We start from the raw sequence: 144,179 nt of genomic DNA, 5'->3' as shown, positions 1-144,179 counted from the left end.
CGAGACCAGGCAGCACTAAAAAAGGCGGAAGGTTGACTAAGAAATATTATACTGGAAGCGTGAAGAAGTGAGTCGCACAATTTTAAAAATGTTTGAACTGTTAAAAGGTGAAACCTAGCTGATAACGAAGGCATTCGCGCCTCAAGGTGCAGAACAGCTTTGGCGACATATTTTGGAAGCCCCAGACAAAGGCGCAACGCCTCACGCTCCAAAAGCACAAGAGGGCGAAGTTTATAGGCAGGAGCTCCTGAGAATAAAACACACCCGAACTCCAAAATTGGGCGGACGTACATTTTATAAATCATTAGAAGCGCATGCCTTCTCATGCCTGACCTAGCACTACAAAGCCTGCGCAGGATGCCAATGGCCCGAACTCCTTTTGCAGAAACTTGCTCAATGTGTGGCTGCCAGGAGAGAGTAGAGTCGTATATTACACCGAGATACTTCACCGTCTGAACTTGAGGTATTATGTTATTTCTATAGACCAGGCAGATATTTACTGGAACAGAAACTGGAAATACTAACAATGCGCATTTCTTCACATTAAGGGACAGATGAATTCTTCCTAGCCAGTTGTCAAGAACATTGAGGTAATTTTGCAGGGTTTGATAAAGAGTGTGAGTGTCACCTGCTGATGCAAAAAATGCAATATCGTCGGCGTACACATAAGTTTTCACATTTTGAATGCATGGAATTGAGCTTAGAAAAATGTTAAAAAGAACAGGTGAGAGAACTGATCCTTGCGGAACACCTCTTGTCTGTGGAAATCTCCTTGAGGAAACACCATTTTGGCAGCAGTAAAATTCTCTATTTTCCAAAAAAACAGAAATCCAGGCTACAAAATAGCTTGGGAAGTTGAGTTCCTGTAATCTTAGTAATAGAGTCGAGTGCTCCACGCTGTCGTATGCTTTACTGACATCCAAGGTGTCAAGCGCAGCAAACTTTTTCTATTGCGAGCTAATTTAATACGACTCTCAAGGTCAGTATAAGCACACTAAATTGAACAACCCGGCCTGAAACTAATTTGGCATGGATTCAATACAGCATTTTCTGAAATGAATGACATGACACGGCTGAGAAGGACTCTTTCCACCAATTTCACAAGGTTCGATGTTAACGAAATAGGGCGTATATTGTCTAAAGTTAAGCCCTCCCCTTGCTTTTTAAGCAGTGGAACTATTTCAGCAAGACACCACTCATGCGGTATCCAAGGACCTTTAATAGAATGGTTAATTAGAGCCAACAGGTCTGCACGAGATTCATTGACCAATATTTTGATCATAGATGAAGTGACCTTATCGGGGCCAGGAGCCGCTGGGGATAAGCGCAGAACAATTTGCGACAGCTCAGGCATAGAGACCTCAGTGAAATCACTTGAGGTGCATGTGAATATAGTAGGAGAAGGTAAAGCAGATGTGAAGCGAAGCTCTAGGCCACACGCAATATCCTCTAAGGCCTTTGCGATGTCAGCAGGGGACTGAACAAGGGATTCAATGTTGGCAGCCGGAGGAATCACCTTGTTGCGCCTCATGAAATTAAACAAAGCTCGTTTATTTCCTGATTGGGAAAGGAAATCATAATGATTTGTATTATAACTCCTCCTTTGTACGGGAGACAGTGCGCTTAAATGTTGCTGCAACATACTTTTAATCCAGCCAATTTTTTGGGCATTGATTGATGAGAAGTTTCTTCCAAGATGCTTTCCGTCGTCTATATGCACGCGTGCACTCAGCATTCCACCAATTGCTCGCGATTGCACCCTTTGCTCTCTTAAGCAAAAATTCAGACTTTTGCCTTGCATGGTCCAGTACTGAACATAGATGTGCAGCCTTGCTTTCGGCACTTCTCTGAGCGCGAGTGTCTGAAGTGATTTGGAGGGCTGATTTTAGCGTGTCTTTAAAGCAATTGTAATTTATGAACGTGCGCTGATGTCGCTCAGGAAGATTTAATTTACACGCAAACTTGGAACTAATCGGTAGATGATCACTGTTTGTTGCACAGTCAACAGGCGCCCAAGACATAACAGAGACTCCTGGGGAGGAAAAAGTTAAATCCAAGGCAGAGCGGCATTGACTGCGAACAAACGTAGGCAATCCGGAATTGTTGCAGATCAAGTTGTTGCCAGAAGCCCAATCAAATAGTCTGGAACCAAAGCTGTCTGTTTTAAACCCCCAAGTCACATGGTGCGAATTGAAGTCGCCAAGTAATAGAACCTGAGATCGGCTACTAGACATGACTGAGTCAAGGGGCCGAGTGTCACGCACACCAGACGGGAAATATGCATTAGCTACCGTAAAGGGCTGTTGACCTGGGACACTGAGGTCAACCGCAAGGATTTCACATTTATTGTCCGCATATTGAAAAGAAATGCATGCCCTGTGGCAAAACTTTGTAGATATTAGCACTGACAACCCTCCCCCTCGTGATGACCGGTCAAGCCGGAACGGATTGTAATCCTTGAGATGATAATTGAAATTTGAAATTAGCCATGTTTCCTGTAAAGCAACTAAATCTGGAAGAAGCTGATTGCATAGGCAATTTCAATCTGTTGAAGCGGAGAATATCGATCGACAATTCCACTGGAGTACACTTAAGAACCATATCTTGGCGGAAGTGCCACAGCCGCGACTGCCTTTTTTAGAATCCTGGTCTTAGCGTTTTGACTTGCGTTACTTTTCTTTGCCTTTGACTGGGGGCAAGATGGACCTGCAATATTCAGAGGAGACCCACTTCGTTTCTGGGCGCGGAGATCAGACTCCATATCCATACAATTCATAGAGGATGCGTCCATAACGCTATGCGAAGGAGAGGCCTGAGAGGTCTTTTGTTGCTCACTTTGTTTTTGGCCCTGTGGAGCGGAATCGATTACCACAGAAGGAGGGGTAGCTTCCGAAGCCAAAGAAGACAAGAGCGGAGCGGTGGACGCCTGCAGAAGATTGGTCATCTGAGCTGCTATGACCTGCGAAATGCACGTGGACACGGTTTCCATAATGCGATCCATTGCATTTGCCCCAGCTTTCTCAACTGCCGCTGTAATAGCCTGGGACCAACTAGAATCCATTATGGGTGGACATTTGGCGGCCACACTAGAGTAGGCTGAGGCTCTCTCCTTGACTGCGGCAAAAGCCTCTCTCCGCGTGCATCTGCGCTTGTCTATAAGCTCGAGCACCTGAACTTCTTGTGCTCGTGCAGGACAGTCAGGCGAATCAGCAGGGTGAGCACCGCTACACAAACATTTCTCTTGCTGTTCAGGACATTCCTCTCTGCAATGATGTTCCCCACAGGCACAGCAGCGTAAGGCCAATTTGCAGGCTTTGCCGCTGTGGCCAAATCGCCAGCAGTTTTGACACTGAAGGGGCGAAGAGTTAAAGGCATCTACTCGAAAAACCAATGGCCACACCTTAATCTCCGACGGGCAAAATATTCCTGCAAATGTGGCAATGACGGACTCCGTAGGAATTTTTTCTCCGTCAACCATCCTGCTGCATCGATGGACAGCAATCACTCCCGCAGGCGAGAGGTTCTCAAGCGTTTCCGCAGGGCTCAATCGAGAGTCGACCCCTCCGACCAAGCCCTTGGAACATGCTAGATGAGGCGGAATGAATGCGCTCACCGGGTGATTGGCGAATGACTTACACTTCAGCAGGTCTTCAATACAGGCTTTATCCGGCGACCTGCATAAAATACCACCCCTGCCGAACTGCCGGACGTCGGTAATGTGCATGAAATGCTGCGATGTGGACCTAAGAGCCGCCTGCACGGCCTCCGGGTTGTTCAGTCGGATAGCGCCTCCATCGGAAGGCACTAATGCGACTGGAATGCTTGAAACACCGCTGCGGAAAAAGAGGTCAGTTGGGAGCTGGTCTTTAGGAAGAGTTGCCGACCAAGGGGAAAACCCCTGGCCAGGAGAAGAAGTAGACATTAAGCTCTCGTCCCGCACCCAATAACCCCAGAACAGGAGCAAACAGGCACAGACAAAAAGGAGAAATTTAGCAAGCTAGAGCAACACAGCCAGGTACTTAGCCACTGCCCCGCGACCTGGGAGAGCAACGAGAACAACGGTCGGTGGCAAAGGGCTTCTTCTTCTCCTCTTCAACAGTACCTCTGACAGTGCAAACATCGTCGTCAATTTTCGGTACTCTACTCACACTTCTTTCAATGGCACTAACCCTCTCTTTTAAGTCTTCAATGCCCTTCTTTACTTCATCAAGTGTTGTTTTGGTGCTGCTAAAGTACTCTTCATTTTCATTTTGGAATTTGTTCAGCAATGTTTGAACATCATCCAACTTCAGTCCAGGGTTTGCCTCGACATCACCAGCACCGAGCAAAAGAGCAGCAATGCACACCAATGCAAACATTGTTGCGGGTTTGGGAGAAACACCGCTTATGAAGTCACATCCTGCACTGAAACGCTGAGATTGTTTGTTCACACTTTGTCGAAACTGTAGAAAGGAGGCGATACGAGCCCTGTATGTGCTTACATCAATACCCATAGCGTTACTCAAGTACAGCATGGTGAACCACAATGGGGATCACGACCCCGTAAAATCTACTACAGTATTAAGGAAATTGATTAAGACGTCATACCTATAACAGTGAACAGAAGAGGCGCTCAGTAGTTGCCACGCGTGGTCGCAAATCCCAGGGAAGCAGAGGCGATGCAGTCTTTATATAGCTGGTGATGGCGCTATTCACGACAATAAAAATGACGGCATTTTCCAGCGCAGTTATCACAGAGCAGCCAGCTTGTAACAATCAGAACTGTCAATCGCGTGGTCGTTGTCTTGATGGCTGTAACAGTGAATAGAAGAGACGCTCAGTAGTTGCCACGCGTGGCCGCAAATTGTCTGTGGAGTAATATTGTTACGGTACGCAGTCGCGAAGCGAAGACGACGTTGTTGTGTCGCTGGTAAGGCGACGAAGAAGAAGACGCTGCCACTATAGTGCTTGAGTGACCCGTCTTCTGGTGTCTCTTCTGTGTACAACCTATCGTTCCTGCTGCTGAACTAACCACGTAATATTTGGTGGAAGTGCTGGTGGCTACACCGCGCCCAAGACCTCCACAGCAGTCGTCTTGTTGAATCCATCGCTATGCCGTCCAAACCACCCCCGGCCACAGCGTCAACCCCAGCGCCGACCGTTATCGTGGCACAGACTCGCGACCCGGGCCCCTTTTGTTGCACCGATCATGTCGATGTTAAAGACTGGCTAGCCATGTATGGGTGTGTGAGTAAGCACAACCGATGGGACGCGACCCTCACACTTGCTAACGTCATCTTCTACTTGGCGGGCACGGCGCGCGTTTGGTTTGAGACGCATGAGGAAGCACTTACCTCTTGGGACACCTGAAAGCAGAAGCTCCGCGACTTATTTGGCAAGCCAATTGGACGCAAGCTAGGCGCTAAAGAAGACCTCGCTTCTCGAGCTCAGTCGTCGACCGAGTCTTACATCCCTTACATCCAGGACGTCCTCGCTCTTTGCCGTAAAGTAGACAGCGCCATGTCAGAGAGCGACAAGGTGGGCCACAACCTCAAGGGGATCGCTGACGACGCTTTTAACTTGTTTCTCTGCAAAGACTGGGCAGCGGTCGACTCTGTCTTCCAGGTATGCCGGCAGTTTGAGCAAACCAAACACCGCCACATTGCTCTCCGTTCCGACCGCCTTACGAACACGGCGGCGACATCCTCCTGCAAAGACCGGCCAACACTGCAACAGCCGTCCCATCCTACTAATTTAAACAAAATTGTACGGAGGGAAATAGAGGCTATGACTCCCATCGCCTTCGCCCCTCAGCCACCTTACGCTACGATTGCTCTAATCTAGGCCGTATGTCAGCAGGAAGCTAAGCGGTTACGCGGTTAGGTGTAGTGTCACGGACTAGAAAACGACCAAGTGGGCAGTGGCGCGGCACAGAGCGCTCGCGCTAGGCCCACCACCATTAAATCATTCTATCGCCATCTGTCATGTCCTGCTTTCACCTGCTTGCCGTCACGAAACATTTGATGGAGGTGCGGAGTTCATCCCCATCCTAGTCCTGGAGCTTCGGCGTCCTGCATGTGCCGAGGTCATCGCTCGTGTTTTCCTGCCCGCACCGCCCGGCAGTGCCCCAGCCCACCAGACCAGAAGCGACCACGCCGTTCACCCCAGCCCCGTCTCCCGCCCTGACCAGAAGACACGACAACATGAAGACGATGCCGCAACTGGAACCTATGACCCACCGACACTTGAAGCCGCCAACATATTTGAACACAGCCCCTGCCCATGCCGTTCGGTGTGTTCATGGGCCTCGGCCTTCGGCTCAAGGTGACCTACGCACGGCCCGGACGCTTCCTGGACAAGCGCTCATCTGATCATGATCTGCTAATCTCTTTCATTGTGCCGGCATGCCCTGCATCTTCTCTTCTGTATTCATCCCTCCTGTCACACCCATCATCACATCTTACGTTTTGTCTTCACGGCCGTTCTTCTAGTTCGCGCGATTGGGAAGATCGCTCGGCAGCCCCGGGTAGTGTCACGGACTAGAAAACGACAAAGTGGGCAGTGTCGCGGCACTGAGCGCTCGCGCTAGACCCACCGCGAATAAATCATTCCATCGCCATCTGTCATGTAGTCCTGCTTTCACCTGCCTGCCGTCACGTAACAATATGTAATGGCTTCTAACTTTGTGGCACATGGTGAAGTCATTTTTTGAAACATCAGACACAAAATGACATTTCATCATCAATTCTAACTTCACGAAGAAAACGTCGCTGAACGCTCGACAAATTTGAGGTAATTCTGAAAAATGTCTGTTCCGAACGCTGCGCTTTCTTCCACGCTTTAGAGAGTTGCGTGTGTGAGTGGTTAGGGAAGGCGACGTAGGTGAAGGCAAGCATGTGAATGCGTGTTCGTGCACGTGTTTCGTGCTTTGTGGCTATAGAGTTTTATTTTTTTTTTTAGTTGGGTGCCTTGTCAAGGGCAGGTGCTTTCTGGCATGCATGCGAACCGCAACAAAGGTCGTCGAGAGCACCTTTACATTGTGTTTATTTACAACATAACATTAGGTGCTCTGCACTTTTTTTTCTAAAAAAGGGGGCGAGGTGGGTCAAATTTTAACAAAAGGTAACTGGGAACGTGACACATCACGTTACCGAAAAATATTGACGGAAGTACGTTACCCGTCACAGATCCGAAATGGTAACGAGTACTTTACTAGGTTAGCGAAAAATTAACGCGTTAGCGCCAACACTGGTATTTACACGCATACACTGGACACAAGACTAGGCTCGTAAAGGTGACCTGAGGTAAGCAGACGTCCCTACACACGAAGACCCTAAAAAGAATGCCTTCTCCACTAACGCTCCTTTTGATCGTCGCTCTGCTCTTTCTATCTCGTCGTCCTCTACACGTGCCCGTACAGAAACCCGCTTCCTCATAACTTATCAATATTGGAGGATATGTACCTCAGAATATTAGGGCTAGAGTCAGTGACGTGCCGAAAGGGCGCTCAAAAAGTCGCAGTACTGGGCACATGCCTTCAGTGCGGCACGCTGGCCGCAGAGTTAAGATTTTGCACCTTTTCCGCGACAGCATTAAGTAGCCTGCGTCGCCGTCGCTGACCGTCTGCGTAAAAGCCCCAGAGAAGCAACCTAGACGGCAGGTGGACTACCTACGTCACGTCACCTTGTGGCGTCATCACAATTCGCCCATCGGATTGTGAGCAAAGTGATCATTGCCGCAGATAACAGTTAACAAAAATTAATTACTATTCGCGAGAGGCTGCTTGGGAATCGCAACCTGGGTCGCGCATGCGCAGGATGTAAGAATATATTTAGGTGCTTCCACTGATCCACCGACACGGCGGAGAGCACGAGCAGATTATGTTCGCGCTTAAGTGTAAGCGCCGACCGCATCGGCACGGGGGCACTGCGGCATTGGGGCCAACCGGTAGCCGAACTGCGGACACACCTAAGCAATGTGCCCGGATTTCGGAGGGGTTTCGAGGTCTATTTTTCTATGTTTTGCGCTGCCAGAGTGCATCTCAATGTGTTAATGCTAGCTTTCTGCTTGAACCTTGCGGTGGCCACCATGGACGAAGAATTTTCGCAAAAATTATAATTTTGTTTGGTTCGATCGATAACTACCGCGGTGATCGTTGCGTAAGCTCCAGTAGTCAAGAGTTCCGAGCTCGTGTATGGTCGTCGCGACCAATGCGCCTGCTGGCTGTGAATAGTAGGTTGTTTTTTCGACATACATGTCATGCCCACAAAGGTCCAAAAGCCGACTGGATGAGATTATGGGTAATGCATGCCTTCTACCTAACTGCAGTCCGGGCTAGCAGACATCCGTAGATCGAATGCCGCTTTTTAATCTCCTTCGGTGCATGCTCAAATGAACTCGTTTGGTTTGGTTTTAAAGCATTTGAAGTCTCAAAGCGACTCAGGCTACGAGGATGCCGTAGGGAGGTCTGCGATAATATCGACCATCTGGGGTTCTTTATGTGCACTGACATCGCACAGTACACGGGCCTCTAGCATTTCGCCGCCATCTAAATGCGGCTGCCGTCGCTGGGATTGAACCCACGGCTAAACGCCCAGAGCAGATATGGTACTGGAAACTAGAGACTATTTCTGCTATATATTTCTGCTATATTTCTGCTATATATTCAGCACAGAGTTGATGCACGTCCCTGAGAAGTCTATGCAGTCATCGTTCAAGGTGACAGATGCAATTATTGCGATAACTGCTGCCCCCCCCCCCTCTTGGCTTCTTGAAAGCTGCCAATCAAACTGGGACTAAATCTGTTTTGTGCCCAATCTTATGAATACAAGAAATCACATTTCCAAGCAAGGCTGTTTCTTTAATAAATTTGTTTGTTGCACAGAGTCGCCATGGAGGCGGCAGTGAATTATTAATGAAAATTGCGCAGTTTACCGTCTCGAAGCGACACATGGGCTATACAAGGGCACTGCGGTGGAGATCTCCGGATTAATGCAGACCGTTTGGGGTTCTTTACTCTGCGGTGACATCGCGCTGCACACAGGAGCTTTTCGCGTCCGACATTGAAGCAGTGTCCTGTGGCACAGAGCCGAAAGTTCTGCCGTATGACATGTCCCGGGTTCAGAATTATGGACATCACAATACCAGAAAGTAAAGCAATTGGTGCTACTAACGGCGGTCTGGATCCTCCATAGTCAATGTGTCACTCCACTTTCGGAAGAACCACCGACGTAGGCACATTAAATGCGAGTTGGCAGTAAATAGTTTCGGACGGCGATCTCGCGCACTCTGGTGACACAACGCTGTGAAAGGCACAACATATGCCGGGAACGTTTATGAGAAATATGCTGGTGCATAATCTGCAGTACTTTCGAATGATCGGAGGAGCATTTCGTGCACAACATCATTAAGGGCGACTTAGTAATTTTAGCAGGCGGACAGCAGTTCTTCGGGACTGACGTCCACCAAGTCCAGTTTACAGCCTCAAGAATTTTATCATATCGCGTGCATACCGGTGCAGCATTCCTTCAGATCGTCAGCAGCTCAGCATCGCCGGTGACGGCGTCGCAAACGCCACCACAAAGGCGTCGTAGTAATGGTTTCCTTTTGCTCCCTGCGCTCTCGCGTACGGCGGCGGAGTTGCGCTACGGAGCACGAGAGCGCGGGGCCGATTCCCGGCTTCTGAGGCCGTCAAGCCCAGCTTTCAGGGACATGGCCGTTTAGTTCGGCAAACTGCCACCACGGGCTGCTTCACACTGAACTCCTTCTTTCTCTTTTCTTTTCTCCTTTCCTGCCTCGCATAGCCGCACGCAGGCAGACGGGAGGGCGCAAAGCTGCGGGGTTGGGTTGGGCGGTTAACCATTGTTCGGATTACACACTGTAGGAGGAGGAAGGAGCAAGTAGGGCTTCGTGGGCGAAAAAAAACTATCAATGCGGCGTGAAGCCTTCGCTGCGCCTGAGGAACGCATGTTCAGTAGCAGGATATTGAGAAAGGCGCCCAGTTAGAAGAGAAAGAGGGGACGGGAAGGCAAGATGGCTGAAGGGCTTGTTGAGGCCGTTCGATAGGGGCGCTGTGTGGAGTGAAAACGCGTGGTTCTTTTTGACGAGTTGTAAGGTAGAGAAGAGATACATCCCAGCAGAAGCAGGACGCAGTGATACAGTAGTGTCATGTCTCACCGGCGCCGTATCTTTTCGCTGCATTACAACTAGCCCAAAGTGCCACCTTAGTGAACTCCTGGATTTAGGATCGTGATTAGAAGCCAAATTAATATGTATAAAAATAAAAAAAATCAAGGGCGCCGAATTCAGGGATGTCAGATGCTTGTAGAAGAATTTTTTGGGCGAACGCAATGGAAGCGTCCAAAGGCCAATCTCAACAATCATTTGGGGAGTTAGTTGCAAGATGCCGTCTTGGTTGTGTAATTGCTGTCGCCTATCTTTGTGGCGGATCAGTGAACCAGCTCTTTTATCGGCGTAATGCTATTTACAGTTTTCAGAAACACGTCGTACTCCTCATCAGCACGACTATAGTTTAGCGCTATATTTTGCGAAAAGTAACGGTTATAAATTTTCTTTCTTTTTTTTCCGAGGACGGTTACTGAGTGCAATGCTCTCCCTGAGAGAGTGATATCCGCTGTTGACTTTCTGAAGGCCTTTGATGATGTATTTTAGTTGCTCTATATAGATATTCTTCAGTTTTATTTGTCGTGCATGCTTTTATTACTGACTTGTTGCCCTTGTATGTTATATCTTTATGCCCTTCCTGCTTGCACCCAAGCAAGAGGTCTGCAGTATTGGGTAAATAAGTAAATAAATAAATAAATACAGGACTTCGTGTCCAGAACTTAGCGTATCTAACATCAACTGGTGAAACCACGAATAGCGGCGCACTCGTTTTTGTGACCCTAGTGAGACACTCCTGTGCAATCTGAGGAGAGTGAACGTTCTCTTGGACATCGTCTTTCTCATCGTGTACCCTCAGCGTTCATGAACTGAGCTGCCAACAATGGCTTTGCGGGACAGTGGTAGAAACACATTGTTTAAATTAAGGGGCTCAGATGGAGCAATTGCCGACAGACCACAGTAAGGGTAATCCCGCATGTACATTGAAACCACCACCACTGCTCTCCCAACAAGCTGCACAGAGCATGAGTAGGATTGTTTCTTGGTTCTGTTACGTATTTATCAAACAAATCCATGTACCATTGTTTGCGCTTGTTTGTTAAATTATCCTAGCCCGAAGAGTCGCCGCGGTGGCTAAGTGGTTATGGCGCTCGGCTGCTGGCCTGAAAGACGCGGGTTCGATCCCGGCCGCGGCGGTCGAATTTCGATGGAGGCGAAATCCTAGAGGCCCGTGTACTGTGCGATGTCAGTGCACGTTCAAGAACCCCAGGTGGTCGAAATTTCCGGAGTCCTTCACTACGGCATCCCTCATAGCCTGAGTCGCTTTGGGATGTTAAAACCCAATAAACCAAACCAGACTAGCCCGAAGCAAAAAAAAAAAAAAACTAACCGTCCTCACCATGTTTTGTGTACTACCGCTCTTGTACATCGTAATCGGGCCGGAGAGTTATTCAGAACACTGACTTCAGTGTTGAGACAATATTAGAAGCGTTGCAACGCCATGCGTCGGGTTCCGTCTTTATATCCCTCTATGGTTGCCTGTCTCGGTCTCCCAATGCATGCAGTTTGTACATTTGCAGCATAGTTTCAGAAGGGAATCTGTGGATAACATTGGGACATGTAGCAACGTAACCTTCCGAAAATGGACACAACGTTGCTATACAGAATACGCGGAGTGTAATACGCTTCTTACATGCGCACATGTAAAATTTGCATCGCAGTCTCAGGCTGCAAACAATTATTACGTTAGAACCAGAAAAAAAAAAGTTCAGGGGGCGCTTTGTTGAACTAAAGTGCGGTGAGGCGAAAGCCTTTAGCGCGGTGTTGCTGCTTGAGTCACTGATGTGGGGTTAAGATGTTAATTAAGTACACAATTGCTTGTGAATCTTAAAGGCTGGAGAAACTGCAGGGCATTTGGGAGACATCCATCTGATTCGACGCCCTTCTGCAAACACTCTCCAGCGTCCTAGACAAGCAGAACTACATATGCGTTGGCAGGAAGTAGCGTAGTCGTTAGCCCGCTTGGTTGCGGAACGGAAGGATGGTAGAACTACTCTCTGAGTATTTGCATGCTTGCATTCATACTATTATGCTCCTGCAAAAGTGATGAAACCGTTTGCTGTATTAGTTGCCGGCGGCGACACCATAATAATGAAGTAAAGACTTCGAACGGAGATTCCTTCTCAATGCACTGCTATCAGTGAGTGTTTGCGACCCGATTTTAGGATAGTGTCTCGCTTGTGAGAAGAATTCGTAACGTACTCACTCTTGAAATCTTTTAACAAAAAAAACAACTAAACAGATAGCCTCACTAGAGAGAATACATGGGTAAGCATTTACCCTTCATCTCGTTATGAGAAGCTGATTTCGCGTTTTCGCTTGTATCATACTTTTTCAAAATTTTTTGCGTTTATATTGAATTTTTTCTTTGTTTTGTGCCTTGTTATGAACGCTGCCAAGCTGCAGACGTGACGGACGTTCATTAATATCGTGTTGGCTGCAGCAAATAGCGCGTGCTTTCTTTTCTAATGTATACAGATTTTTCTTTTAAAAGCGGTAAAAGATGCATCGTCGTGGTCCGTGCAGGTGGATTGTGCGCCAAGGCGGACATTATGTCCGTGATAAAGTTCATTTAGGAGACTATTAATGAACTATAAATTGAAGGCTGTAAACATCGAAAGTTCGCCAAGTCTTCAAAATTCTTTAATAGATACAAAGTCTTTAAAAGGATCCAATTCCCAAAGTCACTCGCGAAATGCGCCGGTAGTAGCACATCTCCTCTTTATGCCATGGGGATTAGTTTATCGCCGCAATAACTAAACAGCAATACTTAGTCGTCGGGCCGACCAGCTGCCTTCTTCTGTGAGCCGCGAGAGATTTGGGGAGGCAAAGCCGCTTGGATAGTGAGAATTACTCGCCCACAATCGACAGTACTAGTATAGGACTGACGCGCCTGACAGAGTTCCTGACAGAGACGCACCAAAATAAAATAAGAGGAAAACAGGGAGCACGGCAATAAAGTAGAAAAAAAATGGCTAATAATAAATGGCGTCGGCAACCACCTGAAGAAACATGGGCTGAGAATGAGGGGGACACATAGGTATTTGGCTTTTCCCGTAGCCGCCTTTGTCGCTTCGACTCAGGCGGCTGGAATGCGCGTTTTGACATGGATGGGTAGCAGATGCTCGTCACGTGCAAAGCCAGTTTAGAAGAAAAACGACGATTCTGGTCATCGGGCCTTTCCCCTTTGACGTCACGCTGTTTACCCCAGGGATAGGTCTCTCTCCGCTGTAATGAAAGTGACAATGCTTTGGTTTACACAACCGGTTTCGTCGGAAGGTAAAGCAAAATTCAAAAAAAAAGGAATTCTTTCGCGATGTTTAGTTTCCGGGAGGCGTTTTGGGACAAAAGGGAAAGCACGTGAGCCTTGCACGTGATCCCGAATCCTTGACGCTGTTTTTATGCTAGGTTGTTCGCTGGCGTACTATAAATACAGTACCATAGAGATGCTGAACACCATTCGTCCACACCCAGCAACTGCAGCCTCACCTTTCTGCCAGAAGCAACTGATGCACTACTCCGTCGAGAGAGTCATAACGAAAACGGTAAATTTTTAACTTTTTGTTTGAATATTGTAACATTAAAACCTTTTTTTATATTTTTAACGCACTGCTGGGTACATTTAGTCATTACCTGTCGTTTGATTTTGGTATGTGCAGCCATATACTTCAGAAAAATAAAGTGCATTTATTCCATATGCAGCACTAAGTTTGAAACCTAAGTAATGGTCTTTCAGAGATTGTTAAAAAGGTACCCTGAAAAACTCGCTCCATTTAAAATAACGGCAACGAAAGAACAAAAAATAATTACGCATTGTATTAGATTATCTGCTTTAAGTGTGGATGATTCATCTGTCACCGAACACACACTTCTTAAGGACAGTATGCATATGGTAGGGAATAAAACAACATTGAGGGTCGCTTATATTTCCTCCGCTCACGCATAATTTAGTCTAATAGTTGTGACTGTTTTCATCCGGTTTAGGAACGAGGTGTAAACTGCATTCCCATATTCAAATGCACTTGCTCCACTTTGCACCGTACTATTCCCGAGCAAGACAACATCGTATCATTCACAAAAATCTACAAGTTCATGTACATATCATTTTCTGTAATGTTGTTATAAAAATGTTTGTTGCGCCTCTGTTATGGGTCACAACATTTTCGCGTAGTATTAAGTGCCGGAAAATAGTTGTTCAATTTAGTATTTGATATTAGTAAATCGCACCGACCTCAGTATACCGAATTTAGTATGATACGCCTGCTACACGGGCGCTTCGAATGCCTTCCAACCTAATGTCATTCGACTCGACTGCCGAACTTACGCTGCTACATGAAGTCTCTCAACGGCAGTCGGTTCGGATGACATTCTAGTCGACGGAGCTCGGCGGAGACATTCCAGATATTGGAATGCCGTCGAAACGCGAACGCAGCCCGAACCGCCCAATAGGCGTTGCCGCCGCCATCGCTTCGCCCCGCCCACAGCCACGCGAATGCTTTCGGCTCGGTGGCTGCTCATTTTGATACCTGCTGCTCGCTTTTTGCTGCGCTTTGCTTAGCAAATAGCTCGTGTTCTGTCTACGTAAGCGCTTGAAGATAACAGTGCACCAAAGAAGATTTACCGCGTGAGCATGAAATTTCTCCAGCAGTGTGCCGATGAGGACGCCTGCGTGCATATTCTATTGTTTACATCGCTCGTTTGCATGACTTAAAACACATTCTGCGCTTTAGTTCTATTAAATAATCTCACCTTTTTTGTACTGGTTGTACCCGTGGCTTGTTAAAGCAGTGCGCCGATGCGATCGCTCGCCTGAGAAACACTTGACAGCTGGGCTACTGACATCGTGTACGATCGGCGCTTGTCGCTAATTGTCCCGACTTCGTCCGACGCGATCAGTAGTTTATTTTAAGCTGCTTTATTCAGAAGTATGATTGACGACCGTTCGCGGTAATTGAAAAGGCATAACTTGTTATTCACAAAATAGCAACGGCGACGACTGCTGCTGGTCGTAAAGCAGTGCTCGGCGGTTTGGGTCACACTGGCGCTTCCCGTTCATCGTATGCGCGCCCTGCGATGTGAGCAATAGTTGATTTGAGGTCACTGTTGTCAAAACTACACTCGTCGATTATTTGCCTTCGCTCAAACTTGTGAATTCGCTCTTCACAACCGCCGAATTCGAAGACGTAACCCTGCGGACTCGCTAGGCCTAGTCGTCGCGGAAGAGAAGGGAGTCGCCATCGATTAAAATTAATTTGGCAAGCGCTTATAGCTGGTGAGTGTTCGAGTGTGCACATGTGAAATATACCCGTTCCTTTCGCTTATTAACAATATGGATAAGGTAGAAGAGCGAATATATTCACACCGTCGCCTCATCAGCGTGTTTTCGCTCAGCCGCCGGCCTGCCGTGGACATGAAGGCTGACAGTCCGCCGGTCGGATTCGTCGGTGTCGTTGGCCTCAAAAACTTGTCCCACTACAGTCATATATGCTGCTGTTGACCGTGATAGTGTCGTTGTCGCACTAGTGTGACCACCGCCGCCGTCGTCATCGTACACTGAAAACGAGCTGAGGAAATTTGAAATGCGTTTGGAAAGTGCCGTGCAGCGCCGCGGAAGTCCGTCGAGTCCGAATGCCATTCCAAGTTGCGAATGTCATTCGACTCAGGTGTCATTCGAACGTGCCCGTGTAGCACAGGTATTAGCCTTTCTGGCCATTGCCAAGGACGATTTCTCTTAGCGTTTGTCGTGATGACGCTCTGCCGCCTTCATATTAGCAGCAGCATTTTTTTTTTCATAGAGATAACATGCCAATTTTCCTCGTAGTAAGGTGCACGTGCCCTTGCGGATCTTATAAACCTAATAAGTACCACAACAAATAAAATCCTGAGACTCAGTTTCAGTTTCCATACTTTTGGCTTCACCCCCCCCCCCCCCCTCCCGCTATCTTCAGATAAATGAAATCGTTTCCTAAAGTATTGACAAAATGTCTCCATTTGTCTTTTATTTAGCGCAAAGGATACCTGATCCATTGGAAAGGGTACTCCAAATGGCATTGTACCCTGGAGCCTAAGAGGAATCTCAACGAGGCCTGTCTGCGCGAGTTCACATCCCCAAGGAAACCATCGAATCGACGCCTCCAGTCTGCCTCTGAAGAGATCGTGTACGAAATTCAAAAAAAGCTGTCCAACTGCCGTCGATCAAGCGGTCTCCTGAAGGTGAAACTTGACCAGGATATTTATCGATGGGCTTTGCACGGGAAAGGCCAACCATTAGAAAAAAAAATGACTACTCTGTGAGGAACAAGACGTCTCCAGGCTCCAACTTCCGTCTGCATGGTCGATACGGGAAACGAAACTTGGGAACACGGTGGCGATTGAGTTTCAAATCAGAATTAAGGGTGGGGTAACACTTCAGAAGTCCTGCAAGAGGTTTCCTTGCGGATTTCCTCGTGAGACCTTGCAGATTTTTATCGTGACAAAGATCATTGCTGGCGCATCGTAATACAGTGATAAGTGTTTATTCCCATGGAGTTCTACTTTTGTTTTATTTGTTTTGTTTTCGCGTTATTTTGGCTTGTTATATACAACGTGTCACCTGTTTAGCTCACTGAGTGTTACTGTCTCTATTCCACTGCTATGACTTCTTGTTCGTCAAATTTTCTAGTTTTTATTTAGTTTGTTGTTTTTAGCTCCACGAAACGGCCACGCCAGGTAACCATATAATCTTGTCTGCTACCTTTGACGGTTGCAGTGTCACATTCACGGTGACAAATGAGACAGCTCTAAAGACAAGACACGAGAAGGACCTTCTTCGAAAGACATACTTTGAAACTGTGCAGTCATTTTTGCCCCCGAATATAAGGCTTCCCATTATGGATAAATATTTTGAAGACTGGTTTACGTCACTGTGCAATATTGCGGATAGGCGCTACAGGAATTTGACAGGCCGTGCGATAGCGTCCTTCTTAAAAAATAAAAGGTTCATAAAGATTCACTTAGTCTCAATCTAGCCCACCTGAAACGAATACCGGAGAATCCATAGAGAACATCATAATTTCTGCTCTGCAAAAAGAACTCGAAAGAGTAGGAACAGTTTAAGAAAAGGCCATAAATGAGCTCAGAGACACCGTCTGTGCCTATAAGGCTAAGCTTCTTAACCTAGAGCAGGAGAATGAAAAGCTGAAATCCGAAAAAACTACAATGCTACTGAACAAAGGAATAATGGTCGGCGAGGGGTGCAAAAAAAACCGACCGAAGGAAGCTTAATGCCGCTGGATATTCCATCGCGCAAGCACTTGACGCTGTACTGGAGAGCTACGGCTTAGATGTATGCCAGCTTCTCGTAACTGACTTAAAAGGCCTGCTGCATAAAGTAACATTCAAGGAAAATAGAGAAATTATTTGTAATTGCGGTGTAAAAAGAGGTTTCTGCAGCAATGGTAAAGTTAACTATAATGCCCCTTTTTCTCCAAACAAACAAAGCTTGTGAGAAGTTGCAGCCCTCTTGGACGTACATTTTGTCAGTAACGTTTTCTGGGAGCACCTCTCCGCGAGCATCCCTAATCTGCCTACCATAAGGCTAATAAATTCTTACAGAGAGCACCTAGATAGCAGGATAACTGTCTTCAAGACACCAGGTACCTCACCTGGCGCTCAGGTTTTATTTGAGGAAGACTTGGCGTTAGCTGCGCAAGAGCTAGCTAAAGATGTAGACATAAGTGTGACAGAGATCTCCACCGAGGCACTCCTTGTAAAAATAAAGGGTGATGGCTGCGTTGTGAGTAGACGCACGACCTGGACAACATTATCATTCGTCATTATTTGCAAAACGCGGCAGCTACAAAGCCATAACCTTCATCGCCTTCTCGGTGTGGCGGAGATCTCGGAGGGTTATTTTGAAATAAAAGAGGCTTTTCGGGATTTGATAAAAGAAATCAATGTTGTCGCACGAAGGGGTAGCATATCTGTAGGGGACCACAAGATTCCGATTCGCATCTGTCTAGGGTCAGATTTGAAATTTTTGCTTGTTGTTCAGGGTTTGCAGTCTGCTGCATCACACTATCCTTGTCCATTTTGTCGAGCAAACCAACAGACAAGGCGCTGAGTTCTGACAAGTAACAGGAGCTTTAATGAGCCTCCTTTGATCCGCACTCTTGAGAACATCAAAGCTGATTGCTGCGCAGAGGCGAACGGGATGAAAAAACGTGCCATTGTTTAACTTCGACTCTGATTTAATAATTCCTGATGTATTGCACATGAAGTTAAGGATAGTTAACCGCCTTGTAGATGGATTGCTTTCAGAATCAGGAAGACGGAGATTACCGTGAAAAAGTCCGCAACCCGCGTTGTATGACCATACACGTTCAGGACATCGTTGACGCCATAAATAACCGTGGGATTAAATTTCACGTCTGGGAAGCCAATGAAGAAAACAAGAGAAAAACATTCACGTCGGTACCGGGGGGCGATTGTGAGCTCCTGCTGAAGGCTTTGCCTGAAAAACTGGCCGGGAAATTGCACCCTCAAACAGAGGAAAAACTTTTGCTCCTTTGGAAGCTTATGCGGAAAATTTTGTACCACCTGGAAAATGATGTTGAAGGTCGCAGCATAGAAAGAGAAACCTCAGAATTCTTTCACACGTTCTTAGAATTAGGAGCCCAAGGTTGCAAAGGCTTTGGTGGCGATAGAGTTACGCCGTAGATTCATATTCTCGCGCACCACGCTTCCGTAAAGCACGAAAGGTTCAAGTGCCTTGGTTGGTTTTCAAGCCAAGGGCTAGAGAAAAAAAACGACGTGCTAAAGCATCTACACCATGGGAAGTCTAACAAGTGTAATGCAGCCGCTGACGCTCTCAAGCTGGCGAAAAGGCTTGAAGTGAGTGCGAATATCAGACTAAGCCGTGCATATAAAAAGCGGGACCAAGAGTATTGGTTTGAGGGACTTATTCAATAGACACGGGCGAAGAGGCTACGCTGTGCAGAAGAAAAAGTGAGCGAAGGAAACTGTCTACAAAATGTGGACAACATGGATGCAGGAGAATTGCGCACGGAGCTTCGGGCTATGGGAATGTCGACGAAAGTCAAATCAATAAAAAAACTTCGCAACCATGTAAGGAAAGAAAGAGAAAAGCAATGATTGTAGCCATAGGAGGAGATAACAGTTATGTGGGGAGATGTGCCTTTTAGTTTTGCGTGTTTCCTCCTATTTTTATAGTGCTGTGTTGTACCTCTAGTTTAGAAAGTGCATCACTGCTTGAAGATGAAGAGTACTGTTTCTGATTCCTTATGTAACCTGCCCCTAAAGGAGTGTTCGGTGTGTACTAAAAATAGTGTATTTGTATTATGTGACTGTTTACCTGCCATATATGCCCTGAGCAATTTTTTGGTGTAATATAAATGTGATATGTGTGTTTTGTAAGTATTGCCGTTGTCACTTTTAAAATTATCTTGTGGCTTGTCTTTTGCGTAAGAAAATTCTTTTATGTAAACAAACCATGGATAACCGATTTATAACGCAATCAGTACAGCTAGAAAAAGTACTTGGGGGGGGGGGGGGTGGTTTGAAAATGAACATGCACACACGCCTTTAAGTTCTGCGGGGCAGCAGGCAAAAATTTTGCAGCGAATTTAAGAAATCTGATTGGACGTATCGGGCGTAGATCGTATGATACTGGCATCAAGTGTACAATGCGCACAAACAGGCTCGAGAAAAGTGACGACAGCAGTACTACGCACATTCAGTGCCACCATTTATGTTCATTTGTATGTCCTTCTTTGCTGACTCATTTTGTTTGGCAACCGCTTATAAGTTTGCCTTGTTCTTTATTCTTTTCGCAAAGTATTGCTTCTTTTGTATGCCATGTTGCTGTGAAGTGTGTTTAGTTATATTCATGTTCGTTACGTTTGGAGGGCATTGTTCTGGTTGTACATGTAACATGAACACAAGGTAATGACGCTAGGTGATTCTGACTGTACACATTTTGTTTCGAAATGTTGTATAAAAAGTGTATAATAAAATATTTTATATCAGCACTATAGCCCTTCTCCTTGCCTTTTTGCGGGGAAGTTATAACCCCTTCCGCACAAGCTATCAGATAGTGTGACAAGTGCAAGTTTATTGACAGCGACGCCATGAAAATAGACCTATTACATTTGCTCGATTTTCTCCCCAAAGGTGCAAGGGAGAAAAGAAATATAACCTCCAGTGCTTCGAATATTACTGTAAACGTAACAGATCACTTCCCATGAGTGTTATCGTTGCGAAGGCTTCCCCTTCATTCATGGTAATTTGCTGACATTGTGCTTTCCGCTACGTGCTATAATGACATCCCCGCCTATTTGATATTCTCATTAACTTTGTAACATAGAATGCAATTCGTCACTTATTTTATTGGTATACATTCCTTTTTAGCGTCTGGTTATTTTTGTTGCGCTCTACCTGTCTAATACAATTGTATTTGGTTTGATTTACCAAACGCTGCTGCTTCCAAAGTAAGCGATAGTATTGTTCAGTGCAGTATAATTAGTTTTTAATGTGACCACAAAAATCAAAGCTGCTGCAAGCAGAGTAACCTGGGAACTGGGAAAATCTACAATGAAATAATACAAATTCGTTCCATTACGGGCTATGAGGGACAGCGCACTGGAGCGCTTCGAACTAATTCGACCCCCCCGGGGGTAAACAGCCGGAGCGTTGTTGCATTTCGCGTACGCTGAAATGTGGGCATAGCGGCTGGGTCCTGAGCCGGCCTTACATCACCCGGCACCCTGTGCAAGACTTTGCCACCCCCCCCCCACCCGCCTCTCCCTCTCTCTGAATGTATTTGTGGGGGTGTTTCTCTTGATTTTTATTGGCCGTCCTAACGGGGGGCACTTCTAGTTTTCATTCTTTTAACAGTCTCAATGTAGTATTTGTACTGGCGTGGGCAGGACACTTAGTTGTTTTTTATTTTTCTTCCCTCTCTAATTTATACCTCTTGACATCCTTTGATCTTGCTATTGGCGGTCAATTTTTTACACGTTTTCATAGCATTTTGAAGAAGATGAATCTTAAAAACAAGCTGCTTGCGATAACGCAACTCATCTATTATACTGGTGAAATAGAAAAATTTATTGCTTAAAATGATTACAGCCCAACCTCAGAGGACAGATGGAAACGTTCTTCACAAGAGGCTTTCAAAACAGTCGCTTAAGACGATTCATATGACATCGCGACTAACCCTGTTAATCAGTGGTTAACCCTCTTGCACCTGGCGGCCCCTTGCGATGTCACTCTGGGAGGTGCGGGAGAATTAACTGCGATATCATGACAATCGGCCGACGAAGGAGCGTAGCAGCGACTGGAAGCGTAGCGGCTGGCAGCGTCGCAAATTGCGACAGACACCATATTTACCATTTATATATACCGTTATGAACTGCTTCCTTGATGACGTCCATGTAAAAGCGCTTTTTCGTAGCACAGAAGTAGACACAATTAAATTAACCAATTTGTTTGCAAAAATGTAAAAAAGTTGGCGGTATCTTGCGGTATCTTAAAAAAGCGAAGTTTCGTACCTCAAAAGCGAAGCCTCATTTTTTCAGTTGTGTTACACAGGATGGATCCCGGCAATACATCATGCATGCATATTACCGAAGTCAGAATGAAAGAACAGCAAAAAAAAGTCGCCAATAGCTGCAGCAATAAAAGTATGAATAGTGATCATGCGTGAAATTTTTCATTCATGCATTCATACTAATATATTTTCTATAGAAACGAGCACATTTATTAAAATTAGTTGACCAAAACAAAAGGTTCTGAACCCAAGTTAGAACTGTAAGTGCAAACTCGAGTCACCATATTCGGACAACGCTAGAGTCACTAATTTGAAAGCATTAACGGTGAACGTGACAGTAACAACCTGAACGTCTATCTAGACGCTATTTGCTTCTAGACTCCAAATTCTGTGTTCTGCCCGACAACCGCTGAACAGCTTCAGAATGTTTCTGAGTAAAGCTATATCAAATTTTCTTAAATAAGTAATAAAAGAATAAACTTAAACATTTATATCCGCGAATACTTTTTGATGTCGGCCGTTTGAATGCCGCTACGCTCTTTAAAAGTAACAAGAATAGCTAAAGTTCAGGCGCGCTAGATCTCATACCCTAATATATCATGATCACACGCCCCAATAAACTTTTTTAGATAATAGAAAAGGGCTGACAATTTGCAAAGTTGCTCCACGACAAGCATATATGAACAGCCGCGAATACTTTATGTAGCTGCGTTAATGCATGGTCATCGTAACAACCTTCTTTATTTAAAGCTCCCGTCGAGACACTGGGTTCGAGCTCTGACATGTGTTCTTGTCTGCAAGGCAAAAGTCACCCGATAAAAAGGTAAGCGTCGAAATGGACGCAACTTCTGCAGTCAGAACCATTTCTGCAGCGTAGCTCGCTACCGGGCGCCATCTTTCATATTTTAGGCAATATCAGGTTTCAATTAAAAGGCCTCAGGAAGCTTCTTGATCAAAGCTATGCCAGATCGTTGCACACCATTTTAATCACCGTATATTAGGGTACCTAAAACTGGGAAGCATTTTCGATATCTATCCGTGTTACGGTGCTATACAGTTTCAAAATCTTGAAAAATGCCAAAACTTTGGCCCTCTCCCGTAGGCAGCATCGTATAATATTCAAACGCACTGGGAAGCTCGTGTATTAATAGCACAGGACTGAAACTTCGGCACATTCCTCAGCTAAGCGTATATTACACAAATCCCCGAAGCATTTTTTGTAGGTGCTTTTGTTCACGTTTTACGATTTTTTATTGTACCCCTTCCCATTCAGTTACGCTCCCTGTCGCCGCCACTGCCGGTAGATGGCGCAAGTAGTAAATGTCCCAGAAAGCTGGGCATGATTTATGACAGGCGAAATGCGTAAACGCCCTTGAGATTTCTATGCACATCAAGGAATCCAGCTCGCCGAAGTTAACCATATTTCCTTAATCGCGGACGTCACATGACCACAACGTCGGCTGATTACACTGCTCAAGAAATATGTTCGAATGTTAGCGTATAGGATCCTTCGCCCAAATTTAGGCGTCATAGTTGACCATGCTCTCGGCCGCTTTGGCGACGTACGAATTTATATCGAAAAGAGCTGAGAAGGATCCCAGGTTCGTTGTCATCGCTGGTTAGAGATTATTTTGGCAAGTTTTCTGCTTAAAAGTAAAGATTAGGTGTCTGATATAATAGACTAAAAGACGGTCCCTTGGTATTTGGCCTTTGAAAACTTCGATATGCTTGCATTAGACCACATATAGAAAAACATTCCCGAATCTTCAGTTCCTACTCGCTTGCACCTGCAACAGTGACTTTGTGAGCGGAGATTTCAAAGCATGATATCTTAATACTATTTCCCACTGCCCTCGCCAAGTTTCTTTCCGTTCATCCTCGATACCCACTCCTCGTCTAGAATAGAATGCCGATGATGATTTTTTTTTTAACAGTATCTCAGAATTACTCCCTCAACCCCACCAGACTTCTGCTACGTTGTATCCTTCAAAGCTGACAATAGACTGCTTACGATACGTAATAATTATGAACACCCCAGATTTTTTGAAAACTCAATTGTGCTTAAATGCTTGAACTCACGTGAAGGCACTCGAGAGACGCTGCCAACAACCGGGCCGGCTCCGACGATCCAGACTGCGTTGACGGAGCGGGAGGGCTCCTTAGCTCGTCGCCCACGTCCTTGCTCTGATCTAGAGCTGCCCTCGAGCACTCCTTTATATCCCCTCTGCTGCCACCAGTCACCAACGGGACCCAGAGGACCAAGACAACGTAGTTGAGCTGGAACGTCATCCTCCTTTCGCTTCAAATGCGCGATAGTGGAGACGCCGCATAACCGCCCACCGGCCGCGCAGCGAACAACATTCGGGCTGGCTACCAAAGCCTACTTTATCTGCTTGAAATATATTCGCCGCCCCGCGGAAGGTGACCACTCCTTATTTATGCAACCACGCGCGATCCCTTTTCGCGAGAATCGACTCCTGCCAGGCAGCGCTGCGTCTCAGTAGGGATTATATGCCCGCCAGATGCGTCCAGCAAAAGGGGAGGAATAACGCCCCTCCTTCTAGCTTTGGGGATTTAAGAGCTTCGCTGGGGCCAAGTTTCAGTTGCGAGCGACTAAGCGTGCTTCGGCGTGGCGTTCTTTCGTCCGTCTCGGTTTACTTTTGACTTTCTATTAGTTTTGAAAGAACTTCCATCTTCTTGCCTGGTTTTCTGTTTTTCCTGTCCTACTCAGTACTACGCTGATCAGCTTGTGTTATCCGCTTGCAGGTCACACAACAGTGGCGCATTCTGGCCTCACGCGTTTCAGCAAAGAACTCACAAGGGAGGATTTGCCGATGGAAGACCGCCGTTGGTGCTATTTCTATCCTGTTACGCATTGAACAAGCTTACAAGGAGACGGCAAGCGTTGTCGCTGACGAAACTACCCCAAATTTTACTGCTTGCCCAAACAACGCATTTATATAAAGGCTTCCGGTGATTGTGGACTTGACGTTTTCTGGGCATGCTTGTTCCTATCATGCCCTTTTCTGCTGTTTTGCACCTTTGCTTTCTGTGGCCCGGCAGACTCGAGTTTCTGGCTATATTTGAGTGACTCCAGCTTCGAAGGTTAAAATATTTACAAGGTTCAACTTGTTGTCGCAAGGCTTTCACTCTTAGGCGTCCTGCTATTCGCGACCGGGCACGGCTCTTGCAAAGCGCAGAACTAGAAAAATCTCCGCAATGCGTTCACGGTCTCACGCTGCATTCTCGATGCAACACGGATCCTGTTCAGTCTCATTGCGAGTACAGTAATGGTAATACTCGCATTATCGTATCATGTATCTGTGTGTGGAAATGTATTTATATTTTTATGGTGTGGGCTGCCGCGGTGGTTGAGTGGTTATGGCGCTCGGCTGCTGGCCCGAAAGACGCGGGCTCGATCCCGGCCGCGGCGGTCAAATTTCGATGGAGGCGAAATTCTAGAGGCCCATGTACTATGCGATGTCAGTGCAATTTAAAGTACCCCAGGTGGTCGAAATTTCCAGAGCCCTTCACTACGGCGTCTCTCATAGCCTGAGTCGCTTTTGCACGTTAAACCCTTATAAACCAAACCAAACCAAGCCTATTTCTTATGGCGTTTCACTGTGATACTTTGTGGTCACTCCTCCTTGGAGTCAATGCGACTCTGCAGTGTTAAGTAAATAAATAAAGATATAAAATATCACAGGATTGTTGCCTCATGATCGCGCAAAATAGATGGAACAAATCTTGCTTAAACTAATTCTCTCAAAACTACTGATTAAGTAAGAAGTCGAAGAATTTCTCGCTTTTCGATAAAGCAGTATTTCAGACTATGTGCTACTTCTTGTTAGAATTTGTTATAGGCATGAATGTATTCACATTATGTGAGATTCTACGAGAGGTCTCCTTCACAAGTCTTGGTTGAACAAAACTGGCCGACCTTCGAGCTCCTCCACAGTAAAGGCTTTATCATGCGTATCTATGCACCAGCTAACTCGAAACTCAATAAAGGGGAAGAAAACAATAATAATTGCTAATAATTGGTTTTTTGGGGGAAAGGAAATGGCGCAGTATCTGTCTCATATATCGTTCGACACCTGAACCGCGCCGTAAGGGAAGGGATAAGGGAGAGAGTGAAAGAAGAAACGAAGAAGAAGGTGCCGTAGTGGAGGGCTCCGGATTAATTTCGACCACCTGGGGATCTTTAACGTGCACTGACATCGCACCGCACACGGGCGCCTTAACGTTTTTCCTCCATAAAAACGCAGCCGCCGCGGTCGGGTTCGAACCCGGGAATTCCGGATCAGTAGTCGAGCGCCCTAACCACTGAGCCACCGCGGCCGGTCAGAAAACAATTTGGTAAACTGCAAATCAACAAATATTCACCATAGTTTTTGAATAAAATCAATCGGGACCATTGTCACGCAGAATGCCAGTTTTGTGGCGCAAAGCAAATTTATATAACATGATTTGGCGACGCCAACTCAATCTAGGCATTAAAAGAATAATCAGTCGGGGACTCGGCTCTGGGAGGACGCAATGCCGAGCTCCGACCTAGTACACCATTAACGGCTGGTGGAGCGGGCCCGAATTGTATTGACTTCCAGCAGTATCGTGCAATAAGAGACACTCTTGCACTATCGCACACTATGCAATAAGAGAGTGCGTGTTCATATAAGTCGTCATCTTTTCGTCAATCGTCGGAAGAGCACCTCGGCAAATGCTGTTGAGATACGACTACTCGGTGTGATTCCCGCTTCGCATGGCTCACAAGGGGCCGGGGTATAGCCGTTCCACGCAATTTTTTCAAACGTTCAAGGCTTGCAGACAAAGCCTATCAGAGACATTCGCGTATTATCCAAACAGCGACTCCGGTGTTATCAAAAAATAATTTGGCAGTGGATTAGCTCAACTAATACAGGGTATAAAAAGCGAAAGCTGTTGGCGTTCATTGTGGTCATTGGCGTTGACGTTGACAATTTCTAGACTCCGATGGTTTTCAAGAAAGGAAGGGCACATAACTGGCTCCCTGGGTCAGTGGACGCCTCAATCGCGCCTTGAGGTACGTGGTGGTGGTGAGAGGGATGTGCGCTGCATTCAAAAGCGCTGAGCACATTGTGGCAGACACGCGGCACTGCAGCAATAGGCTGCAGCATTCACTAGGTGACCAACCTCTTGCGATCAGCCATTACATTAACTACCACCTGCCAGGGTGTGAGGGCGGCCGCGCTGTCTATCCAGTGTGCGGAACGCACTCAACGTTACAGATGCCAAGCCACGTCTACTTGCCCAATGCACCACAACTTTCGTTCTGTAATCAGATTCAGCTGTAGGTAAACCACAGATAATTTTTTTATCCAGCTGAGGCTCTGCTAGATCATGTGGTAAGGAGCTCCGGTGCAACGACGGCGAAGGTTCAGCGCAGCGGCGCGACGAAGTCACGTGATGCGTTGCTATGGCAGCGACGCAAGGACGGTCGAGGTCAAACGTTCGGCGACGGCGAAATCACTCCGACGGAAGTAGTAAACCTTTCGCTTTTAAAAGGCCAGAAAGAGACCATCATGACGGTACCATCTGCTGATAAATGTTAAATCAAACACACGCCGTATGCGTTGAAAATGTGGTTTTGTATTTGTTGGTTGCCTCTAATTCGGTGAGAGAGGCTCGCTGTTTTCCCAACACCGGGCACGACACATGCGGTACGTGGCGGCGGTAGTGCTACCGGAGGTACAATTTGGGCAGAAACTTGAGAACACTTTTCGTGATATTCGAAGCAAAGCGGCCACCCTTTCGTCTAGAAACAGCCCTGGCGGTGTTCTCAAAGGCGAGCTTGGGTTTTTTATTTTGACTGACATTCGCTGAAGTGCCCCTTTACGCTACTGACCTGGACGTAAGTACATCGGTCAAAGTATATTATTCCTTAGTATCAAAGTTAGCACACGTAGAAGGAGGCGCAGGTATATTTATTCATTGTTTATTTATTGCACCCTCACAGCTGTAATCCTTACAGAGAAGAGTGGGTTACAAAGGATATAAAAATAATAAATACAATATAGTGAGTGTTTTTAGAACCGGATTTCAACTCTCTCCTGAATACAATGTTATCTAGTGGATCGCGAAAACTTAGGTTATATTCAATGGCTGCTATATCGGGGCAAAATGGTTCCTCTCATTGTTAGTTCGAGGGAGGTGAGATTTTAAAAAACTGAGCCGACGATGATGCAGCGATCGAATATCGAGCTTTAACTCACCTAACATAGGTCGCCAGTTCAAATCCCCGCCGCGAGCTAGGCTCTAACTTAACTATTAAGTTTATGCCGCACCAAGCGCTGATTCATATAAGGCACCATCCGGAACACTGTTCGGTAAACGAATGGCCCACAAATTTTACACTCATGTCGAGACATAGTGGCCCAACCTTGACGTCTGCCAGGCAGGGATATATAGACCAAGCAAGGCAGCAAGGTGGGCTACTTGCTTGTACATTTGATGGAAATAATGCGCTACACACGAAAAAAACGACAACTGAAACGACGAAAACAGGGCACTAGAATAAATCTCAGTTGTTAGTACACGCTTGTCCTGTGTTCGTCGTTTCTGTTGTCGTTCTTTCTCCTCTGTAGCGCGTTATTCCCATCACATGCTTACCGCCTGTTATTAATTATGCCATTATGTAATCACCTCAGTTACTATGACACCCACTGGGATACAATGTCGTTGGTATGGAGGCCACCATCTTGAATTCTATCCATGGAATCAGCAAAACTCGGAGGCTCGAAACGCTAATATTAGAGGCTTTGCTCTACAAATGCTTTTGTAAGCCACTTCGCATTAGCGACCTTGTGACGATGATCGACGCGGCGGGAAATGTATTCGGTTCGGGGCATGAAATCTTCATACAGTGTGACATCGTGAAATACCTTAGGAAATAAAGCTAAGCGACTAATTTTCCGACGAGATTGCAAGGATGGGTGCGAAAGGTGAGCTTTCGTGGCTGTGATACTTGAGGCATGCTGTCATTAGAAAGGATGAAGCGAACGGAATTACTTTGGATAGTTTAGAGAAGTATTTAACGCATAGGGTCCCATATGGGAGCTGCGACGTTAATAGCACAACATGCGATTAGCGTTATTAGTCACGTATTCGATTGGGTGCGTCATATTCCATTGGGTGCGCTGTGACAGAATCAAGACGAATGCCAGTGAGAAAACAGAATTGAAGAATTTTAGGAATGCGGGAATAATAATAATAAAAATTGGTTTTGGGGGAAAGGAAATGGCGCAGTATCTGTCTCATATATCGTTGGACACCTGAACGGCGCCGTAAGGGAAGGGATAAAGGAGGGAATGAAAGAAGAAAGCAAAGAAGAGGTGCCGTAGTGGAGGGCTCCGGAATAATTTCGACCAACTGGGGATCTTTAACGTGCACTGACATCGCACAGCACACGGGCGCCTTAGCGTTTTCCCTCCATAAAAACGCAGCCGCCGCGGTCGGGTTCGAACCCAAGATCTCCGGATCAGTAGCCGGGCGGCCTAACCACTGCGCCACCGCGGCGGGTGCGGGAAATACACACGAATTTACTTTTGTTAAGGTTTAGAGGCATATTTCATGTTCTCCACCAGTAAGAGAGAAGATTAAGATTGTTCTGGAGAGTGTCTGTGTCGTTCTAGTTACTGATTTTCCGGAAAATAACGCAGTCACTTGCAAAAATGGACGGCAGGAGATAGGGTAGGAGGCCGGTCACTAATATAATTTAAAAATAAAACGTCTCCAAGGATGGATTCCTGTGGTACAGCAGAAAGCAATTTCGTAAGAGAAGAGGTAGTGACAATAGCAAATAAATGATGGCAGCGCATCAGAAGGAACGATTCAGTTCATCTAGAGAAGTTAGGATTGAGATTGAGATGAAAATTTACGAAGTAACAAAGGATGGCACACTATATTAAAGGATTTCGAGGTGCCCAGAAAAGTGCTGTCTGCGAAAGATGACGTGTCAAATATGCGATGCAGCTTACCAGTAAATGAAAATTACTGTGTTTCACATCAATATCAGGAAAACCATGATACGCAGATGCAAAAAAACTTCATGAATAAAGGCAACTACATTCTTAAACAGTGCAGATTATAGTAACTTGTGCATGTGCTTGTGAGTGAAATGGAACAGAAATTTTGAGATGAGTACTTAATACCGGGCTTGTGAAGTCGAACCACCTTTCCGATATTACATCGTTAGGAAGGTCTGATGAGTCGAGCGGTGCTGAACGAGTTTTGTTGGTATAATTAAATTATAAGCGCAAGAACTCTGTAAGAAGTTCGGGCTCATGGCTTCATATCCAGGAGAAGATCATATAGCAAAACCAGGTTAGATGTAAGTGGCATAATGGGGAGTCCGTGAAGGGGAGATGAAAAGTCGAACTGAGAGAAGTTTTCTATTAATAGATGATTTTGTGCAGTTGGACAAAAATGATTGGCTACAAGGTTATCAGAGGTGTCGTGTAATGTAATAAAAGGGGCACAGCGCGCCAAAACTTTTATATTTTCTGTCCGTGTCATTTGTGCGTGTTGAGAGCAATTCGAGCATTTGCAACCGATTATCCCTGTGATGTCGTGCGAAACGCGTGTGACGTCATATTGATAGCGCGTCTCTCAGCGCTATATAAGCGCTGCGTTCCGCGGGCATAGTGCATTCCCGGCACGGCACGGGCGTGCCAATAAAGCGTCTACGTTGCTGGTTACCCTGGCTCTGCCTCATCGCTCTCGGCTACAACATAGTGGCGACGAGGGCGGGATCACAATCCCGTCGGGTTGCAAGAAACCACTAGCAGCGGTCCCGGGGCGTGCTGTGAGGAGACTGGTAGGATGGCGATGAGTGGAAAGTTCGATCAGTTCATCGAGGAAGGCGACGAAGATTTCGAGTCCTACGTGGAGAGGTTCGACCACTCCTTGAAGTCTTCTATGGTGAGCGATGACTTGAAGGTCCCAGTGTTCATAACGGCAATAGGGAAGAAAGCCGACAAGACACTAAAAACTTTGCTGGAACCGGAGAAGCCGAAAGCAATCCCATCATCGAGGGGAACCCGCAGTTGCTTCTAGACCGAGGAATCAGCATCGCAAGAGGCATCGCACATTTCCACAATGGCCAGGCCGAAGTACTGCTGACTAACTTCAGCGAAGAATACCGACACATTAACAGAGGAACGCCGATTGCTTTCCTCGACGAAATATCTGACGTACGAGACTCATTCGCCCTCTCCGACCCCTCCGCAGAAGATTCGCCTGACCAAGAGAACTCGCCCACTTTCAACATCAACCCAGCCCTGCACCGGAATAGACAAGACCACATCCGCAATCTGCTTCAAAGCTACAGACAGTGTTTTTCGACATCGCCGAAGGTGCGACAGACGCCAATTGCCAAGCATCGCATTATAACGGATCAACACGTCCGACCTCTCCGTCAAAGCCCCTACCGTGTGTCACCGCGAGAACGACAAGCCATTCGGGACCAAGTCGAAGAAATGCTTCGCGACAACGACATCCAGCCTTCAAACAGCCCATGGGCGGCACCGGTTGTTCTAGTGAGAAAGAAAGACGGCGCACTTCGATTCTGCGTGGATTACCGCCGCTTGAACAACATAACAAAGAAGGACGTCTACCCCCTCCCCCGCATTGACGACACACTGGACCGCCTCTGCAACGCCAAATATTTCTCATCGATGGACCTCAAGAGCGGCTACTGGCAAATTGAGGTCGACAAAAGAGATCGCGAGAAGCCAGCATTCCTCACTCCGGATGGGCTGTTTGAGTTCAAGGTGATGCCATTTGGTCCCTGTTCCGTACCAGCGACGTTTCAGCGAGTAATTGATACAGTGCTGGCAGGCCTGAAGTGGCAAATTTGTCTGGCATATTTAGATGACGTCGTTGTCTTCGCCTCGAACATAGAAGAGCACCTCAAAAAACTTTGAACAGTACTAGACGCAATCAAGTCGTCTGGCCTAACCTTGAAAGCAGAGAAGTGCCACTTTGCTTACGAAGAGCTGCTGCTTCTAGGCCACATCGTTAGCAAGGAAGGAGTACGCCCAGACCCGCAGAAAACAGCTGCTATTGAACTGTTTCCACCGCCGGCCGATAAGAAAGCAGTGCGCAGATTTCTCGGACTGTGCGCACATTACCGACGATTTGTGAAAAACTTTTCGCGCATCGCCGAGCTCCTGACCCAACTGACGAAGGCAGACGTGCCGTTGAAATGGGAAGCGCCGCAAGCAGAAGCCTTCAAGGAACTTCAGCGTCGTTTACAGTCCCCGCCGATCCTTGCGCATTTTGATGAAAACGCCGATACTGAAGTTCATACCGACGCAAGCAGCGTGGCACTAGGCGCCGTCCTCGTTCCAAAAAAGGACAGGCTGGAGAAATTCATCGCATACGCTAGCCGTTCCCTTTCCAAGGCCGAGGCTAACTATTCGACAACTCAGAAGGAGTGTCTTGCCATCATCTGGGCTACGTCGAAATTCCGCCCCTACATCTGCGGACGGCCGTTCAAGGTGGTCAGCGACCACCACGTGCTCTGCTGGCTTGCCAATTTGAAGGACCCCTCTGGCCCACTCACTCGATGGAGTCTGCGTCTCCAGGAGTTTGACGTCACCGTCGTTTACAAGTCCGGACGCAAGCACTCTGACGCCGATTGCCTCTCACGAGCCCCTGTACATGCACCGCCGCCGGACGACGATGAGGACGCCTTCCTGGGACCCATCAGCCCCAGCTCATTTGCTCAGTAGCAACGCTCGGACCCCGGCGTAAAAGGCCTCATCGAGTGCTTGGAAGGCAAGGTTTCTTCACCCCCCGCTTCATTCAAGTGAGGACTGTCTTCGTTCTATGTGCTAAATGAGGTCCTTCTGAAGAACTTTACAGCGAACAAAATAGCCTACCTCCTTGTTGCACCTGCTTGTCTCCTGCGAAGAACTTCTACAGGCTTCACACGACGAGCCGACAGCTGAGCATCTCGGGTTTATTCGCACCCTCCGCCGCATTCAAGACAAGTATTGCTGGCCCCGACTGTCTGCCGATGTCGCACACTATGGGAAAACCTGCCGAGATTGTCAGCGACGAAAGACTCCTCCCACACGACCAGCAGGATTTCTGAGCCCCATTGAACCTCCCTCAAGGCCCTTTCAGCAGATTGGCATGGACTTGCTTGACCCTTTTCCAACGTCAACATCTGGAAATAAGTGGATCATCATAGCGACCGATTACCTGACCCGCTGCGCCGAGGCGAAAGCCCTGCCGAACGGAACAGCAGCAGAAGTCGCCAAATTTTTCGTGGAGTGCATTCTTCTTCGACACGGCGCCCCCGATGTGCTCATCACGGACAGAAGAACAGCATTCATGGCGGAACTAACGCAAGCCATCATAGGAAAGCAAAAATACATGAATCGCCGACCAAAGGCCTGTGTCAATAAACGACGTTTCGGCTTCCTTACGGAAGCCTCGTTCACTGAAGGCTTTACTAAAAAAGAAAAAACCCGGCTCTTAAATACGTTTCAATAATCGTCCGAGGCATCTTGCATACACTGGCGGGAGATTGCCGTCATTGCGATTATGTGTTTTTTTAGTCGTTTGTATCACCAGCGACTCAAGATATTGGCGTGTAAGCCCGTTTCTTTCTTTGCCGATAATAGAGGCCTCATTCCAGCAGATACGATGTTCTGCTGATACGGCATGCTCCGCAAGAGCGTTGGCAACTACTTTTCGGTTTTCTACGTCCTTCTTGTGCTCTTTCAGGCGCCTTCGAAAATTCCCGCTTTCGCCTATGTATACATAATCGCACTCAGCACAAGAGATCCGGTACACAATGCCCGGAAATTTTTCCTTTTCCAGCTTTTCCTTCACATTCACAGGTTCGTGCCGTACCTTGTGGGTGGGAACGTGGGCAACGTGCACGTCGTACGAGCGCAGCACACGTCCCAGTGCTTCGCTTACACCAGGCACATAGGGGATGGCGGCACGTGATTGGCAATGGTTGCGGGCCGTGTTCTCTAGGAGCACTGAGCGGCGTTCCACGGAGGCTAGAAATTTCCTGGCGTAGCCGCAAGTCGTCAACTCACGGCGCACTTGCACCTGGTCCGAGGCATGGTCTTGATGTCGTGAGCAAATTTTTCTCGACCTTTCGATGAGTGAAGCCGCAACAGCACGTTTGTGGCAGGCCGGGTTCACTGAGTTAAAATGTAGGTACCTGCCCGTGTGGGTCGACTTCCTGAACACTCGAAAGGAGAGGTTATGATCCACTCGCTCCACTAACACGTCCAAGAATGGTAGTTGGTTGCCAACCTCCTCCTCGACAGTGAACTGTATGGCCTTTTCCATGTTGTTAATGTGCCTGGTGAACGCGGCAAGTGCGTCCTTCTTGACTATACAAAAACAGTCGTCGATGTACCGCAGGAACACATTAGGTCGTGGATGGAAGGAGGCCAGAGCCCGGTTTTCGATGGCTTCCATTCTGCGCTACAGCCAAACCAGCCACCGGAGGACAACTGCATACCATCCGCAGACCAACGGACTGACCGAGTGCCTGAACAAAACCATCGCCGATATGCTCACTATGTATGTCGATGCCAAACACAAAACCTGGGATGTCATCCTGCCTTACGTCGTCTTCGCCTTCAACACCGCAGTGTCAGAGACCACCCAGATGACGCCTTTTAGGCTCATCCATGGCAGGGAGGCCACGACCACGCTAGACGCCATGCTGCCTAACGTTACAGAAGAAGAGAACGTCAGCGTTGCCGCCTACCTTCAACGCGCAGAAGAAGCTCGAAGGCTTGCACGATTACGGATCAAAGATCAGCAGCGGTCCGACGCCAGACGCTACAACCTACGAAGATGCAACGCGGAATACAAGCCAGGAGACCAAGTCTGGGTGTGGACGCCCATTCGCCGCCGTGGATTGTGTGAAAAGCTTTTGCGCCGCTATTTCGGCCCGTACAAGGTTCTTCGTCGGCTGCGTGAACTGGATTATGAAGTCATCCCTGACGCAATGACTGCATCCCAGCGACGCCGCGTACGACCAGAAGTTGTCCATGTAGTCCGTCTGAAGCCCTATTATGCGCGCTAACGGCCGCTGCATTTCCATGCTCTATTTTCGCAAGATCAGTTTTTTTTCCTTACCAGTCGCATTGTTTGTTTTAATGCATCGGGTCGATGCTTCTTTGAGAGGGGAGTAATGCCGCGAATATTTGGAGTCTTTGTTCGTTTTTCAAATCTTCCGCCACACCACTTTATCGCTTTGTTTGCGACGCAAGACTCGACTAGATTTATCTCGATTGATCGCAGCCAGGCAGAGCTGATTCTACGTTGTTCCGGAATGTTCTAGTAACTTTGCGCTCTCTATCTCGAAGTTCGCTATCAGCTTTAAATTGAGCACGGCCGACAGCGGCGGGCATTCTGTTCGACGACCGCCGAGCACGCTTGTCGCTTCGCCGCCGCCGAGTGATTCAGTCCGTTTTGGGTGCAAGTCAGCCCAATAAAGTTTTCTTTTAGAAGACCCTTTCGTCCGTCTTCATCGCTGCTTCAACTGCCGTCACCACTACGTGACAATATGAACCTAAAATAGACAATGACCAATTGTGCACACATGGGCATCTACGAAAAAGCCTAGGCTACTTACAGGGTACTTGCGCGGAAGGGATGTAAGTGCTATCGCATTGTACATTTAAGGGTAGGTTAAGCGTTATGTGATGGTGAAAGCAAAAACAGTATCCGTGTCTGCGAAGGAATAAGCTAAGAAGACCCCAGGCCGCTGACGGGAACCATTAAATCTATCGCGTCATACATGTCAGGTGGAGCTTAAGGGTCCCGTCAAGCTTTACGAGCTGTAGTGTACTCTCAATGCCTGCATCGAGCCTTCCTTGCAGCTTGACCTCGATTTCCTAGTAAACGGTTTTACTGGGGTGCATAAGGGCGCATAAGTACCTAGGATTGAGCATAACGGGGCATGGCATGACCAATACTACTCGACCAATATTTAGAATGAAGTGTAAAGGCACATTTTGTTTCTTAAGGCAAACGTTTAACAGCTGAGGGAGATATTCCGGTGTTGAAAGCTTTCATATAGCCTTACGACGGTGATGTGACTACATCCTTCGGGTCGTGTGTTCCGGAGGTGTTTTAAATGCTTAGTACTTCGAGTTCAACTGAGAGCTGAACCTAAAGCTGAGCAATTCAGAAGGGGCATTAAGGGTTACAACAAAAGTATTTCAGACCTGCCCTCTCCATTCCAGAAAATCGATGCCGCATTTTTTCCACGACGCAGCCAGAGAATTCGCACCTGACTTCAGCCAACCATAGCAACCTTGGCGATGGTGACCGCGTCTCTATCGCCTGTCACTCCTGTCACCATGACCTTAACTGGCGCGCCTGATGTGCTGCTTACGGTGACCTCACCCACTACTCAGATCAGGGACGAGCGTCCGCCTGCCAGCGCCATCTCAAGGCTCCTACTGCCCCGCACACAGATTACGAGCTCCCATGTATACTGTACACTGTCGGTATAGATTAAAAACTCCAGGTGGTCTAAATTAATCTGAAGTCCTCCACTACGGCGTCCCTCGTAGCCCTAGCAGCCCTTCGAAGTATTAAACCCAACAAACATTTTAACAAATATTTGCGTTATAGCTTCACTATCATCAACCAATTTTAGTAAGTTATGTGGTAATCTATTAAACTGTATGAGCAAGCCCATTCTTTTGCGCAGGTTCACCTTGGTGATTGGTTACACTGATATTTCGAACTGATTCATAACCTTATTCATATTTTGTTTTCATATAAATTTTTTAAGGGTATGAGTCCAATTTTACTGATGATGGTTGTACACCTATAGCATTAGGATATGTACACTTTCAAAATGCCTTCAGGGTTCATGAACTTATCAGGAACTCTGCACTCAATTAGTCAGTATAGACTGCTAAATTAGGAGAAATCTGGTTTAGTTGGCCTCAAAATCAAACAATGCTGAAACTAAAAGCGTTGATAAAAGTTAATTGAAGTGAGGCGTGTAATTATGAGCCGTGATACCAAGTTACCAACTCCTTATTGTCAGCTTTAAAACGAGCCGTCGGTTCTGAAGAAAACTACACGTACTCCTGCAAGTTTCATGAGAGCAAGTTGTTGCCGAGTGTGATCGCATCTCACCTTGAGAAATTCTTCACATCTTGTGCATAGGGACTCATTTTTCTGCAGCCTTTATTTGATGTGAAGTAGTATTACTGAAAAAAAAAACGGCGGCGCGACGAAGCCAACACAAGAAAGAAAAAGACAGCACACCAAACAAAAAAACAAAAATAAAAGAAGAACAAGAAAGAAAATGACAATACGTACGGAACCACTTTACGAGCACCCCAGTGTCGTTCTCACAAAAATGGCAACTAAGCCTTTTTTTTTTGTTGTCATGTTTGCCTCCACATCTTGGAGACAATAGCCTCAAGTCAATAAACTGTCGCCTAAAAGCTGGCCTTTTTTTCTCCAGAAATGGTATCAGAAATTCGGGGTCCAGCCGCTGGTGCTGAAGGTCATGTGCCGTTTCCTTCTCGCCCTAGGATGCATGGAACTACAAATGAATTTTTAAGAATCTTGATTTCTTTAGAAACTAGATTCCAATACCAAAAGTTCGAACTGCTCGTCATTTGAACGTCTCGATAGCACTGGCAGTCGGTTTTTCATACGCGCGAAAGGTAACGCGAGAGAAACTTCCACTTGCTGACTCGACATAACCTGCGTAGCCTACGTTCGGCCGTAATACGAAGCTATTTACTTGGCTAGGCAGTTTGATTTGCCGCTCCTGGCAAGTCAGCCGGGCCACACACGAGCGCTGAATGCATGGAAACTGCGCTGGGTTATGGCCTTTGATATCCTTTAAAGTGCGTTAGCTCTTACTCATCACGTTTCAGGATGTTGTGGGGTCTGCTATCACCCTGAGATCACAGCGTCATCTGTGGCAACAACTAGAAAACAGCACATCTCGCATTGAGACTTCTAGCGCCATCTGCAATAGCATTCTAGAAACAACCACCTGCCGCGTGCCAATGACGACGTCACGGTCCCAAATGGTGGATAGAGGTGCAACTATGTGAATATGACGTCATGGGACCAAATGGCGGCATAGTTTCAGTTTCTCTAATCCAACATCCAACATAGTGGTCATTAAAATTAGCTGTGCCCGCCCATCCCAATACTAGCCTCGCTGGATGTGGAAAGACTTTCGCTTTACGCATGGAAAATAAAGCTAACGCTCGTTACTTCAACGTCTTCCAGACGGTGGCGGCCTTTTTCCCCAGGCTAGAGGGCTTGGAATCTGGAATTACGCTGTTAGGCTTCTTTTAGTCTGAAGTGCGCGCGCCGTGATGATAGCCGAGGAGGACCGGACCGTCTAAATAGCGTCAAGGAATTACACCAAAAAATGATTTGGCCATGGTTTATGGGTCCTGCGCAATTCGTGCTTTGTCCTTTTTAGACAAAACGAAAACCGGGTGCGCGTTTAAATCGAGCAATTATGGTGTCTGATAGATTTTGGAAGGCATCGCATGCTGAGTTCTTCTCATGATGCCACATTAATTCGCGTTAAATGCGGCTTGTGTTCCCTTTTGTCACTAACCTTAGCTAATAACCGGCTTGCCGGCTTTATATGGGCAGGATACATGACGGAAGCGAAGGACGAATACTGTATGGGGTAATATTTTTTTTTATTTATGCAGAAGATTTTTTTTTAAATTATGGGTAATTCAGCGTTTGCCCGGAAAGTTTATATTTATTAGAAAACATTTTACTCAACAGAAGTGAAATCGGAATAGTTTTCAACGTTGTGGCCCTCGGAGTTACAGCTGTAGAGAGACTGATGCGATATGGGCGTATAGGGTATTGTATTTGCTGGTAAATATTGTTTAGCCCTTGCGCACTGGTTGCCCTTTCGTTCTCTGGGGCTGACTTGCTTGTGCCCAGAATGGCGTATATCTAATACCATCTGCTTCAGCAATCAGCTGTGTTCTGTGGGAATCCCATCTGACGAGCGGTTTCAAGTGGTCACGGCATCGGCTCCTGCTTGATTAATAGCTTCCATTGTGATCTCAGCTGCACTTCCTCTAAGTTGTTGCCAGGCTGATATTTACGGTGGTGGAGTGTTTTCTTTCTCTATTTGTGATTCTGATCATGCACCATGCAGGTTTTCGAAATAGCTACTGACGTCTCTTCCGTGTGCTCTCATCGCTCGTTCTTTTGGCTCCAATAAAATGCCCGGATGCCTGAGCTCTTTTCACGGTCGACGTTTAGTATTCCACATTCTAAGAAGTTTCCCATCTTACGCGTAACCAGAAGCGGTGTCGAGGTTTGTTCCGTTCCCCTTATAAAAGTGGTCTATCGGGTGTCTATAGACTTCTTATAGACTCTAGTGCCTTCTTGTACGTTTTCTTTTGACTATTCATGGTCTATATACTGTCTATACACAAAAGTCTACTAACTGTGTGGCCATAAATCTATAGATTGTCTATAGACGGTTGACAGGGTTTGTTTTGCCTATAGACTAGTCTATAGTATTTGTCTATATATAGTCGGTAGACTTTATAGACAGAAGTATATGGACAGTGTATAGACTATCTAAAGGTATTTTTGTGAGGGTGCAGTGTGTGTAGTACCCGCCGCGGTGGCTCAGTGTTTTGGGCGCTCGACTACTGATCCGGAGTTCCCGGGTTCGAACCCGACCGCGGCGGCTGCGTTTTTATGGAGAAAAAACGCTAAGGCGCCCGTGTGCTGTGCGATGTCAGTGCACGTTGAAGATCCCCAGGTGGTCTAAATTATTCCGGAGCCCTCCACTACGGCACCTCCTTCTTCCTTTCTTCTTTCACTCCATCCCTTATCCCTTCCCTAACGGCGCGGTTCAGGTGTCCAACGATATATGAGACAGATACTGCGCCATTTCCTTTCCCCAAAAACCAATTATTATTATTATTTTTATTATTATTATTATTAGTGTGTGTAGTATTGTTACTGCCGATGCACTCAGCGAGTCGTAGTGAAGAGGCTGTGGCTTTCTGACGCTCCGTGTCTGTAGTATATCGTCCTCATCCCCTAAGACGCAGTCCACCGGTTCCTGTCACCGAACACATCGTCGTCGGGAGTTCTATTGTCGTCCCTGATATCAAGAAATAAGGGTTTGACGCAGTGCCAGATCGCAGGTTGATTTAAAAATCCGGTGGGCGTCTGGGGGTGATCCCACAGGTAAATCGGTAAATATACATCTCCAACCTACGAGCCTTCACACATTCATCTCCGCCCTACAGAAGGCCTCCAACCACCGCTACCCCATTTCCACCACGCTCCACAAATACTGCAATGCACATTTGTCGCGTCACATGGCATCATCCCCTGTGCATTTTACTGGGCTCCGAAAGTTCTATGCCCATGTCCGTGATTGCTCCCCAGTTTCCTCTTCATACGGTTGTACGTGCTGACATGTAAGCAGTGGGAATGAGTCTTTTAGATGACTAATGCTTATGCTTATTTTTATCTCAGGTGTCTATCTGTGCGTGTTTAGTCCTGATCAGGGAGTTTCATGTCTTAGGAGGAAGCCCTTGGAGGCTGTCACAGATAATAAGCAGTCCAAAATATAATTATGAAGGAAAGAAGTGTGAAGAAGAAGACGTGGATTAACCGAAGAATAAAGAAGTTGAAGAAGCATTCGCTGAGGAGGAGAGAGATGATTGGTGGAGAAGCATTCGGTGAGGTGGATGAAGATGATTGGTGGAGAAGAGAAGAAGGAGAGGACGACGACAAGGCTTACGTGGACTAACCACAAGGCTATAAAATGGCGAGGAAGAGTGAGGCACAAGGGGAAAGAACAGAGAAGAGGAGGCTCCGGCCTCTCAGGGACACTTCGGCTGGAAGAGAGCGACGCCGACTACTGCTCCGGTGAGCTCGAGTTCTACGGCTTCGCATCGTGGACTTCCTGCCGTGCCTGAGCCCGTTCTGGGGAGTCAACGGAGGACGCTACCACCTTCTACGGCCAGGGTTGTCTCCAGCGCTGTTGCCACCCATCCGGGTGGTGTCCCCAATGCCAACAACACCGGCATAACCTTCACGGGATCTTGGACCGGGAGCTTGTACGACGCAGCCAGCGACGCCAGCCCAAGCACGTTGAACGCCGTCTCGACGCCGGCTACTGGATCCATACCACGCCGCAGCCGCACCGAACCAACCGTAAGCAGACCAATTCCTCGAGGCTCAAGGGCTAAGAAATTTGAGTAAGGCAAAGGAGGAAATCTAAAAGACCCTAAAGACAGATGCGGCACAACCAAGAGCATATGACGGTGAATCTAAGGCGCCAGTAAGGTGTTTTCTCTGCGGCAAGGTGGGACACCAGGCAGTTGACTGTCGGACTAGTAGCGCTGCCCAAAAAACAGGTTGTGTGTCAAGGTTGTAAGAGGAGGGGTCAGACTCTAAATGAGTGCCGATACAGAACGCAGGACCGAGCTGGATGCGTTGTCGACTCTAGGGTAGAACTTTTCACGCCATCTGAAGTTCCACAGCTGAAAGGAGAGCAAATGCCGCTGGAAAATGAGGCAGTGAGTGGAACACCCAAGTCGAAAGCCGCAATGCCTGTGGTGGTTGAGCAAATAGGGGACCGTCCTATATTGGTGCTTAGAGACAGCGGAGCCAAGAGTCTTGGTAAAGAGAACCCTGGTGAAGGACGAGGATCTTACAGGGGAAGCGTCTGTCGTCACTCTTGTAGATAGCACAGTAAGGTACCTTCCTGAAGCAAGGATTATAGTGTCCACGCCACATTATACGGGGCAGGTTGTGGCAAAATGCGTAGACCAACCCATCTACGATTCATCTTGGGAAACATTACTGGTGCAAGAATGATCGAAGACCCCGATCCCGAGTAGAGGATGCTCGACGTTGAAGAACAACCAAACGAGGAAACGCCCGCGACAGCTCAGACGCGTGCAGTCAATTTCTCGTCGGCAGTGGAAACAAGCGCTCAAGCTACAGTCCGAGCAACGCAGCGTCCGCTCTCCACTCCTGTTACGATGTGCCTGAGCGTAATACCGGGCGAAATTGCAATTAGGCAAAGAGAACACCCGAGCTTGAAAGCCTGCTTCGAAATAGTCGGAGAAAGAGCGAAAAAAAGAAGAGTCGTACATCATTCGAATATCAGTTGGTAAATGGTTTTCTACACCGGGAATGCATATATAGTTTATGAATGCGCGTCCAACAGCTGTTGCTACCGAGAGACATGCGAGAGACCGTGCTACGCTTAGGACATGACGCCATTATGGCTGGACACGAGGGTGTTCAAAGAACGGTGTCTAGGATCACCGAGGAGTTCTTTTGGCCGCGTGTTCAGATTGACGTTAAGCGCTTTGTTCGCTGATGTGACATGTGCCAGAGCATAGTTCCGAACGGAATAGTTGGGCCCGTACCTCTGGGCAAGATGCCAGCCATCGACCTACCGTTTCAGTGAGTGGCGATTGACATTGTCGGGCCAATCTTTCCAGTATCTGCCAAAGGCAATAGATATGTGCTTACACTGGTTGACGTGGCCACTCGTTACCCTGACGCTGTTCCACTGAGAACTATTGACAGTATCCAAGTGGCGGAGGGTCGTGTGGAAATGTTTTCGCGTTATGGGTTCCCGAATAAAGTTTTGAGTTCATTAAAGCTGCGAACTGGGCGAGTTGGTATTGATTCATATTTGAACAGCGCAATAAAACAACGGGACACAACGAAGAAAGCTTGTGGTGTCCTTTATTCGTTGTGTCCCGTTGTTTTATTGCGCTGTTCAAATATGAAAGTTTTGAGTGACCGGGGCTCGAACTTCACATCGGAACAAATGAAGGAGGTTAACCGCCTTTTGTCAGTAAGGCAGTTACTGACGACGCCTTACGATCCCACGTGTAATGGGCTTGTATATCGGTTAAACTGCGCCCTCAAAAATATGATCAAGAAAATGTGCCAGGAGAGACCTACTGATTGGGATGATACCTCCCAGCTCTTTTGTTCGCTTACCGCGAAGTACCGCAGACGAGTCTTGGTTTCTCGCCCTTCGAGATGTTGCATGGGAGAACCGTTAGAGGTCCACTTACTATACTCAAGGAGCTGTGGGCTAATAAGGAGATTGCATCAGATCTCAAGACAACATACACATAGGTTCTTGAGTTGCGCGACAAGTTGGAAGAAACATGCGAACTTGCACATCAAGGCCTGGAAAGGGCGCGCGAATTCTATAAGGGCTACTGTAACAAGAGAGCCACTCACAGGAATCTGAATCCGGGCGACAAGGTTCTCATCCTACTACCCACGGATCATAATTTACTCATGCAGTGGAAGGGTCCTTACCCTGTGACGCAGAAGAAAAATGACATGGATTATGCGTTATTGATAAATAACACCAAGAAGGTTTTTCATGCAAACATGTTGAAAAACTACGAAGAAAGAGTTCCCGTACAGTGCGCTCCCAAGGTAGCGTACTCGGTAGTAGCCGAAGAAACAGATGATGTTCTTGGGCATTGTGTTTGAATTGTACCCCACCTGCTTTCCCTCCAGGTAATATTGATGAACTCAGTGGTTTGGTGCAACCCTACCATGTCGAATTGTAAGCCTCTCAAACTGAACAACGGAGGGGAAGCCTCAGGGTCCTTGCCAACGCTTCGACAAGAGGACTTGTCTCCGTCTGGCAAGTCCCTTTGTCGAAGACAAGTCCTCTTGTCGAAACGTTGGCAAGCACCCTGAGGTATTTCCTCTCTAGTTCACTTTGTGAATACATCTGTGCGATGTCAGTGCACGTTAAAGAACCCCAGGTGGTCGAAATTTCCAGAGCCCTTCACTACGGCGTCCCTCATAGCCAGAGTCGCTTTGAGACGTTAAACCCCCATAAATCAAACCAAACTTTGTGATTACGAGACCCATTTGACCAACCTCTCTCTTATATAGATTCTCAAGCCTCTCGTATTTGGTGTCTTTATGGTCTTGCCGCTTTGTCATTTTTATGATCATATGAAGATTGAAGTGTTCTAGCGATCTTTCATTAAAACAACCCCCTGTTTAATGAAAGAGCGCTAGAACACTTCAATCTTGTAAAAGATGGTATCAGCGGTCATCTTGCCGTACACTGCCGGTTGTGCAAATGCAAACCTGTGTTTAAGAAGGCGCAGTTTTTGGGTCACGCCAAGGACAAGCTTCAGCGTGAAATTATCGAAGCCTTTTTTATTAGGAAAGCCGGTGACAATTGCGTCAGCACGCCTTCACTGTAATTGCTGGAAAATGAAATGGCTTTTTGGATGATTGTGATTAGGTTTCACCTCATGATAACTGAATGTATTTAAACGTCGAGCTTTTTCAAATAAAATCATTTGGAAGTGCAGCACAGTCCTGTCTTGTTTGTTCCTTGTCTTCTGTGTGCGTTTTATTCATGCTGAGAAACTTGTCTCCATTATGAACTGCAACCAACTAGCCCAAACCACCGTGTTACTTTATTCCTTCTTTAACTCCCCCGTTTATCCCTTCCCTTACAGCGCGGTTCAGGTGTCCGCCGATATATGAGACAGATACTGTGCCATTTCCTTCCCTCTCCAAAAAAAACAATTATTATTATTATTCACGAGACCATAAAAGCATGGAAACGCGCGAGCCAAAATCTTCAAGGAAGTTTTTATTTTGACACAAAAGTGGTAGAATCTTGGCCCCGAAGAAAAAACGATAGCAAGATGGAACATTACCTTACAAGCCACTAACGTTACATCTCCAGTATGTACCGTGCACTGTTACTACCGTCAGTCCCTTCTTTTCATTGAGATCGGTAAATGTCTTAGTTTTGTATACAACCAAGGGTCTCACTAACTTGACAGAGACGAGATTTGGCGTGTACACTTTGTAGCTGTGCCATTTATTGCTTTGGCACTCTATGAGAGAAGACCACAAGAAGACCGCGACGGAAGACCGTCCGTTGCCTACAAGGTATTTACTAAGCTAATCGCTAATGGAGTGAGGGCAACCTTATATTTTAATCAACGAAATGATCAGGCAGGCTTTCGTACATTATATTCCACAATAGATCATATTCACACTATCACGATATTCACACTATCAACCAACCCCTATGTATAGCCTTTATTGATTACACGAAAGCTTTTGACTCAGTGGAAACCTCGGTAGTCATGCAGGCATTGTGAATTAGGATGTAGAAGAGCCTGATGTGAAAACACTGGAAGATGTCTGTAGCAACTGCACAGCTACCATAGCCCGCCAGAAAGTCAGCAATAAAATTCCATTCAGGACGGGCGTCAGGCAGGGAGACACGATCTTGCCAATGCTGAAACTGGGGAGCGCTATAATCAAGACAAGGGGACAACACCACATAAGAACACCACAAGACACGAGCGTTCTTATGTGGTGTTTCCCCCTTCTCTTCATTATACCGCTCCCCAGTTTCAGTATGTACAGCCAACTAGCCCCCTACAAAACTTTACTGTCGCCAATGCTATTCACCGCGTGTTTACAGGTAGTACTCCGAGGCCTCAATTGGGAACAGTTAAGAACAAGAGTCAATAAAGAATACCTAAATAATTTACGATTCGCTGACGACGTTGCCTTGGTGAGTCACTCAGGGGTGAATCGGAAAGCATGATCAATGAGTTAGACAGGCAGAGCGAAACGGTGGGTCAGAAAATTAACATGCAGAAAAGCAAAGTAACGCTCAGCAGTCAAGCAAGGGAACAGCAGTTCAAATTGGCAGCGAGGGCCTGGAAGTGGTAAAGTACGTTTACTTAGGGCAGGTTGTGACCGCTCCGGATAATGAGGGGGAAATAACTAGAAGAATAAGAATGGGGTAGAGCGCATATGGCAGGTTCTCTCAGATCATGAATAGCAGTTTACCAATATCCGTCAAGAGAAAAGTATGCAGCAGCTGTATCTTACCGCTACTAACCTACGAGACAGAGACGTGGAAGCTAACGAAAAGTTTTCAGCTCAAGTTAAAGACAACGCAGCGAGATAAGGAATGAAAAATGATAGGTGCAACGTAAAGATACCGAAAGCGGGCCGGATTGATTACATCCCAAACTAAATCAAGAGGAAGAAATGGGTTTTGGGAGGGACTGTAATTCGAAGGCAAAATATCCACTGGTCCTGAAGGGCAACTGTGTTGATTCCATGGGAAGGCAAGCGTAGCAGGGGGTGTCAGAAAGTTAGGTGGGCGAAGGAGATAAATAAGTTTGGGGCATACAGTAGGCGCAGCTGGTAAAGGACTGGTGAATTGGAGAGATATGGGAGAGGCCTTGACCCTGCAGTGGGCGTAGTCAGGATGATGATGATAATGAGGAATTGGCCATTCTCTACATTAATCGATCCCTGGGAGTCGTCCTACAGATCCTGGCGCAGTGGTGCAGCGGTCAAGCGATGTGCCATTAACAGCAGATTCCAAGATATTCATCACAACAAGCAGCCGAGCAACTGACTTCGGAGTTGATACTGTTGCGAAATCCTGCTCTTGACACGGGGGATGTGATATCAGTGTGAAAGCAGTATTCCGATGGGTATATTCCGAGCAAGCGTTTGAGATGGTTATGGGTGTGTTGTAAGTGAAATAAAGAAATTAAAATAAGCATAATTAATATCCGCTTTTGGGATAGAATGTCGCGGCGGGGCGCGAGAGCACTGGGCTATCACCGCAGTTGAAGGCGCCTTGTGCTAAACTGCAATAGACTCTCGTGCTCTACATTGCACATCACCTTCTTCATGAACGAATACTACTATCAAACTAACATTCGGACTTTGAGCTATGTGGCGGTAGTGACAGAGATGTGGCGCAACATGCGTTGGCGTGGACAACGTTGTGGCAGAACGGCACTAGAAAAATACGCTTTGGCGTTGGCAGCATAGCTGCAAAAACGCGCCACTGCAGCATAGGCCGGCGGCGTACATTAGGTAAGACGGCTTTGAAAAGAAAAAGTTGAAAGCACGCATAACTGGTACGTGCCTGAGGCGATCATCATCATCATCACTGGCTCCCTTGGTCAGTGGACACCTCAATCGCGCATTCAGGTACCGTATTTGCCAAAATAACCGAGCAGCCTCGGCTGCGGTAGGAGCGGGCTGGGTGGCGAGCGGCGGCGCTGTGGCCATCGGCTCTCACCGTTGCTCCATGCCTGCGAGTAGAACTGGCTCACGTAAGGATATGGCCTCTCTCATTATACCTAACAGCTCTCCGAAGGCGCGAAATCGCTGGCCGCACATGCTACCTGCTTCTTATCCCCCAAGGAGGGTGAGCGAGGGCGAAGGCTAGCGTCAGCCAGTTTACACTCGCAGCCGAGGGGCATGGGGCAGGCCGGTGACCCCAGCTCCGCCGCTCCGCACAGCCCGCTCACGCTGCCGCCGTGGCTGGCCGGTTACTGTTGTCATAGACGGTACGTGGCGGTGGTGTGCATCTGCAAAATCTGTGCTTTCACGCAATGTTCTGCGCTTAGCAATGCCAAACCGGCAGATTTTTTTTCGCTTGCGGCCACTGTTCCGTGCGATTTGAGCGTATCTTATCTGCCAAGCAAGACAAGCAATACACTTTATCAAAGCAAGACACAGGCATCAAAGAATAAAAAAATTCGCCCTGAAGGATATTATGAACTTCGCAGGATCAGAAACGCGACGAAAACACCCGCCATACGCACGCGACACAGCTCAAACACTGGCACTACCTGCTGCGACGACGCGCTGGCGTCTTTTAAGCGGTATTGGCACGGGCGATGTTATCCCTCTCTTAATGACGGCGGCCACGTACACGTCACGCTTTCGAGAGTGCTTGCGGCGACGCAGTTTACCGTTTAGGTCCGGCGGCCGCCGTCGACGGGGGAGGGGACCGTTCGCTCGGCCGCTACGTTCAGTCCCTGCGTCTCCGGGAAATGCGGCGGCAGTTCGCTCTCGGTGGCACGCGTGGGGGTCGCCGTGAGTGGCACCCCGCTGTCGATGGAGCTCTATTACGAGCTCTTGCCGTTGATTTCGCGCACGTTGGACGAAGTAGAATGCGTGCGCTAAGAATTTATGAATAAAAACATTTTTGAAGTCCAATATTTATGGACTGGTTAGAGCAAGATGCTTTTTGCGGCATACGTCGTCTTTGTGTTTGTCTGCATCTTGTCTTTGAGCTTCTTCTCTCCTATCTTTCGCTCGTCTGTTTTTTTTTTCTTTAGCCTTCGCCATCTTCAAAGATCAGCCAAACCGGCCATCCGGCCCTTTTTTTAACCCTTCCCACTCCTGTTTCCGCAGCACGACCGCTTCGCGCGTCTGGATCCCCCGCGACGGCTCCCTGCTGCCCGTACGAATCGTGAATTTGGGAGCGGGGAAGGAGTCTAGCGGGCCGGCGACGCAGCGCGCCTCCTCTCCCCGTCCACCTGCGCCGAGGTTCTCCGTGTGAATACCCCTTTAAGCGAGCCTTCACAATCAGCGCGCGGAGCGGCACCCTCTAGGATCACGCTTGGCGTCTGTCATGATCAAAATCGTTATCATTGCTCAGGCATGAAAACCAGTAAAACGGACGCGCGCGAGCTTCAGACCGGCCGCGATCGAAGCCAACGCTGTCTAAGCGCCGTATCAGCTGCTTCACATTAGCCGCGTCGCGATTTCGCATGCGCAGTTGGACGGACAGGACTGTAAATGCGGCCTGGAAGGCACATTCTCGTCCGAGCTACTGAGAATCCCGACCAAAAACAGGGTTGTAGCATGAAACATGGCGAAATCAGAAATCTGCTCAGTTTCTTTCGAAGAAAAACCGAATGGGTACTCAACTTCGTGTCAAAGCGTGAATGAAAAAAAAACCTGTAGCGCCACTAGAGTATTTGCCACGCACGTTAACTAAAAAAGAAGTGGGTAGATTTCAGATTTCGCAATGATCCACATCACAACCCTCTTTTGCCCAGCGTTGCTTATTCGCAGCACACTCTGCAAAAGGGTGAAGGTGCCAAGAAGACGAGAGGGATCGAGGTGCAAGCCTTCTGAATGACTGAATTTTAGTTGAAAACAGTAAGAAAAATAGCGCAACTACAGTGTTTGGCACACGCGCTAACTGCCGTGAATAAAAAGCGAATGGCTGAATTTTAGTTAATCATTCAGGATATGATCATCTTGCATCTTTTCATCGTTCTACAGAATAAGCGCAACTTCCGATGTCTCTAGGCATGTACCCCTCCTCCTCTTTCTGCTGAACCGAAGCCAACGCCCGCCGCAGTTAAGTGCGAGGTAGAAAAAATAACCTTATGGCTACCTGTTGTCATGAAAGCCAAATGACTGCTCCTTGTACACTCTTAAAAAAATGTAGTTAGAAGTAGTAACGGTTGCTGTTACTGCCTTTTCCAACAGTTACTGCCTTTCTACTACCTTTTTACGATCTTGTTACGACCTCCATTAAAAAGGAGGCAGTAAAAAGGTAGTAAATACGGCTGTTACTACCTTTTTTGACTTACTACCTTTGCAGTACCTCATTACCACCTCACCGAAAGCAGAGGTAGTAAATGCGGCTCCTACTCGTATGACACCACCCAGAACGAAAGTCCGTGAAATGCGTATAATTAGAGGTATATATGTCAACGGTTCGAATCCTCTCGAGAGTTAGCCTACATTTTGACTAAGAGATATATGCTATGTGCAAAATTATTGTGGAACGATAAAAAAACGAAAAATATAGTGTCCTTGCCCGTGCCACTGTACCACAGTATGAAGTGAGAAATCGTATGAGAGCATCAGCAGCGATGTACAACGAACGGTTGCGTCAAAATTTTGATGCGAAAGTCGGGAAACACTGCCGCCACCTCCACGTCCGCCAGTGGTGCGCTCCTACTGCTCGCGCTCCTGCTCAAACGAGGGGCGCCCGCCTACGCTTTAGTAACTGGCAAGTTACGCTGCCAGGCGAACCAGCGGATCTTCCAGTTCCTGACCTGGCGGGCCCCAGATCCAGTCCCGCAGGTGCTGCTCTCTGTCCAGGTTCCCCGGTCCCGGGCCCCCGTGATGGTGCGACCATGTCCTGCAGTGCGAGCCACAAATGCTTTTTGTTTTCAGTTCCGGAACCTGTTCCGGCCGACCGCCTCATCGACATTCTAGAGGAGGTGGTCGGAGTCGGGGGGCTGACGTACCTTCAGCACCTCGGAGGCCGGCGCTTCTTGGCCGCCGTGGCTTAAGTGGTGCAAGCAGCAAAGATGGTACCGGAAAAGAAGTGTTCGCCGGGAAAGAAGTGCTGCTGGAGCAAATGGGTGTTCCAGTGGTACACATGATCATTTACCGTCTACCACCGTGCGTAAGCGACGCAGACCTCGCCACGGCGTTCTCGACGTAAGGCAATATGCGCGCCATCACCGAGACAGCCTTCCACAGCAAGAACCACATCGGTAACGGGACGCGCCTCGTCAAGTTGGAGATGACCATGTCTCCGCCCAAGATTCTGACCGTTGCCGAGACACGAGCCATGAATGAGTACAGTCTGCTCCCGGTGCGGAGCCGAGGGCCACTTTAGTGCTGCCTGGAAGGCGCTGCGCTGCGGCTGGTGTGGCGCTTACAGACACGTCGGCGCGAACTGCCCTCCTGTCTACAAACGCTACGGAGGTGACCACCCGACTTACGACTGCATCCTGCCGCGGTCCTATGTGGCGGCTGCGGCTGCTGCAGCAGCCAGGACACCCCAGGAGCCTGGTGACCAACCCGGGCCGATGGCGCCACCTGAGGCGGCTGGCGCAAGTTCCAGCGGCGCGGCGGGGGAGGCGGTGGCGAGCTCTCCCGAGCGTGCTGACCAGCGAGATGATGCCGTGACTAGCTCTGCAGACGACCAGGCGGAGAAAGAGTGGACAGGCTCCTCGTCAGTCCATTCCGTAGCGGAGCAGACTGCAGGCGCCTCCGACACCGAGAAATCGGCTTCGTCCGACTCGGACAATTCGCTGGGCGAGTCGTCTCTGTAGGAGTCTCCGAGCTTTGAGGTCCCCTTCTTCAACGTACCGACGGCGGCGCAACTTCAAGACACAGACGAGCACAGTCTCCCGCCTCGTCCTTTCCCAGCGGCGCCCTGCACTCGCCATTTAAGGGCAGCGACACCGCGAGCGAGCCCCTAACGCATGCGCCGCACATCACGGTCGCCCTGTCCCCGCAGGCCCCGCGAATTCGATGCGGGCCGGCGTACGAAAGGTCCTGGACCTCGAGGACTCTAAGCGCTAGCTCTCGTCGTCGTCTGAGGGCGGCGCGCCTTATTGTTCTGCCACACCGGCGCCGAAGAAGAAAGCAGGGACGGCGGACGAGGATGACGTCCTCACGTCACAGGAAACGACTAGTTTCAACTATTGCGCACTCGCCCAGCATTATAAGGCCGTAACGGCCCTCTTCCTCCTCCGCTGCATGGCGGCTCGGGCGCCGTGCTTTCGACGCGCTGGCACCGTCGGCGCGTTTAGCGAACGATGGACGGTGTTTGTGCGGTGGAGTGTGTTGGTGCGTGTGTGACTGTGTTCCTGCCGCAGCCGCGCACATCGGCCGGACATTTTCGCCGCGCAACCGTTGGCACCGCTTGGCATTGTCATCCCGCCGTCGCGGGGCCGCCAGCAAGGACGCCAGCAGGAACCCGGGACGCCTCCCAAGCGCCTCGCCACCCCACCCAGCGCCGGCGTATCAACACACCTACAGAACTGCAACCGCATAACTGTACCGTCAGTCCGTTACCGTTTTGTTGTCTTCGCTCGTTTTTGTTGTTGTGGTTGCCTCAAATACGATGGCACGTACCATTGTTGTTTAGGTTTGTTGCATTATTTTCTTTAGTTTCATGAAGGCTGTTTTTTTTATACGTCTTTATTCCTGCATAAAATAGGCCTAGCCTTGCGGCAGATGTGAGGGGCTTCATGGGGGTGGAGGTGGGGGAGGGGGAGGAGGGCCGGTCTCCACTTCTTCTTCGAAGTTTTTATTTCGCTTCTTTTAACGTGCACGGTTTTAGCTCTCCCGATAAACGGCGGGAGGTGTACCAAAATGATGTTTTGTTTTTGCGGGAGTGCAAATTCGCACCCCTGCAGATGTCATTTCTTTTCGTTCATGTTTTCATAGAGATGCTTTCTTTTCTTTGACGGACTATCGGTGTTCCTGTTTGGGCGTTGTTTTCTTGAACCCGGCTTTTGGCGCTGGAACCCACTGTACCTTTGGGTGTGACGGTCACGTGCTAGTGGTCGACATTTTCCTAGACGGGCGGATGACGCGTTTCGTTAATGTGTACGCGCCAGTCACGCCGGCACTTACCAACAAGTTATGCCCCTCGGTCGCGTCCCACTGCATTGACCTCGCGCGACATGTACTACTCGGCGACTTCAACTGCGTGTTGAACACGACGCGCGATCGTAGGAGGCCTGCCCAGGCCGCCTCTAACTATAACGGGCGTGAACTTGGGAGGCTGGTTCGGGATATGACCCTATCGGATGCCTGGGTATCAGTGCACGGGGATCTTAGCAACGTGCACGAGAGGTGGGAGCGCCATTAGAATTAACAGATTGTACCTGGCTCCCACTCTTAACTCACGCTTAGAGTTGTGTGATGTCATGCCATTTCCAGCAGGCGTCCGCCCACTCAGCGACCACCTATGCGGTCCTAGTAGCCTTGAGGAGCGCCGCAGGTCGAGTCAGCCATATAGAAACTTGCCGCATAGATGTCTCGTTGCTCCACGACGAGGACAGCGTTCGCGAACTTCGCTCTGGGCTGGCTGACTCGGTTTGGTGCGTCGAACGCTATACACCGGATGTGTGGGACGCAGGAGAGTTTTCGGACAAGGGTGGCGCGAAATCCTAATTCGCCTCGGAAAAAAAAAGCGAGCCCGGCACACCGCTGCGCCCAACCTTGTTCTGCGCCGTATGCGCCTTGTCAAGAATGACGGGGACCTTACTTTTGTTATGCGAGAGTACATTAGGACGCTTCGCGTCAGGTACCACCGCATTCTCGAGGACGGCTCGCGCGCTTCCTGGGTCGCCGCAGATCTCAGTCTACTCTCGGGGACACCGCGCACCTTAGGTACTCCTGCAGTCTTGGCCGCCCAAGTGATTGTCTGGCTCGCATTGAGGAGGCGCTGATGGAGGACGGTACAACATCTTCCGTCCCCGCAGACATCGCTAGAGTCTTCCGTGGCCACTTTGCCGAGTTGTTTGCGGACAGAGACGTGGCGATCAGGAGAATTTTGGGACCAGAGTGGCCGAGTTTTCTCGTGCGTTACCGCGATATCCAGATGCAGTACGCGATTCACTGTGCGCTCCGGCTACGCGGGACGAGGTCTTCAGCGTGCTGCAAAATATGAAGCAAGCATCGGCACCAGGACCGGATGGCTTAGTGGTTAGCTTCTACCGGGAATTCTTCGCCGTTCTTCGTGACCTGCTGACAAGCCTCGTAAATGGCTACCTGGAGAAAGGCCTGCAACCTCCATCTTTCAATAGAGGCAGGATTTTTCTGTGCGCCCCGAGGCGTGGCACCCAATAACGTTGCTAAACAGTGAATATAAACTGGTGGCATCGCTGCTCGTTGAGCGCTTGCGTCCGTCCTTTGGGAGCCTTGTCAGCCGTGTGCCGTGCCGGGGCGGTCCGTGTTCGCGTCTCTGACGTTGAAGCGGGACGTCTTCGCGAACGCGCATGCGACGGGGCTTAGCGGGGTTTTTGTTTTCTTGTATCAGTCCAAGGCGTTTGGCAGGGTCGATCATGTCTACCTGTTTGAGTTGCTGCGGTGTTTCGGTTTGCCCGAAACTTTCACAGACCACATGATCTTACTTTATGAAGACTTGGAGAGCAAGCTCTTGGTCAATGGCAAGACATTACCGCCCTTTTCCGTGACGCTAGGCGTGCGCCAGGGATGTCCGCTATCTCCAGTGCTTTTTGTCCTTTCGTCGGACCCGCTCTTGCGATGTGTGTCCTCTCACCCATGAATCTGCGGGATCCGAATTACGGGGCACGTGACTGTTGCGGTCTCTGTGTACGCAGATTACATTTCCATTTTTGTGCGGGACCGCGACAGCTTTCGTCCTTTCCTGGCCATTTTCGCCACATATGCCAGACAGTCAGGGGCGGAGCTCATCGCCGCCAAGAGTAACGCCCTACGGTTTGGCTCATTCCGGGACCCGCTACAGATCTCGATTCCGTTTGCGGACGCAGTACGGGTACTGGGCGTCCTCATCCAGCAGCCCTGTGTTCCTCCCCGTACGTGGGAAGCTGTCGTCACACGGACGACAAGAGTGCTCGCTGGTGAGCCCCAGTTTGAGCTCTCACTGGGTGCGAAAGTGGCCATTGTTAAAACACGAGCCAACGCTTTCGACCTCTATGTCACTCGCGTTGTTGCGCTAGCGCGCCGAACAGCGAGCCGCCTCGCCTGCCTGATTGGAGCTGTCATCTGGTATGGTGGCATGGCGCTCATCGCCTGGTGCCTACTGCACCTCCCTGCGAATCGAAAATGCCTCAGGCTGCCTTGTGTGGCCGCAGTTGCTCGGGAGCTCAGCCCCAAGTGTGTGGGAACACTCGTTGCCGACACGTCTTACCCGGGGCGCTCGCTGTTGCTCAACTGGCTGAGCACAGCTCGCCGAGCGTTCGCTTCAGGTCGGCACTTAGGCCGAGCGATCCCTCGCCTTCTACTGTGCCGCCGCGCGTTTTCAGCTCAGCCTAGAGGTTCACCTCCCTGGCGTCGAGCTCGCCGACATGTCAACTTTGCGCGTAGCCGACTTGATCGCTTGCGCGCAGCTAAGCCCCGACGACCAGAGGCTCACCGCAGTCCACAAATGGAGCGCGTGGGCCGCGAGTTCGCTCCCAACCGAAGTTCGTGACTTCTAGTGGAAGCGGCGATGGGGCGTTCTCCCGACGCCAGGGCGCCTTGCAGCACGGGGCATTGTGCCCAATGACAGGTGTCCTCATTGTGGCGCCACCGAGATGCCGCAGCATGCATCTTTTGTTTAAGTGCCCGGTCTCACTGGTGATGTGCAGCCTCGTGTGGCGCATGTTTTCTTTCCGCGCCGGCCCCAGGGTTCGGCGTCAGCGCGGCTTGTTTTTCGCGCCTTGTAGTTGCGTGTGTGCGCTTTGTGTTGTGGTGCCGCCGCTGCCTGGCTGAGGGCCGCAGGCAGCCGGCGCGTGTAATGTACCCAGCGTTGCAGTGTCTCTTCCTCCTCCTCTGGATTGATCTGTCCAACCACCTGGAAGCGGATGGGAAGGCACGGTTCCTGCGACGCTGGCATACCCGCTTCTTTGTTGTTAGACAGGGCAGACTGGCGATGCCAGCTCTGCTGTATTAGTTGCCGTCTGTCTTGAACAAGTGTGTTGCTTCGCTTATTGCTTTTTACAGGCCCTGCCAAAAGTCTTTTGTAATGCTGGGGAACGCGCGGGGAATAAACCCCCCCCCCCCCCTCCCGCCTTTCATGTAAATTTTAGTTTTGTCTTTCTCTTGTACAGCGGTTACTGTATTGGTACTTGTTGTATGGCTTGTGTTTATATAACAGTTCGGACAAGGTCGGCCTGCTCGCGTTAGTCAGTCTACTCTTTGTATAGCACCACTTGCACTAGGCAATTTTCTTTGAAATTTACCTGTAACTGACCAGCACCGCTCTCATTTCTCTTTTCTCCTTATCGTTTGGAACTTAATAAACTTCACTTTGCGCTAGTAAGGCTTTCCCTTCGAGAAACATTTTTTGCATTGATTTTGGTTCTTTCGAAGCCGTATATCCGCCCTGCTTGTTATTGATTTTAAATGAACAGGAGTCATATTTTTGCAAAGCAATGTGTTACAGCGATGGGGCAGTGCCTTCCTCTTAGCCAGCATTCACATTAGGGGTTGCTGTTACTGCTATCTAGAGGTAAACGTTGCAATTGGTAATTCCTGTAACTGCTTTCGAAGGTAATAAATGAAATTAAAGGTAGTTGTAGTTACTGCCTTCATAGGTAGTAAATGTTACTAAGGGTATTTGTAGATACTCCCCCAAGGGTAGTAATGTTACTAAAGGTAGTTGCTGTTGCTACCTCTCAGAGGTAGTAACCGTTACTGCTTTGCAGTCGCTACCTACACTTAATTGCTAAGTAGTAACATATGTGGCAAACAGTTACTACCCTAAAAATTAGTTACAACACCTATCTTTTTTTAGAGTGTAGTAACTGCCTTGAATTAGCCAGTCTGATCTGTTGCACGACGTACACAACCACGTGTTTAATTTTGAGCTGTTCTACATTAGACACTGTATTTTAGTACAATATCAGCTGCTAATCAGCGCTCGTGTCGCCGTACGTTGCTTGTATTATACACTGTGCAAAATGGTGAAGGTGCCAAGACGACGAGAGTCGACTGTTAATATGGTGCCCCTCCAAGTGTCGGTGTGTTCTTCCCTGAGTGGAGGCCACAGAGCTCCGCAAGACATTAGCGCACATTCCTGCCTCGTAGCAAGAGTCCAAGGTCGTGAGATGAAAGCCCTCTGAAGCAAGGAGTGCAGGTGTGTACTCAGCGATAAAAGACACAAGGTCGAGCACACAGTAGCACACGCAGAAGCATCTTTATTTTCTTAAGGCGTAAAAAATGTGAATCAAAGTCCCGAGTAGTGTCTCGCTTGCATCGAGAATCAGCACAGTTCCTCGCACAGGTCGATGTCGCCCTCTGCCGGGTGTCTCCGTGTGGAGGCGGTGACGAGATCCCTGAGGGTGCGCAGCGGGGCGTAGCTGCCATCGCGGCGGTGGTTGGCTCCATCCGCGTACCTAAGGTTGTATGCGGCGTAACCGTAGCGGGGAGGCACTGAATGGCGCCTGCATTCGCACAGCTGGAAGCGCCAGAGAGAAGTGAGCAATACTCATCACAGCCCCGCTTACAGACTCGCGCATATTACCACCGCAATTTTAGCAAGTCTAGCAGTAACTGTAGCATTAACGCTACAAGAACCCTTGCGCGCTACAGTTACTATACAGGATCCCGAATGCTGCCCGAGCTCTGCGTTTATTTTCTATTTGCTGGCGATCATGTGGCTCCCAAGCAACCATGCACTGGGGAGAAGACGACGCCTCTACACAGTTTAGAAATCGACCGCTCCCGAAGCCCATTAGTTAATCGTCTGGAGTTTTGTGGGGTTTCCGTTTTGCTCATGAACACGTTTTCATTACAGATTGTATTTGGATCTAGCACACGCAGGTTTATGACCAGCTTTTTTTTCTCTTATAAAAGGTAGTGTTTGCTATTTCCGCCTTATACAGAAGTACACGTCAGCAATGCATACGAATAATGCATAACTTCGACACGCAGTGAGTGCACTCTTGCCCGCTGCAGAGCGTCCGCCTCCCAGGCGACATTCCCTTCTGAGTACTTGAGAATCGTGAACAAAAACAAAGTTGTGATTTGGAACATGGCAAACTGAAATCTACCCTGTTTTTTTTTGGAGATAAAACTAATAGATAATTAATTAACTTGGTGCCAAGGCGGAAATGAAAAAAATAATAGCGTCACTACAGAGTTTGCCAGGTACGCTATTTTGAAATGTTTCTTTAACTGATTGCCGCACGACCACATTCATGCTGTTCGCAGAGATCCTACGACCTCACTTTGTTTCTTTGAAAACATTAGAAAGTGGTGCGACAGGGGACACAAAGAGAAAGACACGCTTTCGAAAGTGTTCAATGATGTACACACTAGTTCAATTGTCCGTGTTACTTCACTTTGTTTCACTACGAGACTATGCTTTGAAAATTCCCAATATACAACTCAGAGGCGCATTTTTGCTACATGAATTTAGTGAATGAAACGCCTTGAAAGAAAAAGGCAGAGAAAGAAAAGCTTAATTTATCCTTCGCATGTCTGATTTTCGAATGGGCTATGTATGTTTTATCGACGTAGTTCCCCAATCATGAACCCGTCTTTAAACATTTCTTGCACGACCCAAGTCCTTCAAGCGTCTGCAATTTCCTATACCTTCATATTTCTTTGCTCACTGAAATTTAGACTTGGCCTATATACTCAAAGGTGTCTTTGGTTGCCCGGAAGGTATATAAAAAATGTATAAATAATGCCACGAGTTTTAAACAAAGTTTCTTGGGTTACCGAAGTAGAACCCAGAATGTACATCAATGATACAAAAAGCAGCTAGTTGTTGGCGATTGTACATATCAGGAAATTGAAAAGTTTAGGAACACTTTCGCAAAATCTTTACCTGTGACAACGTGATAAACTTAGCTGCTCTACTATTACGGCTAACCTAATTCTTTTAGTCTGAAAAGTTGACAGGTATTCGGTGACACGTAATGAGTATATCACGGCACTTACCTTCTCTCGCAAGGACCGACTGTTGTCGTAAATGAACATTCTTTCCAGCTTTTTGTTGTAGGCGACTTGGGCGTGACTCTTCATGTCGTAGTAAGTAGATGTATAACTCGGGTTCTGGCAAATCTGTTGCGAATTCAAATCTGAATGTCACTATTTATTTTTTGAAGGCACTCTTAAATCTCAAAAAACATGCATGCGAATAAATCTAAACTGTGCATGTATCAAATGTTGTCTTTTTGCAGTATCGTCGTTCATGTTTATGCGATCCTTTTCTCATGAATCTTGATCCAAGTAGATTATGTGTGCTGATATGCATCGGCAAGTCTAGCTGATAATAGATTTGGTGCGTTATGATATTTCCCGTCCCTTGGACGCCATGGAGCAATCTGCACATGAACAACTTCACTTTCAACTCTCCATGCGAGCATAAAGTTGCCAAGATTTCCAAATACTTACTACTACGAATTTGCTCGCAAAAGCGACCATGTAGCGCATGGAATCCTGACGTGTAAAGCACGAGACAACACTATGCTGGACCATCAACGAGAGTAAGATACGCAGCAAAGTTATATGATTCAAGTGACATCACCTGCACACACTTTTGACACATACGTGCATTAAAAGTGCCAATGTAGATACAACGCGAGTGAGAGTGCATAATCGGACATAACTCTCATGAAGTTATAACTAAAACATTTGTGGCTTGATACTCACTCCCTGCACTGTAAAATATCTGTACATCATCATAGGGTAAGCGCCTTAACCACTGCAGTCTGAAAACTCTCAATAGATGAGGAATTGCACTTAGTTGCATAAAACATTAAACACGCTGTTTGAGAAAAACCACCAGGCGGTAACCACCGATCTCGCAGGAGCAGCAAAGGCAACCCGATACACGTTATGAACCCTGCTAAGCAGAATTGCACATGGCATTGCGGTTTTAATCTCGTTAAACGTTGAAAATCGCACCAACAGTACATTTAATGCAAAGCTGAAACAGCATGTGAAAGATGACAAACATTCAGTATTTCTAAAGAAAAAATAAAGGTGGCTTGTATCGGCACATTACCCCGTTCTAATGAAAAAAGCCTGCACTTTTACTGAAGACCAAGCTCTCTTTAGAAAGAAAAGTAAAGGGAAGAAACAAAATTCACGTATCACCGCCACTGGCCGCTCTCACAAACAAACTGTTACAAAGTCGAGACAGTTTCCGCACGCATCCGAGAGGGCAGGTTATATCACCCTTCGAAACGGCAATCACGAAGTTATTTTTGCTCTTTACATCACGGGTGTGAATCGAGCAGCAAGAAAATTTGTAAATTTACCCTTCTCAGAAATAAATTCGTCTCTTTACTGCCGATCAACATCAACACAGCCAGGAAGAACCTCAGAATACAGTTTTTTTTAAGAGAAATTTATTGCCCCAGGGCATCAATGATGGGTGAAGGTGTGATGACTGATGTAATAGAGATTAAATGAATGAAAAAAGGTTAGCTGATTTGATGAAGTCCAGTAGAGAACGATGGTACGGTCCCTGCGTACAGGCAATGTATGAAGCAGGGTTGCTTGGTGAAAGACCTGCTACCATCAGGTGCCGGATCTTTGTAGGCTTGAGAGCAGGGCATTCCCACAGTAAGTGATTTATGTCGGCCTCAATGTCCTCGTGTTTACATATCAGACACCCTGGCCGAGGAAACAATTCTCGGTACTGAGGCCACTTCCGAGTGATGGCTAGTGTGAGGGCAACCCCGACCCGGATCCTCCTAAACGCAACCTCCTCTGCACGGGTAAGACCGCGGGGGAGAGTTACCGCTCACGGAGGGATGAGAGCACGTGTGCGGCGCCGGAGGAGTTCCTTTCTTGATGAAAGGAGGGTAAAATTGTCCAAATGGAGGAGCCGAGGCTGTGATGAGGGTATTCTCAACGGGGGTCGCTAAATCTGCCTGGCTTTGACAGGTCAGTAGATCCCGTGGGACCCACTCAATACGTACTGGCTGCGGGATGCGTGCCGCGAGCCGGTGGATGTCCTGACATATCACTGGACAGCGGCTAACACGTCGTAGCAACCGCAGAACTTGAAGGGCGTCAGTGCGGATGACAACGCGGACCGCAGGGAGCATAGTTATGTCGGCCACTGAGCAGAGTGCTTCCCGAACTGCAACGAGCTCAGCACAAAAGGACGAAGGTGTTTCCGTAAGCTGAAACCAAGAGGTATGATTGAGCGCAGGTCTGCACGGGGAGTAGATAGCTGTTGCTGCATCGCAGTTTTGTATGCTTGCGTCTACGTAGACAAAAATGGATCCTTCAGGCAGGCGAGCATCATGTTCCTCAATTTTCTGGCGAAGCAACGATGCCGAATGAGCAGATGTTTGCCAGCGATTATCTGTTGGCTTGTTGTCGCTGAGCTGTACAAACTTGCATGGGGGAAGAGCTGGCGTTGGCGGCTGAAGAATGGAGTGTGACTTTGCATAAGTCCTCGGTGCATGCGTGGAGTGCGATAGACTGGCCTTAAGGCTGCGCGCTTCACGGCGCTGCTGCACCACCTCATCAATGGTATTGAGCTGCGCATTCTCTTGTAAAACTACGATTGGTGTGCGTGGAAGGCACGTAATGGTCCTCAGAGCCTCTCGGTTCACGGCTTCAAGGCGATCCCATTGGGCTCTTCTAGTGGAAACTAGGCTTGATAAACAATACGTGGCTGCAGAACTGCCCTCACCAATTGCCGTGCAACGAACGAGCCTACGCCACCAGATTTAGGACAAATTCTTCTAATCAAACCCAAAGAGTGAATAGCTTGTCTTTTTGCCTGAGAAAGCCATGCAGTCACTTATCCTGATTGGTGAGTCATTAAGCCAAAGATTTTTACACTCGGACTTTCCTGTAGTGGGGTGCCTGATAGACAAAGACGGATTGAACTTGCAGTAAGTTTACGGCGCCCCCAGCGGTTGGTGACTGACGTGTATGTTGTTTTATGCACGGATAGCTGAAGTCCAATGGACGATGCGTAATTACAGGTAACATCCAACGCAGATTGAAGGGCAGCCTCCTCAGTACGGAGATCTTGGTGAGTACTCACACCGTGATGTCGTCAGCGTACTGAATAAATTTTATGTCACGGATATCATGTAAGCGCCAAGCCAGCGGGATGAAAGCAATATTAAATAACGTCGGCGACAATACTGATCCCTGGGGCACGCCGCGAAGAGGAACAAATGATCCGACCGCTTCACCCCTGAGGCGTATTGCAAATTTTCTGCCTTTCAAAAATGATTGGACAAAACTACACACGCTCAGAGGGATATGAAGCATGTCAATGGAGTTCAGAATGGCTGCATGACTAATGTTGTCATACGCTTTTTCATTGTCCATTGCTAAAACAGTACGCATATTGTGGCTGTGGGTAGATGACAAGACTGCAGATGCTAAGGCAGCCAACCCGTCCTCTGTACCAATATATGGACGAAAGCCGATTTGTGCTGGGTGATAAAAACCGTGCTGCTCTAGCCACCATGACAATCGTGTGGCTAGAATTTTCTCCACCAGCTTGCACAGCGTAGGAGTTAACGAGATAGGTCGCAAGTTTGCAAGGTCCGTCGGAGGCTTTCATGGTTTCGGGTAGGAATCACGACAGCGGATTTCCAGCTCTCGGGCACTACTCCATCCAACCATACTTTGTTTATGCTGTCAAGTAGTTGAGGGAGTACAGCACTACTTAGGTTCTTGTACACCTCGTATTGAATAATGTCCGGTCCGGGCGATGTTATTCGTTTCGCATCATCTATTGCAGCCAGCAACTTAGGCATAGAGAATGGACACGCAATTACCTCTACATCGACATCAGACGGCATTTGATATAAATGCGCTGGGATGCCTGCCATGTTTAAACTAGCAGATGAAGAAGGCACAGCATCGTATCTTGGGAAAAACTTTCGCGCTGCTTCTTTGGCGAAATCATCTGGCTACAAGTTAGCCGCAAAGCATGCGGTTGCCGCTGCGTCAGTAGAACAGCGACCGCTTTCCACTGTACGGAATGTTCGCCAGATAGAGGTATTCGAGGATTTTGCAGAACATTGTTTGCACCACGCATGCCACTGCTACCGAGAGAGGTCGCGTTCATATTTGCGTGCCTTAGCTGTAAGATAGTGCAATCGCGTACACGCCTGCGACGAAGTAGGGTCTCGCGTAGTAGCCAGCTCGACTTGACGGCATGCCGCCCACAATTTAAGAAGGCCGAAGTCTGGTGCCGGTCGACCAACATCAACCCAGGTGGTATTTGTAGCACTGTTTAGCGCTGTTTCTATGCGCTCAAGAAGGATTGGCGAAGAATCTGAGGAGAGATTGTCCATACAGGGGCGAAAACTGTCCCAGTTGATCACAGAACGTTTGTAGCGTAAAGGTCGGAAATGTGAGGTGTGAAGACCGATGATGATAGGGTGATGATCACTTCGCCAGCAGTCTGGCTCCATGTGCCAGGAGGGAGTACCCGGACCCGACCACCACGTCAAGTCTGGAGCATAGGAAGCACTGCAAGTTTGACGCACTGGCCGTGTTGCTGTCCCGGGATAGTAGAGCATCACAAATTGGGCATCCGTGAAGGCATCGCGCACACGCCTGCCACGAGGGCTTGAAGTGGTGTAACCCCAAGCCTGGTTAGGGGCGTTAAAGTCGCATCCGACTAAAATCGGACAATCGGGATACTGCCGACGGACACTTCTTAACCATCCAAGATTAATACGGGAGGAAGCACCACCGGTTGGTCTAACGTAAAATGAAACGACCACAACGGTTCCCTTAAGTTTCGCAGCCACTGCCACTACCTCTTGATACGACGTGCTCCAGTTCTCGAGAGCAAGGCGTACATGCGGAATACCTGAGTCCACATACACCGCCGCCTTTCCCGGGGGAGCAGCAGTTTGTACACGACGGTCTATCATTCAAGGAGACATGGAGGCACTGAAACTTTGAATCGATGGCAAGGCGTTTGTTTCCTGTAGCAGCATGGCCCACACCTGGAGCTTGTGAATTTGTAGTCGGGTCTTGAGCTCTCCTATCTTCGTGGAAATCCCTCTGTAGTTCCACTGCAGCACACCAGCACGATCGGAAGTTGCCATTTCTAGTTATTAGCCCAAGCGCTTTAGAATCACGGACGTCAGGTTGGTCAACTGGTTGAGCATAAACCGCAGCAAAGAAGTCGCAGAGTTGTCCAGAGGCATCGCGGTAACCTGGGAAGAGGCGGCAGGAAATGACACTGGTGGGCGGGAGGGAGGAGATGTTGCTGCGCCATTGATAGATGTGGCGCTGCCCGTCTACGTCGAGCGAGCAGTTCACGGTGTTGCCGGAGCTTGGTGACCACCGCTAGAAGACGCGCGATTTGTTCGTCGACTGCGGCCATATCGTCCTGCGGTAGTTCAAGCACACTGCGCTGCTTTGTTGGCTGTTTTCGGAGGCGTTCTTTTTGCACAGTACCGTTAGAAGGCTGCTGAGCTGAAGGATCATGCGAGGTCTGCTCAGGGAGCTCCGGCCACTCGTCGTCATCCCACTGGAGAGCTGCGAACCGATTGGATGTCTGCAATGAAGTTACACTGTCTTGTATTGGGCAATGCTTAGTCATTCGATGACGAGCCTTTTGTGTTGCCTTTTGTTTTTTATCGGACAGCTTGGAGGTGTTATCTCGTGGTCGTCGGATTTACAAAGGCCGCATCGATAAGCCGCTTTCCCTTCCGATGTACTTTCACCGTCAGCAGTGAAGGGGTAGGATTTGCGCATATTTCCAGTACGGAAGCAGTTATAGCTATATACCACACTTGGTCTATATGGTCGAGGTCGTAAAATACAGCCATAATAGTACAGACGGCCTGGTAGTGTCAGAGGGCCTTGCGAAGTGACTATGCAAGAGCGCCCCTTTCCCATGCGTCGGGCCTGGTTGACACGGTGCGTAGGACAGTACAGCTCACGATGGAGTGCAGTTTGATCCTCAGTGATAGCGACGTTGTAGGCGACGCAGCGCTGCAAGTCGGAGCCTTCAACTAAATACACTTGTACTGGCACTGAGATTTCGCTTGTCAGTGAAATACTGGTGAGCGTTTGCAGCCGTTCTACGGCAGTCAGAGTCAGAAGCCACACTGCAATAATGTTGGACTGGTCCTGGCTGTGAAGCCCCGAAAACCTTTGTTTCTGATGCACGCGTCCAAGTTAGCTTGTAAACTCTCGTTCGGTATATCTGTGAGGCTTTTGTTGGCCAGTTATTTAATGGTCACTTTATAAGAAGACGATCCAGCTGTAGGTTCCACCGAGTTCTCGATCGTAAGACGAGTGCGCTTACCTTGGGAGCCATCACTTGCTGATGGTGGAATCGGTTGGCTGTCGTTTGAGGGACGCAAGTGAGTTGCGCGAGGGCACATTTGCATGGGTAGAGGTGCCGATAAGTCCATTGAAATGCCCTGTTCATCATGCCGCGCCATTTGAGGCCCATCCGGTGGTGTAGAGTTGATGGCTATGTGCCCTGGTGGCAGATCACTCACAAGCAGTCCGGCATTTCGGGAAGGCAGGAGGGGTGCATCTGCCGATGAACAGGGAGCACAAAGCTGGACCTGGCGCTGCGGATCAGGTGTCGACTGCGTGGCAGGTGCTGCCGCGAGAAACGCCGGCCCAGCGTGGCAGCGGAGGCACTAAGCCTAGCGTCAGTGCCCAGCTCAGCTGCACTCATGCATGGTTCCCAGGCGGCCTCATACTGTGGGAGGACGTCCGGAGCTCCTTGAGAAGGCGAGGATGCAGTTCTCTTCAAATAGAGCACGTATTTACGTGAATAGCGAGGTTTTTCTGAAGAGCGATGTGCAGCAACTTTATCAGGGTCACACTTCTTCTTCTTCTTACAGTTTGATCTATACAGAATACAGTTCTACTAAGAACAAAAAATGAATTCAGTGGCCCTACAGTATGTATAAATACTAGTCTGTTGCACGAAAAAAGTTTACTAACTCCACAGAAGCCTATGCCGGAACGATTATACTTCGGATCGATGCCGGAAGCGTCATGTACAACGTTAAAGAAAGAAAGCCAAAGGCATTATGTAATGTCCGATGCAGACAGAAGACCATCATATATGCATCAGGCCACTTATTAGCGATGAATGTGGGGTAATCGTAAGCATGCCATAAAATTGATACGCCCATTGACTCATTGGTTTTTGCGTATGGGTACTGCTAAGCCATAATTCCGTCGTAGTTTTCTTTTCTGTTTGCTTCCGAGTACCTGCTGCATCTAGATCGCACGTAACTCAGCTGTTGAAACGTGTTCAGAGGCTTTTGAACAGGAACCCACAGCACCATGAAATCTTGCAGCCCCAATTGAGCCATTTATACCTAAATATTCCCGAGACCAATTATCCCGTAGCAGGCGTTTGACATTCATATTTTAAATGTTTCTCAAGCTGATTAATAGAAACACTCGAGTAAAGCACTGAAGCGCCATTAAAATACGTTAAAGTCTAACGTGTCTTTTATTTTAGACGTGCAGCAGCGTTACCTGAACAGAAAGATTTTTGAAGTTTTTGGGTCTTGAGATAATGTAAAGTACTGTTTAGATTTATTTATTTATGGGTGTTTAACGTCCCAAAGCGACTCAGGCTATAAAGACGCCGTAGTGAAGGACTCCGGGAATTTTGACCACCTGGGGTTCTTTAACGTTCACTGACATCGTACAGTACACAGGCCTCTAGAATTTAGCCTCCATCGAAATTCGACCGCCGCGGCCGGGATCGAACCCGCGTCTTTCGGGCCAGCATCCGAGCGCCATAACCACTCAGCCACCGTGGCAGCTTAAAGTACTGTTTAGAGAAAGTGGGGTAAAAATGAATGTAATAAATCTGTAAAATTTTATAAAACGTTTGTATTTTCCGTCTTCTTGTCATCTTCCTCGGTTTGATATCTGGTGACATTGTTACCGCTAAGTCTCAAACTGGAAAAGGAAGTTTTCCGATGTTGCCCCTTGTTTTAACTGTCACCATTAAGCACCACGAATGAAGAAGCAATCAATTTTTTCGCAATGTAGGACGGTCAGATAACCGGGATATATCTCAGTCTAAAGAATGCCCTTTGGATCAACGAAAATTGTGGATGGCCACGACCGCTTGCAGAAAAGCCACGACGTGCACACTCACATCGCCGACACTGCCCGTCTGTCCTTCTGGTATAGATGTGCACGGGAGCAGCGGAGTGTAGTTTCCGGGCCTGCCTCCCACTTCTGGATCCGGCTGTGCCGGCCTATACAACCGGCCGAAAATGCCCACGGACACAAGGAAGGTAATGTTGTGGACATCCTGCTGCATCACAGTAATTTCCCTGTGGGCCGACCCCTGCGAGTAAAAAAAGTGCGCATTCACTATGGAATTTTCAGGCACAGGAGTGCGTTTGCAATGGCAGGTGTTTCGTAGGATAGTCAGGAAATTATCAATGAAGTGATGATAGCATTTGCAATAAGTTACCTGACTCACGTGGAATGTCAGCAGGAAACAGGGCTGATTCGTTGCTCTTTTTAAGCTCGACTGCTATCAACGCTGGGGAAGGGCATATGCAGGCAAAAATGGTCACAACGACGTACACGTTACCGCTATCAGTAGGGACGCTAGGGCTCCTGGCCTCATTACGAGGATTACGGCGGATTACGAGGGCATCGCTCACTTGTGTATTTTCTTCTGTGTAGGGACCGATTTCTGGGCTGACGAACGTATGGCCATCGATTGACAGCTGAGTTTGTTCGAACCGCGATATCACTGTGGTATCAGCTGTGCACCCTGCTCTACCCACGAGGCCTGCCGAACTACGATGGTGGAACGTCATCCAGGACGAGGCCAATCAGCGCAAGCAACACGGATCGACAAGCTATAAAAGCCGCCGCTTCTCTTCGAAGGCTGCAGTCCGGCGCATTACGAGGGCATCGCTCACTTGTGTATTTTCTTCTGTGTAGGGACCGATTTCTGGGCTGACGAACGTATGGCCATCGATTGACAGCTGAGTGTTCGAACCGCGATATCACTGTGGTATCAGCTGTGCACCCTGCTCTACCCACGAGGCCTGCCGAACTACGATGGTGGAACGTCATCCAGGACGAGGCCAATCAGCGCAAGCAACACGGATCGACAAGCTATAAAAGCCGCCGCTTCTCTTCGAAGGCTGCAGTCCGGCGGATTACGAGGGCATCGCTCACTTGTGTATTTTCTTCTGTGTAGGTGAGAATATTTTGCCTTTCACACTTGCTTTGTTAGCCTTTTCCCTCCGCTGGACAGCCCGCCAGTTTTTTTTTTTTTTGGCAATGTCAAGTAAAGAATGCCTTGCATGTTTAAAAGCGATCTCACCTGATGGCAAAAGTCTTATCTGTACCGAATGCAAGAATGCTTATCATGTTGGAAAGTGCTCGGGCGTTACAAAACAAAATCTCAAAAGCATGTCGAAGGAAATGCTTCGACAATGGGCATGCTCGACCTGCAAAGCGGGCAGGTCAAGAACCGCACGTCACAGGGACACTGATTCCTTGAGTGAAATATCGTCATGTGACCCTGATGAACCTTCTTTAGCAAGTGTCATGTCAAAGTTAGATGCTGTACTGCGTCGCCTGGACAAACTCGAAAGAAGGCAGGAAGAAGAGCTGACGAAACTAGATACTACAAACAAAAGTATAGAGCATCAAAATCAGACAATGGAAGGTATGGAAGCATCGCTAGACCTACTTTCTTCCCAATACGACACTGTCCTGCAGTCGCTAGAAATACAGAAAACCGAGCTGAAAGACATAAGAAAAGAGACTTGCGACCTAGCAGATCAACTAGCAACGTCAAACGCGCGGCTTCAGCAGTTGGAAACGGAGGTGGATAAACTGGAGACTTACTCCCGTAGAAACAATATAGAAATCCATGGAATAAAACAAAGTGCTAATGAAGACCTGAATGTAGTTTTGGCATCTATTGCTGACAAACTCCAACTTCCCGTTCCTGATGAAAATGAAGTCGACGCGGTGCATAGAATCAAAGGTAAACCGAGCAAGGAACCACCAATACTGGTCAAATTTTTCAAGAGAGCAACAAGAGAAAAATGGATCGAGAAAAGGACAGCCCTAAGAGATGAAGACATTTTCATCAATGAGAATCTCACATACTCTGTGAAAAAGCTGCACTGGTTGACAAAGTGTGCCGCCAAAGAAAAACAGTACCGTTTTGTCTGGGTGCGCAATGGAAGGATATACATGAGGAAGATGGAAGGGGGAACAGTAATACGCATAGATAAAGAAGAGGACCTAGCTAAGATTGCATGAACATGACAGCTAACACGTTAAATAACATTTTCAATCAGACAGCGCGTCATTCCTTCATGCCATCAGATATATACGCTGCACCCTCGCAGAAAACAAAAACTATCTCTTGCTTTCATATCAACGCACAATCCTTGCGAAATAAAGGCGACGAATTTGAGGCGTTTTTTTCCACACTTAACTTCCGTTTCAACGTTGTCATGGTCACTGAAACGTGGTATCAAAATAGTTGTGAAATACTGCAGTTGCCGAACTACAACACGCATGTACAAAATCGCAATGACAAACGAGGCGGAGGTGTCTTGATAGCAATAGAAAAATGTTTTAAATGCAGTATTCTCGCTGATTTCACTCAAATTCATGATGACTACGAAGTACTGTCCTTACAAAGTGGTAAAAATGTCTTCTCTGTTATATACCGGCCTCCTAAAAGCAACTTCTCAAATTTTGCTTGCTTTCTTGATGAATATCTCCAATGGGTCTCAGATAACCTTAACCTAGTATTAGGTGGTGACGTTAACATAGATTTTCTTTCACATTCTGCTAACAAACTAGAAGTTGAGTCTATACTGCAATGCAACGGTTTTATTAATGTCATAAATGAACCAACACGATTACAGGCTGCAACGTCAATTGATGTGTTTTTTACTAATTCTCCAGCTGATCATCTTAAATCAGGAATAATTAATGTCCATATCAGTGACCATCTTCCAATATACCTGATTGTTGAGTGTGAAACATCTAGGAAACAATGCGTACCTTCTGCGATAGAATACCGGCGCATTAATAATGAAACACTGAATTTCTTTCGAGGCGCACTTGCAAATGTTGACTGGAACGTTGTGCGAAACAAAAATGCTCCAGAGGATGCCTACAATGCCTTCATCGCCATATTCAGGACTATATATGAGCAAAGCTTTCCTTTTGTCGCTTTCAAAAAACCTCGAAAAGCCAGAAAACCATGGATAACTGCAGAATGTCTTAAAATGATAAAAAAGAAGACGCACCTTTACAACCGCTTCATTCAAACAAAGTTACCCGATGATCTTGTACGATTTAAAACATATCGCAACCAAGTTACGTCTACTCTCCGTCAGGTAAAAAAACAGTACATGGAAAAACTATTCAACCAAGACTTAGTAAAGAGGAGCGATCTTGTGTGGCAAAACATTAAAAGAATTTTAAACCGAGGTTCTGCTGCCACTGATGTACTTGAACTTTTTGTTGATAATGAGCTAGTGAGTGGGAAAAAGCTAGCAGATAATTTCAATAATCATTTTGTGTCTCAGGCGGATGGGAATGACGATCTCACGGATGTGAAGTGTCTTGACGTACGGATTGTTTCCAGTGCATTCCTGTCGCCAACAGATGCTATTGAAATTAAAAATTGCCTCTCGTCTTTACGCAACAGCAAGGCACTTGACATTGATGGTTTCAGAATTTCCCCAGTAAAGTATGTAGCCGATGTAATTAGCCCAGTGTTAGAATATATCTTTAATTGTTGCATTGAACATGCAGTATTCCCCAAAAGAATGCAGATTGCCAGAGTCACGGTTATACATAAAGGCGGAGACAAAAACATTCTGTCAAATTATCGACCAATATCCATTCTTCCTGTTTTTTCAAAGTGTTTTGAAAAAATCCTGTTTAGACGAATATCTGGTTTCTGTGACAAACATAACATAATAACGCCCAGTCAGCATGGTTTCAGAAAACACTTCTCGACGGAAACCGCGCTTCTAACTCAGAAAGAACTAATCTTAGAGTCCTTTGAACAGAAACTTCTCACTCTTGGCATTTTCATTGATTTTTCCAAAGCATTTGACCGCATGAATCACAGAATAATGATAGCTAAGCTCGAGCACTATGGTTTTCGCGGAAAGTTTCTTCAAATAATTCAGTCTTATTTAGGTTCTCGAGTACAACAGGTAAACATACACAATGACTCCTCAGATTTTAGGCATATCACTTCAGGCGTTCCGTAAGGCAGTATCTTGGGACCACTCCTATTCCTCCTTTATGTTAATGACGTCGTCTGCATTAGTAAGCTGCCAACTTTCATTATTTACGCAGATGACACCACCTTATTTTTTAGAGCCTCACATTTACAAGATCTTCAGCAACAAGTATCACATTGTCTACACTCGCTTTTAGAATGGTCTAAATGCAATTTGTTAAGCATTAATACCCAGAAAACAAAAGCTGTGCTCTTCAGACCTCGCAGTAAGCCTATTAACGGATCGCCACTTTCTTTAAGATTGGGCTCGTCACTCATCCAGATTGTTCCAGTCATCAAAAGTTTAGGTGTGATTTTTCATGAGAACTTATTATGGAATGATCATGTCGAAATGGTAATAAACAAACAGTCCAAGGTTGTCGGTATTTTATGTCGACTAAGGTACTTTATGCCGAAGCGTATTAAGCAAATGCTGTATAACGCACTTTTTTCTTCTGTTCTTAACTATTGCTTTTTGGTCTGGGGCACTACGTCTTTTACCAACATTAATCGTTTGCACCTTCTTCAAAAAAAAGCTGTTCGTAGCATTGTGAATGCTCCGCGACTAGAGCATAGTGGCCCGATATTTCAGGCACTCGGCATCACCCCCCTTCCCCAGTTGTATGAAACGTTGCTCTTAAGACGGTATGAAACAAGTGTTGTTAAAAACAATTGCTTTATGTTACAGCTGTCTGGACTGAAATACAAAGAGTCTAAATACTCTACTCGAATAGTTTTGAATTGGTTTGTACCTAAGACACGCACAAATTACGGGTATCAAATGTTGAACTTCACTCTCCCACATTTATTAAATAAGAAATCCTTATAAATATATAGCTAAATAATGCCAAAAACTGTTATATGTCCTGTATGTTTGTACATTTTTTTTGTTGAAAGTGCCCTCGTATTGTTTCTTTCGTTTGTTTTATTAACGTGAACAAGTATATCACTGCCAAGCTTCTGTAGGGTGCGCCGGCCTCGTCAAGCCTTGCCACTGGCTTTTTGCCGGTGCACCCAACATCGCCATGATGTTAAATAAATATATTCTGATTCTGATTCTGATATGATATACCATATAAGCCCTGCCCCAGACGAGCAGGTGGCGTTATTGGCTAGTACGACGCAATCTATACTATTTCTGGCCAGGCTTGTCAATTGTGCATGTTTGCAGAGTGCAGTTACTTCAAGCGTTTCCAATATCCTTATAATAATTCATAAGTCTGACGTGCGATCTGGCTTGCTAAAACTGCGGAATTTACGCGACGGGAGAGCGGCAAGGAACACACTGATCCCATGGACGACATAAGAACGGAATGGAGCAATGTAGTGTGTGGCTTCTAAGGTGCAATATTCCCGCTTTATGAACGCAGGATTTTTCATCGACGCAAATGTCGGTGGAGAAAAGTGGCATTTAAAGTTTTCGCTGAAAGCACCTAACTGCGACAGCTTCGATACTCATTGTTTGTAATGTTTTCACAATAACTTGCGTGTGAAAATTGTACTTGAAAGCTCGAAATACGAAAACCAATCCTCCGGACGGAACGACGTCGTTTAAGCCCTGTAGCTGTTTGCTTTCTTCTGTAATTTATTCACGCAGTCAATGAGCACTAAGGAGAATTTTCTGAAAGTAACTCAACATGATATCTACCATAACCTAGTGGCACGCTGTACATTTTCCTACCCCGTGTGGCAACAGCAGAGCCAACTGGGATCGGCCCAATGAATTTTTTGAGAGACGAGAAAGTGTGTGTAGACATTTAAATCTGACTTTAATTACAACACTTTCAATCCAATCAGTGTCTTTCAACTACAGGAGTCTCGTAAGTTGCCTGTCAACTATGTTTTTTTTTTTCTGAATCAACGTATGGTACACAGTATTGAGCGCTACGCGGTTTTTCTTCATAGGATCATTTTTTTACAATAAGCTTTTGTCATCCGGGGCCCCTTTCGTACTCTGTACGATGAACACTGAATGTTTTCTCTTTTTAGTTTTGTTAGTTTATCTTTACTTTGTGTTTCTCGTGCATTTTTAGTTCATCATTTTTTTCTCACAATCTCCTTCCCCGCCCGTAATACGCCGCAAGGCCATTCGGGTATTCAAATAAGCGCTCCGTGCGCTACAGTCTCTCGGGTGTATTCGCCAACCAGAAACTACTAAGCAGGATGATTATTGAGGTTCTTGACGTAGGGTACGCCCGGTGTCTCCACAACAACACGGGAAACGTAGCTAAGTCGTGAAGACTGGTTGTACACTGCCGACAGTGCTACGGCGAAACGCTGCTCGACCTATGCAAGCTATGAAGCATAATTCTTTGTCATTACCATTTTACACACTAATTACTATGCTCACTCAATATAATACAAATTAGGAATACTCCTTAATACCCTAGAATAAGAAAACGCTGTACTCGAAAACACCTCTAGGATATCTCTAATTTCAGTACTTTATTATCTTCAACACTCAATTTGAGTGTGATTTCACGACATGCATTGCTTGTTCCATTTGCTCCCCGTATAGAATTTTGTGTGTATGCCTTGTTCTTAAGTTCTCGCGCTGGGCTTGCTGCCGGAATTGTAGTCTCAATGGGCCATCATGCTGCATATCGCCGCTTTTTCTCTTATGCGCCGTCTCAAGAATGTCTTTTGCAAGAGAAATAAATATTTTCAATTCAATTTTCAAATCAAGCTTCTACACAAACATTCAGATAAATTTAACCAGTGAGCTTTAAAGCGCTCCGCATTGAAGTTTCACACGCACAAAAATCTGGACAAAAAGATTTTTTAGCGGGAAATAGTTTATGAACGAAATCTTCTCATATCATGTAAGATTCCAGTATAAGAATTCATATATCCGCTGACCATCAGACGGCAGTGTTGATTTTTTTTTTGCTGTTAGCGTTTTTGGTATCGTCAAAAGCGTTAACTCCCAAGTAGTTTTTTTTTATGGTTGTCTGAACTGCCCAAAGAGATTGATGGAAACACGTTAATAATAATTATTAATAACTGGTTTTGGGGGAAAGGAAATCGCGCAGTATCTGTCTCATATATCGTTGGACACCTGAACCGCGCCGAAACACGTTAAAAGACAGGTTTTGTTACACATCGGAGGTATGGACAATTACTTCGAATATTTATATAACTTTATCTTACTATTTTTCAATATTCAAAATTTTTGTCCGAGAATATTGGACATCAGGAATTTTGCGTGACAAATTTCAAGTTTACCAGTGTTATTATGTCATAAAATTGTATTTACCTGAGCAAAACACATACATGCGCTTTGTGGGTGCTACGTTGGGTCGCTAACGTGCTCATAAACATGAGCAGAATTCTGTAGACATCTCTGTCGTTTGCTTCAAACGCAAAGTATTATTCATCAGAATGCACCAGTATCAAATTTTACGCGTATGCCAACATCTTGGTAATGTTTCGCACGGTATATAACAATCAGTTTGTTCACTTCGGCGCTAGTCTTCACACGTGTACAGGATTGCTTGCTGATGATGCCTCACCATGCTGTAGTGGTAGTCATCGCTCTGCGGCAAGTCCACAAGTGTTGGCGGCAAGGCGAGGCAGCCAGTGAAGAGGCTGTCCTGGTGGAAGTAGTGGCCCAGCGACACCACTGCGTCTGGCATATACACCGCCCTGCACGAGAATGCACGGCCATGACGTAGGTGGCGACGCTCGTGTGACGAACGAAGACTTTAGCGATGCAAGAATCCAAGCCCGCTCTTTGCACAGTTTATTGACACTTAAGTGGAAGCATCAGCCGGCCTTGCAAATCGTTGCAAGGGGCTTGAAAGTCTTCGCAAGGCATCAAGGATTGATCTCCCGGTGCCTTGGATGAGATACGGTGACCTGCCGTGACGGTGGCATTTTGTCCCCCATTTTTGTGTCGGCATATCTAGTTTTCGCTTAATTACAAGCAAACTCTGGCGAAAATCATCAGTTCATCATGAATGTGTGTACCCCCCCCCCCCCCCCCCCCCCCCACGGTTCCCGAGGAAAACAGGCACGGCTAGGAAGGATGTTGCAAGCGCTCAGAGGAAAAAGCTCCATCCTGCGTTCAATCGCGATTTTTTAAACAAATCATCGCTGTCCTCAGAATTTCCCAGCGTTCTCTGCTCACGTCAAACCTTCCATGTTCTTTCGTTTTTGTACTTAAGTTGTTTTTATCAACTAATTCTTAAACATTGTCGTGGCAGAAGTCTAGCCAAGGGAAACTAAACATTTTAACTGGAATGAGGCACTATTTATTATTGAGTCTCTGCAAAAAAGCATAATATTTTGAACGAACTTATTTTACCGGAATTCGCTGACCGCTGTGCTGACCCATCTTTTGGAAATAAGAGGTAAAGCAAGCACCGTGTAAACAGGCCTTGCAGAGCCTCTCCAGTCGTTCATCAATGCGGACACTTCCTGCAAAGACGAATGTTTCCTTGAGCGCCTAAAACACGTAAAACGACCGCGGTAGCAGCAGTGGCCTCACCGCTAGACTGCATTCAATAAATTCACAAGAACACTACAAAAACTAGAAAATTGCCTTTTAGTGGTATGCTAATCCATGTTCTTTCTTTCTTGATTTGCTTTTATAAAACACTTTTCAAGCACCAGTGCAAAGCCGAAGACAGGTGATGAAAACGAAGCAATATAACCACCACCATTTGTCTCATGATGGCGAGTCATGACTTCCCTGGCACGTAATTTTCATGAGCGACAAAAACTAACAGGATGCGCGTCCCCGGAAATAATTTCAGTGCCACGCTGTCTAACGACCCAGCACTTTATTATTGACGCCAGTGAATGGATCATGCAGATCTCCTCAGGTTATCAGGCATTTCAAGCGATTGCTTCATACGGTGGTGCCGAAATACTTTTTTTTACCAAACTCCATCCCGTAAACTGTTGCTCCCAACCGGGTATCACTATGAAAGCGGGCATGAATTATCTGTGACCACATAATTTTAAGTCTTGAAAGAGGCATCGTAGGGCGGATCTTCTCAAAGTCAGCGTGACGTTACGTACTATGAACGCATAAATCAGCTCCCGCGTTTGAAACCAATCCTGTCATATCCTTTTCCAAACAGTAGCAACCATGCGATCACTGCTGATTCTTACTGTTATAACCGCGTGGCTATACAAGCGTCCGGCGCCTTTACTGGTGCGCAAACTAAACTATGAATGCCTGCAGGAAATTATGATACTTATGCGAAAACCTTTTGTTATTTTGCGTAATGGTATTAGATACTGCATCGAATCAAACGCAGAATAGAAACCAACATACTTAAGCCAAAATAGTTTAATGGTGACAAGCTGCCACAAAGACATGCTTTGTAGATTTTTATAATCTGAAAACAATTGATCCGCCTTCCGCGCGAACTCGTCACGAGATTGACGAAGGGATAGCGTAAAGCGGGATGAAACTGAGGATTTCAGAACAGTGATATGGAGGGATACAGAGCACGTAAGGATTAAATGATCCATGCATCGCAGTTTCTCACATATTATTCTGCTAAAGATGTCTTTGCGATAGATTACTAGAAAAAGTATTCGCCCCCCGCGCTCGTGCAGGATGCATGCCGAAGTACCGCGCATACCGCATGGCACGAACAAGACGGAATTATTAGTTTTCAGGAAAAGAAAGGCGCGGTAAATGTATCACTTCTTTGCGGACACCTCAAACAAACCGTAGGGATAAAAATGGGTGAAAGTGATGATTTCATCACTTGAGGGTTATGCTGATATGAATTGAGATAGGAATATGACCACTGGAAGCACTATTCAATATTGATTGACTGAGATCGTGCTCTATATACATTGATCCTATGGCGATACAATCGCCGTGCTCTCAGTACTTATTTTTCATCAAGTTTCTAGTGTACAAAGGAAACTGAGAGACACTTTCTTGCTCTTCATATGTGGCCTAATTTACTAGTATCGGCAAGAAATGGTGCAAAAGATAAGTTCCGTTGGAGAGCTAAAACACTGTACACTGTCGAATGCGCTCCAGTGTTAAAAAAATTTGAGAGTAGGCTTAAAAAATGCTCAACAATATCTTTCATGCTGTCAACGAACAATCACATGACCGCAAATTTTAGTGATAAGTTTAGCAATAACATTCAGGATGTGAAGAAAGACAGTGAGGAAACGAGCTTGCTGAGTGGTCAATAACACGCAAGAACATTGCGACAAGACGCTGAAAGAAAGCACGCGAACCACTGAATTGTCTTTCTCGAAGCCCACCTTCAACGTAAGAGACTGCCAGCTTGGCACTTCCGTTGCTTCCTCTTTCTCTCCCGGTTCTGTTTTCTACTTAGTAATGCTACTTCGTCGCGTAATCTCGCAAGTGCGGCCTTCATTTCACGCACAACACTTTATCCCTGCCTTCGAAAAACAATACGCATCGTGCTCAATGGCCTGGTAGTCTTTGTGCCTGCCGTTTTTTAGCGCTCTTTTTTTTCCTTGTTAGCAATAGCTATGAACCGAGAAGGTGCGGAGGAACGTCATCGACATTCGATTCGAGAGTAACTATAAGCAAAATTACCTCGAGCACCTTGAGCATCGTTTCTAGGCGGTCAAAATTGAAGTTGTACACTTCGGTGTTGACAAAAGCGAAATGGCGCATCTTCCGGGTAAACAGGCTGTCCAGATGGCCCTTTGCTGACGGATTGTGGGACAGCTTTTTCACACCCTCCATGGAAATGAAACAAGACCACACAGAGCAAACAGGACACATGGCAACTCTTCAAATTAAAAAAGTACCCGTACTGTGTTTCAGTGCCTAACCGTAGCACGCAAAAAAAAAGAAAAAAGCGCTCGACGGTACTGTGAGCATTCAGCTCGAAGAAGTCGCCTGCAGGCGCCCACAGAAGTTATTGGAATTTCTTATCAGTCTTACCCTCAGCGACAGCAACGAGAAAAAAAAAGTTTCAGCCACAAAACTCTTAGGCGAAACTGGCTTAGTGACGTGTTACTTTCCACGAAAAATAAGGCTGTGCCCCTGCTGCAAGACGGAGAGGAATCATTGAAATTACGAGCGGAACGTTGAGTTCTTGCACAAAATGTTCTTTTGCAAAAGCAAGGAGCATAGGAGACACTTTTTCGACCTGTCATCCGTATGGTGAGTAGTCTTAATATTGCACACTTATTGATCATCACCTTCCATGAAAATACAGCTCTGTAGCGCTCGACAGCTAGACAAAAATACAAGGTTAATTGCGATCACTGATCGCATTTCTTACATGACTCATTTACTGTGTGTCATTTTTACGTTGGCTGTCTCTTTTTTTTTACATTTGACCTTTTCATTGCGCCTCGTGATATGATGAACTGGCGCAGTCAGGGTTTCCCGTTACCAGTAGCGGACGCGCCTCTGCCGCACTCACTTGTAGTCGAAACCTACACCGTATTCGGTCTTCTTGTGCATGGCGGCAAACCAGAGGAATCGCTAGAAGGCTTCGGTGGGCGGGTCGGAGAGTGTGCTGCCCTCTCTCCTGAGCAACGATTCCAAGAACGTGTAATCGCATAGGCCGTCCTCAGGGAGCTTCGTCAGTGGGCCCGTCTTTTCGCCAAATGTGCAGATAAGCGGCGACGAAGACATGGGACGCTCTACACGAGAAAAGCAGGCGACGAGTGAGGTGGGCGCTTTGAGAACTTATTTTCATTGTCACTTTTACGAGAAGCGAACAGGCTACAGTTCATACTGATTGACATAGTAAATAGCGAGGCGGAGAACTCGGCTCTCGACTGGATTACTCTAATGAAAGCTGCCATTCCTCCTCCCCCGCTTTTTCCTTCGCTCTCTTTCTTCTCCAAATTATCCAAAATATAGAAAGCTGTCAAGTTGCATTGTTTACAGGTTTCTAACACTCCGCTTACGGCTGGCGACCACAATACACTTCAATCGTAGTAATATCACTCCCAGCTAGAACAAGTATCCGAGAACTTAGTCTGGTCCCTAATTGCGCTGCCATGAGCTTTGATAAATGAACACAGTGCTATGCCTGCGCACAAAATGGGCATTAAACCTCTCACTGAAACGCATATGATGCCTTTTTTAGGAAGCAATACATCAGTGCAGTTCCCAAAAGTGCGAACCATTGAGAGTTCTCAAAAGTGCGAAGTGCAGAGCTGCTTTGATCTAGATTTTCAAGTATATGCGCGTGGCCAGCAACGTCTGCAGCGCAAACTCATGAGTGCCGCTTGAATTGCTGGCTACGTCAGGCGCGCCTCTGTCGCAAGCAGGCAAAAGATGTGAACCTAAAGCATGTCCTGAGTTACAGATGGATTACAGGAGCATAAAAAGTTTGAAAACCTTCTGTTTTACTGCGCTGGTGTGAGATGCGACCTGCGAAACTAACAGCGGCAGCAGTGACACGCAGCCACTCCCATACCTAGCGTGCGAATAGGCCGCCCAGTGCGAACGCAGGTATGCGCGATTTTCACTCTGGACGCGGCGCTGTTCTTGGATGCCAGTAGAAGGAATTTGATCCATAAAGGAAAAGAAGGTAGGACCAATATAAAATCTTTCAAGCCGATTATGATGTCTTCGGTTGCATAGACGCTGGCAATGCAGGCAGCGAAATTAAAGATGTGGAGATAGACAGAAAGTAATAAGATACTGGGGAAGTTCAGAATGGGTTAAAAAGTTGTTAAGCGCTTAGATGATGCTCTCTAGGTGCTTACCAAAAAAGAAAAATTTAGGGGACACTAAAGCTCTGCCTTAAGTTAGCGAGTAATTTCCGATATATGAGGAATCGCTCATACTGAACTCTACAGTGATACGTCCGTGGGAGTCTTCATAACACTCCGTGCGCAAAGGTGCAGTGGTTAAAGAATGCGCCACTGTCCTGTGATGGAAGGTGCTGCCACCGGTGGTGCGTGTTCAACCCTAGTTGCTCTTCCCGAGCAACGTCTCGTGGTCAACCATTAGTTTAACTTCCACCTGCAAGGGTGGTTAGTTTGCTCACAATCCGCTGCGTAGGTTGTGATGATCCCACTAGGTCACGTGACCTACTTGCTTCTACGAGGGTGAATACGTGGGCCACCCTACATCACCCTATTTATTGCTCACAGCACCGACGCCGACAAACAACGCCGACACCAGACTTTCTGCGCAACCAGGCCTTTAACGCTGTCGTTTTAATAGCAGGGGTGGAAAATATAATAATAATATAATAATATTTGGTTTTTGGGGGGAAAGGAAATGGCGCAGTATCTGTCTCATATATCGTTGGACACCTGAACTTCGCCGTAAGGGAAGGGATAAAGGCGGGAGTGAAAGAAGAAAGGAAGAGAGAGGTGCCGTAGTGGAGGGCTCCGGAATAATTTCGACCACCTGGGGATCTTTAACGTGCACTGACATCGCACAGCACACGGGCGCCTTACCGTTTTTCCTCCATAAAAACGCAGCCGCCGCGGTCGGGTTCGAACCCGGGAAAATATATCTGCGTTTAGCTTTCCAAGACATAAATTGTTTGTACGACAACGTACACAGGAAGCTCCAGTGGAGCATTCTTAGAGACCAAAATATTGGTCATGAGATAACAGAACTGCTGAAAGAGACATACGGAGATAAAAAAAGGGCACACATAAGTCTTCTTACGTGCGCAAATGCGTTAGCATTTCGAGTTCCGTAGCATCTGTTACTTATTATTGTATTCTATAATTGATGATAAATAATTGATTCATTCATTATTACCATTTATTATTTTATAATTGTTTCGTTTGTTTTAATTATTGATCACTTAATTTCACAATACTTTTTATTGTTCGTTCAATTCTCGAAGAAATATTATTAATTCAGCCATTTCGTGAATTCCAAGGAGTATTAAGCAAAATTGTGTGCCTTATTAATTATTTATTGATTTCATTCGTTAATACAGGCATTTAAACTTTCTATAATATCATTATTTATCACAACAAATCAAAAACACTCTTACTGGATCATCGACAGCTCATAAGGACAGGCTCTGCCCACACTTCCTGTCCATAGCCCGTTGTGACGCATCCTGTCCGCGCCAGTCATGAGGCAAGAAATTGCTCTCGCATTAATAAAGGCAAAGTTGCATTGGAATGGATAAGTACTAAAACTGCCAAGATAGGCAAAGGATTAAGGCAGGGTTGTCTCCTATCGTCGTTGCTGTTCGAGAATATGACAAACTTGAAACCGTCCATAGAAAGTAATCCAGGGTATAATCACTAGTAAAAATTAGGCGGAATCGTCGTAGGGAAGCTTCCCCAGGTTAAACATCAGCGAAAAATATGGCACTATTAGTTTTTAGTCAGGGAGATTTACATTCTCTAGTCAATATTGAAGATATCAATGGTGCTATAGGCACAAACAAGTCCAGCTTGACGACCTTTCAACCATACCGCTGATCAGTTGCATACAATACAAGGCCATGAAGTAGGCATCTCGGCAGAACACAAATATCTAGGGGTGTGTGTAAACGAAGGGATATACATAAAAAAGCACGAAAACACCAAAAGAATCAAGAAAGAAGGTATGTCACGATAATGAAGAACAGGGCAATACGGGGGTACGACAGGTATGAAGTACTGAGAGGAGTTTGGGAAGGCACAATGATGATAATAACAATAATTGGTTTTTGGTGGAAAGGACATGGCACAGTATCTGTCTCATATATCGTTGGACACCTGAACCGCGCCGTAAGGGAAGGGATAAAGGAGGGAGTGAAAGAAGAGAGGAACAAATAGGTCCGTAGTGGATGGCTCCGGAATAATTTCGACCACCAGGGGATCTTTACCGTGCACTGACATCGCACAGCACACGGGCGCCTTAGCGTTTTTCCTCCATAAAAACGCAGCCGCCGCGGTCGGGTTCGAACCCGGGAGCTCCGGATCAGTAGTCGAGCGCCCTAACCACTGAGCCACCGCGGCGGGGCGCACAATGATGTCAGGGCTTACTTTTCGTAATGCAGTTTTGTGCCTAAGAGAAATTAAACTTTCACTCGGGGCTACAATTAAACGAAAGACCTGTTGTCAGGTTAGCACAAGGCTCCCAAGAAAAAAACCATCAATGAGGCAGTACACGGGGAGATGGGCTGCGCATCGTTCGTAGCACTAGAAGCTAGACTAAAATATTGTAAAAAATGTAAAATGTAAAAAAATGTAAAAAATGTAAAAAATGTAAAAATGAAAGTTCACCATTAAAAACGAGTTAAGCGTACAATTGTATTGTATTGTATTGGGTTTTATGGCGCATAAGCAACTTAGGCTATCATGCGCCAAACACATGGTATAATTTATTTCAAAAATTGGGTGTCCTCAGCGATAGTCCTTGTACGAACAAGGACTCCGAGGAACCCATCACATCGAATGCAGACCTCAGCCTTCTTCTCAGGACTGAGAAAATGGATTAGGTGCTTCATAAAATGCGCGAAAGCACGGGGTAAAAAAAATTTTATAATTAATAGTTCTGCGATATTTCATATCGTATTTTGTTTGAGATGGCCACGTCCTTCAGGAAATTAAAAACAGATGAAGTCCTTACAAGTGGATTATCTCCTAAAAGTAAATTGGGGTGGAAGGGAAAGCGTTCATCGTAAAATACAGTAAAATATTTTTTCTTAGCCGTTCAAGTTGTGTGCACGAGCATAAAATGTGACTGTCAGCTCATCTCCACATTTATCACATAAGGGTTTGTCTTGTTTTGTCAGTAGAAAGTTGTGTGTTAGGTGTGTGTGTCCGATGCGCAGGCGGCATAAAATTATTTCTATAAAACGTTCCTGATGCCTGCATGATCTCCATTCTCCCAGAATAGGTTTTACTAAATGTAGTTTGTTATTTTCTTCACTATTCCATGTAGACTGCTATTCTTCTGTAAGTTTATTTTTACTAACTTCATGCAATCTGCATAGAGTATATTTACAGTCTGGACTTCCTTATGGCGAGCTTGAGCAGCGCACGTGTCAGCTCTCTCGTTGCCACGAATTCCGAGATGGCTTGGTATCCAACAGAGCTTAATTTCATGTCCTTGTGTTTCAGCAGTTATTATTTCATGTATTATATTTCCTATTAAAGGTTCCCGTACATTTCTGGCTTTCAGTACTGTGATTGCACTCAGCGTCTCCGTGTAGATAATGCTGTTTTGAATTTTGTTTTCGACTATTTTTGATACAGCCACCAAAATGGCATAGCATTCAGCTGAGAAAATTGACGCGCACTGAGGTATCCGAAGTGCCTTTTCCGATTTGTCTTGCACTACAGCACTTCCGACATAAAGTGATGTTTTAGAACCGTCTGTATAAAATGCTGTGTATTCTTTTTACTTTTCCTCTAGTTCCAAAAATTCTTGTAGTATGTGTTCACGTGGAGTTTGCTTTTTCTTTAATTGTATCATTGTGTAGTCCCCTAGAGCGGGAAAGGTGTACCAAGGTGGCAGTGATTTGGGTCTCTGGTCGACATCAGGTAGTGTATCTAAAATACCCAATTCCCGGAAAATTTCTTCAAAAGGGAGGATAAGGGGTCTCGTCGCATTTGGTTTGTTACTAAAAAGCTGCTTAGACGGGCACTGGAGTAGCAGAGATGTTTTGGTAGTAAACGGGTTTTTAGGACGTATGCACATATGAGCATGGCTCTTTTATTCGCGTGGGCTGGTTCGTTACATTCGACATATAGGCTGTTTATTGGTGATGTCCTGTATGCCCCACTTGCAAGGCGCAAACCTGAATTATGTACTGGATCTAATTGCTTAAGGTAGGATGTTCGAGCTGAGTTGCGCACTATACACCCATTAGATAGGCAAGCGCGAATTATGATGCGGTAGATGTGCAAAACGCAGGTTCTATCAGACCCCAAGCGCTTATGTGAAAGCGCCTTTAAGTAGTAGAATTTAGGTATCAGGAAAACAGCGAATTGATATCTTGAGGTGGAAAACATTAGAGGTAATTCATATCTGTTTACTTCTAGAGCTCTTTTCTTTTAGTTATCCACAGAAACTTGTTTTTCGACAACCTCTCCTGACCAGTCTGCCGTTGTAGGTGCCACCGATGACCCTCTCTTAGGGCAGCGCATTTCGAAGCAGCCGTCGCAGACAGTGCCGAATTCCTCCGATCTCGCCACACCGTTCCTCCCCTTCCTCGGTAACCACCCTCCAAAATGGTTCCCATAGTAAACCACCCTCCGACTGCGCATCCGTACGCTCTAGCCATGCCCTCCCACCTTCCAGGGTAACTGCCCTCCGGGTGGTTTCTGTTGCAACCGCCTACTGGCTGTACCTTCTTATGCTCTCATCATTTATACCATCGTCATTCCACAAAGAGTATGGTGGAGTTGCCATAAAAAAACGTAAACCAATAAGCTCCTGCCTGTACCACTAAAGTATCACAGGCTTAACCCAATCGTAATATAAATGAAAAGGCCCGAAGGCAATGTTGTGCTTTTACCACCCGCAGGTGGGAAAATAAAAAAATGGGGTAATGCTACTATGCGACCCACAGCCGGGGCAGCGGGCCCGGGGAGACTCCCCTGATCTCCCCTGGGACGTAGCGGAGGGGGTGGGACATAGGTTGTGGGAATGGGAATGAGGGAAGGGTTATGGGTAATGTGATGGGAATGGAGACAGCGAGATATTGACCCTCATTTTATCATCGCTCGACTCCTGTCTGGCCAGGACAGGGAGGGCGTCGATGTTGTCCAATGATGCGGCTCCACTCACGGGATGCCCGACCACCCAACGACGCAATAGCTCCGACTCGGAGACAGGGAATCCTAACCCGGGGCAGCTGCCTCGGGCTCCTCCACGACTTTCAGGGGTCCGGTTCGGACTCGCGTAACGCTGCCCAGCTACTAACCGTCAAGTGTTTTTCGCGGCTTTTCAGACTCCGGAAGTATGTGTGGTGGATCCAGCCAATGGAATTAGACTCCCAGGGACCCACCTGTGTTTCCAACCAACCAACCTTGCACTTATTTCCTCCCCTGGCTTGCTCCACACCTACTGAGGAGGGAGTGTTCAGGGCCGGGCTGACCGGGCCACAAACCAAGAACCTGGCCGAGGGTGAGATATCCCGGGCCTACTCCACCGCTACTCCACAACATCGACGGTTTTTGCATCGGTCCTACTAGTAGTAGTAGTAGTAAAGACTTTTATTCGACCATAATTTATAGGCCGAGCATGTCGACCGCCTGGGCGACCAGAAGCCGCTGTTCTTCTTCCCCTTCAGCGCCAAGCCAGTCGAGCCAGGGGTCCCCCTTACCTCGGCGTCCCGTGCTCTAGCCTCACGGCCCCGCGGTCAGCCATCCTGGCTGCTTCCCCGAGGACATCGCTCCCAAGGAGCCCTTCTGCTGGAAACCCCCGCGCGGACCTGGCCTCTCCGTGGCCAGAAACCGACGCGCCAGCCGGTGGCGGGACGGGCCCCGGCCAGCCCATCCCCACCGCTGGCGTTGCACCGGAACAAAGCCTAGTAGCCCAAACTACACCGGCCCGTATCCGGTGGCAGGGGGGCCACGGGCAGGCCGCACAGCCGGATTTCCCTCCCCCCCCCCCCCCCGGTCATTCCACAGTAACCAACACCATCCTCCTGTTGGAGACTCCAGCATTCTCCTCTTCCTTCCAGGGTAACCACATTACAGGTGGTTCCCGTAGCAGCCACCTACTGGTGCGCAGTCCTACGCATAACTGCCAGTGGCTCCCACGGCAACGTACCTGCCGATTACAAATATTACTACTACCATTACGGCGCGAAACTCGGGAAAGGGTGCTTAGCAGCTGTCGCAGCAAAAGAAAGAGATCATGGTGGCACCTGCTACCACCCCGCATCAAAGGGGACGCTCCACCCACCCATCCATACATCCATAAACACCCTTGAAAATCAACGATTTCACTATTCACATGCGCGTAAGCTCCTGGCTAGCGCTGGTGGGCATAACGCGGTTCTGCAGGTGCTGCCGGGTACACAATCCCTCGCTGCTTGCTGCGGTCCTGCACTTGAAAAAAGGTTTGCCTTAAGGTTTATAGGGTTCATCGTCCCAAAGCGACTCAGGCAATGAGGGACGCCGCATAGGAGGGCTCCGAATAATTTCGACCCCCTGTGTCGTTCGAAATTATTAAATATGGGGTTCTTTAACGAGCATGTACACTACACGGGCCTCTAGCATTTGGCGTCCATCGAAATGGACCGCCGCGGCCGCGATCGAACCCGCGTCTTTGAGGTCAACAGCAGAGCATCATAACCACTGAGACACAGGGGTGGCACCATTTCAATATAGGATGGTAGCGGGCTTTAGTCGCAATTCCACACAACTACCAGGTAAAGGGAACAACTCAGATTATAGGGAACACAAGTTTTTGTAGCAAACTGCCACAAAGCATCCACAGTCTGTGGAACATATGAGACTTTATATTATAAATTTGACTTTATATTATAATTTTACTATGGTAATGTTGTTATGTATTTATTATCAATTATTATTTCTTGAACGTAATTTTAAATTGCTTTTGCGCGTTTGGTGCCAAAATAAACTCAACCGGCCAATAGGCTACATGGAAAGTCTGTGATTTCGGGTTGCATTCTCACAGCCTATTTGTAGGCAGTCACGAGATCTATGAAGACAAAGCGGGACCAAAGGGATAACGGGATTGAAGCGATCGCCCTTCTCTATTTGAAATTAAATCTCTTAAAAAAGTGAAATTAAAGCCCGAGAAAACGAACTGCTTTTTGTAAGCCAGAGATGAAAAAAGGGTTTAGACAACTGCCACATTGTCAGGAAATCGAGAAAAACGCAGCTAAACAGTGGTACTGTCAAAAGATTCTGAATTGTTCTTCGATATAGGTATGACATTTCTATTACTCAAATGACTTTTTTAATAACCCAGATAGCCATACCCCCTCCCCCCTTTTCCCAAAATTACATCAGTAAGCTACGAGGCATAAAGCTTTCTGGCTTTGTCAACAACGGTTATAGAGTCGCGATATACTGTATAGTGCATCATAAGTGCAGCTTACGGTTTGACTGGAGCGCTGAAAAAAAAGGTGGACATACATGCCTGAGTGATGCTTCGAAAGCACACGCTACAGCATTTGCAAAACTGCACGCATTTCCCTTTGCAGGCATAACGATCACTTCATGTGTTCACAACGCTATTTAAATCAACAATGGGCGAACAATTGATTCAGAGGTTGCACATTTCAAGAATGTTTGATAAAAAGTCTACAGGTCGCCTACACAATACAAACAGACTGCATAAAAATGCTGGAATAGGGCAGAGTGCTCAAGCATTTCGAATAGTTAATACAACAAACAGGACACACAAAACGACCGCATGTTCATGGCGAGTTTCTTGTATAGCTTCCTGTAAGGGGGACGTGGGGCCACTAGGCTTCTTTCCTAGAAGCACAAAGTTTGAAAGACTTTTGTTGCCATTAATAAGGTTAGACATTAGTTGAAACCATAACGTGTGTGAAAGTGACTGTGCCGCTCACTGTGGCAACGTTGTTGTCTGCTTTCTACCTGCTATAAACTTAGCGATTTATGCAATAATTAGCAGCATAGAATGAATGACATGACAGAACTATCACTGCAACCGCAACTCTGCAGCCACATGTAAGCACCTCCGAGCCAACCGGTTCCTAGCTTTTTCACCAGAGGCAGCTACACTTATCCAAAGGGCTCCTTGTCAAAGATTAAATCAACTTCCACGTGCCTCTGGGGCTTCAGCGGTCTAATGCCCCAATTTTACCCAAAATACGTGCAAGAGATGCCAGTACGCAGTCTAGTCTCCTCTTTGACGTCAATGTCAAGCATGATTCAGCAGCTCCCTTTCAAAAAATGGCGCACATCATAAATCTAAGGGGCGGCATTGAGAAAATATTTTTTTTTACTAACCTTTATGCTGTTTATTCATCGGCATAGTCTTCTTCGGTTCCAGGCACTAGTTTTGGCTATTACCAATCACGACTGAAGCTACAGATGGTAGCCACATGAGCTACTGATAATGAAGCTAAATAATTAGCAGGAACAAGAGCCGAACACTAATAATTAAAGCTCCAAGTTGTTATAATCACTCCTGTTAAGTTGACTCCATAGGCGTTCTTACTTGGGGGCGGCCACCTTGGTGAGAGCTGACGAAACCTGAAACAAACTAACCTCGAAAGAGAAAACAGACCAGAGATACATGTCTGAGCAAGCGGGATATAAACAGCTTTCGGAATAAAAAAGGGAACAAACATAGATGAACCGTGCAGAAAATGACGGACGGTTTAGCTCCGTTTTTACTTCGGTTTCACTACGGGTTCAGTATCGAACTGAGGCTCGGCTTAAGCTGACAGTGCGATAGCAGTTTGTCCTGGATCCACTGCACACGGATGGACGTTGAAGAAAATAACAATACGCAAAGACCAGCATGACAGATTGGCAGTTAAACTCGCGGGATGTTCGGCGGCTGCGATGACGTAGTGGTGTACTGCCGTGGCTAGCGAAGCTGATCTGTTCGCGTCACCGAAGGTTCGAAGCCCACTTCCGGCCATAGAGTGTCTTGCCATCAAGTGCACGTTTTTCATAGCTGGCCATAAAGGTGGCTGGCATGCTGTTCACAACGAGATGGGCAGGTGTGTGGTAGGTGAGCTATTTACAAGAGGCTTTGGACAGACAAACATCGGCAAAATCTGAGCTTGGGGGTTTTAGTGATACGTAGCGCAATAAAATGTTACGAAACACGGTACCAACAAAGAAACTCATTAGAAATGTTGTTAGGACTGAGAATCTCCGGTGCAGTGAGATAAATGTCAAGGACTGCGCGATACGGCTCATACACAAAACAGCAACTGTATCGAGAAGTGCCGTCACGTGGCATCAGAAGTAAGCAAAACGCGTGAAGTTGGGCGAAGATAAATTGGTCCGAAGTAATTGGGTCAAAACGCAGCGGCTGGACTCGACCCGTTCTGCGCTTAAGAGGAATATATGTTTTCCGTTAATTGTATGGCAGAGAGCAGAGAAAAAAAAAGTGGTAAGCCACATTTAACGGCTGCGAGCCGCTTGCGTAACAGCCACTGCTCACACCTCTCTGCCTCCTGGCGCGACGTGTAGTTTTCTCTGAAGAAGCTCATCACGTTCGAGACGGTGTAGATCCTCGCGTGCAGACCACCGCCGCAGAAGTTCTCGTCGTCGGCGTACTCGGTGCCGTAAACGGCGACGCCGTAAAGGAGGTCCGTGAAGTGGGCTCGCGAAGTGCACAGCTGCGACATGACAGGAAAAGTGAGCTTTGTAAATGAACCAGCTCCTATGGTAGAAGCATTGAGAGACTTCTTCCCCTCAGTTTCTGGAAACTTGCGCCCCACATCATTGGCTCTCCTAATTCAGCAGGGCACTGGCACGTTGAGGTCGCAGTGGCACAATGATGGAATAGTGCGCTGCGCTAGATATAGTAAATATATTAAGACTTTGTAACAGCTTTGCCTCATTTAAGATGCACCAAATTATAATTCTTGCTTGATTTATTGCACTCGAAAACAATCGTGAACACGAAAATGCTTTACTCGATTCTTGGATGGGCCAAGGCAACGGTTGGAAATAGCTCGTAAACACTTCAGATGTAGTTTATATGAGTTTATGTGTAGATATTGTACTACCACTAGCCTTTTCTCCGAACTTTTATCAGCATGCAATGAGATTATCCAGAGGTACGAAGCTGCATCGATTGGGCAGAAAGTATTATCCTCTGCTCCTCCAAAATACATTTAACGTCTACGGCCTTTGTTTTAAATAACAGCCATGTGAGCAGAACTGCAAAAAGCTTTGCCGAAATACATCGGGAATATTTAGACGTAAACAACAAGCCATCATGGGCCGATGTCAATGCTTTAGCCTTCTTCCCATGGCGGCCAGGAAAGTAGGGCTAGTAACGCAGGCAATCCTGGCAGAAATGCAGCTTAAATCAACATTTCTGCATACCAAAGCGTGAAATGGGTTTCCTGTATCATGCAAAATATTGAGCCCATGGATCCTGAAACTACAGCAATGAAAATTATTGTTAGCCACGGCTGACCAACGGCATAGTCCCGCTCAACTGCTCTGCTCCACTGTTAATGGTCCTGCTAGCAGAGACGAACATTTGTTTCAGCTTTGCTCTAGGCCACAAAATGCATTGCACAGCGTTTCCCTCACCTTGTAATGCAACGATTGGTCGTCGTCGTACACGAAGACTCTCTTTGTCGTCTTGTTGTAAGCAACACGGGCGTGCAGCTTGTTGTCGTAGTAGGTAACCCTGTACCGCGAATCTCGACACACCTGCAGTGGCCACACGACCAGATTAACATTGCCAAGACCCAGATACATTTTCATATCATTTTAACAAGTATAGCAGGCACAGCAATGCATGTTCCAGGGCAACTATATTCATGAAGCAATGCCGCTCAAAACTCGGCTGTCAACGCGCTTGAGGTGCCGTTATTATTACACAGTCCAGACTATTAGTTTTCTGTTGGACGCACCTGCGATACGAAGCCGATCTGAGTTCCGGGAAAGAAGTCGCAGCTGGCGAGGAGCGAGTAGTTCCCTGGCTTCTTCTTGTCTCCGTCCTCGGCGTACAAAGGCTTGTACCAGCGGCCGAACATCGCCACAGAAATAGCCATCGAAGCGTTCACGCCATTATCCGTCAGGTTCTGGATACTCTCGTGAGCAGTCTCCTGCGGGATTACTTTTTTCTTTATCGATTCAAAATAAATTCCAAAGAGGTACCTGTTCTCAAAGAACACCACCTTTCGAAAGCTATGTTTCACACACAACAGACAGGCATGTCATATACACCGATGACAATACGAATGTTGCAATTTTTTATGGTTCGGGTGTTTCATTGAAATACAGCAAAGTATTACGCTAAAAATAAAGCTTGTCCAGACGTCTGATATGAGCATCTGCTAACCTTCCGGCGTCAGGAAACTTTCAATACAAACAATTTGACTGAAGCAAACCATAGTTCCCAGTCTTCCTGTCCAAACTCGCACAAGAGAACTGCAAACCAGCTGACAATGCTTATGGTCTGCTAAGCCAAATAGCTTATTTTAAATGCAGAAGTGGGCCACGTAAGTTCAAGTCTGCTGCAATGATTGGTACTACCGCTAACTTCTCAAGTTTCTGTTTGCATTCAATGTGCTATCATTGTTCTTGTAATGTCTCCCAATCTATATGATGCCCTCGCATGGCTTGTCTTCAGCGGTACTGCGAAAAAATAAATAATAATTTTGCAAAACAAGGTACATCGTTACAGTTTTACGGTGTCTGTTAATCACACAAGTGGGATGCAATGGTATTTTTTAAACGATATTTATTGCCCCAGGGCATCAATGATGGATGAATGTGTGATGAATGTTGTAGTAGAGATTAAATGAATGGAAAAAGGTTAGCTGATTTGATGAAGTCCAGTACAGAACGATGGCATGGCCAATGCATCCAAGCAATGTATGAAGCAGGATTGCTTGGTGAAAGACCTGCTACCATCAGGTGCCGGATACTTGTAGGCTTGAGAGCTGGGCAGTCCCATAGTAAGTGACGAATGTCGGCCTCAATGTCCTTGTGTTTACATATCGGACACCCTGGCCTAGGAAACAATTCTCGGTACTGAGGCCACTTCCGAGTGATGGCTGGTGTGAGGGCAACCCCGACCCGGATCCTCCTAAGCGCAACCTCCTCTGCCTGGGTAAGACCGCAGGAGAGGATTACCGCACACGGAGGGATGAGAGCACTTGTGCGGCGCCGGAGGAGTTCCTTTCTTGATTAAAGGAGGGTAAATTTGCCCAAATGAAGGAGCCGAGGCGGGGATGAGTTTGTATTCGCAAGGCGAGTCGCTAAATATGCCTGGGTTTGATAGGTCAGCAGATCCCGTGGGGCCCACTCAATACGTACTGGCTGCGGGATGCGTGCCGCGAGCCGGTGGATGTCCTGACAGATCGTTGGACAGCGGCTAACACTATTTTTATTTATTTTTTTAAATTGATGTCTAATCTCCAGGAAGAAACATTCGTCTAGCGAACAAAAATATCGCTCAGTATTTTGCGCACAATCTGTGTTCTGCTTCTGTAGACGCCTGCAATTTGCTTTAAACAGTGATGTTTTACTCATGCAAACAGCAGTGCATTCATCGCAGAATAAGGTAGTCTTACCAAGCTTTAGAAATAGTGAGTTGCAGGCAGTGGAGCAGAGTTGGGGGGACTATTAGACAATTTTGCAGATACCGGTCCTCGTACGAGTAGTGGCTCAGATGCACGATGATGTCGGGTTGGTATAGTTTCCTGTACAAGAAATCGTGCCGCAGCAGAGAGATGTAGATTCGAGAAGATGTAGCTGCGAGATTATCATGACAACAACACATATTAGGCTATATACTGACAAAAAAGCTGTCGAAGAGAGGGTGGATAATAACTGCATCCAGATGTCCGCCCTTTTGTAGCGATAGCTGCGTTACGGTAGCATTTCGAGCCTTCAGCGTAACGGTGCCGCCACGCTGTGCCTGCGCCGCCATGCTGTCACGTGGTTGGTCGCATGGTGCGGAGCTGCTGCTGTTGCCGGTGGCGTGGCGCGTCGGCGTAACCGAGCTGGCACAGCTGTGCGCATGCGCCGTGTCAAGTGCGACGAAGATCAAGAAAGAACTCCCAGTGAAACAGAGCGGCGAAAAATTGACTTTTTAATTCGACTGAGGAAGTTCCACTCGGCCAGCTGTAGCTATCGTGCCACTCAAGGTTTAACCAGAGTTAAGCCACCGCCAATTTTTCTATGGTCACATGCACCGGGAATTATGCACGAATAATGCTCAGTTAAGCCAGAAAGACTGCTGAGTCATTGGTATCAGTGGGCATCTACAGTTCTGAGGCGAAGTCGAAAGTGGAAAGTAGTTAACAGCTCACTTGAAGTGTTCAGCCAGAAGTGCTGTCCAGGAATCGCTCATGACTTGAACGGCCAAGAGTGTGTAACTCCGCTTTACGGTCCTGCTTTTATCGTCGAATATTTCAGACAGCCTCTGAAAAACGAAACAGAAGACAGAAATCAAGAAAAGTTCAGATGATCTCCTTAGTGCCTTAGTATACCTGCCTAGAGATGAAATTTTGTTTCAACAGAACCCACATTACTGTGTCAAAGAGACGCGTAATTAGGCTAAAGAGTCAGTAAGGTCCTAAGGTCTATTCACGATTTGAAGGTTTATCCATCTATGAACAGCCGAAAAACGTTACTTTCCTTTAATAAAACACAGCGTATTCACTCTTCTCAAAGCACCATGCTATCCTGTGCTACAAATCGGCTGTGAAAAATTCGCGCCAAGTGCCATAACGGTACACACAGAGGCAGTATCAATTTATAACACTTGAAAACGAACATTTATTGCGTTTAGATAAGAGACACGAAAGCTACAAGTACGAATACGAGGTTTTTATAATAGGTGATTCCTTGTGCAACGAACTAAAACACGCACCATCCGGGTGGCAGCAAACACAGGCAAAATTAATCACCACGAAATGCGAACACGGCGCGGACTATATGCAAAGGCGACGATAGAAACCTAAAACATTTTAGTCGCTAATGTCGTATGCCGGTGAGGCACGACCAAAGAGCCCACGGCGCTTCACACGACTCACCCAAACATTCCTTCGCAGTACGCAATAGCCAAGATGCGAGCGCTCTATGACTGTGGCGTCACCCTGACTAAATGACTAAGGGCTTTCTGTCCATCCGCAGCAGGTGATAATGGCAAGGGCTGCCCTACGTGGTCAGCTCAGCCTTTTTCTCTTCACTTAATCAGTCCCATTCTCGATATTCGTCGACTAGAGTGCCCGAGGATAGACTGGAGGATAGCCGTTTTCAAGAACGTCGCTTACATACGAAAGGGAACGCCCGGATGGATACCAGGTGTTAGCAGACGTGTTGTCTTCAGTGCCCGCGTAGGAATGAAGCACAATCCCAAGAACTGGAAACTTGCAGGTCGGCAGACACGTCGTGTTTGGGCTTCATTAGCTGCAGGATTCAGAAGAAAACAATTCAATAGGACGTCCTGAGTGGGCTCAACGAATCATCACCAATGACTCAGAGATGCGACGCAGTTCTTTGGAGCTTCCATTAGTTACTGTACCAGGCGCTTGAACAAAAGCTCCTCGCGTTCGTGTTCTGCACTGGGTAAAATTTTGTCCCGATTGCGTTAAAGAAGGCTGTTGTCCTAGCATGGTGGATAAGCTATGTTGTTTCAAGGTAGTACCATTAACGCCTCACCAAGCATCATTTCCAGGAGGAGTTGGCAGCAACGCTCTGCTGATCTTTGCTCCAGCCTTCACAGACAGTGACACACATTTTTAAGAATCGCCTCTGGTATCTCAGTTCAAGCGGAAGTCAAAAGAAGCCGGATCACGGTAGTAAAGCGGGAGCAGAAGAACCTACAACCCAGCTGTGTCAAATTTCTCTTCTTAGATGAATGTCAGAACGTGCTCCTTGATGGCTTCTCTCGAGGCTGTGGGAGGGCGACCACTCCAAGGTTGATCTTCGCAGCCCCTCTGGTCGTCTTTAATAAGCGTGTCTTATTTTTAAACGCTGCTCCTGCTCATTCATGGCGCGCCATAGACACGCTGAAGGAATTCATATATTACCGTGGCTGAACACCTATCATTGACGATAAATTCTGTGACCGCACTTTGGTGAAACGGCGAGTCGTGAACTGCCATTTTTTTAATGTACTTGTGGATGGCGTAAACAGTTCACGATAATTAGCAGACTGTGATTGTATAAAAGATGGCACTACTACTTTCAAAGATACGTGACTACTTGGAGTAGGTGCTGGCTTCCGGCTTTCTTCAGGGGTGTGCGATCGTGGGAAGCTCCGTAAACCTGGCTGCGTCCCTATAGGGCCAAATCCAGTTTTGAATGCCCTCGCAGCCTGTTAGAGGTTGTTCCTCGACCAAGACGCACATTCCCTTTCACAATTGTGACACTGTAACTCCAGTTCTCATAAAAAATAACACAAGTGAACTTTACCACACAAATCTAATTTTTTGGACAGTGGAACGAATTCCACCGCCGTCAACGCCACTGTTCAACGTAAGAGCCTTTTCCAAAGTGTTTAACCTCAGAAAGACCGGCAGGTACGCGGTGGCACAGAGGATCGAACACAGTACCTTTCGAATGTGATGCGGACGTCCTCCAAGGCGACTGCTTTAGTTGAAGTACGACGCGTGCCTAACAGTTTCCTCCGGCATAGGCCAAGGCCAGGCATCTTCCCGAAAGCGAGTCCAACTCAAGGCTTGTCCATTAAACCAGCGTTCTTCAAATAGGCCGTGACGCAACCCCCATAGCACGCACCACTGCCAGGCGCGGCTGCGTCCTTCACCTCGAATGCCCTCTTCGTGCCACGCATGATCGAGGCGCGTTAAAAACAAGAATGCTGGGATGTTTTCTTTAGAAGTGAGACATCAATCATAGTTTGCTTGTACGAAGAAGTTGTACGCAATTAGGTTGGTTGTGAAACTTTATTTCCAGCGGATATAGAGGAGCGACACGAAGTCACCCCCCGCTTAAACGGCGGCCGCTATCCCTTGGGCAGCGGCGGCGTCTTCAGCCAGCTGGAGGAGCTTGATCTGTATCCCCGGGTCGGGGCTGAGCAATAGAGCCTCCCAATGAGCCGAGTCGGTAATGAAGTGAATCGCGGGTAGGGACTGCGGGCAGTAACAGATCATATGATTTAGATCGGCTTTCGCATCACAATTTTTGCATTTGTTTGAGTAGAGTCCTTCCGAATAGAAGCTACACAATTGGGGATTTGGATAGGTGTTAGTTTGAAGTTTACGCCAGGCTTTGGCCTGTTGCTTGGAGAGCGTTTTATCTGCTGGGGGGAATCTGAGTCTTGCAAGCCTGTAGTGCTGCAGGATTTCTCTGTAAGAAAACAACCTGTCCTTGCCAGAGTATAGGGCGGGTGGGCTGCACGACCCAGCTCGGCGGGACAGTTCTCGAGCTAGGTTATGAGCCGCCTCATTACCAGCAAGGGAAGCATGAGCAGGCGTCCAGATTAGGCGAATGCGCCGCGTGGGCTGATACTTTAGCAGAATCCGTGCTGCTTGTGGGGAGATTCTTCCAAACGTGTAGTTACGTATAGCCAAGTTTGAGTCGCTGACAATGGTTTCTGCCGAGGATCCCACAATGGCTAGAGCGATGGCTGTTTCTTCTCCAACATGTGTGTGCTGAGTGCGTATAGTGCCCCCAGTTATGAGTGTACCACGTTCCGTGGTGACCACAGCTACCATCTTGTCAGCCGAAGAATCTGCCGCATCTACATATACCACAGAGGTATCATTAATAAAGCGCTTGCCTAATGATTTGGCTCTCTCTGTACGACGTTCAGCGTGAAAATCTGGGTGCATGTTCCGAGGTAGTGGAGGAATGACCAGAAGCTGGCGTATATGTTTGGGAAGGTCAGTTGTGGGTCCGCCTTGTCGTTCGTATGTTATGCCTAGTGTGGACAGAATGTGTCTGCCAGTTGGTGTGGCCGATAGTCGTTCGTACTGCGAGACGGTTACCGCTTCAATAATCTCGCTTAGGGTGTTATGAGGACCGAGACCTAACACTTTCTCAGTCGCTGTGTGCATGGGTAGCCCAACTGCCTGTTTGACGCATTTTCTGATTCTGGCCTCCACTTTTTCTTTTTCAGCTGACTTGAGATGTAGGTAAGGGCATACGTAAGCTATGCGGCTTATCACAAAGGCTTGTACTAAACGGAGAGTATTGCTTTCCTTCAAGCCCGAGTGGCGGTTACTAATGCGGCGAATGAGTCGCATAATTTGCTGCGAGGTTCCCTGAAGCTTCCGAATTACGTCACCATTGAAGCCGTGTTCTTGTAGAATTAGGCCCAAGATTTTAATTTTCGGCACTCGAGGAATGGGGACCCCGCGAATACTGACTTCGATGGCCGGTGGGGTTTGCGCAAGGGATCTGATGTTGCGGAATATGAGAAATTCAGATTTGGCTGGAGAGCACCGCAGCTCCCTAGGGTCTACATAGTTCCCCACGATATCTATTGCATGCTGTAGTCTCTCGATTTCGGCATCATTGCCCTCGGCGGTCCACAAGGTGATATCGTCAGCATAGAGGCTGTGGTGGAGTTGCGGAACCTGCGCTAATTAGTGTGGAAGTTTCAACATTGCAACGTTGAAGAGCAATGGTGATAGGACCGATCCCTGCGGGGTGCCCTTGTTGCCGAGGGGGAAGTCATGCGAGTGGAGACCTCCTACTTGAAAATGCGCCTTTCTACCTGAGAGAAAGTCGCGGATATAGTTGAAGGTGCGGGCTCCCACACCGAGTTCATGCAGGTTCTCCAAGATCGCACCATGTCTGACATTGTCAAAGGCCTTTTCCAGGTCAAGTCCAAGAATTATTCTGGTGCCCCGCGTTTTTGCCTCAATAATCTGATGTTTGAGTTGAAGCATTACATCCTGCGTAGAAAGTTTTGGTCGAAATCCAATCATGGTTGGAGGGTACAGCTCGTTCTCCTCCATAAACCGGTTGAGGCGGGTATGAACTACGTGCTCCATGAGCTTACTTACACAAGACGTGAGCGAAATCGGCCTGAGGTTCTCAAGGCTGAGTGCCTTCCCTGGCTTTGGGATGAGAATGATCTCTGCCGTTTTCCATATTTGTGGGATGGAGCCCTCCGACCAGCATTTCTGCATATACCCAGTTAGTAATTGTAGCGACACTTCATCCAGGTTGCGGAGGATCTTGTTCGATACTGCATCTGGGCCAGTGGCGGATTTGCAGTTTAGCCTGGCAATCTCTGCCCTAACCTCATCCACAGTAATGGGGGAGTCGAGCTGCGTGTTTTTCGGACCAGCATAATCTGGGAAGGCTTGGATAGGAGCATTGCCAATATATCTATCTTTAAGTTCAAGGAAAAGGTCCTCTGGTGGGCCTGCATACTCATGCACAAGCTTCTGCAGGTTCTGCCTCTGGGTGGTTCTGCTACCTGTAGGGTCAAGTAGATGACGGAGCAAGTGCCAAGTCCTAGAGACTCCCATATTGCGATCCATTTGGTTGCATATGTCATCCCAGTTTTGTTGAGTAAGTTTAGCTGCATGATCCTCGATCTCCTTGTTTAGCCTAGCTATTCTTCTGCGCAGATTGCGGTTCCACCGCTGTCGTTTGTGTCGGTTCTCGAGTCCTCTCTTTGCCTCCCATAGGTGAAGAAGCCGGCTGTCCGCAATCTCCCGGTGGTCAGCCTGGTCTAACGTATGGGTGACTGCTTTGGCATCTTGACAAAGATCCTGTGCCCAGATATCTATGTCTAGTATTTCGGGGGTATCAGCTTCTCGAGCGGCTCTTTTAGCGCTGAACGTGTCCCAATCGACAAGGGTGGGGGCTCGAGCGCTACGACGTTTGGGGCCAGTTGAGGTCACTATTTCCAATATGTAGTGATCGCTGCCGAAATTTTGTTGAGTGTTTATTCATGTTGGAGTGCCCGAATTTTTAGCAAAAGTCAGATCGGGAGACGTATCCCTGGAAATACTGTTACCGCAGCGGGTGGGGACTAGTGGATCTGTAAGAAGAGTCAACCCACACTGTTGTGCGGTGAGCCACAGTTTTCTACCTTTAATGTCCTCCTGTGCGTAACCCCAAGCCGAGTGTTGGGCATTAAAGTCTCCCGTGAAAATGACGGGGTGATTGCCTGCGAGCTTCAGGGTCGCCTGAAAAAGCGGGCCGAAGATTGCTTTCCGTAACTTTGGGCTGCTATAGACATTCAGCACAAACAGTCTGTGGTCGGGTTTCCTAGGCGGAATTAATTCGACTAGCACGTGTGTGACATTTGTGACTGGGGTATCGTGCTGTACTACCGTAATTTTTCGTTTGACAAGAGTCGTGACTCAAAGCGTTCCACCCCCCGATGAAAAGGATTGATACCCAGCTAGCTTGCTATTAGTTTGTGTCTCTTGTAGTGCGATTAAGTCCGGTCCGTCCCTATTGTTGAGGAATTGTTGGAGTACAGCTCGTTTGCGGCTAAATCCTCGGCAGTTCCACTGCCAGATGGTGCAATTGGGTTGTGGCACCATGTTGTTGCTAGTCGAATACCGCTTCAGAAGAAGCGGGTTTGCGAATTTTGTGAGGAAGGAGCCTGTTCTCTGCTTCCTGCTGCCTAAGTTAATTAATTCCTGCCGGTGTCTGCATAATTCTTCCATGATGGAAGTCATTGTAATCTGCACTTGAATGAGGGTGCTGTTAGTCTGCGTTTGCGCTTCTTCAATTTTGTGAATGGTGTCGGCTAGTGTTTGGCCTTCGGACAGGGAATCGCCTGCTTTTCGCTTAGGCGGGGGTGCCCGCGTTGATTCAGCATGCATGTCCGCTCCGGCGGAGGTTGAGGGGGTAGGGTTATTGGCGCCATTGGTCGTAGGCGGTGACCCAGCCTGCATTTGTTGCTGTTTTAGAGCGGCATTTTCTTTCTTTAGGTCCTCGACCTCACGAAGTAATTTCCCTACCAGCACTTTCAAGTCTGCTAGCTCAGACGGGTTGGAGTTAGATTTCTGGGAGGCTTTATCTGCCCAGCCTACCTTTTGCGTGCCGATGGCGTCCTGGTTCAAACCGGGGTTCCGTGGCTGGTGTGAAGGAGTCCTGGATTTGGAGGCCGACCGGCCTCTCGGTTCCAGTCGTGGAAAGGAGCTGGATCGATTTGTTCGTCCCCTGCTTTTGGAGCGGCTGCGTCGCTCTTTAGACTGCGGCGACTCTTGGCTATGCTGGGTCAGATGTTGGCGTTCCTGTTCCCAGCGGCGTTTGCTGACAATGTGTGGAGTGCGGTAGATTTCGCGGCATTTGTTGCTGCCCAGTTCATGGCCCTTACCGCACAAGGCACACTCAGGCTCGCAGCTATGTGTCTCAGGATTATTGGCCACGCCGCATCCGCGGCAGCGAGCGTTTTTTGGGTCCGGGCAAACGTCTCTGCGATGTCCGAGTTGTCCGCACAAAGAACACACTTCGTATTTTTTTTTTGTAGAGGCAGCAGTGAATCATGCCACCACCGAAGCTGGTCCAACGGGGAACTCGCTCACCGTTGAAGAGAATGAGGACCGTCTGCGACTGCGCACCCATGCGCCGGACTCCACATATTGGAGGATTCCTTGGATGCTGAAGGTTCGCAAGGATGTCAGCGTCCGATAGATGCTTCGGAAAGCCTTGGATCACTCCTTTACCACTGCCATCCGGCGTGGCGACATACGAGGTGATGGCGATCTTGTTCTCGCCGTAGATGAGCTCCTTGATGTTTAAGTAGCGTTCCACTCGTACCGCGGAATGGGTGGCCACCAGTATGGTGTGTTGCTTGAAGTTGAGTAGCCTGCAATCTTCAGATGATTCTGCCAAGGTGAGGCCCGCGGCGTCCCGGATGAGTTGAAAGATGCCGAGTTGGCCACAGCTCTCGAGTATACGGAGGCCGCCCGATGGCCGGAATATCACCTTGGTTAGGCCCTTGGGTAGGCGAGGTAGGTTCGACGCCACGGATTGTCGAGCAAGTCGTCGGCCAAGCTTTTTCGCAGAGGAGTCGGCATAGTGCCGCATGCTGCCCTGTCCCTGGGCGCGATCGGTTCCATTGTGTGCCGCGGGGTTATTCCTTTGGCGTTCGTGACCGGAGCGTTTCGATTCACCGACGGTGAACCAACCATATTGGTGCAAAACTTCTTCGGGGCTAATGTCAGTCCCCTCCACGGTGACTTTCATGTCCTATGTTGGAGGAAGATCCCACTCAGATAATGCGGCACAGCCCCGTCAGAGCGGGGTCGCTAGGCCTGGCATGGGCCTAGCGGGCCGTGCGTACCGGCGAGAGCCAAAACGCAGAAAAGTCCGCAGAAACAGGCAAAAAGGGACTTGCCGATGCGTCCGACGGCGTTATCCGAGCTTCGAAGACGAAATCCAGGTGGTGGTGGTAGTGGTTTTATTAAAAATAATAGTAAAAAGGAAGGAAGAGATTTTTGCTAGCCCCGGCATCTGCCATCGATACTGAAGCACCTGAGCTGGGGCAGCGGAAATAAAGGATAGCAGGCAGAATGAAGAAATGAAATGAATGAGGTGAGGGGACAGGAAGAAAGGATAGGGGGAGAAGTAATATGTACAAACTATTTACACAATAAGAAATGTGTTCAGGTTGTGCGCGTGATTAGTTCATTTTAGAGGAATTAAATCACACACGCGCACAGCACTGTGTTGGTTACAACTGGAGTGGGGCGTCCAGTTATTAATCGTTCAAGGTAAAACTCGCGGAGCGTTCGGTCACTGCGTGTAACTACCTGACGGAGAACAGACGGGACGTCCAGCCCGTGTGTTCGAGGAATGCACAGAGGCTCACCAAAGTTCGCTCACGAGTGCGCGCACTTCCCTGCGGCCACAATAGCGTCTTGATGGAGTCTAGTAGTATGCCCTGCGCCCCACAGGCCGCGAGCACACCGCGACGAGCATCGGCGAACGCGGCACAGTGAAGGAGAAGGCGCTCCAGCGCCTCCACCGCACCGCACCCGTCACACACACCACCCGCCACGACTCCGCGACGCACCCGCCGCCCCCCGGGCCACACGCAGCCAATGCGCGCGCGGAGGACCACTGCACGCTACGACCGTGCAAGTGCGCGACAGCCGGCGACACCGCCGACGCGCCCACCTCCCGCGATGCGTGGGTCGAGGGAGGTGAGCGCACCGAGAGTGCCACCGGCCGCCGCGCAACGACCCTCCATGCGCGCATCGGCCGCGCGCGGCCCGGGGAACGACGGGCGCGCCACGGAACCGCGACGAGTGACCCTTCTTGTGGCTATGTGTGGGGGAATGTGCTCGATTTCTGCCACCCTTATCGCGGGGGCACAGCTTGGAGCGGGGATGGGGAAAGGGGATGTGGGGAGGGGGATGTCCGCTTGCAACGCGCGCTGGTGGTCCGGGTGTCCAGGAAGGCAGGTCCCAGCAGCAGCAGTAGCCACAACTGGGGAGGGTGAACGGCACGCACTGGGAGTGGCGCGTGCACGTCGGGGGCTTGCAGGAGGCAGGCAGCTCATTTCCCCGGTCCGGCCGAAAGGCTGGGCGGAGGTGGGCGATGACTACAGCTCAGCCGGGTTGGCTGCAGGAGGCCACCATGTGGCAGCCGATGAGGACCGCGGGGTAAACTGCTACAGGGTAGCAGCGCGGCGGGGTGCGCTAAGGAAAACCGCCGTTTCCGGCGGCACGCAGGAGCTGTGGTTACAGCTGGGGCGCCAGCGGGCTGGCGCACAAGGGACCGGCGGCCGTGTACAGGATCTCGGGATGCGGGCCTGGTCGTACCGCCGGGGGGCTGCTTCAGGACAGCAGCAGGGGGATACCGCCATGGGAGACGGCGCGTCGGGGCCCCGCACTCCCGTTCAGGGCACCACGGCAGGTGTCGAGGTGGTGAACAAGCTGCCGCCAAAGTCATCAGCTGCGCCGACTGCTGGGGGTTTCCAGGAAATATGGGCCGTGTTCTGGATCACGGGATGCGAGCCAGGCTTATAGCCGAGTGGCTAATCCCGTAGATTGTAGGAATTCCAGCAGCAGTCGGAAGGCCTCAGTCTGGCTGCGCTTTGGGTGCAGCAGGTCTTGGTCCGAGTAGGAGGGCAGCCCTAGGTTGCGGTACCCTGCAGTCATGTCACGCCGGGCGGCCTCTAGGTTCGGGCAGGCACAGAGGAGGTGGCCCAGAGTCTCGTCTGCCCCACAGAAGGAGCAGGCCGGGGACTGGGCTCTGCCATGTCGGTGTAGCCGGGCCTGTGTCCATGAGCAGCCCGTTCGTAGTCGCAGGATTAGGGCCCGTTCCCTCCGTGGCAGGCAGTCGGGTACCCGCATGAAGCGGACTCCTGAGGCCACGCGGGTATCGGGGTGGAGGGCCCGTACGGCCTGCCGAAGAGCAGGACGGGCGAAGTCCAGCTGCGTTACTTTTGAGGACACCGGGGAGCCATTGGTGTGGGCGGCTCCGGCCAGCTGATCCGCAGCCTCGTTCCCAGTGATGCCAACGTGTGAAGGCAGCCACTGGAGGGAGACCGGACGGCCAGCATCCTGGATGGCCATAAGTCGGGCCTTAAGGTTGGCCACCGTGTGCTGTCTGGGCTGGTGCTGGCGCAGCAGCTGGAGGGCTGCTCTCGAGTCGGTTAGGATGACTGCGGGCTGCTGTCCAGGTAGCAGGAGAAGCAGGTCTGCTGCCAGGTGGAGGCCCGCCAGTTCAGCCGCCGTGGAGTTGGCTGGGAACCGCAGGTGGCACGACAGTGCTGCACCTAAGGCCGGTGCTACGCAGGCCGCAGCGGCTTGGCCTGTTGCTGGAAGTACCGAGCCGTCGGTGTAGACCTGGAGATGTCCTCCCAGGGACTCCTGCAGCAGGGTGGCAGCAGTCTGCTGCAGGGCAGCAACAGGTGTACGGCGCCTACTGCAGCTCCGGATCTCCACCGAGATGGGAAGCGGCGGCCTAGTTGGTGGGGGCGGGAATGGTGCCTGGTTGACAGGGGGGCCGAAGAGCCTGTGGAAAGTGCTATACAGGAGCCCCATGCGGGAGTCCGGTGCTCGGCGGAGCCGAGACAGGAGGGCCCTTCCGTCTGGAGCATGGTATAGGCGGTTCACATGGCGCAGACCCATCTGCAGGAGCAGGAGGGACAGCGGCCAGGACCCTGCTTCCGCGTGAGTGGCAGCGATGGGGGAGATACGCGGGAGGCCCAGGCATTGCCGCAGGACGGAGCGGTGTCCAAGCTCTAGAGTCCGAAGGCGGGCGGGTGGCAGGGTCACCAGCGGGAGGGCATATGTCACTAGAGACGTGGCCGCTGCGTGGTAGAGGCGGAGGGCCCAGGAAGGAGAGCAGCCCTTGTCCCTGGCCTGGAGGCGCTGGACCGCCTGGCCGGTTCGTCGTAGACGAGGCAGGAGGGCCCCCACCGCAGGAAGCCAGGTGAGGCGTCGGTCGATCAGGAGGCCGAGGTACATCACCTGGTTCCGCCACGTGAGCCCCTCCGCACCTAGCCGCAGGGTGGTGATGTGCGCCCGACGCCCTCTGGGGTGGTACAGCAGGGCCTCCGTCTTTGCCGGGGACACTGTGAGGCCGATGGACGATAGGTAGGCCTGTGCAGCATCCAGGGCCCTCTGGAGAGATGTACGCATAGATCGGATCCTCCTGGGTGTGCCCCTCACCCACAGGGCCACGTCGTCTGCATACACAGAGCACCTCACCCGGTGGGAGGACTTGGATTTGAGGGAGGCTGGTAGTCCTGCCATGGCCAGGTTGAATAGGAATGGGCTCAGCACTGAGCCCTGTGGCACTCCTGCGGCGACGGGCCGTGGGGAGCTTAGTTGTCCGCCGACTCGAACCCGGAAGGTGCGGCCCTGGAGGAAGGCTTGGATAAACGCCAGTAGAGGGCCAGTGAGTCCCAGGCGGCTCAGGGCCTCATGGATCACACTGTGTGGGAGCGTGTCAAAGGCAGCCTTGACATCCAGCAGGACCAGCATGACGGCGTCCCCATCGTGCCGGGCATCCTCCAGGGTGGAAACCAGGTCGGCAATTGAATCCGCAGTGCACCTGCCCCGTCGGAAGCCCGTTAGCTGCTCTGGCAGGAAGTTGGTGACCCGGGCAATCCAGGTGAGGCGGAACAGGGCGATGGCCTCCATGGTCTTGCAGGCTGCGGAGGTCAGGGAGACTGGCCTGTAGGAGGACGGCAGGCGGCTCGGTTTCCGTGGCTTCAGGACTGGCACGACCACGGCCGTCAGCCAGTCCTCGGGGAGAGTGGCCGAGCCCCAGATGGCGTTGAAGGCCTCAAGGAGACGGGTTCTCTCTGGGGTGTCGAGGTTACGGAGCATTTGATGACTTATGCCGTCTACCCCCGGGGCCGTCCGCTTTCGTGGGCGGTCCAGGACTGCCTGTAGCTCATGCGCCGTGATTGTGGCATAGCACTGTGCCACGACATGGGCCAGTACGCCAGGGGGGGCTGCCGGGGTTCTGGAGGTGGGCAGGGCTGGAGGGGGGCTGGAGACCGGTCCGCCAGGAGGATTGAACTGATCAGCCATCAGCTCAGCCAGGTCCTCGATGCTGATGGCCCTTGTGATGGCAATGGCCAGGATGGGACGCCTGGGGATCTGTGGATGGACCAGAGCCTTCAGGAGGCGCCAGGCTTTGCCCGAGTGGCTGCTTCTCTGTATGCTGGAGCATACCCCGGTCCAGCTCTGGCGGTGCCGGCGTCTGGCGTGTCGACGGCAGGCAGCGTCGATGCGCCGGTAGGCCGTCCAGTCCGCAGGCAGGGAGGTGTTCAAGGCAATGCGCTCCTGACGCCTGCGGTTTGCCCTGATGTTCAGGAGGCGGAGGTCCGGGACAGGGGAACTGGCCGGGACCCTGACCAAAGTGGTAGCCTCGCGGGCGCAGGTAGCTACGTGGTCCAGGAAGCTCTGGCCCGGAGGGATCTCCTTGCTGCGGACGCGGAACTCTGGCCAGGAGATCACCGCGTACGTCCGATCCTCCTGGGGCCGCCTGGAGGTTGGGGTGAGGAACAGGGGGAAGTGGTCTGAACCCCAGGTGTCAGCTGGCTTCCGGCACTCGTACCGAATCCTTGGCGTTGTGAATGCCAGGTCCAGGGTTGATGAGTGTCGGAGGGTGACGAAGGTGGGGGAAGGGGGCTTCAGAAGACCAAGGCCCGCCCTCAGCGTGGTCTCCATCAGAATACGGCCCACGCGGCTGGTGGTGCGGCAGCCCCACTCCCTGCTGTGGGCGTTGAAATCCCCACACACCAGTGCTCTGGGGCCGATACGAGAAAGCACTGGGGTCAGCAAGGGTGTGGCCCAGCTCACCCCTGGAGGGATGTAGATGGACACCACCGTGGTGTCTGTGGCGCCCATCCGCACGGTGACTGCACAGGCCTCCAGGGGGCCTGAGACGGCATCTGACAGGTCCATGACAACGTGCGGCAGGCCGGCCCGAACATAAACAGCACTCCGCGGGCCCTGTTGCTGGTGACCAGGGTCAAGGCAGGGGGAGCTGGGGCAGCCTGGCGAGGTGCAGCGAGTAACTCCTGCATAGCCGAGGTACCCCGGCAGGCGCAGAGAGGATGGCTCCACGTTGGTCTCCTGGAGGGCCAGCACGTCGAAGGGGAGGCGGCCATCCTCAATGAGGCAGGCCAGTTCCGCATGCCTGGCCCGCAGGGACCTCACGTTCCACTGCAGGATGTGAGGCAGTGAGGCAATCTTGGTCCGCCTAGCCATGGCTAACGAGTGGAAGGTCCTGCGCAGCCAGAGCGGCCATGCAGAGTCTCCTCGCCTCCGAGTTGGCGGGGAGTTGGGGGAGGAGTGTTTGTACTGCCGCGCGAAGGGCTGCAGTCACGTCTGGAGCAGGAGGTGGAGTGCTGGTTGGGGCTCGGCCGGACCGGACGACCTCCGCGTAACTGTGGCCAGGGCTGTTAGAGGCTGGAGGGGCACCACCATGGGGCCGCTTGGCTGGGAGGGCTCTCATCCTTCGCAGCACGGACCGTCGGTCATCAGGGTTGGCGGTCTGCCGGAGGGCTGCTGTCACGCGGCTCTGCTGCCGCCTGGCTGGGCAGTTGGGGTCGGTGGCCCTGTGTCCACCCCTGCAGTGGAGGCAGGCGGGAGTGGTTGCTGTGCAGGCTGTGTGGTGGTGGGGGCCGCTGCAGGTCACGCAGCGGAGGGGGCGGGAGCATGCTGCGGCCACATGATTGTAGCCACCGCACTTCCGGCACTGCAAAGGTCGGCTTGTTAAGGGCCTCACCGAAAACCTTATCCCAGCAATGAAGACGTGGTCCGGAGGGGGGGGCCGTGAACCGTACTGCCACGGCATGGGGCCCACGCCTGACGCTCTTGACGGGAACCGCTGACTCAATGGAGTCCGCAATAGTGGAGGCAGGCACCTCCCTGCTGACTCCATGGACCGCTCCGATATAGCCATCCGTTGGAGGGGCCTCGAACGCATGGACAGAAGTGGACAGCAAAGAGGTGACTTCCAGAAGGCGTTTCCGGGCCTCCTCCGTCAGCACGTCAGCCGAGACCAGGTTTCAGCGCCTGTTGATTCGCACCTCGCAGACCCCTGGCATTGCGTAGAGGCAGCTGCTCCAGTCCTCCTTGACTGCAGCTTGGAGCGTGGCTGGCGGGCGGGGCCGAAACAGGATAGTCGTCAGCCGTGTCGTGCGGGTGTCCAGGCGCCGATGCCTTCGACGGACAGGAATCCAACCCTCCTGGTCCTCCATCGCAGGGGGTGGTGGTGGAGGGGGTGCGCTGGGCAGGCGTCCCGGGAGGTTGGGCGGATGACTCCAAGTCGGCATGGGGCTCATCCTCGTGTCCGGACAGCTGGGCACTGGGCTCCGAGGACTGGGCAGCTTCTGGCAGGCCAGCAGCCCCTGGAGGGGACGCCAGGTTGTCCTCGGGGCTCTCAGGTGGGAGGGGAGTCGCACACGCAATTCTGAGGAGCCTCTGCAGGGCCGAGGACTTAGTAAGTACCTCAGTAGAGGGGTCCACTGTGTTGGGGACTGCTGGCGGGTGCGCCTGGGAGGAGCGCTCCTTGGGCCCCCGTGCTCGCTTGGTGGTGCGCGGGTTGGGTGGGGCGGTCGTCTTCAAGAACTGTGCCCGGGACCGCGTTAGAGCAGGAGAGGTGTGCGCCGTGGCAGCCTTGCGGGATGCCTTGGAGGAGGTGGTAGAGGGGACGGCCTCCTGCTCGGAAGCACTGGGCAGAGGCAGTGGGGGAGCCATTAGCGAGCTCAGGAGGTCTTCGCCTCGTTGGTATTCATCCAGGAGGAGCTGGACGCGGAGGCGGAGGTGGCGCAGGAAGATGGTAGGGTCGCAGTTCAGGCTGGTGGCCCGGCGGTGGCTTTGGACCCTCAGGATGCTGCGCCCACGGGGCCCCTGTTTCTCTGGACAAGCAGGGGGGCAGGTACTGCGGGGGGCCCCTGAGGTGCCTGGGAGTTGATGGCTGCAGCTGTAGCTGGGACCTCCATGGCTAGAGGAGGGGGTAGTTAGCCACAACAAGGGAGTGGCGGTAGGCAAGGATGCCCACGTGGGTGCCCCTCGTGACGGCGGCAGTTAGGGCAGAAGGGGTAGGCGGCTTGCGGGAGCCCCACGTGGCAGCGGGAGGCACGGCGATTGGACCGGATGCCACGCGGGAGCACCACGTGGCAGCGGGTGGCAGGACCGGACAGCTCAAAGGAGTACCACGTGGCAGCGGGCGGCTTGCAGGAGCACCACGTGGCAGCGGGTGGTTCGGCGATAGGACCGGACAGTTTGCAGGAGTACCACGTGGCAGCGGGCGGCTCGACGACGAGGCCGAACGGCTAGCGGGAGCACCGCGTGGCCGCGGGCGGCTCAACGACAGGACCGGACAGCTAGCAGGAGCACCACGTGGCAGCGGGCGGCTCGGCGATAGGACCGGACAGCTTGCAGGAGTACCACGTGGCAGCGGGTGGTTCGGCGATAGGACCGGACAGCTTGCAGGAGCACCACGTGGCAGCGGGTGGTTCGGCGATAGTACCGGACAGTTTGCAGGAGTACCACGTGGCAGCGGGCGGCTCGACGACGAGGCCGAACGGCTAGCGGGAGCACCGCGTGGCCGCGGGCGGCTCGGCGACAGGACCGGACAGCTCGCAGGAGCACCACGTGGCAGCGGGTGGCTCGGCGATAGGACCGGACAGCTTGCAGGAGTACCACGTGGCAGCGGGCGGCTCGATGACAAGGCCGGACGGCTAGCGGGAGCACCACGTGGCCGCGGGCGGCTTGGCGACAGGACCGGACAGCTTGCAGGAGCACCACGTGGCAGCGGGTGGCTCGGCGACAGGACCGGACAGCTTGCAGGAGTACCACGTGGCAGCGGGCGGCTCGATGACAAGGCCGGACGGCTAGCGGGAGCACCACGTGGCCGCGGGCGGCTCGGCGACAGGACCGGACAGCTTGCAGGAGCACCACGTGGCAGCGGGTGGCTCGGCGACAGGACCGGACAGCTTGCAGGAGTACCACGTGGCAGCGGGCGGCTCGATGACAAGGCCGGACGGCTAGCGGGAGCACCACGTGGCCGCGGGCGGCTCGGCGACAGGACCGGACAGCTTGCAGGAGCACCACGTGGCAGCGGGTGGCTCGGCGATAGGACCGGACAGCTTGCAGGAGTACCACGTGGCAGCGGGCGGCTCGATGACAAGGCCGGACGGCTAGCGGGAGCACCACGTGGCCGCGGGCGGCTCGGCGACAGGACCGGACAGCTTGCAGGAGCACCACGTGGCAGTGGGTGGCTCGGCGACAGGACCGGACAGCTTGCAGGAGTACCACCTGGCAGCGGGCGGCTCGACGACGAGGCCGAACGGCTAGCGGGAGCACCGCGTGGCCGCGGGCGGCTCGGCGACAGGACCGGACAGCTCGCAGGAGCACCACGTGGCAGCGGGTGGCTCGGCGATAGGACCGGACAGCTTGCAGGAGTACCACGTGGCAGCGGGCGGCTCGATGACAAGGCCGGACGGCTAGCGGGAGCACCACGTGGCCGCGGGCGGCTCGGCGACAGGACCGGACAGCTTGCAGGAGCACCACGTTGCAGCGGGTGGCTCGGCGACAGGACCGGACAGCTTGCAGGAGTACCACGTGGCAGCGGGCGGCTCGATGACAAGGCCGGACGGCTAGCGGGAGCACCGCGTGGCCGCGGGCGGCTCGGCGACAGGACCGGACAGCTCGCAGGAGTACCACGTGGCAGCGGGTGCCTCGGCGACAGGACCGGACAGCTTGCAGGAGTACCACGTGGCAGCGGGCGGCTCGATGACAAGGCCGGACGGCTAGCGGGAGCACCACGTGGCCGCGGGCGGCTCGGCGACAGGACCGGACAGCTTGCAGGAGCACCACGTGGCAGCGGGTGGCTCGGCGACAGGACCGGACAGCTTGCAGGAGTACCACGTTGCAGCGGGCGGCTCGATGACAAGGCCGGACGGCTAGCGGGAGCACCACGTGGCCGCGGGCGGCTCGGCGACAGGACCGGACAGCTCGTAGGAGCACCACGTGGCAGCGGGTGGCTCGGCGACAGGACCGGACAGCTTGCAGGAGTACCACGTGGCAGCGGGCGGCTCGATGACAAGGCCGGACGGCTAGCGGGAGCACCACGTGGCCGCGGGCGGCTCGGCGACAGGAGCGGACAGCTTGCAGGAGCACCACGTGGCAGCGGGTGGCTCGGCGACAGGACCGGACAGCTTGCAGGAGTACCACGTGGCAGCGGGCGGCTCGATGACAAGGCCGGACGGCTAGCGGGAGCACCACGTGGCCGCGGGCGGCTCGGCGACAGGACCGGACAGCTCGTAGGAGCCCCACGTGGCAGCGGGTGGCTCGGCGACAGGACCGGACAGCTTGCAGGAGTACCACGTGGCAGCGGGCGGCTCGATGACAAGGCCGGACGGCTAGCGGGAGCACCACGTGGCCGCGGGCGGCTCGGCGACAGGACCGGACAGCTCGTAGGAGCACCACGTGGCAGCGGGTGGCTCGGCGACAGGACCGGACAGCTCGTAGGAGCACCACGTGGCAGCGGGTGGCTCGGCGACAGGACCGGACAGCTTGCAGGAGTACCACGTGGCAGCGGGCGGCTCGATGACAAGGCCGGACGGCTAGCGGGAGCACCACGTGGCCGCGGGCGGCTCGGCGACAGGACCGGACAGCTCGTAGGAGCACCACGTGGCAGCGGGTGGCTCGGCGACAGGACCGGACAGCTTGCAGGAGTACCACGTGGCAGCGGGCGGCTCGATGACAAGGCCGGACGGCTAGCGGGAGCACCACGTGGCCGCGGGCGGCTCGGCGACAGGACCGGACAGCTCGTAGGAGCACCACGTGGCAGCGGGTGGCTCGGCGACAGGACCGGACAGCTTGCAGGAGTACCACGTGGCAGCGGGCGGCTCGATGACAAGGCCGGACGGCTAGCGGGAGCACCACGTGGCCGCGGGCGGCTCGGCGACAGGACCGGACAGCTCGTAGGAGCACCACGTGGCAGCGGGTGGCTCGGCGACAGGACCGGACAGCTTGCAGGAGTACCACGTGGCAGCGGGCGGCTCGATGACAAGGCCGGACGGCTAGCGGGAGCACCACGTGGCCGCGGGCGGCTCGGCGACAGGACCGGACAGCTCGTAGGAGCACCACGTGGCAGCGGGTGGCTCGGCGACAGGACCGGACAGCTTGCAGGAGTACCACGTGGCAGCGGGCGGCTCGATGACAAGGCCGGACGGCTAGCGGGAGCACCACGTGGCAGCGGGTGGCTCGGCGACAGGACCGGACAGCTCGTAGGAGCACCACGTGGCAGCGGGTGGCTCGGCGACAGGACCGGACAGCTTGCAGGAGTACCACGTGGCAGCGGGCGGCTCGATGACAAGGCCGGACGGCTAGCGGGAGCACCACGTGGCCGCGGGCGGCTCGGCGACAGGACCGGACAGCTCGTAGGAGCACCACGTGGCAGCGGGTGGCTCGGCGACAGGACCGGACAGCTTGCAGGAGTACCACGTGGCAGCGGGCGGCTCGATGACAAGGCCGGACGGCTAGCGGGAGCACCACGTGGCCGCGGGCGGCTCGGCGACAGGACCGGACAGCTCGTAGGAGCACCACGTGGCAGCGGGTGGCTCGGCGACAGGACCGGACAGCTTGCAGGAGTACCACGTGGCAGCGGGCGGCTCGATGACAAGGCCGGACGGCTAGCGGGAGCACCACGTGGCAGCGGGTGGCTCGGCGACAGGACCGGACAGCTCGTAGGAGCACCACGTGGCAGCGGGTGGCTCGGCGACAGGACCGGACAGCTTGCAGGAGTACCACGTGGCAGCGGGCGGCTCGATGACAAGGCCGGACGGCTAGCGGGAGCACCACGTGGCCGCGGGCGGCTCGGCGACAGGACCGGACAGCTTGCAGGAGCACCACGTGGCAGCGGGTGGCTCGGCGACAGGACCGGACAGCTTGCAGGAGTACCACGTGGCAGCGGGCGGCTCGATGACAAGGCCGGACGGCTAGCGGGAGCACCACGTGGCCGCGGGCGGCTCGGCGACAGGACCGGACAGCTTGCAGGAGCACCACGTGGCAGCGGGTGGCTCGGCGACAGGACCGGACAGCTTGCAGGAGTACCACGTGGCAGCGGGCGGCTCGATGACAAGGCCGGACGGCTAGCGGGAGCACCACGTGGCCGCGGGCGGCTCGGCGACAGGACCGGACAGCTCGTAGGAGCACCACGTGGCAGCGGGCGGCTCGGTGACAGGACCGGACAGCTTGCGGGTGCGCCACGTGGTAGCGAATGACTCGACGAGAAGGACCGGGCGGCCGGCAGGAGCAGCAGGGCTCGTGGACCGGTGTTTCGTGCAGAGGCCACAGCAGGAGTAGTGCGCGTACACCACCTAGCCGCGGGTAGCTCTGGATGGCTGGGCAGCGCAGTACGTCGACTGATGATCGAAGGGGCCACGCGGAGCGCAGGAAGCGGTGCGCTCAGACTCGTGGGAGCGAACGCGAAGCGTGTGCGCTCGGACTAGGCAGATCGAGCGGGCTCAACTTCCGCCGGGGAAGGCAGCGCAAGCGGGCGCGCGCTTACCCAGTAGGGCGAGCGGCACGCACGGAGGGGCGATCAACGCGAACACGGCAGGCGCCAGCGCGAAGGGAGAGCGTCCAGAAACACGTCTGCTCTCCAAGGAGATTCGAGCTGAACTCCGACGAGTGACGCGCGCGACGGACGCGGCGCAGCGGAAACACCAGAACACCCCCCCCCCCCCCCCCCCCACCGCGCCGCGCCCGCCGACGCCCGCCGCGACACGCCCGCGGCCCACAGGGCGCAGGGCACACTACCCCGAAAGAGGATAAGGGCCACGTTTTTGTGGGTCGCATTTGGCTGCGCCTACGCATCACTATTAATGCGTAATAATGCGTAAGCATTGTATGGCTGTGTTTGCGGTTTCGTCTCATCGCGAGCTTGTCATCACGATAGCGTTCGGGCTAATTTAGTTATAAGAAAAAGAATGATTTCATTAGAGCATGGAAAAATCTTGCAGGGGGAATCATGAGGTGTGTGTGAGGTACGAAGTCGTGCCACGTCCCGGAGTGACTCTTCAACTGCGGAAGAGACCGGTTTCAGTTCTCGAGAGCGTCGTAATGAGACGCTGCGTAGACGACGTGCCGAGGAAACGAAGCTTTCACAATTAAACTAGGGTTAACCAGAGCTAAACCACAGTCATTTTTTTCGCTCACGGCCAACGCCACCGGCGACACCGGATTTTCTGCGAGACGGGGCCCTTAACGTAAAAGAACTATCATTTGTACCATGTACTGAGTAGAAACTTGAGGAAACAGACGTATGCGTGAAAACTTCGGGGAAATAACCTCTGAACACTGCACCGAGGAAACTGTTACTGATGCCATATCTGATCGCTTGGTTCTACCGCCTCGGAGTCCTCTCAGAAAAACGCACCCACTATTACTAGATGAGAGTTCATTTTTCTGGGTGCGCAGAAAGCTCTATCAAGTCGGCTTCAGGAATGCGCCCTCCTCGCATTGCGCTGCTCACAACGTGAACGTCTATTAGCCAGAACGTGATGCCAGACGAAGGTAAATTGTAGGACCCTTAAGCTTCGCCCTTAAGAGCGGAACGCGACAGCGTGTTGCAGCACTGCCAGGGAGTCCACGGAACGCCACCGCCCGTTCGGCGCGACGCCTTGCCCATTAGACAAATCGCTCTGCTACGTACCGCGGAGAAGCGCTGCCAGGCGCCTTGCCGAAACGCGCAGAACTCAAGTGAAAGGAAGTGGCGCAGTATCTGTTTCCCGTCACGAAATCCAGGCAAGAGCGGTGTTGACCGTCGCTGAATTCAGCGGTGGGCATGGGTGAAGCGAGGAGCGTTCGCGCGAGCGTCCGATCCACGCCACGTCCGAGCCGGTTCTCACGCAATTAAGTAAAACTTTTTGTCAATTAAAAGAGCTGTCTTTTAGCGTTACGTACTATCCTCGAGTCAATATGCCTTTCAGCTCCAGACTTGCTTAGTCCATGCGCACACTGCTGAAACACTCTTTCATAATCACATTTGTCGGCTTGAGTGGATTACAGCTGTTAGCAAAGATAGAAGACGAACAGGCGATTTCATAATTTACTGTGGAAGAAACTACGCCGCCGATGACAACTGTAAAAAGCGGCTTACCTTCTACGAATGAGTTAAAAAATAGGCATCAAATATGTTGAACACTTAATTATTCGTAGAGGCGGCTGCATATCTTAGAGGCGCCTTTCTCAGAAGAAATATGATTACAGCCGAGGGTTACAGAATACTTTTCTGGGTGAAACATTTGTGTGAATTGAAGTTTCCCAGAAAACGGCATACCACTGCACTTTGTTTAGCTCCTTTATTGACAGGGTTTCAATACTCTGGAGCCCGAAGCCATACATTATATCCGTATCTCAATATGATGTGGATATCAACGTACCAATCAATTTGTAGCACAATATTTGTACTTTTCTTCAAATAGCTTTTTTCATAAGGAGCCTGCGGATGCACCGAGATTCTGCTGCACTTCTTCGCCTACAACATTTATGAGAGATACTGCTTGAAGTTGTGTAGAAGACTGCAGCAGTCAACGCGGTTCCTCCCGGACTACTTAACTGATAGCTTCCCGCCAGTCATTATTGGAGGTCATCGTGCTTGGGTAAATTTCGCAGGCTTTTGCGGGGCGGTTGAACTGCCCAGTTGGCGACTGTCCTTTCAATTGTGTACGCTTCTTGCGCGAATTCGCGTTAAAACTCTCTCTCAGCAGAAAATCCGTCGTCGTATTCGTCGCTGTCGGCGTTGTGATCGAAATATCCCCTTAAAAGCAACCTAGTTGGGCCATCTACGTCACTTGACCAGTGGCGTCATCAGAGCCTCCCGACAGGATTGTGAGCAAACTGATCACCGTGGCATGTGGCAGTTAAATTAATGATTGATCGCGAGAAGTTGCTCGGAAAGAGCAACCCGGATCTCGTAAGCCCCATCGCTGGGCATTGGCGCATTGTTTAACCGCTGCGCCACTGCGCCTGAAGTGATGTGTGGACTTCCATGGATCTATGGATGTAAAGTAGAGAATGACCAATTCCGAAAACATAGGCATTAATCCATTAAAACGATCGCGTCATGCCCCAAAGGCGGAACTTCCCCACTGCGGCGTCCCGTCCAGTTTTTGGCCAGCTTTTTTACGAGGCCGGCAAAAAGTGACTCCTCCATGCCGCGCATTAGAGATCGGGCTTTCTTTTCGTAGGTTATGTTGCAGTTTTCCTGCCAGAGAGGTGACTGAATTTCTTCTACATATATGATGACAGTTTCATTTGGCTGTTGTGTCCTTGACTGCAGCAGTATTGTCATCCGTTTTTACACGAAGAATGACGTTAAGTTATTCCGGGAGGTATGCTATTTTTTAATAGAGCCCAAGTCGGCAAGGTGTTCTCTTCATTCTCGCAGCTCGTTTTTGCAGGGCCTTCGAGGGAAAAAAACATATCGGAACTTCACGTCATCTTCCAACCTGTTGAATGCAGCCGCAGGCACTAATTGGTCGAGCCATTCTTCCAAGTCTTCAGCGGCGGTGCCGCTGACGATTGCAGGGGTAGACGCCGTTGTCGAGCCAACGGTGGACGCTGAAGCTTCTTTGCGCTGTCGCGTGCGCTCAGGTAGGGTTCTTAGCTCAGGTGGCAGCCCTGGACAACTCGGCTATTTTGCCGGTGTCGGGCTTTATTACGCTCTTGTTTTGTGCTGCAGCTAGTGCAGGAATGGTCGAATCAAACCCACCACCTCCACCAGGTGTGACGTGGCGGCAACGTTGCTGACAGAAAAAAAGCGGGCTCGCATTACGCTGAAATGAACTCCTTATTAGGCTTATTTATGCCAACAAAGGAATGAACAGCTCGGCGGCGGCGGCAGCAAGTAGACTCTTGCAGCAACAAGGGCTCTCAGCGATCGTCGAGGAACAGCATCCCTGCCAGTCTCGGCGGGCTCAATTTAAAACTGACGAACTTCCGAGATGGACAGATGGTGGAACCAGCGAAACTGACGTAGGAAAAGATAAAGAGGGACACACACAAAGTGGCGCTTGCTTTACTAAGCACCAGACGAAACTCGCGACGTGCGCAGCGGGAGTGGATTACCTCATTAAATTGTCCTGCACCAAAACTGAAGTGTGCATAAATGATTGTTTAAGACAGCACACAGGAACTTCGGACTCGGGCACAGGAAGCAATTTAAGCCTGCATGTAAAGGACCGCCACTGTTGCCCTCGGTTCCACCTGGTCAGGATTATCGGTCGGGGGAAATCATGACGTGAGCGCGAGCTGCTGGAAGTGAAGAAGTGATGTAAGGAAATCTCTTCGACAATGATGTTCACTGTCCCCTCTCCTTTTTGCAATTTATTTGGAGCCTTTTTGTAGGATAACTGTGAGTGGGCACATCCGGGGTTTTAGGTTTAGAGCGTGTGAGGTGAGAATACTGGCATACGCTGATGACGTGGCGCTCCTTTGGGAAGACCGAAAAAGTATTGTAGAAGCGTTACAAGTAACTGAAAGGTTTTGCAAGCAAACTGGCAGCGCTGTTAATTTATACAATTGTCTCGAAGTCTCGCATAGGCAATGAGACTTAGAACCAGAATTGTTCGGCGGTGTACGATGCGCCAAAGCTCCCGTAGTTTATTTGGGGTACCCGCTGGACAAATATGGGGAGAATACGAATTACTGGATTGAAAAAGCGGAAGAAATGGAGGATGAAGGAATGGATAGGCCGTAATCTTTCCATTTTCGCCCGTGCAACTGTATACAACACCTTTCCTGTGGCAAGGATAATGTACTTACTTCAAGCATTATATTGTGTTCGAGTCAATACCCAAAGGTTCCATCGGGCTTTTGCGGTTTCTGTTTGGGCGTCCAATAGGGAGCGATTTCGTAGAAATAATCTCTTTCGTAGAGTAAAGGACGGAAGACTGTCTCTAACGCATCTATATGTGCGGCCGGTGGTTTTAAGGTTTTGTCTTTTGCGTGGCCAAATGACGCCTTCCTGCGAACGTTCATACAAATCATGTCATCCAGCGCAATTCCGGAGTTCATTGTCTCTTTGTGCAATGCTGGGAGGTCCCCAGTGTCTCACTTCCTGCGAGAGGTGGTCTGGTCGTTCAGGTTTTTGCAAGTGCGGTTCTCTCTAGAGTATTTAGCGGGTCTAACGCCGAAGCGACTATACAAGGATCTTGCTGAACAGTTGTTGCCAGAGCCAATGTACAGAAACTTATACTGTGAAGGCCCTGGGAAACACGTTCTCAGGCAAGTTAAGAAGATGACTGTTGCACGAGGCGTCAAAATATTTTTTTTTTCAAATTACACACAAGAACCCTATCAGTAAAAACATTTCTAGAGGACAAGGGCCTTTTTTTTTCTTTTGGGCCCAAACTGCCTCCTGTGCAGAAAACCAGAGACGGTGGAATACGTGTTCCTGGATTGCTGGGAGGCAGTGTCTATTGGGACGTTTTACAAAGAACCCTAAAAAAAGACTTGCCATCGACACCGTGCGGAATTCGATACCTGAGCACTGAAAGCGGTATTGCACACTATGACCAGATCGTTTTATGGGGCCTTCCAAGCATTTTGAGGAGTAGAATGGCTGTTAGACATAGTGAGTTGGATGCACGTTCGGTATTGGATTATTTTGTGGAGCATATGTATAAATTAAGAGAAGTCCTGAAGCAGCAGGATTATGCGGATAATGTATTGAGTATGATGGACCAACTTGTGGTAATGGAATTCATTTAGACACGGTTGTCTACCAAGAGGCATTGCAACTACGATATTCTACTGATGTATTTATTCATGCAATAAAGAATAAAAAGACCCCTCCTGCCGTATGCGTTGCGTGCCCGCCTGGCAAGCAGAGGACCTTGTTTCGAACTTCAGTTGCGCTATTTTGTGCAATGTGACTTTTTATTTTAAAAGAACGTCTTGCTGGGCAAGTTGGTACATCTTTGGATTACAGGCGCGAAAACAGACGGACCACAAGGTAGATAAACGGGACGGAGCGCCACTCACAACTGATTTATTCGAAGGCACGACAAACATATATATACACCAGCTGACACGCAAGGAATACTATCCTGTTCCAAACTGATATGACAGCGAACGCGTGAAAAAATCGTTCTCTGCCCTATACAACGATATGGACGTGTTCGTGACGCACATGCTTCTTTTCTTAGCAATAAAGAATGCTTCGATTAATTCCCTGGCTTTTGTGTCTTTACTTCTTGATAAAATTCGCACACGAGAAAAACATGGCTCACAAGAGCGTGACGGGCAAGACCTTATATGCTTAGGCAAATTTGGCCCTTCCTTATTTTGCTCCACATTTCTTTCATGTTCCCTGATTCGCTCATTAACGCAGCGTCCAGTTTGCACTATATAGGAGGGGCCGCACGAGAAGGGGATTTCATAGACCACACCTTCGGTGCACTTCATGAACGATCGCCCATGTTTGGTGCCACACCCTCTCTCATCATTTCGTTCTCTTTCAATGCGAGAACAAAGGCTTCCGTGCTTTTTTGGGGCTGAAAAGACAAGCGGCACACCATGCCTGCTCGCGACCTTTTTCAAATTGTGGGATAACTTGTGCACAGCTGACCAAGGTGTTCCTCGAGAAGAGGTGGTGCAACCTGTGGTGGTGCCCTATGTGCCCAAGTTATCCCACAATTTGAAAAAGGTCGCGAGCAGGCATGGTGTGCCGCTTGTCTTTTCAGCCCCAAAAAAGCTCGGAAGCCTTTGTTCTCGCACTGAAAGAGAACGAAATGATGAGAGAGAGTGTGGCACCAAACATGGGCGATCGTTCATGAAGTGCACCGAAGGTGTGGTCTATGAAATCCCCCTCTCGTGCGGCCGCTCCTATATAGGGCAAACTGGACGCTGCGTTAATGAGCGAATCAGGGAACATGAAAGAAATGTGGAGCAAAATAAGGAAGGGCCAAATTTGCCTAGCATATAAGGTCTTGCCCGTCACGCTCTTGTGAGCCATGTTTTTCTGGTGTGCGAATTTTGTCAAGAAGTAAAGACACAAAAGCCAGGGAATTAATCGAAGCATTCTTTATTGCTAAGAAAAGAAGCATGTGCGTCAGCGACACGTCCATATCGTTGTATAGGGCAGAGAACGATTTTTTCATGCGTTCGCTGTCATATCAGTTTGGAACGTGATAGTATTCCTTGCGTGTCAGCTGGTGTATATATATGTTTGTCGTGCCTTCGAATAAATCAGTTGTGAGTGGCGCTCCGTCCCGTTTATCTACCTTGTGGTCTGTCGGTTTTCGCGCCTGTAATCCAAAGTGACTTTTTATATTTCGGTACTTTTGCGCCTAACTCAAACGACGGCCGGCACCTGATCGTTAGCAGAACCAGCTCCTTAAGCAATCGCGTAAAATATTCCACAGCTGGTGGCGATATTCGAGCAGTGAAAATGGAGTCGTCAAGCCCTGCCGTAGATTTATCGGAGAGCTTGTAGGGCTTCGGGGTAGAACCTTGAAGCACATTTGCAGTTCATCATTCGTTAAGACACTGAGAGCGTATATGCGTGGCCGGAATTTCAGCCAGCCTCACAGCAAGCAGCGTGCTGCCTGCAGGAGTCAAACGTACATTCATCCGCGGCGTCGGGGGAGTGGAACTCGTTCGTTAGGAAGTTGAGCGCCTTCCTCATGACGCGCACACGCGGGCAGCTTCCTTCGCCGCACAGGTTGCTGCCGTCGGCGTGCTCCATCCGACAGAGGGCGATGCCGTGCTTGTTGCCGGTCGCCTGCCTCTTCGAAGTGCACACCTGCAAGAGAATGGTCGGCAGGGCAAGTGGCGATTTTCAAAGGAAGATGCGCTTAACTGCGACAAAACGTGGACTCTTAATCGCTCCACTTTTGTACGTGTTACAAGGTTAGCGGATTGCAGAAATGTCGATCTCAGCTGCCCTGCATAGCAAGAACTACTGCTCCATGACGTGGGTCGTCCTGCAACTTCTAATGCAAGCCTAATTCCTGTCGCGCATGTGTAGAACTGGTGCTTGAGGTTCCGTCCCGGCTGGTATGCGGGGAGGTGCGCTGCAACTGCGAAGCACTGCCTTGGCTGAGGCTTGATCATTTTGTTTATTCTGAAGGTGGCAGAAGCCCTGAGAAGGCAGACTACCACGCTGAAAAGCTTTCGCTTTGCAGGGCAGCTAAGCTCAAGCTATTTTGTACTCGTCATTCATATCGAAATCCGGCGTTTGCCAATTCACATTCAAAGCACACTAGTTTGTCTATCGCTTGCATCGAAATACTTCGTTTGCTTCGTATTCTAATCGTTCAGACTTATTTTCGCGGCTGCCACGATCCACGCCAAGAAAAGGGCTGGGAAGCAGTTTGAAAAGATGGGATATTGAACTCTTGCTTCTATAAAAACTCGGCGCATTTTACATGTCATGCGAAATCGAGAAAACAACCGCAGGATCATAAAAAATTAATCATGCAGAACAGGAACGAGTTTTATTTTTACATTGTGGAACAACATACCTCCATCAATTTCTCGTGTGCTTAAAAAAATTAAATTTTTAATGTCAAAGAAGGGCGCAATTTTGGGAAGCCACACCTCGTGCGGTTTCATCGAGCCTTATTTTTGTCGGAAATTAACTCACTGCTTCACAAAAATTCATTAAATAAAGCCAATTGAAAAAACTCCGAGGGGTAATTTTTTGGCGCCAACTGACGTCGTTCATTGAGTGACCATTGGATTTCCTTTTTCCCAAGAATGGTGCTCAGGAGGCATTGCCTCGCTATCAGTCCTGTGAATTCAACCAACTTGTTCTTAGTATGATCTTCTCGGAATATAAAGGCTCATGCGACTACATGCGTTGGGTTTTCATTTTAGAGCATTCGAAAAGCTCTGGCGAGTACCGATATCTTTGCACAGTAAAACACCGAACACAGCAGCCTTCACCACTATTCACCGCGATCGATGGGAGACGTCTGACAGCGGTGACACCTTATTTCACGTACACACATGCTCCAGCATTCTTATTTGGTTCAAGCCAACTGCCAGGCGACAACCTCAGGATCGGAGGAGTTAATCTTCTCTTGTCTAAACCGTCATTTAGCAGCGGCTGGACTCTAGTCCTCTGCATGCATGTCAAACGTTGTGATATAGACGCCCACTACATCTCGGCCTTTTATACGCAATCCTGCGCATGCGACGCGGGATTCGGGTGATATAACGGCGGGCGACGAGGCGGCGACGAAAAACGCGGCGCAGCTGTGGGGTCTCCCTGGTTACCATAGTATCTGCGCATGCGCACAACTGCTCATCCGCGTGATGTCACGCTCGGCTTTGACGGTGTAGCGGGCGAGCGGCCGCGGTTAAGGTGTCTACCGCGGCGACGGCGAAGCGGATGCTGCATTTTCTCCTCTTCGGTTGTCATGGTAACGGCGCATCCGCACAACGGCCCTCTCCCATGTACCCTGATATGCTCGACTAGTAGCTCAGTGTAGCTCTCGCTGCAAAAGAGGTTCCCCGTATTTCACGATCAACTAGCCGCTTTGTGCCGTTAGCTAAACTCTCATCTCTTGCGTTGAGGTAGGCTTAGCACTGTCAAGCGTACGCCTTTGCATAGTACGTTCCTTATTAGACACTGGAACGCGGCGCGTTTTTTCAGCATGTCAAGGACGTTTGAGACTTGACCACAGGTTGGGCAAATCGCAGTTGCTCCGTGAGGCCTACTGAGCGGGCCTAGCGAGAGGCGCACTCGCACACTATTCTGTTGGTTAAAGAGTGCCTAGAGCGTATTATACCAAAATGTCGTACTAAAACTCTTCTATTTTCAGAACGGCGAGCCCGGCTGACCTGCTGTTTCTGTACAGCATAAGCGTAGTACTCTGAGCCTCGCACCAAAAGTTAGTTTTATTTCACTTGAGCGAATTTTGTGCCCCCTTGCCGCTGCTTCCCACACTCCCATTGTAGTTCTAGTTTCGACAGGACGCAACTTACCTTATAGCGAAGAGTTTCTTCGCTGTCGTATATAAACATTCTTAACAACTTTTTGTTATAGACGTACATCGTTTCTTGCTGCTCGTCGTAGACTTTCGACAAGTAGCTTTCGCTCCTGCACACCAAGAACAAAAAAAAGCGGAGGAGGAGCTCTGAGTGTAAAATTACCGTTTCCTCCTCAGTTTAAGGTTCTGCGCAGCTCTGGTGTTTTTAGTCAGGACGGTAGCGTGCTTTGCCTCCGAGAAGTGCAAGCGCAGTGCGTTTTATATGCATAAATTTGGTACAAAGCTACTGCTAGACATCGCGTGTTTTCGCGAGTACTTTGTTTTCAGTGGATAAGCAACGCGTTTGGAAAAGAATTCCAGAAAAAGGATACATAACTGGCCTAGACTTTGTTAGTAATGCTGCATACGTTACGCTTAGTTAGGCTTCGATGAAATGCAGATGGTTTTATCTCATCCTTACACCACCGAAACCTACATAAATCCAAGGGCAGTAGATTGTGAAAAGTCGCCAAATGTGTAAATGTTACAAACGTTTCTGTCATAACTACATATGAGTATCGCGGGGCATAGTGGCAGCGTTGAGCACTTTATTGAAACGCCAAGACCTTAAACCTGAGCTCACGAGGCAAGGAAGTTCTCACTGTTTCAGAAGTTAATGGAGTTGAAAATGGACTACACGGTTCCCGTTATTTTTCAGCCCATCTATGAGCTATCGCAACGGTCTAATGTTCTAGTTTGGCTAAATGTAGGAAGTATTACAAAGTTATTTTTAAAACGTTTCATAGCCTACTAATAGGATACTGGCGCCACTTTCTCTTTTCTCATTTGTCAAGACATTCGTTCCTCAAAACGAAGCATGTTCACGTGGTCACGGCTAAGCCAAAGGAGCCTTTAATCCGAAGCCTTAAAAATTGAGGTCCCGATAGCACAACTACATATTCTGACCACCGCATGATCCGTGACAACCGGCCAGTTAATTATAATACTCTCACCCACTAGTTCTTCTTGAGCTTGGCATTACTTCGATGGAGCCCTACTGAAACCGCACTGTGATGGTGGCGAGACAGCTGTCGCCTTGTTTTGAATTTTTAAATACGTGCGTTTCCTGTTTTTATTCCAAAGAATAGATTGCACAGAGGTCCGTCTAGTGGGAAAGAAACTTAAATTCAGTCAGAAAAAAATGTTGCTTTCAGATTGTATGCAGGTTCACTTACAGTGCACCGCAGTCATATCTTATCGGTACTCACCTATACGGGAAAAACGTGGAGGCTAATGAAAATGGTTAAGCTTAAGTTAAGGAGAACGCTGCGAGCTAGGGAAAGAAAAATGATAAGTGTAACGTTAAGAGACCGGAAACGGCGAGAGAGGGTGAGGGAACAAATGCGGGTTAATGATATTCTAACGGAAACGAAGAGGAAAAAATGGGCTTGGGCAGGGCATATAATACGAACGCAAGATAACCGCTCGTTCTTGAGAGTAACGAAGTGGATTCCAAGAGAAGCCAAACGTAGCAGGGGGAGGAAGAAAGTTAGGTGGGCGGATGAGAAGAAGTTTGCGGGGATATGGTGGTCGCAGCTGGCAAAGAAAAGGGTTAATTAGACAGACATGCGAAAGGCTTTTGCCCTGCAGTGGGCGCAGTCAGGCTGATGATGATGACGATGTGTTCAGTTTTTTTCTCGCTCTTTTTCTTTTGTTCAGTGACAGCCTCAACCCGCTCTCACGCCTTCCCCTCCTCCCTCTCTATGTAGTGCTGCCGGGCACTGAACGGACAAGCAAATGAAATCACGAGCTTCCGTGTATAGCAGAAACCTGGATTCTGTGTCTCACAACCTCCACATGCAGGGACGATATGATATCACGTAGATGAAAAAATGCTCCCTCACAACAGGCTATTCGGTCACTGCACCGAAACAATCTTCATTGATAAGAGTGGCCTAGCAGGATAAGTTCGCAACATTGACTAGTGCAGGCAATGAGTTTTAGAGAATACGCATGACTGTCTGTGAACAGGGTGTGTGAAAGTTTTTCGCTGGTTATTTCAGCGTTTGTATCTGCACAGAGGCTTTCGAGAGATTTGCAAGGAAGATCGGAACATTAGAGCTTTACAAGCGCGATTGGAAGCCGCAGGAAACTTTTGTATTTGGGTTGTGTGACAGCTGCCACTTTGGGATAAGTCCGCGAAAAGCTTTTCGCTATGCACAAGCACAACATCTTAATATATTCTTTTTGCCGCAAAAAAAACTGATATTCCCAACTCAGCGCAGTCTTCCACGCCGGATACCGTAAGTTTCTGCATTGAAATGACACACAATAACGTGACTGCTCTCGCTTTCCAGGGCAAGGGTGCTGAAATCACTCAATCGCGCGCGAAGTGCGTCAAGTGAGCAGAAGGCCAGAGAAAAGGGCGCGCAGTTGGAAAGCAGTCTATGCCGGCAAGAGGCACCCAACCTTCACTACGCGGTCCATCTGCCTCTCGGGTATTTGGGTGCATCTCTGAAGGAGAGAGAAGTTTCCGGGACGATCTCCCACTTCCGGATCCGGGTACGCGGGCGCATACCATCGACCGGATAGAGCGAACGAAAGGGCCATCACGGAAGCCAAGCCGCCAGCTTGCAACTGCTTGATGGCCATCAGCGCCGTTTCCTGAAAAAAAAAATGCATTCCAGAAGTGGTCCTTCCGAGATTTTCCGAAGATGTGTGAAGCATACACTGCGTCCCAGCGATGTGCACTGACACTCCTGCTGCATACGAATTCTGTTTGCTACGATCTTGTTACAGTTAACGCAAACCGGGGGATATCTCGACCGTGGTCTAGAAAATGTGAGTGCGGACCGCAGGGCGCAAGCGCTATGAACTGCACATCTCGGACGGTTCGACTTATCCCTCGAATGACTCTGGGCATGCGTGGACAGGCAAAAAGTGATTTATTTATAAATTTTTCTTACTCTTCTCTCAGATATATTAGCGCAACTGACTTCAGATGCCAGCGCAACTGACGTCACCCTCGAAGTGTCATGAAAAGCAAATGAAGCAGGGGTTTGAGTGTACGACTAAGCGCAAATTAACACGTGTGGTGTGGTGCGTAATGTGCGCTCGTCCGTTCTATTCGTACTGGCCACAGCATTAGGCGCCGAAGGTACACTTGTTTGGAAATACCGCTTGTTCGAGGCATAGCTGGCGCTGTTTCATTCCATGCAGTCAACGACAGATGGAAACACTTTACCAACATGCTGCTTCGTTCCTCAATATTTGAGCGATTTGAGATGTTAATTTTCTAATGATCTAACCCGGAACGCGCACGTAACAAAAGTCATATCAGCCGCTTGCAGAAGCCTTGGATTCTTAAAACGACATCTACTCCATGCGCCACAAAACCTAAATGTACTTGCCTACAAATCACTTGTCCATTCTAAGTTAGAATACGCCTCTGCTATTTGGAGCCCCAACCAAAATTATCTAACCAATTCCCTAGAATCAGTACAAAGTCGAGCCACAAGATTCATATATTCGTGCAAATCATATAATGCCATTATATCATCATTAAAAGCAGAGGCAGGCCTAACATTCCTAGCTGGTAGAAGTCGTATGTACTTGTTTCACAAATTTTATTAAAGCTCACTTCGTCGTCCGCCTTGCATCAATCCGCCAGCAAGCTTTTCCCCCCGCATCGGTCATCGCCTTCAATTAGCCCGGCCTCGTACTCGCACGGCAGGCGGGCACAAAACGCATGCGCCCCAAAATAAGGGTCTTTGGTTCATGTGTGTTTTGGGGCTCGAAGTGAACGGGTTGTGTGTGTGCACAACGGTCAAGTGCATTGGGGATGTGTACTGATGTTTGACAATGATGACTTGCAAAAAAGTTCCTGACGTCATCCAAGGGTCACGTGATAACTTTCACGAGGCAAAGATGGCTTCCGAAAAAGTTGCTGTTGTTTAAAAGCAAACGCTTTCGCATTTCTTTAATGCAACGGACGGCAGTGCTCTACAATTTTATCCTGGTTTGGTTTGGTTTGGTTTAAGGGGGTTTAACGTCCCAAAGCGACTCAGGCTATGAGAGACGCCGTAGTGAAGGGCTCCGGAAATTTCGACCACCTGGGGTTCCTTAACGTGCACTGACATCGTACAGTACACAGGCCTCTAGAACTTCGCCTCCATCGAAATTCGACCGCCGCGGCCGGAATCGAACCCGCGTCTTTCGGGCCAGCAGCCGAGCGCCATAACCATTCAGCCACCGCGGCGTCTACAATTTTTTCTTGCGTTTCTGTTTTCATCCGGACACTTCTACGCAGCGTGTTTACTGCTGATCATACCGGAACGTCGGTTTTTTTTTTTTTTTTGCTAAGAGCTTTCATATATGTAGCTCTGAGATTGGGAATAAAATATGTTGCGAAGTACATTTTATTCGTAATGTCTTATGTAGTAGCTATACCAAGTAAGTCGTTTTGTCCACGGATTCATATTTTCGTTGTTTAATGAACACCCAGTATAATAAAAAGTGCACAGCCCGAATAAGACAGCAAAGAATACATAGAAACGAAAACGGCACCAAGGGCTCCCGTGGTGTGATTTTTGTTTCTAAATATATTTTGCTGTTTTATTCGCGCCATCCTACCTTTTATTGAAATTAACCAACTAGACCACAAGGGCGTTCCGCTACAGCCAATATAGAACTTCTGAGCATTGGTGAAACCGATCCAAACGAAGGTACGCTTTTCCACGCCATGACCCGGATTGCATGTAGTGATGCAGGTCGTCCAGATCGCGCGACAATTAGCTTTTCGTAACTATGCTCTAGGGTCATAGAATTCTTTCGTCAGATTCATGAATCAACGAATGCCGCTTAGCCCGTCAACCTGGAAACGAAGCAATTGTTGTAGGATAACATACTGAATCTCTTCAGTTCAATTGCATGGTTGCTTTTTTAACTAATGAAAGCTATGAAATATATGCCTTGGTGTGTGTCGCTTCGGCCAACGGACCGAAAAACCTTTCTCAGAAGAATGATAAAGCTCACAATCTTACCTCGTGTCCGAGTCGCATCTGAGTTTGAGGTGCATGCGGTGTGATTTGGCACTTCAACGGCGGTTCTAATCACCGAGCAATCAGCGACCTTAGAATATTGCGAGCCTGAGCGAACGAGCGTAATACATCTGTGTCATTTTGTGCGATTGGGAAGGAGCGAAAAGTTTGTAGCACCCTCTCTTGGGCGGCGCCGACAACCCGGCTAGCGCGCGCCACCCTGCGAAGAGAATAAAGACGGCACCTGGTCGTGGTTCGTGCAGCAACGGCTGGCAGTTCTGTTCTGGTGTCGGCTCGTAGCAGTGGTCTCGTTTCCTTCACTCCTGAGGCGTTAAGCCTACATTGGTGACCAAGGACGAGCAATGATGGATCCCGCAACATACACGCAGCAGGATTTGCGTCCGCAGGACGTCTCATCGCTGCAGGTTCGCCTTCCACCTTTCTGGCCCCAGAACCCGCAAGTTTGGTTCCACCAGGTTGAGGCGCAATTTTGCATAGCCCGCATCCCGTCGGAGACGACGCGCTACTACCATGTTGCCTCCAGCCTGCCTGCTGACGTTGCCGGTGAGCTCTCCGACGTTCTCTCCGCCCCCATGGGTGCTACACCATATCAGCACCTGAAAACCAAGGTGCTGGAGAGATTTATGCCGTCGGACCGCACCCGCCTCCAGCAGCTCCTTACCGGGGAAGACCTTGGCGACCGTCGCCCCTCCCAGCTTCTGCGCCGCATGCAACAACTTCTCGGGGAGCGCGACATCCCCAACCACTCAGCGTTGCTTCGAGAGCTTTTCCTCCAACGCCTTCCCCAGCCCATCCGCCTCGTCCTTGCGGCGGCCAGTGACGTCACCCTCGACCGCCTAGCTGAGCTCGCAGATAACGTTCATGAGGCCACCTCCCCGTCCGTCACTGCTGTTTCGCCGCCAAGAGACCCAGCGATTTCGCGCCTTGAGGCCCGACGCGAAGAGCTTGCCGCCTCAGTCGCCGCACTCTGGAGCCGACCTCTGGAGACCCGTCCGTCTCGTCTTGATCATCGCGCTCTTTCGCGCTCACGTCAAGCTCGGAGTCCCAGCCCTACATCTCTCTGCTGATACCACAGGCGTTTTCGCCACCGGGCCACGAAGAGTACACCGCCCTGTTCGTCGCCGGGAAACGCCCGCCGGGATCACTAACGGCGGCATGTGGTTCCCCCAGTCATTCGAGCCGCCTGTTCATGGTCACTGACAAGTTCTCCGGCACCCGGTTTCTTATCGACACGGGCGCGGAAATCAGCATGGTTCCACCGACTAAGGCAGATCGTTCCAAGCCATCAGGACTGTCGCTCCGTGCTGCCAACGCCTCGTCTATACCCACGTATGGGCTACGATCTTTCACCCTCGACTTCGGCCTACGCCGCACTTTTCGATAGGTCTTCGTCATCGCAGACGTGGTTCGCCCGATCATCGGATCAGACTTCCTCTCCTACTTCGACTTAGACGTCAGCGTGCGGCATCGTCGCCTTACCGACTGTCTCACTCATCTCTCCATCTCGGGAGTCTCGTCCGACCTTGCTCCCATGCTCCCATGGAGGAAGGTCCATGGGGACCTTCCTCTCAGATCGAGAAAGTGTTGGCAGATTTCCCGGAGCTCACTAAGCCATGCAACCTCACTCAGGCGCCTAAACATACTGTGACACACCACATCGTCACCCGGGGTCCACCCGCAGCTGCTCGACCGCGCCGCTTGTTTGGAGACCGTCTAGCTATCGCCAAACGTGAGTTTGACCACATGCTGCAGCTCGGCATTATACGCCCGTCGTCCAGCGCGTGGGCGTCTCCGCTGCATATTGTGCCCAAGCGTGATCCCGGTGACTGGCCTCCCTGCGGCGACTATCGGGCGTTGAATGCCAACACTGTCCACGACAGCTATCCGCTGCCCCACATCCAGGACTTTACATCGCGCCTCGCCGGCTGCGCCATTTTTAGCAAAGTTGACCTGGTTAAGGCGTATCACCAAATTCCCATTGAACCCGCCGACATACCTAAGACCGCCATCACGATGCCCTTTGGTTTGTTTGAGTACGTCCGGATGCCTTTTGGACTACGCAATTCGGCTCAAGCCTTCCAGAGGTTCATGGCTGAGGTCACGCGGGGCCTACCGAGTGTATTCGCGTACCTTGACGATGTCCTCATCGCCAGCCCTACACTGAGCAAGACCTACGTGCTTTGTTCAAGCGTCTACAGCACTACGGCCTGGTTGTGAATGCCTCCAAGTGTGTTTTTGGTGCTTCTGAGCTCGAGTTTTTGGGTCATCACATATCCTCAGTGGATATCCGCCCTCTCGCGTCCCACGCCCAAACCATCAAGAATTTTCCCCTGCCCACAACCCTGCGCCTCCTGCGACAATTTCTGGGGCTGGTGAATTTCTCCCGCCGCTTTATCCCGCACTGTGCAGAGCTACTTCGCCCGCTCACCGACCTCCTCCGGTCAACCGCTGGACCGTCCTCCGCAATCTCTTGGTCATCAGAAGCCCAGGCCGCCTTTGCTGCCGCGAAGCAAGCAGTCGCTAACGCCGTGCTTCTAGTCCATCCGCGCAACGACGCCCCTACGAGATTGATGGTGGAGGCCTCCAGTTTGGCCATCGGAGCCGTCTTACAGCAGTACATTAACTCCGAGTGGAGACCATTGTCTTTTTACTCTCGGAAGCTACTTCCTGCTGAGACCCGCTACAGCGTCTTCGGTCGAGAGCTCCTAGCCATCTACTCCGCTAAACAGCACTTTCGGCATTTTGTAGAAGGATGCAAGTGTCACATGCTAACCGATCATAAACCGCTGGCATATGTGTTCCGGACCAACTCATCGAAGTACGTGTCACGTGAACTCCGTCAGCTCGCTTATATCTCGAAGTTTACTACCGACATCCGGCATGTGAAAGGTGCAGCCAAAACCGCCGCTGACGCCCTCTCTTGTATAGTCGCGGTAGACGCTCCATCTTCCACCGTCGACTGGGCCGCATTCTCTTCTGCCCAGCAGAATGACGATGAGCTCGCCGCTTTTCGAGCGAACCCTCGTTCTCTCCGATTACGGCTTGTGTCCCATCCTTGCTCGCCTGAGCCCTTGTGGTGCGATGTTTCAACGGACTTTCCTCGCCCTTTTGTTCCGGCTTCACTACGTCGCCCTATCTTCCATTCTCACCATGACATATGCCATCCAGGCATTCGGGCTACTCAGCGCCTTCTCACCCAGCGCTATGTTTGGCCCGGAATCAACGCTGATGTGCGTGCTTGGACGCGCCGGTGCCTACCCTGTCAGTCGACCAAGATCGGTCGACATACCAAGAAACCTTCCCAAGCCTTTCTACCCCCTGGCCGTCGTTTCGACCATGTTCATCTCTACATCGTGGGCCCTCTACCCATCTCTCGAGGCTACCGCTATATCTTGACCATAGTCGACCCCTTCACTCGCTGGCCGGAGGCAGTCCCTATTCCTGACATCATCGCGGAGACTGTTTCGCGCGCCTTCATTTCTGCGTGGGTATCTCGATTTGGTTGTCCTGGCACTGTGACAACCGACCGTGGACGCCAGTTTGAGTCCTCCCTGTTTGCTTCCCTTAACATTCTCGGCGCCAGGCATTGCCGTACCACAGCATATCACCCGTGTGCTAACGGCATGGTGGAACGCCTTCACAACCAATTGAAGGCTGCCCTCGCTGCCCGCCTCAATTGCGCCTCCTGGGTCGACTCCTTGCCCCTTGTGCTGCTTGGTCTAAGGGCCGTCATCCGAGAAGACTTAGTGCTCAGCTGCAGAGCTCGTGTATGGAAGTGCTTTGCGTCTTCCAGGCGACTTCTTTACATCCCGGCAGCTTCCAGCCCAGCCCCAAGAATTCCTCCAACGCCTGCTGGACTGCGTTAAAGACCTCCGGCCTACTCCCCCACGTCCGTCCCGCCACCATACCATTTTCGTACACCCCGACCTGGCCACTTCGACCCACGTTTTTGTTCGCCGCGACGCTGTCCGAGCTCCACTCACACCGGCTTACGACGGACCTTTCCTCGTTCTCCGCCGCACCCGGAAAACCGCCACCATTCTCCAAAACGGCCGCGAAGAGACCGTCAGTCTAAACCGCCTTAAACCGGCTTACATGGAGACCGCCCTGGAACGACTCCCAGCGCCGCCTGACCTAGTGCTCGAGTGCCATCGCCGGCCCTCCGTCCGTTTCGACTTGCAGTCTAGGCGGGGGGCCCTGTAGCACCCTCTCTTGGGCGGCGCCGACAACCCGGCTAGCGCGCGCCACCCTGCGAAGAGAATAAAGACGGCACCTAGTCGTGGCTCGTGCAGCCACGGCTGGCAGTTCTGTTCTGGTGTCGCCTCGTAGCAGTGGTCTCGTTTCCTTCGCTCCTGAGGCGTTAAGCCTACAAGTTAAAGCAAGAATGGCGCAGCATCAGGTAACGAGGACAGCAGGAGAGCACACACGCACAAGCGCTTGAGCGTGTGCGTGCTCTCCGGCAGTCCTCGTTATCTGATGCTGCGCCACTCTTCCCTTTAGCACCTTTGACAAACTTGCCCAAGCCTATAAGCGTATGAAACTAACACTACTCTTGAACCAGATATATTTCCTTAATTTCAAGTATAGTTACATAGCAAGGCAGTTACCTTTTTTTCAGAATCCGGGAAATTAATCGAGGAACAAATCAATGCACATACATGCAAAAGACAATATGTTTATGCGTGCAGCACATAGCACTTAACCAATCTCATCCTAATGGTGAATAAAAAAAGACCAGGGGATTAGCATCCACTGCACCTTGCCTTAGCTGTTACTGTTAATAGCGCAATGTTCAAAAGCATCAGCGTTCGTGTTCGGAATTAACAGCCTCCTTGAGTAAAGGTGAAGATGAAAATGTTTTGCATAAAGAGCACTACTTCCAAAATACTCTTAGTAAACGAGGCAACTACAAGTTCTCCTTTTCCAAGGTTAACTTGATAAGGACTCACCATGCTGAAGAAGTAAGCAGGGGACGGCGGAATATACAGGGAGTTCGCAGGCACGGTTAGACAGTGGGGCGAACCACTGTCGTCAACAGAAAGAGTTCCCAGCAGGATTAAGATGTCCGGCATGAAATTCTCTCTGAAAATAAGACCAGAATAACACTGTAAAGCACACAACAGAGTAATGTTACCTGCTTTGTTCCCTACTGCCCGCGGCATTGACACCCTTTAATTCTACCCAGTACTGTGCTGACGATGGTACGGTGTCCAGTGCAGTGCTCAGTTTCTACTACAACACTCACTTTGGGTCGCTGGACTCCTTCGAGAAAAGCAGTTCTATAAATATGGCACAAGGCTGGAGGGCAGTTGCCGCCATCCCTGCTAGGGATGCGGTTGCTGACCAGAGTAAAAAGAGCTATTTGTCAAATTTCAAGCAGTTAGAATTGTTCCTAAAATTGTCGAGGCATTTTCTGTCTACAAAGTGGACAAAAATACAACCAGTTAGATAAATAAGCCAATATCAGGTGCAGACGGACCAACGGGGTAGACAAGCGGCGACTATTTCATCTTTAGAATGGCTGTGACCTTAAATTTAAACTCTGATAGGTAGTTTTAATTCACTGCAACACTTCAACCGAACTGCTTCAAGAGCTCGAATGACAAGGAAAGACATATCGGCAGTTACATTGCCGGCTTTTTTTCGTGCCTCATGTGACCGTGCCTCACGTCAACTACACGTCACAACCATTTCTAGGTTGATGAAACCAGAACAGCGTCAAGAAGAAACTCAATTATAAATTATTTACCCGTCGTAGGCGAATATCACGCGGTGGTACATGAATATTAATATCTAACGCATCATTTGAAAGAAGGTAACGTACAAGCAAACATTTGGTGCCTGCAATTTGGAGGAGTCTTAGCGCAAGGACATGAAACGGACACAAGGCGAGCGCTCATGTCCTTGTTTCTCTCGCGCTAAACCCGCTGCAAATCACGCCCATCGAACTAGCCCAAACTTTCACTTTACCCCATCTTTAAGTTTGACAAAACCTTCACAGTGCACTTCACCCAAACAGTGAATTAAACGCTGTTGCCTTCTCCATACCGTCCACATGCCTACCCGTGCGTGAGGAAGATGCAGTTGTGAGGCACTTTCGTAAGAACGCACACATGACTGGTCGTTGCGCTGAGCGGCTAAGGCTGGCGTGATTTTCTTGCTACAGCAGCGCATGGCTTAGAAAGGGCTGTGAAGGCTCTCGGCGGCACAGAGGGAGATGATCTCCAGAGGCATGCGATGTTGCCACTACTTCCAGGCACGCTGTACTGATGCGGGCGCGTTGGAATTGGGTGCCTGCTGTTAGGCGCCATAACGCAGGGAATACACTGAAGCATATACCGACGACGCAATGGAATCCTGGCGTCATTATGCAACGCACTACCGCACGAAACCGTTATATAGCTCAATATGGCTGCCCCAGAGTGCAAGACCCGTTGATCGCGTGCCCGTGATGGCTATGCATGTGCAAAAGCGTTATGTGTGCAGGCTGATAATAATCCTTACTTCAGTAAATCGTACAGCTAGAATAAAAGATCTTCCAGTCAATGGCATTAACGTCGACCTTAGGTCAGCCATGGCTCTTTTGTCTCGGCGAACTTACTTCATCGGTTCATAACAAGCTCCCCTCCACTATCTTACCTTCCTACCCGCTGTTTTACACTCCTGCATTAGCAGCCTCCTCTTCTGCGCATTGCATGCCGCGGCGGTCGCAGTGGCCCGCAAGTACACCAGGCGTAGAAGAGTTCAACAGCACTACAATAAGTATCGAGAAATTCGGAAGAATCAACTCACCGGAACAGGTGCAGATGGTACGCCTCCCACCCACCATCCGGGAAGGAAGTTGCCAGGACCATGTAGGACGGATGGCTTGCGCTTCTCATGACATCCATGTGCGCTGATATTTTCTGAAAGGGGCCCAATTTATTTTAATGAAAAAGACATCCATGGCGAAAGATACAAAGCCTTTGACAGTGTTGACGAATTTTTGGTGTTTATAGTAATCCATTGGAGGTGGAGGTATGTGCTGCTCAGAGTAGAGATACAAGTTAGATACAAGTTAGATTAAAAGAGGACGTTTATGTAGTCTATGATACAACAGTGCACCTAAAAACATTGCACCACTGAATTTTCCACACAAATTTCACAGAACATACAACATAAACCAAAATTTACTTATCACAGTACCTAATCATCAAGCAAACCAGCATGACTCATAGAACACAACTGAACTGTAAAAAAATCTCCAGTGAACTTTTATTGAAATTTTAATGTTATTACTTGGCAAGTATTGTTTACTAGTCTCATTGGGCCACGTTGTGGAAGAATTTCTCTAAAGAGGTGGAAGTAAACTATCAATCGCTGCAGGAACTGAGTGGCGACGTGTCTGTTTGCCATAATTATACCACATTTTTTGAAACCAGTTTTCTTCGCGCTCTAATGTGGTACGTTGTGGAAGAATTGTGAAGAATACAAGCGTATAGTCCATATTCGCGTGTTGAAATAATCGGGACAAATATATCTGCCCCGCATTCAGGATGCTGTGTACGATGAACAAAGGCATCATTCAAATGTTCTGTGGTCGGCCATGATATCCTTCAATTGCTATCATTGCTGTATTTTGCACTGTAATTAGTTTTGCTAACTACCGGAAGTCGTAGTTCCCCTGACCAGAATGGAATAACAGATTTTGGAGTAACAAAAGTTCATAAATATTGATAACTTTAGCCGAGTAGGTATAATGCTTGTCTATTGGTAAAGGCTACTAACTATTCTGCTCAGACTGGAAGCAAATTTCAAAATATGTGTATTCGAAAACAGTGTCTCACTGAATCAGACACCAAGACATTTGCGACTGGCGACTCTTCCAATCGCAGAGTTAGCATAATAAAGAGGGCATTCGGCATTCTATAATGTTAATACGACTGATAATCACGTAGTGCTTCTTCGTAAGATTTTATGACAGCCTGCCTGCAGCCGGGTGTGAAGGTTATTTAGATATGCATCTGCTTTGCCTTCAAGTGTGCACAGAGCTCGATCACTAAAAAAAATATGTGTGGGTCATCAGTGCACATTACTACGTCTGTTGAATCTCGTACATTATATATATATATATATATATATATATATATATATATATATATATATATATATATATATATATATATATATATATATATATATATATATATATACCAATAATGTAAGTTATAAATAGGAGCAGCCTCAAAATTGAGCCCTGTAGCGCACCTTGTGTGATGGGTAGTTTATCGAATTACTAGAGTTAATACGGACATACTGAAAACGGCTAGCAATGAATAACTAGACAATTGGGTTGAGGAAATGCGACGCACACCGTAAAAAATTAAACTTACAAAGGAAAACAGCATGAAGAACGCAGTCCAAAGCCATTCTGAAGTCTAAAAACAAAAAAGCGTTATTTGCTCGCTCGAAACATAATAATTTTACCTTTATTTGTTGGCTGTGCTTTTTATGTAGATCTCTTCTTGAAAAACCTGGACTTCGAATCAGTTGCAATGTTATATTTGGCGCAGAAGTTTCGTACTCTGCAGTTGATGCCGCCGTCAAATATTTTAAATAAAACAGGCAGAGCAGAGACGAGCCTATAATTAGAAACTTCGTTTCTGTCTCCACCTTTGTTGATCGGACAAGTTCCAGCAACCTTTTTATACCGTCACGTTATACACTCGCTGTGAACTTCAGGTTTATGATGCGAGTTAGAACTTCCGATAGGAACGCGGACACATATTTTTATGGGATAGGTTTTGTACCATCGTATCCAGTTGACAAGTTGCTTTTAAGGTTATGCATTAGCATGGCCAACTTATTAGGTATCGTTTAGTACAAGTTAAGAAATTTGGTATGGGTGTGATGAGGTTTTGATATTTGGCATAACAGTCAGGTTCTCCAGCAATAGCACCGGCTACATTAAAAAAAACTCATTCAAATCTGTTGCTAAGTCAAAAACAAAGTTTTCCATCTGGCGGGATTTGTTCCGCAATATTAACAGCAGGCCATTATGGAATAAGTTATCTAGCTCTTTGCAGAATTTTCGCTAATTATCGCGTATTTTGGAGAAACGCTGGACGCATTAATTGCGTTTGTCTTGTCCTTATTGTCTCTTCTGTTTTCCGCGGTTAAGCTTTGAAGTATGAAAAGAGCAATTGAGGTTTTCCTTACTTTTAACATTTGAGAAAGCTTGCCGCGTCTTAATTCGGCAACAGTCAGCACTGACTGGTAAGTACCGAACAATGCGCACTTAACGCAAGTGCAAGATCTTGTGCTTCGAGAGAATAAAATAAGTAGCTCTTAAATGAGCTGGGTCTCTTAAGGGCCCACAGTGGAGTATGCTTGGTGAAAGAAGCACTCAGTCATTAGGTTCTTTCTCAGCTATGTTTCTGCGTGCTGCTGCCCCTGTAAACTAAGGCAGCTAAGTGACACATGATGTGCTATCGGCTCCCCTTTTGCAGCAGCGTATGTGCTGATTTTCAGGTTAAAATAACGGTTATGCATATATCCAACCATTCATCAGTCTTACTAAAGCGTCGGTATATAAACACCGGCGTAGGCGGCAAAATAGCATAAGCAATGAGGACCGCTATGAAGAGGCTGTCCTGTGAAATCTTCCTCTCCGGGTCGGTAACCGCCAGAGGCATAACATTCAACGTACGACTACGTTTAGCGAAGAGTGCACAACAACATTTCTATGCTGCTTTGAGCACCCAAGTTCATAAAGGGCAGTAACAAGGCAGCCAGTTATTCTACGTGTGTTGAAGCCAGTGAGAGGGCCGCTTTCGAAGGCACGCACATAGCAGCACCATCACGCGCACAAAATGAGCCAACACGTCAGCTGGGAATTGAGGTTATCATGAAGAAGCTGTCTAAGCATGCTTAAACGTGCAAATGTACCAGAAGAGCCAGAGATGGGAGTGGCGAGATGGCGTTCTTGAAAAAATGCGCAAGCAAAGGCTGTGATACGCACGAATCTCGCATGTAGCCTCAGAAAACACGATATGCGAAGACTGGGATGCTTGGGTAAGCTCTCTTTCATGAGCACCAACAAAGGAGCAAAGACCGCCCAAACGAGACTGCCTCCGGTTCCAAAAGACTAAGACAGCCGCAAGCAGAGTGCAAGTCACAAGTGTCCGGCAGAAGGGTAATCATTTTCTTGGGGTACAACGGTTTCCGCACATTCTGGAGACATGCCGAGTTTGAAATGCGTATCCTAGTTGGGACGGCGCAACGGGGAAGCGCTTACTTCTCTCAGAAAAGAAGGGGCTACTCCGCAGTAATAGCAGGCACATCTATCCGTTCCAACAATCTATGCAGTAAAGAAATGAATGAAATAGTGTGCGGCTGCTCCTGGTTTTGCAGAGGACGACTAGGACAGCCTTATATTAGTCAACCTCCGGCAACAACTGATACTCAAAATGAAACAAATATGCACACATGGCCCAAGATTTGGTGCGTCTAAAGCTGGGACAGTTTTATACAGTGTATTTCCGCTTAAAATACGATGATTTTACTGCACTTTCGGAGTAAAAAGACAGTGCTTGAGAACGGTTCAACGCTGACTCTGGTAGTTTTGTATAGCTGTATAGATGAGGCAAGCGCTGTCGTCGTTAGGAGAAAGTGCGGTATTCACAGCGCCACTGCAAACTGACAATGCGCACTCACATATAGTGAAAACCAACGCCGAACTCGCTGCTAGTGCACTCTGAAGCGGCGTTGGCGAAATGATGGAAGCCCTCGTCGTACTCCCCGCCCAGCTGGTTGCCGCCTTCCTTCTGCATCGAGTCGAAGAGTAGGTAGTCGCAGAGCCCATCCGGAGGAATGACCGTGGACACCTTGAGGTCGTCACCGAACACGCATATCATGGGCGCAGTATTCAGCGGACGGACGGGCTCTTCCGTCGTCGTGTCTGTAAGAGACCGTAAGTGCCCGATCAGCATAACTCAGCCTATCCATGAAATACCGCAGTGTAGCTGCTAGTAAGGAGCATGGCGTGCGTAAAATATTTGTCAAGCATAGTTGCATAGAATACGTCTGTCTGCGTTCGAGATTGCCAGTAGATTATGGACAGCGGACAATAATTTATTTAGCTTTGCTTCCGCACAGACTACATATGGCAGTAATGTATAGGGTGCTTGCAACGAACGCTTGGACTTTTGCACTACTTTAGAACTAAGGATACGGGTGCCCATTGACGGCCAAGTTATCTCGCACAAAACAAAAAAACACCTTAAGCGAGCAAGCCAAAATTACAGCACAGAAGACAGCGCACTCGAAACGTTCTCTTAAGGCACTGGAAACAAAGCGGACCGCATTTGATGAGCACAAACTGTTTCAGAGCCCGTTCTTCTAGTAAGTGATGAAATTCTGACGCTTATTATGCTTTTGTGTCGGAGATTCAGTGCAATGCAGTTTCTGTCTGTCTTAACTCTTTTCTCTCTTTCCTCCACAGCCACTATCGTCACAGGTCGTTCACATCAGTCGTATAATACAACACAACACAATACAATACAGTGTGTTTGTGTGCTGTCCTGGTGTTTGTCTTTTCTCAAGGGGGATGCCCAGGTTATAAATGGCGGGCAGAAGCGAGCTGACGCCGGAATGCATTGCAATACAGTTTATTCGCCAGTTTTTCATACACATGAGTTGTCTGGTCAGCCTAAGTACTTAGCGCTCGATGGCCGAGCTGAAAGTTGGTGGATACATAATTAGTTAAAAAGCCACCTTTCCACGGTGCAATGATCAGATAACAGAATCCCGTTTTGCCCAACAAATAAAAACAAACGGCCAGCAATACTTGCGGCAAAAAAATGTAAAGTTTGAAAGACATATAAGGTAAAAAAAAAAAGCAACGGTCCTATTATAGAAAGCCGCACACAAATGTAATTCTTGCATTCTTACTAAGCCCCACTTCCGTATGTTTTTACCATTATTCTTATATTCAACAATACACACAACGTGTACTACTGCCAATATAGAGCAATGTACTGCACAGCCAGCCCCGTATTAATACAAAGAACCTTTTTGCGCAAAGGTCCTCGACATGGTCTTTTTCGTTGACATCGGGTCAATTTCTGCGCACAAAAACGTACCCACTGCCGCACTGTAAAGTTACTGAGTAGCTGTATTCATAACAGAAAATCAGTAATGATTGGCTCTGACTAAAAGCAAATGAAGTCTCGGTTCGTCAAACGGGAAGTTCGTGGAACGAACCACAGTGAAAGCACGCTAAGCATATTTCCCATCCGGAAATGAGTCAAACCGACAGCAGCACGGCAGGCCAGAGCCTCTGCATCCGCCAGCGCTCTAGGCTAGCGAATAAACGAGCTCTCAACGCTGAGCGCACGCTGAAGGTCGGCTACACAAGGAAATCGTATTTGTATTATTTAAAAGACAGAACCAGACCAAACCACTTGTTACTCTTCACTTCTCATTGTCTCTGTTGCCACAAAAAAAGCGAAAGCGCTAGTAACAATCGCAAGAAGACAGCTCTAGCATAAGGAGGTGAAGGCGATGCTACTACCACATCTTTTTTGCCAGAGTGGCTAGCACCGCTGGCTCAAGCATAGTTACGCTAGTGATTGCGTTCATAGCGCAGCAAATAAGCGGTCTGCCAGATCCTGGCAGAAAACGGTAAGAGCAGTGATGCCTCGGAAATTTTTAAGCCTTTCAGGAAACTGCAATTTCCATATAAAGCTTTCCTTTACAGAAAGGGAAAATTTTTATGACTGAATTAAACCAGACGACATCTCAAATTCTAGGACGCCTGGAGAAGAATCTATTCAGCCAACAGGCTTCACTATAAAGCGTTCTCCCCTTTTACGGCACAAGACTTGCTAGGCCGTGGTTAATACTAGACGCGGAGATTTGAGTGTAATGCCACGTTTCACGTGGCACTCACTGTCAAACTGGACGTCCTGCGTTCACCGCTATGGACGAGAGTGGCGCTGGTGAACACTGTCAAGGTTCGGTTACACTATAGGCACCCCCCCCCCAAAAAAAAAAAAACAGACGTTTGGACCGCCGTCGCCGTAGCTCAGTTGGTAGAAGTACGGGAAGCGAAATTTGGAGGTCGTGAATACTGATGTCACCTGCAGCATGTGGTTGTGTTTCTTCTGCTTTCTAATCAATCATCTTTTTATAGCTACCCAATTAACCTCCCATTTATGAACACTACAAATTCTAAGAAAAGCATCCCCAAAGCACCTTTGTTTCGTTGACTTTTGGCTCCTCCACGGATGCTCCTTACAGCATTGGCGAAAGGCGGTTCTTACTGTTGTTCCCGTACCCTGTGATAATTCTGAGGGCATTCGACAATGCCAGCTTAAAGCAAACTTTGGAAGCCGAAGAAGGAACTAATATTTGGGGGTCCGCAGCCAAATATTGTTGCAAGCTTAGATGAAACCTTATACAACTGCCATGGCATCCTCCTTGAGCACAGCATCTGTCCAGTGAGAAGAGTTCCTGCTCAACTTAAACCCGATGTATTCCGACATCAGCGGCTAGACCCCGACAGAGGTCGTTGGTCAAAGCAAAGACGTGCTAACGCGGGAACTGATAGATGCGTTCCATATCAAAAGGAAGGTCGGACTGCGTCAGCAGCCGTTCGGTGAAAATGTTCTCTAACGAGTATAAGTTTTTAGTCAGCCTGATCTGATGCAAGCGTGTGAGATTGGCACGTCATTCGCAGGAGTGTTCTGGTGATTGTGTTCTTGAAGGAAATGAAAAATTGTATAAATGTGTGCGATTGGTCTTTCGATTAAGCCAGTTGAGAGTAGCTCATGTCCAGCTCATCTTCTGTCCATTGTGTGTTTTTTGTCGCGCTACAAGCATGCTCTCAAGTAAAATGAACCAACTCGCCCAGCGAAAAGTTTTATTGAATTTAAAATGTTTGTAAGCCCCACCACCGCTCATTACCATTTACAACCCAAGACGCAAGCTTAACAAGGTAATAGATGCATTAGTGGCATGTGATGAGCCTTCTCCATGGTGATACTGTTACGTGACGACAAGCTTATGAAGACGGGACTGCATAACACACGGCGCTAGAATGATTTAAAAGCTGCGGCTTAGCGCGAGCACTGCGTGCCACGCCACTGCCCACTTTGTAGTCTTCGATTAGTCCGTGACACTACCCGGGGCCGCCCAGTGATCGCTACAATCGCTGGCCAGATACTTTTACTGTACAGATACATTCACTGTACAGAGGGAATCCGATGTTCTAATACACATTATCAATCAAGAGGTGTTCTGCAAGGATCGGGGCTATCACCGCTGCTTTTAATATCTAAGTCAGTGACATGCATTCATCCTGATATAACAGTTTTTGTGTATGCAGACGACATAGCTTTTTTCGCCTCGGCCAGGTATGCCATTCCCATTAGCGCAATCTGCATGGATATCTGGATGCTCCTGGAATATGACTGCACCGCATTAATTGCTATTTCCTCCAGACACGCCTTTGCACATTTCATTACTGCATCGCTCTAACCAGATTCCATAAGCGGAATCCGTTAAATATCTAGGCGTTATCACCCAGCATTAGACTGCAGCCTTTTGTATAAAGAACAATGTGTTTAAAAGAAAAAGCGCTCTAGGGCGCGCTCTAGGCCAATAAAAAGTTTGGGATGCACCGTGACACATTACTGTTACTATGAAAAGAAGGCCCATACATGAATTTGGTTGCATTCTATTCTCTGGTAGTGCAAATTACAAGATTCAACCCTTGATCTTACTGGAAACGCGCTAAACGTCTCTTCCTTGGTCTCCAAAAATCAGTTTCAAACGTCCTGATTTATCTAGAAGCCCATGTCCGTGATCAAAATTCCCGCTTTCAAATACTCATGGTGCGAACTTTCCTCAGGTCGTTGGACTCGGTGACTAATGTCAGTACTCCTAGTTCTTTTGTCTCAGCAGGCCTTATTCTATTGTCATCATTGGCTACAGTTTCAAATGCCACAAATTACGTTAACGCAGAACCTTTTAACACGTGATTGGTGTTGACCTCAGTTCTTTGCACTGGATTGATGACATGCCGGCTGCAGTGGAATTCCATTTTGATCACATCCTTCCATCTCATGTGAAACCCACGCCCGCAAACATTTCAAATGGTCTTCTTTCCGATCACATAGAGGAATGAATACCCTCATCATACGGTGCTTTCTACCAACGCCTCTGTCAGCTACCAAAAAGCTGCAGTGGACATTTTTTCGCAGGATTTGGCATGAGCTATTCGGTCCGCATCGCAGATTATATTTCAATATCCTTTGCTGAATTTTTGGTCCTTGGAGTGGCCTTGCACAAAATTCCATGTCATGTTTCACAAGTTATCATCCTCGCTGATTGTTTGTCAGCTTCAGTCTCTTTTGAAACTTCGCAAAAAGATTTCCTGAACCGTTCCCTGCGATTTTTTTCCCATGCACTTTGAACGAGGTTCGGTTTATCTGGGTTGCAGGCCATGCATATATCCATTTAAATGAGGTGGCTGATTAATTAGCAAGATCGGCTCTTGACTAGTCAGTGACACATCCCGTCCCGAATTTCAGTCTGCTGGCGATTTCAATGTTTCAGCGGTTCCAACACACACATCAGCCAGGTTACACGATCCCTTACTAAATGCAACTGATTGTCAGCCCTTAGCATATAATACGTTCGTGTAAGCAAAACCATGCTGTGTGAGGTATCAATGACGCGATTGCGGTGCAGGATTCCCAGTTTGAATTCGACACGGTTGCGGGGCAAGATTCCCAGTTTTAATTTATATCTATGTAGATGTGGGTGGACACCGAGAAACCTATGTGACGCATGCGAGGAAGTTGAATCTGTAGACCATCTTTTCCTCTACTGTGCAAAGTTCGCACATCAGAGAAATATTTACCTAAAGGTCCCTCTATCCAGGTTAGGGCTCCTGTAATCCCTTCCTGTGTTATCGTTTGGTGCGCGCCAAATTATTTGCATAGGTTTCAATTTGTCAAATTTTCACTCTTGGCGCTAGTATTTTGTCATAATCTGCAATGAAAATTTCCTTCTTTATGCCACTACACCTTGGCCATTCCCCCTTGTGGGTATGTGTCAAGTTTTAAGAGGAATAAAAGAAGAAGAAAAAAAAGTTGTGATGGGGTTCAGCAACGCCAAAACAAAAATGGCAAAGTGTTGAAGTGCTGGCCACCGCGATGAGAGAATAAGTCACGGTTCATGAATCTTCGACGTACCATTTGGTGTGAGGTGCTGCGAAATCATCGGCATCCTGGTCCTGGAGCTTCGGCGTCCTGCGTCAGCCACGGTCATCGGCCTTGAGTTCTTCGCCTGTGTCGCCCGGCCGTGACCCAGCCTTTCAGACTCGAAGCGACCTCGCCGCTCACCCCAGCCCCGTCCACCAGCCCGCCCTGAAGACACGACAAAATGGTGAAGCTGCCGCAACCAGAACCTATGAATTGACCACCCCAAGACGCTACCCACACGTGGAGACACCGTTCCCCTGCCCTGGCCGTTCGGTACGTCCTGGGGCCTCGGCCATCGGCTCCTGGAATCCTGTGGCCTGGAAGCTTCGTGGACCAGGGCCCATTCTCTCATATCTCTCATCGTAGCGGCCAGCACTTCACCATATTGTCACTCTGTTTTGCCGTTTCTGAAGCTCATCGTCATTTCGCGCGTCCCTTCGTCGGTGTCTATTTGCAATCGGGGCGATCGATCGGTGGCCCCGAGTAATGTAACGATGATGAAGCTGGCAGTGGCGTGGGACGGAGCGTTCGCGCTAGGGCAGCGGCCTTTAACTAACAGCATTACCATCAGCCATCTCGTCTCATTCTTCGGCTGGCCGCCACGTAACTTTATATAAGGATATATCCTGCCCTGATTGCGCTCATTTGTTATGCAATACCACCGCTGTGCCATCATGTTCAGCGTATCCTTCTTCACTCCTACCGCCAAAAAAGTTCTCTTGCGTAAGCGCAGCATCTTTTAGGAGGGCTTATGTCTTCCAAGCGCACTGATGACACTCATACGATAACCGGCTGTCACGCGAGCATTCGGGACCTTCTTTCCTTTACGCTAAGTGCCTGAACCCGACTATTGTTCTCCCACAAAGAAAGCGCACACTACCAGAGAGCATACCCCTTGAAATATGATACACGGCTTTCACTGCATTCAACTGCCGTCAACAGAGCCGGCGCCACTTTTATGTGCCGAGCTGCAACACGAACACTCCGCGCACTTCATATCGTGCACGCCAAGTCATTGTGACACACCGAAATGACCACTTCGTCAAGGATAACAACTAACATCATCTATAGCGCGATCTATTCGTCCAGCAACAGAGTGCATAAACACTCTTTCCGTTACCGCCCAAAAATAAAACCTGCACTTGTAGCGGCTGGATCGCTCTTTCTGGACAAGGTTAGCCACTCTGATGGCCACGTCTGCTTCAGCCCATCGATGGTGTCGGAAGGAGAAGGAGGCTGTATTTGATCATAAAATGGTGTTGAAATAAAGAGCTGCTTTTGAGTACACTGTGCCAGTGCGCTAGCGTGAGACCGACATGCGAGGCGTACTCACGTTCAGCGAGCGAATTTCCATAAAAAGTGACAAATATTAGGATGCAAGACAGCATGTGTGTAGAATCTATATTTCATGGCGCTTTTCTCGTGCCGATGCAAGTACTGTGTGCGCGTACCTAATCAGATATCTCAACGGTTGTTGCGTCTGCTACATGTAGACTTGTAGACATGTAGACGTCTGCTACATGCAGGCATCTCTCCACCGCTTGCGGGCACCATGAACTTTTTTCTAATTCCTGTTCCATAACAAAATATGCTGGACAACTATTCAGCTACATGGAACATGCCAAGCTTTAACGGATACGTTCTTGCTGCTGTATATAACGCGAAAAGAAAA

Source organism: Amblyomma americanum, chromosome 10, assembly GCF_052857255.1.
Source record: "Amblyomma americanum isolate KBUSLIRL-KWMA chromosome 10, ASM5285725v1, whole genome shotgun sequence".
In the NCBI taxonomy this organism is placed as follows: domain Eukaryota; kingdom Metazoa; phylum Arthropoda; class Arachnida; order Ixodida; family Ixodidae; genus Amblyomma; species Amblyomma americanum.
The sequence above is the reverse complement of the archived record's forward strand: the minus strand, read 5'-3'. Positions refer to the sequence as shown.